At 37.6% G+C, this 144179-nt stretch overlaps 4 protein-coding genes and 2 pseudogenes across 9 annotated transcripts; 3 read left to right on the top strand and 3 right to left on the bottom strand.

Annotated features, from left to right (window-relative positions):
- Window positions 1–6178: 6178 nt before the first annotated feature.
- LOC308431651 (UDP-glucuronosyltransferase 2B1) lies at window positions 6179–19595 on the top strand (the record flags this gene model as incomplete). The annotated part of the gene is made up of 6 exons (XM_080931201.1): window positions 6179–6902; window positions 7978–8126; window positions 9956–10087; window positions 12378–12465; window positions 12594–12813; window positions 19319–19595. 6 exons carry the CDS (start codon window positions 6179–6181, stop codon window positions 19593–19595), a joined length of 1590 nt encoding a protein of 529 aa, XP_080787327.1.
- Window positions 19596–28431: 8836 nt separating this feature from the next.
- Window positions 28432–43275, top strand: LOC308431637 (UDP-glucuronosyltransferase 2B31-like; the record flags this gene model as incomplete). The annotated part of the gene is made up of 6 exons (XM_080931177.1): window positions 28432–29161; window positions 32962–33110; window positions 35588–35719; window positions 39996–40083; window positions 40856–41075; window positions 42996–43275. The coding sequence occupies 6 exons, from the start codon at window positions 28432–28434 to the stop codon at window positions 43273–43275; spliced, it is 1599 nt and encodes a 532-aa protein (XP_080787303.1).
- Window positions 43276–47990: 4715 nt separating this feature from the next.
- On the bottom strand, window positions 47991–48793 carry LOC308431660 (ribosome biogenesis protein NSA2 homolog; annotated as a pseudogene). The gene has a single exon. The product of its transcript is annotated as a ribosome biogenesis protein NSA2 homolog (transcript).
- A 7907-nt stretch (window positions 48794–56700) lies between these two features.
- LOC308415406 (UDP-glucuronosyltransferase 2B31-like) lies at window positions 56701–73792 on the top strand (the record flags this gene model as incomplete). The annotated part of the gene is made up of 7 exons (XM_080910427.1): window positions 56701–56811; window positions 58866–59634; window positions 65315–65463; window positions 67934–68065; window positions 70521–70608; window positions 71383–71602; window positions 73513–73792. The coding sequence occupies exons 2-7, from the start codon at window positions 58911–58913 to the stop codon at window positions 73790–73792; spliced, it is 1593 nt and encodes a 530-aa protein (XP_080766553.1). The 5' UTR covers window positions 56701–56811; window positions 58866–58910.
- A 4958-nt stretch (window positions 73793–78750) lies between these two features.
- LOC308415321 (proline-rich nuclear receptor coactivator 1-like) lies at window positions 78751–89604 on the bottom strand (annotated as a pseudogene). The gene is made up of 4 exons: window positions 89551–89604; window positions 86071–86162; window positions 79569–79712; window positions 78751–79528 (listed from the first exon to the last, which is right to left on the bottom strand). The product of its transcript is annotated as a proline-rich nuclear receptor coactivator 1-like (transcript).
- Window positions 89605–96676: 7072 nt separating this feature from the next.
- On the bottom strand, window positions 96677–127929 carry YTHDC1 (YTH N6-methyladenosine RNA binding protein C1). 4 transcript variants are annotated; one of them, XM_080914424.1, is made up of 17 exons: window positions 127588–127929; window positions 116578–116679; window positions 115701–116029; window positions 115160–115586; window positions 112462–112551; window positions 111923–111976; window positions 111276–111370; window positions 110103–110211; window positions 109901–110018; window positions 105922–106006; window positions 104803–104969; window positions 102271–102353; window positions 101214–101250; window positions 101078–101141; window positions 100920–100982; window positions 99447–99581; window positions 96677–97635 (listed from the first exon to the last, which is right to left on the bottom strand). In XM_080914424.1, the coding sequence occupies exons 1-17, from the start codon at window positions 127613–127615 to the stop codon at window positions 97411–97413; spliced, it is 2211 nt and encodes a 736-aa protein (XP_080770550.1). In that variant the 5' UTR covers window positions 127616–127929; the 3' UTR covers window positions 96677–97410. The 4 variants fall into 4 exon arrangements, with proteins under 4 accessions (XP_080770550.1, XP_080770551.1, XP_080770552.1 ...); XM_080914425.1 differs by having other exon boundaries at window positions 101078–101117; XM_080914426.1 differs by lacking the exon at window positions 111923–111976.
- Window positions 127930–144179: the final 16250 nt, after the last annotated feature.

Genomic DNA, 144179 nt, shown 5'->3' with positions numbered 1-144179 from the left:
AAAATATTCAGAAGCTTTTAAAGAAGAAACAAGAAAAACACTCAAAGAACTCAAAGAACGAGAGGAAAACAGAACCAAAGAAATAAAGTAATGGAAGAGAGAAATTAAAACAGAAATTGACACAATAAAGAAAACGCTAAAAGAGATAACCCTAGAGTCAGAACACCAAAAAAGAAATCAGGAGTCACAGAAGCAAGCATTTCCAACAGATTACAAGAGATCGAGAAGAGAATCTCGGAGGCAGAAGACAACATTGCAAACATAGACAAAACAGCCAGAGAAAATGCAAAAAAAAAAAAAAGCTCCTAACCCAAAATGTCCAGGAAATACAAGACACAATGAGAAGACCGAACCTAAGGATAATAGGAATAGAAGAGGGAGAAGAGTATCAATTAAGAGGCACAGTAAATATCTTCAACAAAATCATAAAAGAAAACTTCCCTACCCTCAAGAATGAGATGACCACGAGCAAAAAAGAAGCCTTCAGAACTCCAAATAGGTTGGACCAGAAAAGAAATACCACCCGACACATAATAGTAAAAACATCAAGTGCCCAAAGTAAAGAAAGAATACTAAAAGCAGTAAGGGAAAAAGGTCAGGTAACATATAAAAGCAGACCAATCAGACTCACACCCGATTTCTCAACAGAGACTATGAAAGCTAGAAGAGCCTGGACAGACATCATGCACTCCTTAAGAGAGCACAAGTGCCAGGCCAAGCTGCTATACCCAGCAAAACTATCAATCACCATCGATGGAGAGACAAAAATATTTCAAGACAAATCAAAATTCACACAATATCTGACCACAAACCCAGCACTACAACGAATTATAGGTGGAAAACCCAATACAAGGAGGGAAAATACAGCCTAGTAAAAACAAGAAAACTCCTAAACAAGAAAACTAAAAGAAGAAAAAGACACAGACACAACTCAACCCAAAGAAGCAAAAATGGCAGGAAACAGAAACAATTATTCTTGATATCTATTAACATAAATGATATCAACTCCCCAATAAAGAGACATAGACTATCTGACTGGATACATAAACAAAATCCAGCCTTTTGCTGCATACAGGAAACTCATCTCACAGACAGAGACAGACACTATCTCAGAGTAAAAGAGTGGGAAAAAAACTTCCAAGCAAACAGCTCCAAGAAGCAAGCTGGAGTGGCTATTCTAATATCGAATAAAGTAAATTTCCAACCAAAAGTTATCAAAAAAAAAATAAAGAAGGACACTTTTTACTCATTACCAGGGAAATCTGTTAGGAGGATCTCTCAATCCTTAACATATATGCTCCAAATAAAAAATCACCCACATTCATAAAAGAAACTCTACTAAAGCTCAGAAAATACATTTTACCCCACACAATAATAGTGGGAGACTTTAATACCCCACTCTCACCAATGGACAGATAAGGGAAACAGAAACTGAACAAGGACACTGCAAAACTAGCAGAGACTTTGAACCAACTAGAATTAATAAATATATACAGAACATACTATCCTAAAGTAAAAGAATACACCTTCTTCTCACCACCCCATGGCACCTTCTCGAAAATTGACCACATAATTGGACACAGAACAAGCCTTCATCGATATAAGAAGATTGAAATACTCCCATGCATCCTCTTAGATCACCATGGTCTACGGCTGGTCTTTAACAACAACAAAGACAACAAAAAGCCCACATACACATGGAAACTAAACAACGCTCTGTTAAAGGATAGCAGGGTCAAAGAAGAAATAAAGAAAAAAATTAAGGACTTTCTAGAATTCAACGAAAACAATAACACAACGTACCCAAACCTATGGGATGCAATGAAAGCAGTATTGAGAGGAAAACTCATAGCCCTAAGTGCTTCCAAAAAGAAACTTGAGAGAGCTCACATCAGCAACCTGACAGCACAGCTAAAAGCCCTAGAACAAAAGGAAGCAGATATACCCAAAAAGAGTAGACGGCAAGAAATAATCAAAATTAGGGCAGAAATAGACCAAATAGAAACAAAAAGAACCATTGAAAAAAATCAACAAAACAAAGAGTTGGTTCTTTGAGAAAATCAACAAGATTGATAAACCCCTATCCAGACTAACTAAAGGGCAAAGAGAGAGTATCCAAATTAACAAAATCAGAAAGGAAAGTGGGGACATAACAACTGAAACTAAGGAAATTCAAGAAATCATCAGATCCTACTACAAAAACTTATACTCCACAAAATTGGAAAATCTGGAGGAAATGGATGAATTCCTAGACAGATACAAGGTCCCAAAGTTTAACCAGGACCAAGTAAACCATCTAAATAACCCTATAATACCTAACTAAATAAAAGAAGTCATCAAAAGCTTCCCAAAAAAAAAAAAGCCCAGGTCCAGACAGGATCAGTGCAGAATTTTGTCAGACATTTATTGGGGATATAACACCAATATTCGCCAAACTATTCCAAAGATAGAATCAGATGGAATATTATCCAACTCATTTTTTGAGGCTACAATAACCCTCGTACCTAAGCCACACAAAGACCCTACAAGGAAAGAGAACTTCAGACCAATCTCACTTATGAACATTGATGCAAAAATACTCAACAAAATCCTTGCAAACCGAATCCAAGAACACATCAAAACCATCATTCATCATGACCAAGTAGGCTTCATCCATGGGATGCAGGGATGGTTTCATGTAAGGAAATCCATCAATGTAATCCACCATATACACAAACTTAAAGACCAAAATCACATGGTCATCTCACTAGACGCTGAGAAAGCATTCGACAAAATCCAACACCCCTTCATGTTAAAAGTCCTGGAAAGAACAGGAATCCAAGGCCCATATTTAAACATAATAAAAGCAATATACAGCAAACCAACAGCCAACATCAAACTTAATGGCGAGAAACTTGAAGCAATCCCACTAAAATCAGGGACTCGACAAGGCTGCCCACTCTCTCCCTACCTATTCAACATAGTACTGGAAGTCCTGGCTGGAGCAATTAGACAGCATAAGGAGATCAAGGGGATACAAATCGGAAAGGAAGAGATGAAAACATCACTCTTTGCCGATGACATGATAGTGTACTTGAGTTAACCCAAAAATTCCACCAGAGAACTCCTACAGCTGATAAACAAGTTCAGCAAAGTGGCCGGATACAAAATTAACTCAAACAAATCAGTAGCCTTCCTATACTCAAAGGACAAACATGTGAAGAAAGAAATTAGGAAAAAGGTACCCTTCACAATCGTGACAAAAACTATGAAATACCTTGGTGTGACTCTGACTAAGGAAGTGAAGGACCTGTATGACAAGAACTTCAAACCTCTAAAGAAAGAAATTGAGGAGGATCTCAGAAAATGGAAAGATCTCCCATGCTCATGGATTGGAAAGATCAACATCTTAAAAATGGCCATCCTACCAAAAGCAATCTACAGATTCAATGCAATCCCCATCAAAATTCCAACCCAGTTCTTCATGGAATTGGAAAGATCAATGTGCAATTTTATATGGAATAACAAAAGACCTAGAATAGCGAAATCCATCGTCAACAACAAAAAAAAACATCTGCGGGAATCACTATCCCTGACCTCAAGCTATATTACAAGGCAATTGTGCTGAAAACTGCATGGTACTGGTACAGAAATAGGCAAGTGGATCAATGGAATAGAATTGAAGATCCAGAAATGAGCCCTCATGTATATGGTCACTTGATTTTTGACAAAGGAGCAGTAAACATTCAATGGAAAAAGGACAGCCTATTCAACAAATGGTGCTGGTCCAACTGGCACTCAACATGCAAAAGAATGAAAATAGACCCGTTCTTATTTCCTTGTACAAAGCTCAAGTGTAAGTGGATTAAAGATCTCCACATTAAACCAGATACACTGAAACTATTAGATGAGAAAGTAGGGAAAACCTTAGAACACATAGGCACAGGAGAAAATTTCCTGAACAAAACACCACTGGCTCAAACTCTAAGGTCAAAGATTAACAAATGAGACTTAATGAGATTGCAAAGTTTCTGTAAGGCTAAGGACATCGTCAAGAAAATAAAACGGCAACCAACAGAATGGGAAAAGATCTTTACCAACACCACATCAGATAGAGGCCTAATATCCAAGGTGTACAAGGAACTCAAAAAGCTAGACACCAGAGAATCAAATAACCCTATTAAAAAATGGGGTACAGAGCTAAACAAATCATTTTCAGTTGAGGAACACCGAATGGCCGAGAAACATCTGAGGAAGTGCTCGACATCCTTAGCCATCAGGGAAATGCAAATCAAAACAACCCTAAGATTCCACCTCACACCAGTCAGATTGGCCAAGATCCAAAACTCAGATGACAGCAGATGCTGGCTAGGATGCAGAGAAAGAGGAACACTTCTACACTGTTGGTGGGGTTGCAAGCTAATACAACCACTCTGGAAATCAGTCTGGCGATACCTCAGAAAATTGGATATAGTATTACCTGAAGACCCAGCTATTCCACTTCTGGGCATATACCCCAGTGACACTTTAATACACAACAAAGATATATGCACCACAATGTTCATAGCGGCTCTATTTATAATCGCCAGAAGCTGGAAGGATTCCAGATGTCCTTCAGAAGACGAATGGATACAAAAATTGTGGTACATATACACAATGGCATACTACTCAGCCACCAGAAACAATGACTTAACCAAATTCTTAAGAAAATGGCTGCATCTAGAGAAGATCATCCTGAGTGAGATAACCCAGTCACAAAAGAACAGACATAATATGCAGTCACTGATAGTGGGATGCTAACCCCAGAGGCTTGCACTCCCCCAGAAACAACTCACAGACTGTATGAAGTCCAAGAAATAAAGAAAACAAAAAATATACATATATTCACAAAACAAGAAGACTTTGACTATTTCCATGTTGCGTTTTGTTTTACATGTACTTTACACTTATTGTAACTAGTAGGTTTTCAATGCATACTGTCAAGCCCTTGAAAAAAATCAAGTACTGACTAAAAATATATTCACATGGTTTTATGTAAAATTTATTTTAATGTCTGAAAAAACAGTACTGACAAAAATGTATAATTTTAAGCAAAAAATGTTTAAAATCTGTACATTTATCTTTGTTTTGCAAAATAAAGTCGTTAAAAAAAAAACCCAAACTAGTGAGTCCATTCAAGTGTGACATGGTAAGCCAAAATTTCACTGATTTGTTAATAAAAGCATAAGAGAGAAGTTAGTTACAAGAACGTTATTACAAGCAACTACATCTCCCATAGGTTTTCATCAGAGTGAAATCCTAGGAGAGGTACTTCAATGGAGTCCTTTGTGATTTTGCATTGGTGAATTTTTGGTTGACTCAACACAAGTTAATATCATCTGAGAGGAGGGAACCTTGATAGCTAAAATACTTAGAGCAGATTTTAGATCATTTTCTAGTTTGATGAATGATGTGAAAAAACTGTGACTGTTGGCATACTTAGGAAGAGATCCTTTATACAAGAGAGAGCTGAGGGAGCCATCAGGATAAGCCAGTTTCTCTACAACCTCTACTTCAGATCCTATCTTCAGGGTCCTCCCTTTAATTCCTGCCCTAACTTCCCTGCATCATGTACAACTCTGACCTGAAAGAACCCTCATTCTCTCCAAGTTCCTTATAATGACAATGTTTTACATAATAAAAGGAACCCAAAGAGGACATACCTGAAGATATGTGTACTAAAAAAACATGAAGAACAAAAGTAACTGTGTGTAATTTAATAGAAGTATTGTACGATTTCTTCATTTACTAAACATTATAAAATCACCTCTTCCTTCCAGTAGGAAATTTGGCAACTTGATGGAACATACTGAATTATACATTTCAAAATTTTTAAAAGATTACCTCTAACAAATACTAATGCACCCACTTCTGTGACTCTTTACATAATTCTAATATGTTGTATTCAAGATAAGACACTTGATCATAAAAAGCAAATCAATATTATCTCAATAATATCAGCGGAAAAAAGACAAATAAACTTGATCAACCTTGAGTTCACGTCCCCTGTGTGTATTTACACAGGATGTTACACCATAGCTCTCATCTATTTTGTGATGTTTTGAAGTTATAAGTTAACTTCTTGATTGATTGAACTTTGCATAAAAGCATGAACATCTGCTAAGAATGACAGATATCAAAAGCATTCAATTTCTGCAAGATGTCTATGAAACACATTTCAGTTTTGCTGTTGATACAGCTCATGTGCTACTTTAGACCTGCAGCATGTGGGAAAGTGCTGGTGTGGCCCACAGAATATAGCCATTGGATGAATATAAAGATAATTCTCGATGAACTAGTCCAAAGAGGTCATGAAGTCACCGTTCTTGTAGCTTCTGCTTCCATCCTCATCCAGTCTAGCAAGGAATCTGCTATTAATTTTGAGATTTACTCTGTACCTTTGAGTAAAGATGATCTTGAATATTTTTTTGAAAAATGGGTAGATGAGTGGACACACGATTTTCAAAAACTGTCGATTTGGACATACTATTCAAGAATGCAAAGCATCTTCACTGAATATTCTGACGTCATTGAAAGTTTCTGCAAAGCAGTAGTTTGGAACAAGAGTCTTATGAAAAAACTCCAAGGATCTAAATTTGATGTCATTCTCGCAGATGCCATAGGTCCTTGTGGTGAGCTGCTAGCAGAACTGCTTAAGACACCTTTAGTGTACAGTCTTCGGTTCTGTCCTGGATACAAATGTGAGAAGTACAGTGGGGGGCTCCCACTCCCTCCTTCCTACGTGCCTGTGGTTCTTTCAGAACTAAGTGACCAGATGACATTTGTGGAAAGGGTGAAGAATATGTTGCAGGTGCTGTATTTTGACTTTTGGTTTCAACCGTTTAGAGAGAAGACATGGAATCAGTTTTACAGTGATGCTCTAGGTAAACTGTGCCTTTCATTGTTACTGTGAAATTCTGACTTGATGTTTCTTTGAATGTGAATATGCATCAGTGAATATAAAGTCATTGAATGAGATTGTTAATTGTAAGCTGGTAAGGTAAAAAGTAGAAAACAATCAGTCTCAAAACAAGGCAAGATACTGTAGAGTAACTGTTCAGAATACTCCAGAAATTACTAAACATAAAGAGTGAGACATGGAAGGTTTCTCTTAGCAATCATTTGATCTACTCTTTTTATCTTAATAAAAGAAACTCCAGGTTTCTCTGAAAGCTGTAGTGTCTGCAGATGAGAATTCTATGGACTCATTATTTACCACCACAACTATCTGTGTAGCACTGAAGAAAATGTGTTCCCTTATAAGGGTTACTCACTTACAACTTAAAACATTCATCTAGAATATCATGGCAGGCTTCTCACAAATAAATAGTATTGCTATGAGCAAAACCAGTCAAGGAAATTTAGTTTTTTTTAGACACTGAGATGTCTCAGATCTATAAAACTTATGTCTTAAAGCTTTAAATCTTGCTGCAAAATGAACACATTTTTATTCATTTATTTCTAAAGTGCCTTTCCATTAAATAAAATATTGCTCAACTTAATACTAAAAAAGTTTAAATGTTAACTATTTTTGGAAATATCCAGCAGTAACTTTGACATATACAACTAAGTTATCAATACTAGTCCCGTGCAATAAGCATCATGCAGCAGTAATAAAAGAAACTTAGTCACACCTTACTGATTATCACATGCATTTCAAGAATCAGAAATCAAGAGAATAGCCACTAAAATGTATAAACTACAATATATATTCTACAAAATCTGGGTTTTTTAGCATTTACAAGGTTATTTGCAAGAGTCAATTATGGTTGTAACATTGGAAAACAAGGTAATTTAGACACAATTAACATTTATGTTAATACAGTTATATCAAAAATCATAATTGGAACATTTTAAATTGCTTTGACTACATGATCTCAACTCATTTAAAGAAATCACATATGTTCTACATAAACCCCTTTCACCATTGTGAATTTTAATGTGTTTTTTGGGGTGCAGGGAGACCCACAACATTAGCTGAGGTGATGGGAAAGGCAGACATGTGGCTCATTCGAACCTTCTGGGACTTAGAATTTCCACACCCAGTCTTACCTAATTTTGAATTTGTTGGAGGACTCCATTGCAAACCAGCTAAACCACTGCCTAAGGTAAGAGTATATTGTTTCCCTTAATAAACTCTTTTTCCTTTTTTTCTCATTTTTATTAGATATTCTTTGCATTTACATTTCAAATGTTAGCTCCTTTTCCTCCTACTCCCATCTCCCCTCCCCTTGCTTCCATGAAGATACTCCCACTCTCAACCACCTCAACCACCCACTCCCACCTCAGCACCTTGGCATTTCCCTACACTTGGAAAACAAGCCTACACTGGACCAAAGACCTCTCCTCCCATTGATGCCAGACAATGCTATTTCTGCTACATATTTAACTAGAGCCATTGGTCTCTCCATGTGTACTCACTAGTTGGTGTTTTAGTCCCTTGAAGTTCTTAAGGGTTTGGTTGGTTAATATTGCTGTTCTTCCCATGGGGTAGCAACCCCTTCAGCTCCTTCAGTCCTTTCTCTAGTTCCTCCATTGAGGTACATGGTTAGCTCCAACTGTCCTCATCTATATCAGTATGACTATCCCGGAGCCTCTGTAACTCTGAGGAGGCATCCATTGAAAGAACCCAGATGTCCTTCAACAGAAGAATGGATATAGAAAATGTGGTACATTTACAGAATGGAGTACTCCTCAGCTATTAGAAACAATGACTTCATGAAATTCTTAGGCAAATATACAGAACTAGAAACTATCATTCTGAGTGAGGTAACCCAGTCACCAAAGAACACACATAGTATGCACTCACTGATAAGTGGAAACTAGCCCAAAAAGCTTGGAATACCCAAGAAACAATTCTCAGACCTTATGAAACTCAAAAAGAAGGAAGGCCAGAATGTGGATGCCACAGTTCTCCTTAGAATGGGGAACAAAATATTTATGGGAAGAAATACAGGAACAAATAGAGGAGCAGGGACTTAAGAAAAGATCATCCAGAAACTGCCTCACCTGGGAATCCATCCCATATTCAGCCACCAAACCAAGTCACTATTGCTGATGCCAAAAAACATTACTGGCAGAAGCCTGTTTTTTCTTTTTCATGGAAACAATTCTTCACTACTATTTTCATATTTGGTTTCATGAAAGATATAAAAAGTAGATTATTAGAACTCCATGACAATTGACATATACATTATTTCCTTACATTTCTGTGTCTCATTACCATTAAACAAAATCTCATATCACATCAGAAGGTAGTCAATGATTTAAGGGTGTTTAGGTAAATCATAAAAAAGAATTTATATTCTCTTCAATAACATCGACTGAAAGTTAGAGACATGTTGAACAGCTAAAGAAGCAACAAATCAGTTTCTTCACTAATGAGAAATTATATTCTATTTTAAAATGTTATAGTAATGATGAAATCATACACAGTGTAATAAATATTATGTGTTGTGTTATAAAAGATAGATAGATAGATGATAGATAGATAGATAGGTAGATAGATAGATGATAGATAGATAGATAGATAGATAGATAGATAGATAGATAGATAGATAGATAGATAGATGATAGATTGTTTTTAAAAGTATACAGCAGAGATTACCAGTAATGTCCTAGAACCCTGGTGTAGTTAGAATGACCTGGCCAAAGTACAGGGTTAGATTAATGAGTGAAAAGAAAATAGAAAAAAGCAGACCATTTCAAGAACCATTGCCAAGAACAATTTTTCCCTCTAATTTTCTTAATATGGTCAACTGTACTATGGTACAAATGTATGTTCCATGGACACTGAATACTGACCCAATGGGTACACTGGTCTTCCTTAAATAATTCCAGTAATTACATAATTCCCTCTGGAAATGTTTGTCTAGGTTTGTGAGACAATGCATTCCTACATAGCCATTCATTTGTGATGTCACATCTGTCTTCACAGGAAATGGAAGAATTTGTTCAGAGCTCTGGAGAACATGGTGTAGTGGTGTTTTCTCTGGGATCAATGGTTAAAAACATGACAGAAGAAAAGGCCAATGTAGTTGCTTCTGCTCTTGCCCAGATTCCACAGAAGGTAAAATAACATGTCTACTAGGTGAACAAATACAAGTCTATTGAACTCTGAAAGGTTTAAAGTATAAAAACAAAACCTATGTAAAAAGTATGGGCTCTTTCCTATGCATTTCAAACACCATTTTTAAAAGAAAATTATGAATTGCAGATGATAAAATATTACTCTGTTTCTGATTCACATTAGGACCTGAAAGATCACACTTAGATCCAGCAGGGTTGTGCATGCCTGTCATGCTGCTGCTTAGAGATCTGAAGTAGGTCTTTTTCTTCATAGTTACAGTGACTTTACACTTCAAGTCAATTCCCAAGCTTTTATGGGCCATCCAGTGTGTCAATGTCTCAAAAGAAGTCAGAGGAAAAGAAAAGTAAAAGAAAGGATGTAAGGAAGGAAAACAGAAAGAGGAATACAGTAATGAGGGATATTATGCTGGGGCTGGAAAGATGACTCAGTGATGTATTAAGATCTCATGTTGCTCATGACTGTTGGGCTTAATTGCTAGGACTTACATAGGAGCTCACAAGTATCCCCAACTCAGGGGCCAGGGAATCTAATGTGCTCTTCAGGCCCACAGAAGTGCACACAGTGCATAGAATCACATGCAGGCAAAACACCCACATACAAGAAACATAGCATAAATATCTGTAAAGAAGGAGGAAAATATCTTCTTCCCAATGACTGGTGTGGGAAAATATAAAAGATGAAAATAGGCACTGACTCCAAAGTAAGACCAGGATTATAAAATTATGAACTCATAATCAGGAACTCTGCTTCTAGCACATCAGATGGACATATGTTTCTGGATGGTGAAAAGTACTGTAATTTAAGATGGATTCATGAGTAAGCAAGGATAACATAGGAATAATCTAGCAGTTCCCACCTCCATGAATTGTATTCTTGAATTACTCTCTAAAAGCAGCAATCTTCTGATGCTTGTAAACTACATTTTCTCTATTACTTAATATTAATTTCCCATATTGTAGAGATAATTTTTTATTTTACTAAACACAAAGCATATAGAGAGTAAAGCTTCACAGTTTGTATCCCATTTGTGAGAATTTCTTGTACTTTAGAACTCAGTTTGATTGTAACATGAATTAAATTTAGGACAATTATAAAAACATAGTTTAATTTCCATGTTAACATTTGTTTTACATGTACTTTATGCTTATTGTAACAAATTTTATCTAAGATGAAGTAAATATACTTCCTGGTAAGAAAAAAATGATTTTTAGAAATGTTAAATTATATCATATGATATATTATTAGTCAAAATAAACCTAGTTATAATGAGTAGCCTAAGTAACATAAAAATATAGGTAAAATTGTGTGCCTATGACTTGAAAAGATGCAAAGTAGTATTTAAATTATATATGATATGTACACATATCCAATATATATAGTATTATATATGAAATCAATATAATAATAAACTATTATTAATTGACTATAGTTTCTTTCCAGTTGAGACCATATTAACCATCTGAAATTTTGTGTATACTCAAATTTGACACTATTATCAAAATTTTCAGACATATAAAGTTAGTATAATAAAATGTCATGCTCAAGTCATTATAAAACCATGTACTAAAAATGTTTGACTTATTTCAGTCTTTTCATATCTCATACTAATTTTTTTAATGCTAAACAGCTCTTGGGTTTATTTTTGTTATACAATGAAAACAATATCAAACATTTTACAAATGTTGTGCTAATTTCTCTACTCATATGTCTCATAAATGGTTTAAATATTTTGAAACAAAAAATTTAAGACCATCATTAAAATTGTATATATGAGTTGGTGGATGGTGCAACCTATCCATCTTGCAGCACAGAGTTCCAGAAGGAGGATGGGATCAGAAGATGCACTGTTAAAATGGTGGGCTACTCTCCTGGTACCACCTTGAGCAACCAATCAGTCAGCAGTGTATGGCAAGCACAAATCATATTTTTTGTGCTGCAAAATGAAAGCTGATCTTAAGTAAGCTGCAATTGTCTTCGACAGTAGAGCTCTACCTACAGAGCAATAATAACTAGTGCTTCCTGCACATGGATGTATTGGATATAATTTTTTAAATGACTTTATTTTACAAAACAAAGATAAATGTACAGATTTTAAACATTTTTTGCTTAAAATTATACATTTTTGTCAGTACTGTTTTTTTCCCTCTCTTAAATTTTATTGTTCATCATCTGGGAAATATTCAACTGAGTAATCTCAATTCTCCAAAATCAAGATAGACCAAGGCCTTGGAGTTTCTGTAATTAAATAAGTATTGTCTTTGGGAAACAGGTTCTGTGGAGATTTGATGGTAAGAAACCAGACACCTTAGGATCCAATACTCGGCTGTACAAGTGGATCCCCCAGAGTGATCTTCTTGGTAAGGCAAAGTTTCACTACAAATTTGTGACTATTGTAATATACTGTCTTGAGGACATCCCCCTTATAAGCCTTTATATTTCTCCTTTAATACTATTATCAATAATTATGTCAAACTTCTTATTACAGGTCATCCAAAAACCAAAGTATTTACAGCTCATGGTGGAACTAACGGCGTCTATGAGGCAATCTACCATGGCATCCCTATCGTTGGTATTCCCTTGTTTGCGGATCAAGCGGATAATATTAATCACATGGTAGCCAAGGGAGCAGCTGTTAGAGTGAACTTCAACACACTGTCAACTACGGACCTTCTCACTGCCCTAAAGACCGTCATCAGTGACCCTTCGTGAGTCTGTTTGTTTGCTTGTTTGTTTGTTTGAAGTTGGGATTTTTTTTTAAAGTGAGCTTTTTCTTTTCTATTTCATGAAACATAGTCTCACTATATAGCAACAAGAGCAGGCTTAAACTGATAGAGATTTGCCTGTTTCAGCCTCCTGAGTGCTGGGATTGAAAATACGTACATTTATGCTTGGTTTAAATAACTATTTCTTTAAAAATATTAATAGATTTACACCTTCAGATTGATGATTATCCTATTTGAAGAAGAATAATTTTGAATAACTGATTTCTCGTGTCTGAAATATGTGCTTATTTGAAAATAAAGTTACTCCGAATTTATATTTCAATGAATTAGACATGATTAGTGTGAAACTATTCTATATACATAAATAATATTACAAATTATATATATATATATGTATATATATATATATACATATATATATATATGTATATATATATATATATATATATATATATATATATAGTAAGAAGACCACTTCTAAATATAACAGAGTGTCCATAGTAAAGTAATCATGACCCTTGGTGTTAATGAATCTTTAAGCATTTACCCATATTTTAGGAAGCTATAAAACTCTTGTAAAAGTTCATATTATTTCTAGGGTGACATGTGATTTTGCATAACTGGTAGTGAAGAAATGAGAGAATTAAATTCTTACCACACCCAGAGAACATTGTTGGTACTTTCAAGGTTTGCCAGGAAACAAATGTACCCAATCTTAATGTCAAGAGGAAAAAGTGCAGCTGATTCTTACCTACACAGTCTCCTAATTCAGGAACAGAATTTCATTGTTTCCAGTCTGGGGAGAATTCTGTGGAAGAAAGAATGATAAATTAAGAACTGTTTTTTTTTAACTTCTAATATGGAGATTTTTAATCTTATTTAACATTGTTTTTACCATAGGATGCTTCTGACATGCCAGTGTGTTTAGATCTATAGATGTTTAGACTTGGAAAAGAGTGTGAAGTCATCTAATGTAGTCCTGCATTAGAGTCCCTGAAATGCTAAAGAAGTTGACCAATGCCACATAGTCAGGTAGAAAGATGACCATGTTCACAACTTAGCTTGCTGTACTTCCTTTCATATTGAAAGGGAGGTTCTGAAGGCTGTTCACATGGGCACATGTGGGACATATGTTGGAGGGACAGAGCAGTCCTGGTCTCTAGCTTTGTCTTAGCTTTCCACTTTTTTCCCTGGCACCAATATTCCCTGGCAAAGCATTTCATGATTCTATCAAATATATGACTGTACTTTTTTGTTTAGCACAGGATGCCAGAAACTTGTGTTTATGTGTCCTTGTTAATTTCCACAATGCATTGTGCTGTTCATATCAAGGAATCGGCTTTGAGTTATACTCCCCATTTCCAATGGAAAATAGTAACCCAAAATAAAGCACATTACTATTCTTCCAAGTAAAGTATGAGTAACCATGGCTAAGACAATACTCCAAACAATTCTAAATGACATATCCCATAAATCAGGTTTTATGGACTCTCATTGGCACAGAGCAAAAGAAAGTTATAAATTAATGTATGTACAAATTCTACTGGTGGAAATATTAGTAAGATAATCAACATTAAAACATGGATATAGGGGTTTTTGGGGACTTTGATTTCTTGAACATCATATAGTCTGTAAGTTGTTTCTGAGGTGTTCAGAGCTATCTGGAGTTAGTATCTAATTATCAGTGACTGCATATTATATCCATTCTTTTATAACTAGGTTACCTAATGCAGGATGATATTCTCTAGATGCATCCATTTTCTTAAGAATTTCATAAAGTCATTGTTTCTGATAGCTGAGTAGTACACCATTGTGTAAATATACCACAATTTTTGTATCCAGTCATCTACTGACAGACATCTGGGTTCTGTCCAGCTTCTGGATATTATAAATAGGGCTGCTATGAACATTGTGGTGCATGTGTTCTTGTATGTTGGAGCATCTCTGGGGTATATGCAAAGAAGTGGAATGACTGGGTCTTCAGGTCGTACTATGTCCAATTTTCTGAGGAATTGCCAGACTGATTTCCAGAGTGGTTGTACCAGTTTACAACCCCACCAAAAGTGGAGAAGTATTCCTCTTTCTCCACATCTTCACCAGTATCTGATGTCATCTGAATTTTTTATCTTAGCCATTCTGACTGGTGTGATTCTCAGGGCTGTTTTGATTTGCATTTCCCTGATGGCTAATGATGTTGAGCACTTCCTTAGATGCTTCTCAGCCATTCGATATTCCTGAATTTAGAACTTTTTGTTTAGCTCTGTACCCCTTTTTTAATAGAGATGTTTGATTCTCTGGTGTCTAACTTCTTGAGTACTTTGTATACCTTGGATAATAGTCCTCTATCAGATATGGGATTGGTAAAGATCTTTTCCCAATCTGTTGCCTGCCGTTTTGTTTTATTGACAGGGTCCTTAGCCTTATAAAAACTTTCCAATCTCATTAAGTCACATTTGTCAATCTTTGAACTTAGAGCATGAGCCATTGGTGTTCTGTTCAGAAAATTCTCTCCTGTGCCTATGTGTTCTAAGGTATTCACTGCTTTCTCTTCTAATAATTCCAGTGTACCTGGTTTGATGTGGAGCTTTGTACAAGGAGATACGAAAGTGACTATTTTCATTCTTCTGCATGCTGAGTGCCAGTTGGAACAACACCATTTGTTGAAGAGGCTGTCCTTTTTTAATTAAATGTTTACAGCCCCTTTGTCAAAATCAAGAGACCATATTTGTGAGGGTTCATTTCTGGATCTTCTATTCTATTCCATTGATCCACATACCTATCTCTGTACCAGTATCATGAAGTTTTTAACACAATTGACTTGTAATATAGCTTGAGGTTAGGGATGGTGATTCCCACAGATGTTTTCTTGTTGTTGAGGATGTATTTCGCTATTCTAGGTCTTCTGTTATTCCAGATGAAAATGCATATAGCTGTTTCCAACTCAGTGAAGAACTGGGTTGGAATTTTGATGGGGATGGCATTGAGTCTGTAAATTGCTTGTGGTAAGATGGCCATTTTTACAAAGTTAATTCTTCCAATCCATGATCATGGAAGATCTTTCCATTTTCTGAGATATTCCTCAATTTCCTTCTTTAGAGATTTGAAGTTCTTGTCATACAGAACCTTTACTTGCTTAGTTAGAGTCAGACCAAGGTATTTCATATTTTTTGTGACTATTATGAAGGGTATCTTTTCCCTAATTTCTTTCTCCACATTTTGTCCTTTTAGTATGGGAAGGCTACTGATTTGTTTGAGTTAATTTTATATCCAGCCGCTCTGCAGAACTTGTTTATCAGCTGTAGAAGTTCTCTGGTGTAATTTTTGAGGTCACTTACGTACACTATCATGTCATCTGCAAATAGCAATATTTTTACTTCACCTTTCCAATTTGTATCTCTTTGATTTCCATTTTCTGTCTAATTATTCTGGCCAGGAATTACAGTACTATGTTGAATAGGTAGGAAAAGAGTAGGCAGCCTTGTCTAGTCCCTGATTTTAGTGAGATTGATTCAAGTTTCTCACTGTTAAGTTTGATGTTGATTATTGGTTTTCTGTAGATTGCTTTTATTATGTTTAAGTATGAACCTTGGATTCCTGTTATTTCCAAGACTTTTAATATGAAGGGGTGTTGAATTTTGTCAAATGCTTTCTCAGCATCTAGTGAGATGACCATGTGGATTTTTTCTTTGAGTTTGTTTATAGGTGGATTACATTGATGGATTTCCATATATTAAACCGTCCCTGCCTCCCAGGGATGAAACCTATTTGATCATGGTGAATGATCATTTTGATGTGTTCTTGGATTTGGTTTGCAAGGATTTTGTTGAGTATTTTTGCATCAATGTTCATAAGTGACATTGGTCTGTAATTCTCTTTCCTTATACGGTCTTTGTGTGGTTTAGGAACGAGGGTTATTCTGGCCTTGAAAAATGAGTTAGGTAGTGTTGCATCTGACTCTATTTTGTGAAATGGTTTGGAGAGTATTGGTATTAGGTCATCAATAAATGTCAAATAGAATTCTGCACTGAACCTGTCTGGACCTGGGCTTTTTTGGTTGGAAGGCTTTTGATGACTACTTCTATTTCTTTAGGTGTTATGAGATTATTTAGATGGTTTACCTGGTCCTTGTTTATTTTAAGTATCTGGTGTTTGTTTAGGAATTCATCCATTTCCTCCAGATTTTTCAGTTTTGTTAATTATAGGCTTTTGTAGTAGGATCTGATGATTTCTTGAATTTCCTCAGTTTCAGTTGTTATGTCTCCACTTTCCTTTCTGATTTTGTTAATTTGTATACTCTCTCTTTGCCCTCTAGTTAGTCTGGCTAAAAGTTTATCAGTTTTGTTAATTTTCTCAAAGAACCAGCTCTTCGTTTTGTTGATTCTTTGAATGGTTCTTTTTGTTTCTATTGGTCCATTTGTGCTCTGAGTTTGATTATTTCTTGCCGTCTACTCCTCTTGGGTTTATCTGATTCCTTTTATTCTAGAGCTTTCAACAGTGCTGTCAAGTTGCTAGTGTATGTGCTCTCCAGTTTCTTTTTGGAAGCACGCAGAGATATGAGTTTTTCTCTCAGTGCTGCTTTCATTGCATCCCATGGGTTTGGATATGTTGTGTTTTCATTTTCATTGAATTCTAGAAAATCCTTAATTTCTTTCTTATTTCTTCTTTGACCCTGCTATGGTTTAATAGAGCATTGTTTAGTTTCCATGTGTATATGGACTTTTGGTTGTCTTTGTTGTTATTAAAGACCAATCTTAGTCGATGGTGATCTGATAAGATGCATGGGTGTATTTCAATCTTCTTATATCTATTGAGGCTTGTTTTGTGACCAATTATATGGTCAGTTTTGGAGAAGGTGCCATGAGGTGCTGAGAAGAAGGTGTATTCTTTTGTTTCAGTATATGTTCTGTAGATGTCTATTAATTCTTATTGGTTCCTAACCTCTTCTAGTTTCACTGTGTTCAGTTTCTGTTTCCATGATCTGTCCATTGATGAGAGTTGGGTGTTGAGGTCTCCCACTATTATTGTGTGGGGTACAACATATTTTTTGAGCTTTAGAAGAGTTTCTTTTATGAATATGGGTGATCTTGTATTTGCAGCATATATGCTGAGGATTGAGAGTTCCTCCTGTCAAATTTTTCCTGTAATGAGTAAAAAAATGTCCTTCCTTATCTTTTTTGATAACTTTTGGTTGAAAATAAATAAAAAATATTTATTCGATATTAGAATGGCCAGTGTCTGTTTTTGTCTCTGAGATGAGTTTTCTGTATGCAGCAAAATGCTGGATTCTGTTTATGTATCCAGTCTGATAGCCTATGCTTTTTATTGGGGAATTGAGTCCATTTATGTTTACAGATATTGAGGAATAGTGGTTGCTGTTTCCTGCTATTTTTGCTTTTAGAGGTAGAATTGTGCCTGTGTGTCTTTCTTCTTTTGGTTTTCTTGCTTAGGTGTTTTCTTGTTTCTACTAGGATGTAGTTTCCCTCCTTGTATTGGGTTTTCCACTTATAGTTCGTTGTAGTGCTGTGTTTATGGTCAGATATTGTGTAAATTTAGTTTTGTCTTGGAATATCTTGGACCCTCCATCTATGGTGATTGAGAATTTTTCTGGTTATAGTAGCTTGGGCTGACACTTGTGTTTTCTTAGGGCCTGCATGATGTCTGTCCAGGATCTTCTAGCTTTCATAGTCTTTGTTGCGAAGTCAGGTGTGATTCTGATTGGTCTGCCTTTATATGTTACATGACCTTTTTCCCTTACTGCTTTTAGTATTCTTTTTTTGCTTTGGGCATTTGGCATTTTGACTATTATGTGTTGGGAGGAATTTCTTTTCTGGTCCACTCTATTTGGAGTCCTATGGGTTTCAAGAACTGTTTTTAAATCAGGAATCTAGTTATAAAAAGAAATTCAGAAACAGAGGTAGAAGAGAAGAGGAGAAACTGAAGGTATAGAGGAGATATCCAATATTAAATATTGCCCTATGAGAGTTAAAAAATTCTGTATCTACTTCTTGTTCTTAAATCATGTATTACATGTTACACACAAACACACTCATGTGATTTATCTCTCCTTACTGTCTCTTGTCAGTGTGTCAATTATTGCTCAACTGCAAAACTTAAAATTAAAAATAAATATTTTATGAAGAATAAAGCAAAAAACAGAGGTAGAATATGCAATTGATGTGCTGGTGGAAACTGATAAGCTCATTAGTTGGAGGTGGTTGCAGGAGCTCATTAAGTACTTCAAGGCTAGTACCTGCCACACTCCAAGTTCAGGAAAAAGCTGTGCTAAATAAGACTGTTTCATTGACTTCCTGTCACTCAACTGTCCTCCCTACAACCTCATAAAACACAGCACTTGTATAGCAAATCTATACAATTCATTTTGAGTCACTTGTGGGACTCAATCCCAATCCAATCCAATCCAATAAATGTTATATAAATCAGCGAATTATCTTTTCTTTAATTTTGTTTGTTTACATTGTCCCTTCAGCTATAAAAAGAATGCCATGAGATTATCCAGAATTCACCATGATCAGCCAATGAAGCCTCTGGACAGGGCTGTCTTCTGGATCGAGTATACCATGCGCAACAAAGGAGCCAAGCACCTTCGCCCAGCTCTGCATGATCTTAGCTGGTTCCAGTACCACTCTCTGGATGTCTTTGGGTTCCTATTGGTCTGTGTGGTAGCTGTGGTATTCATCATCACAAAATGTTGCCTCTTTTGTTGCCATAAGACTGCTAACATGGGAAAGAAGAAAAGAGAGTAGCTTCATGGAGGCAAAAGTAGAGCAACCTGAGAGATGAGCCTCTGAAGCCGCTTCCAGCAAGAACCTATTCTCACCAGGTGCCTTCCCACTGAAACAAGACAATGTCAGAACTTCATTGAACATGGCTCACATGGATTCACTCTATGTTGAAAGCACAAAAGATTTCGTGCCACATACATGCTTGAGGCTATAAAAACAGCATCCTGTGTTCAATTTATAATGTTTTAATGTAAATGAGGAGCTATGCCCAGCAACAATCACTGAGGTCACTGAAGTCCCCAAAGTTTGTATGTTTTCAAAACCTTTGAAAAACCTCTCTAAATACCAGTTATTTTACAAATTCTCAACATGCTTTGTCATCATTAATAGACTATTTTTTCCTTCTTTTATCTTTCCTTTTTTATTGCTCATAAATACTAGCATTCAGGTATCATGGTTTTTAAACAGACTCACTTTTTCCATCTGTATAAGGAAAGATATTGTTCCTGGTTATTTTGTGGTATACAAAACTTCCATAAAACATTCCCTAACAAACCTGGAGTGGAGGCTGCCCTCCGTTAATTACAAACATTTTTCAAACAATAATTATTCAAACAACTATTCTTACCTGCTTCTGCTTTAAATTCCAGTATTTGGGAATTCTATGTCTTGGCAAAATTATTTGTTTACTTTCCATCTTATGTCTAACTCACAACTACCTGAACACTGCCATTCTCATTCTGCCTTTTTGAGTAGACATAAATGTTCCATTCTCTTTTACTTTGAAAGTATGCATGCAAGAGAAAATCATATTTTTAAGTGACAACATAGCCTGGCTCAAGTTATATTTTAGGTCTGAAATAACCCCCACAGACACACAATCTGCTTTGCTGATTTTGTTTAATCATTCATATGAAATTTCTTACCTTGGTTCAATAAAATAATAAAACCTTTCCTTATGATCACTTTCCTCCTTTCCACTGGCCTCACCCAATATGTCCCAATTCCAACTTTCTTTCCTATTGTTTTATTATTAAATAAACCAGTAAGTTCAATTAGTGCTTATATATATACATGCACTTGATCATGAGTGGACATCACTGGAGCACAAACAATGTACCAGCGGCCACCTCTCTCCATAATAATGATTCCTCCTCTCAAAGAATCTACAAGTCTAATATGTCTTTACTTATGTGTGGAGTATAAAGAGCTCCTCCCCATTAATTCTAGAATTTTGACTGCTTTATCTTATACAAAACCTGTGCAGGACACAGAGGCTTTGAGTTTATGAAAGCAATGACCGTAGCATATGCAGAAGAAAGGGTTTCTTTGCACATCTTCTTCTCATCAGGTTCTTATATTCTTTCCCCATACTTTTGCAGTATTCCTTAAACCTTAGTCTGAGGCCTTATCATTCTCAGCCTTTTGGCCACTTGTCAGTCTCTCCATTGATTAGTGTTCACTACAATGAACTCCCTGATAAAGGCTGAGAACAATCTACATTTATGACTATTAACAAACATTCGAAGGTAATTTGCCGATGTGAACATATGACAAAATAGCAAGAGGAGGTACCAAGCTGGATTTTTTTTTCTTGACTTTTAACCAGGTTCACAATACTAGCTATTAATTCCTTTCAGCAGAGCATGTCCCAAGTCCAGTTGGAGAATATTTGTTATCCATCTGGATTAGCTTCAGTTAATAACTTGACAAAATTTAGGGTCATCTGAGAGGCAAGTCTAGCCTGTGGTCAAGTTTACTACAATAATTTAAATAATTAGAAGGGCGGTGGTTAGCCTGCTGTGGACAGGATCATCCCTAAAAAAGAAATCCTGTATTAAACAAGAAACCTAAATAAGAATTTAGCTCACAATCACCCCAAAAATAGGAGCTATCCCCAAAAACAATTATTGAGCTTAACTATGATTCACAAGATTTGCCTGTTCATAAACGCTTTGCAAAACTACTCTAAATATCAATTATCTTTACAAATGCCAGACCTGCTCTGTCTTCATTTGGGGAATTGTTGTTCATCCTTACTTGTCTTATTTTCTTCTTTTACTACTGAAGTAATAATGTTCATGTGCCACACTTTTAGAATATTCATTGTTTCAGGTTATTTTATAGAAAACAGGCCTCCACCAATCCCAAAATTTTATGCCAGTTATAACAATTAATACTCTTATATAGCCAACGTATTTCATTTCTATTTAGGTTGGTAAAAATTTTTTGTTTTAGAATGAAATATTCTATAGATGTCTGTTAAATCCATTTGGTTCATAACTTCTGTTAGTTTCACTGTGTCTTTGTTCAGTTTCTGTCTCCATGATCTGTCCATTGATAAGAGTGGGGTGTTGAAGTCTCTCATTATTTCTGTGTGTGGTGCAATATATGCTTTGAACTTTAGTAGAATTTCTTTTATGAATGTGGGTGCCCTTGTATTTGGAGCATAGATGTTCAAAATTGAGAATTCATCTTAATGGATTTTTCTTTTGATGAGTAAAAAGTGTCCTTCCTTATCTTTTTTGATGACTTTCGGTTGAAAATCTGTTTTATTCTATATGAGGATGACTATTCCAGCTTGTGTCTTGAGACCATTTGCTTTGAAATTGTTTTCCCAACCTTTTACTCTGAGATAGTGCCTGTTTTTGTTGCTGAGATGAGATTCCTGTATGCAGCAAAATTCTGAGTCTTGTTTCTATATTCAGTCTCATGTTCTATGTCTCTTTTTTGGGAAATTGATTTCATTGATTTTAAGAGATATTAAGGAATACTGATTGTTGTTTCCTGCTATTTTTGTTGTTGGAAGTAAAATTATGTTTGTGTGCTTTTCTTCTTTGGAGTTTGTTGCAAGAAAAGTAATTTCTTGCTTTTTCTGGGGTGAAGTTTTCCTGTTTGTGTTGAAGTTTTCCATCTATTATCCTTTGTAGAGATGGATTTGTGGACAGATATTGTTTAAATTTGCTTTTGTCATGGAATATCTTGGTTTCTCCATCCTTGGAAATTGAGAGTTTTGTTGAATATAGTAACCTGGACTGGCAGTTGTTTTTCCTTAGGGTCTGGATGACATCAGTTCAGGGTCTTCTAGCTTTCATAGTCTGTTAAGAAGTCTGGTGTAATTCTGATTGGTCTACCTTTATATGCTACCTGTCCATTTTCCCTTACTACTTTTCATATTCTTTCTTTGTTTTGATCGTTTGTTGTTTTGACCATTATATGTTAGGAAGAATTATTTTCTTCTTCAATCTATTTGGGGTTCTATGGGCTTCTTGTATGTTCATGGTCATCTCTTTAGGTTATGGAAGTTTTTTCTATAATTTTGTTGAATATATTTACTGGGGCATTTAGTTGGGAGTCTTCTCTCTCTTCTACACCTATTTTCCTTAGGTTTGTCCTCGATTTCCTTGATGTTTAGGCTTTTAATAACAAAACCGAAGTATTATATTTCATGACCCTAAGATCAAGATCAGAAGATGTAGATAATCTTTGTGACAGCAAAATAAAAAAGAGCTAAAGCTGGCCAAGAGTTCTGTGCATTTAGAAATAGATTATGCCAAAATACCTAGGTATGAAGCAACACCAGTAAGAAAAAAACTTTGTGAAGGAAGGTCAACGGAGTACTTTGTTTCAAAGGGACAAACTTACGTGACAACAGAGGGAGGTTCCGGCTTCTGCCAGTACTTGGATTCAAAACAATCCTGAGCCAAAACCAAAGTTCACCTTATCTAAGTTGAAATGGGTTCCTGCTGATGGGCCCATACCAAGGTTCACTTTCCACACCCCTTTTCTGCTTTAATTACCACTTTATTCCAGGCTCTGCTTATCTAGAACTTAAAGGCATATTACCACATTCATTTCCATACCATGGTTTTTATTCTAAAGAAATGTTTTTGTATGGAATCCTAGTCCCTCTCCAAACCTACTTGCTCAGAAGTACATTTTAGGTCCCTATTTTTAAATCTTATTTATATCCTTACAACAAGTATGTGTGTTTTTACTTGTACGTATGTATGTATGCTTGATACATAGATGGAATAAGGCACAGGAAACCCTGGAACTGGAGTTACTGATGTCTATGAATCCTGAAAATCTAACTAGGTTCACTGGACAGGCAGCCTATGCTCTTGACTGTTGAGTGTTGAGTCCACACTGCAGTCTCAGGGTTTGAAATGAATCTTGTCTATTTATTTATCTCATTCTTTTATTTAATTTCTACATCTCTGTGTTTGTTGACTTATATATACTTGAAACACAATCTTATGAGGGCACTGGCCATCTTCAAACTCTCATTGAAAGCCAGGCTGGCCTTGAATTCATAGAGATCTACTTGTATCTGCCTCCTGAGTGCTGGTTTCAAAGATGTGTGCCATTTTACCTGGTTAATTTAAACTTCTTTTTAAATTTGTATGTAAAAAATATAAATAAAATAAAACAGTATCCAGGCATAGTGACCCATTCCTTTAATCCCAGCATATCATAGGGATCTCTGAGTTCTAGGCCAGCCTGTCCTATAGCACAAGTTCTAGGATATCCGGAACTATACAAATATATCTCAAAAACAATAAGATAAATAATTTTGTGTTCACATGTACTCAAGGGAGGAAATACAAGAAAATATCAGAGGAGTAGGGACTGAAGAAAAGATCATCCAGACACTGCCTCACCTCATGATCCATCTCATATGCAGTCACCAAACCCAGTCACTATTTCTGATACCCAGAAGTCCTTAATGACAACAGCCTAATATGGATGCCTCCTCAGAGGCCCTGCCAGAGCCATACTGATATGGAGGAGGATGCTTGCAGCTAACCATCAGACTCAGCTCAGGGACCACAATGGAGGAACTAAAGAAAGAACTGAAGGAGCTGAAAGGGTTTGCAACCCCATAGGAAGAACAACAATATTAACCAACCAAATCCCCCAGAGCTCCCAGGGGCTAAAACACCAACCAATGAGTACCCATGGAGAGACCCATGGCTCCAGTTGCATTTGTAGCAGAGGATGGTATTGTCTGACATCAGTGGGAGGATAGGCCTTTGGTCCAGTGAAGAAGAATGCCAAGGCACTGAGGTGAGAGTGGGTGGTTGGGAGTGGGAATATCTTCACAGAAGCAAGGAGAGGAGGAGGAAGAAGAGGGGAAAGGGGATAGGGATTAATATATGAAATGTAAATACAGAAAATATCCAATAAAAATGATAAAAAATATTTAATCTCGATCAGGAATTTCTATCTTGCCTTTGATTATTCAGTTTCCAAATAAAAAACATGCAAAATTTATGTTTATAAATAAATCTTAATTAACACTAAAGATGGGCAGATATCTATGATCTAAGCTATTAGCATTGTACTGGCAAGTATTGTGTCAACTTGGCACAAGCTGGAGTTACCACAGAGAAAGGAGCCTCACTTGAGGAAATGCCTCCATGAGATGCAGCTGTAAGGCATTTTCTCAACTAGTGATCAAGGGTAGAGGGCCCAATCCATTGTGGGTGGTGCCATCTCTGGCCTGGTAGACCTGGGTTCTATAAGAAAGGAAGCTAAGCAAACCAGAGGAAGCAAGCCAGTAAGTGACATCAGCTCCTGCTTCCTAACCTGCTTGAGTTCCAGTCCTGACTTCCTCTGGTGGTGAACAGCAATATGAAAGTGTAAGCTGAATAAACCCTTTTCTCCCCAACTTGCTTCTTGATCAGGATGTTTTGTACAAGGATAGAAACCCTGAATAAGACAAGCATCTACTTCCCTATCTATAACCCTGAGTTATGTTTTACCATGTTCCATCTGGCATTTTTTTAACTCCAGTTAGCTAGCACTTTTCACCATGTTTTCATGACTCATTTTCCCCCATGGTGTCTGTAACTCTCTCCATCTTCTTCTTTTTTCCTTCAAGCCTGGGAACTAAAATTTTTGCCTATCTCTCTTCTGCCCAGCTATAGGCTAGAAGCATCTTTATTTACCAGCCAGTGATAACTTGAATAATAAGATTACATGAGTCTCTCATCCCTGTGAGTAACTTTGGGATGCCAGTATTTAGTATTGCAAACCGTAGCAAACAAAACAATCCTCAACAGATGACTGCTGGATAAAAAAGAATAGTATGTGATATACATGTCCCATTCATGGTTTAGTGTTTTCTTGGCTCTGCACCTTGGCAACTCTACTATCTACTTCCAAATATTCTCTGATACGAGTTCAGAGATGCTTTAATATTAGGGTATATGTAATTAGGAATCATTTTCATACCATGTTCATTTACGAGAAATATAGCAATAGGTTCTTACCTACATTGTATATCCTGTCAGGCACAGATTCATGACCCAACATTGGTGTCAGACATGGCCTTTTCTTCTGAATAAAAATAAGAGATAGTTCCAAGAGCTAAGTACCTCAGAATCTACCAAGTGACCATTTTGAACTATAAGAATCATACATTTATTTGGTGAGTGTTAGATTTTTTAAGAAAAATTATATTTCACAGGCCCAGTATTGAGAGATTGAAGGTAAAATATATAATGAAGCAGCTAAGATAATCTATGGTATTTGGTTATATACTATCCATTTAAGTACTGGGCCTTCTCTGTCAAAGAAAATGGTTTTTATATAGTTTGGTTGGGACTAAACTGTTTTTGACATTATACACCCATCAAGTTCAAAAGTTTGTAAAAAGAAAGTCTTGGTTTTTCTTAATTACAAAACAAACAAACAAAAAAAAAAAACAAAAAAAAATCCCACTGCCCTCAATATTTACAAATCACACTATGCCTTAAAGCAGTCTTCAGATTTCTAGAATAGAACTATTATGTTCTGTCTGAAATAACTATGATGATATCAGAGGAGGACAGTCCTGTTGATACATTTAGAACTATATTCTTAGGATTAGTAAGCATGGATTCACTCAAAAAACTGTTCATCACTTCTCTGTCCACATTTGGAATTTCCATTGGTTGAAGCTTTCTAGCTTTTCTCCTTAAGATGCTCATACTGAAACACCATGACAAGTGTTTGTGAATGGCCAACTGGAGACATGACCACTCAAACCCTATTGCTTAGAGAAACTCTGCTTAGTTTGATGTGTTTGCTAATTTTCTGTGTGATGTTGACCCTACCCCTGCCACATGTACCAGATCCAACATATAAATTTTTCATGTCCTCCCTTTCAGAGTGCTACAGCCGCATGAAGCATTTGTATGACTGCTTCCTAAACCCTTACATCACTTAAGAACTGAAGAGTCAGCTGAATAGTGACTTCTTGCCCTGGCACTGCTTCTGCATCCCCCATGGCAGTCAATTTCTAAATATTGAAGGTTTGTGCCTCCAGTACATAGTTAATTCATTTATCACCTTCCTTTAAGGGATAGTTGCAGGTGCATAAGTTTAGAAACATCACTATGCCTGTTGATATAATCCAGAGCCACCACAGCATTGCATCCCTGAGTATATGTTGAATTAACTACCACATGTTTCCAGAACCTCTCACCCTCCAGGTTTCCCTTCTGTTTGATATTTGTAATAACATAACAAAAATAGCCCTGTCTGGAATTGCCCCAGCAATCCCATGTCCTCTCAATCTCACAAACAAATGGAACACAGCTTTCAAATTTCCTCCTTCCTTCCTCCTTTCTCCCTTCATTCCTCCATCACTTCCTTCCTCCCTTCCAAATTTAAAAAAAAAAAAATGAAGAAAATTTTGTGCTTTGGGTAAAGGGAACATGGATATGATTCAGACTCCCTGATTTCCACTCTGGGTTGTAAGTGTTTTAAGATGATTTTCAGTAGGATCTGTTATGTTTGAATACAGAACACACTTGTAAGATTACCTTAAAAAAACTATTAAGTATTACTTTGTTCTATGCAAAGGCATGGTCTCTGTACATGATTTAAAAAAAACATAATATAGGGAAGTGTAAGCTGTCACTTACAAACAAAACTAATTCAATAAGTCAATAAAAAGCCAAATTAATAGTGAAATGCAGAAGGAAAACATATTCAGTGTGATCATTTTAGGAAGAAAGATGAAAGGAGCCATTCACCCTTTCTTCCTTCTTTAGGAATCTTACAAGACATATGCATAGCTTAGCATGCCTGGCATGTCAGGGGACTTTTATCTTAGCTCCTAGGCTCCAGAAATGTTAACCTCCTCTTGCTTGTAAATGATCCTCCCCAAAATAAATTTCTCCTCTGGGTGTCCCCAAAGACCAAACATTTGTTTTCTCAGCAGAAGATTACTGGGGAAATTCCTCCAATCGTTTGACAGCCAAGGAGGGAAACAGAAGTGTCTCCTTATTTTCTCACTCCTGCCAGGCTGGCTGGTTACAAGGAAGGAGATTCTCCATAAAGTAGAGCTGGGTCTGATGGAAAGGCTAACACAAACAGGTCCTATCTAGAAAACAGTATGCTCTAAAAATAACTGCAGTGGGTGTAATTCTGAGATTATGCTATGGACCTCTGAGACATATATTAAGATGATTAAATAGTATGATAAATGGTCAATGTTGCCAATATTCATATGACAAAACACTGAGATGCAGTTTTTATAGAAAACTGTGACTGAATAGCTATTCCTTTACTTCGAGTTCTTTATCAAAGAAGCTACATTGAAAGAAAGGGCATGGGAGGGAGGCAGAGATTTTACTTTCCACTCTTCTCCAAATACATTACACACTCAAGATCACTGAGAATCAGGAGTCATTTCCCACACCACATCTGGGTCCAGGTTTTGGCACTTGCCCTCCAGAGGCTGTGACTATCCCATGTCTATTTGCTTTGGTGGATACAAGTTACACTTTAACTGACTTACACTTTCTATATCTGGAAGAGCTGAGCAATCACTCTTTGGAAGTCAGGTCTGAAGTAAACCAAGATGTCTGTGAAAATGACAGCGGCCCTGCTCCTGCTTCTACTCCAGATGAGTGGCTTCTTTGGATCTGGGACTGGTGGGAAAGTGCTGGTGTGGCCAATGGAGTTTAGCCATTGGCTCAACTTAAAGACAATACTAGATGAGCTTCTGAAGAAGGGTCATGAAGTGACGGTTCTGAAACCTTCAGCCTCTTTTTCTTACAATGTTGACAACACATCTACTATTGAATTTGAGACTTATCCTACATCATACTCCTTATCTGAGTTAGAGGAATATTTCTGGGAATCACTCAGAAAATATATTTATGAGCTGCCAAAGCAGTCATTTTGGGGATACTTTTTAATGTTGCAAGAATTAGTTTGGGAAGATTCAGATTATTTTGAGAGCCTCTGCAAAGATGTAGTTTTTAACAAAGAACTCATGACAAAGCTACAAGCATCTAGCTTTGATGTCATCCTGGCAGATCCCTTCATACCCTGTGGTGACCTGCTGGCTGAGATTCTCAAGTTACCCTTTGTGTACAGTCTCCGCTTCTTTCCTGGCTCCACTTATGAAAAGCACAGTGGAGGACTCCCACTGCCTCCTTCCTATGTGCCCGTTGCTATGTCAGAATTGAGCGATAGAATGACATTCATGGAAAGGGTGAAAAACGTAATCTACGTGCTTTGTTTTGACTTTTGGTTCCAAACATTTAATGAGAAGAAGTGGGACCAGCTTTACAGTGAAGTATTAGGTAAGTGCCCTGTTCAGCTGGGGTGGCTGTGTTCTGAGTTTGCTGTCATTGGAGCTGGCTCTGAAAGAACAGGATTGACAGCAGAGGATTAATCTCTCATAAGCTAAATAGTGCAAAACCGTGAAATTATCTGCCAAACTCAAAGCATTACAGAGAAGATCTTGTGCCATTGTCAGTTGCAAAACCTTGTTTTGAATTGCACAGGACACTTCAGAAAGGCCCACAACCGCAAATCAAAGCTTTAAGAATTTCTCTAAGAAATTGCATGTACACAAGGCATTTCTCCTGGTGTTTGTTTTTTAAAGTAAATGCTCCTTTTTTTTCTAACAACTTTATTTTAAAAAACAGAGACACATGTAGAGATTTTTAAAAACATTTTGGCATAAAACCATATAATAAATTTTTGTCAGTACTTGATGTTTTTAAAGATTTAATATTATGCATTAAAATTTTACTAGTTACAATAAGTATAAAGTACATGTAAAACAAAACATAGCATGGTAATAGCCAAAGGTTTCATGGTGTGTATAGATTAAACGGAATGAATTTTAAATACCAAAAAGTGCTAACATGGCTATCTTCTTAGCTCTTGAGTTATTAATGGTTTGAGGTCTAGGTGTAACCCACGCTGAGAGGATGCTATACACTTATTGGGGTATTTTTTTCTAAAAAGAACTAAGGTTTCCACTTTTTGATCTTTTTTTTTTTTTTTTTTTTTTTTTTTTTTTTGAGCTTCATATGGTCTGTGAGTTGTTTCTCAGATATTCAGATATTTCTGGAGCTAGTATCCAATTATCAATGACTGCATATGATGTCTGTTGCTTTGTGACTGAGTTATCTCCCTTAGGATGATATTCCCTAGATACATCCATTTTCCTAGGAATTTCATAAAGCCATTGTTTCTAATACTGAGTAGTACTCCATTGCGAAAATATACCACAATTTTTGTATCCACTCATCTACTGAAGGACATCTGGGTCATGTCCAGCTTCTGACTCTTATACCTAAGGCTGCTAGGAAAATGGTTAAACACATGTTCTTATTGTATGTTGGAGCATCTTTAAGGTATATACCCAAAAGTGGAATTACTGGCTCTTCAGGTAGTACTATGTCTAATTTTCTGAGAAATTTCCAGAATGATTACCAGAGTGGTTGTACCAGCTTACAACACCACCAACAGTAGAGGAGTGTTCCTCTATCTCCACATTCTCTCCAGCATCTGCTTTCTTCTGTGTTTTTGATCTTAGCCATTCTGACTGGTATGAGTTAGAATCTTCAGGTTGTTTGATTTGCATTTCCCTAATGACTAGGAATGTCAATCATTTCCTTAGTTGCTTCTCAGCCATTAAATATTTCTCAATTTTACATAGAGATCTTTCCACTTGCACTTGAGCTTTGTAAAAGGAGATAAGAAAGGGTCTATTTGCATTCTTCTATATGCTTAGTGCCAGGTGGGCCAACATCATTTGTTGAAGAGGCTGTTCTTTTTCCATTGATTGTTTGCAGTTCCTTCGTCAAAATTCTAGTGACCATATTTGAAAGTTCATTTCTGGATCTTCTATTCTGTTCCATTGATCTACCTGCCTATCTCTGTACCAGTACCATGCAGTTTTTAACAAATTGCTTTGTAAAATAGCTTGAGACCAGGGACTGTGATTCCTGAAGCAGTTTTCTTTTTATTGAGAATAGGTTATTCTAGGTTTCTAGTTATTTCAGATGAATTTTCAAACTGCTCTTTCCACCTCTATTAAAAATTGTGTTGGAATTTTGATGGGTATTGCATTGATTCTATAGATTGCTTTTGGTAAGATGGCCATTTTTACAATGTTGATCCTTCCAATCCATGAGCATGGGAGATCTTTCCATTTTCTGAGATCTTCTTCAATTTCCTTCTTTAGAGATTAGAAGTTCTTGTCATACAGGTCCTTCACTTGCTTAGTTAGAGTCACACCAAGGTATTTTATATTGCTTGTGACTATTGTGAAGGGTATCTTTTCTCTAATTTCATTCTCAGCCTTTTTGTCCTGTGAGTAGAAGAAGGCTACTGATTTGTTTGAGTTAATTTTATATCCAGCCACTTTGCTGAAGTTTTTTATCAGCTTTAAAAGTTCTCTGCTGGAATTTTTGGGGTTACTTAAGTATACTATCATGTCACTGTGCATCCTCATGAAGCCTGTGACCCAGGTTCTCTGCTGATCCAGGTCAAAAAGAGCATAGGTGTCTAATCTGCAAGCACAGCCTTTCAGGGCATATCCAGATTCCCTTTTACAGAGGCCCAGCCCTTACTGTGGACCAGAGAATAATCTTTTTTACAAACACCACCAGGTACTCTCTGTGCTCTGAGTACCTGCTGGGCAACCTCACCATGCCTGTCTCCCCTGGTGCTTTCATCATCATTATTATCATTATTACTTTACTGCCTTCATTGATATTATTATGGGTACGCACATATGCACTTGTGCCATGGGACAGGGCTGGGGCTTGTGCTCTGTGTGGTTTATGTGGAGGTAAGATTAAAACTTGAAAACATTTTATTTCACCTCTGTGTGGATTCTTAGGATCAAATAAGATATTTATTCTTGTATAGGGATTGAACTCAGATCTTAGCTTGCATGGTAAACACTTTTACTTTCTAATGCATTACACCAGCCTCTAAAACTTTAACAAAGTCAAAGTCTTCATAACTTACAAAATACATTGATGATTAAATATACTTCTAGTGTAGGTATCCATCTATTTATTATCTATCTATGTACAAGCCAAGCAGGACTTTTTATATAAATTAATTTTTACATTTATGATGTTAAAGATCTTCCCTTTAACCTACTAAACTTCTGCACAGCTGTAAATATACTGTCTCTGCTTTATACTCAGAAAATATGTCAACACAAAATATGGGGTAATATGACTTTATTTATTGGAGTGGGTTGAAATTGTGTTACAAATACATAAACTTGAAATGTGGACATATTTGATATTACAGTGTTTTAATATATGCCTAATGACCACACATGTCTTTATCCATATTTAAGGTAAATATTCATATAATCAGTAAACACATCTATTCATACCAAATATTACACATTCAGTCATGAATCAAGAGAAATATTAAAGAAATCAGGCAAAAACAAAATTTCTCTTTTTGGTCAACCAGAGTTACATGGCAAAACCCAGGCTCAATGAAATCCTGAAACAAAAATTCCTTAAATATTTACAAGTGCTTGGGTGCACACACCTTCCTCCACTGCAGTTGAGATGAGAAGGAAGAGGATCTAGCACTCAGAGTCTACTGTGCCTACATTGGTGACTAAAGAAACACTGTAGGCTTCATCCAACTGTCTCAAAACAAGTCACCAAAATCTCATTCAGGAGAACACATCGAGGCTCCAGCCGCTACATAGTACAAACCACATCTAGAGTTAAAGGAAAGATCTTTCCCTGAGTTAGGATTCTTAGATAATGGAATTTGATTGAATTTCAATGGCATATCGATGTTTAGTGATCATAAATTAACACAGTTTCAGTGGTGGTATATTTTCACAGTGACACAAAATGACTTTATATATCTGAAAGCATACATATGAGTAACAAATATATTCCAATTTTTCACAAAATTACATACACATAAATACACACATAGACTACCATACATACATACATATTTTAGCATATTGATCCCTACGCTTGGAAATATCTCTGGTTTTATTATCCAAGGTGCTGCCAGAAGGTTGCCTGGCTTAGTCTCCTTTACCTGACATGTTGTCACATCTTATACCTTCACTGCTCTGATTCCTCTTCAGGAAGACCCACAACACTCACAGAGAGTATGGCAAAGGCAGACATATGGCTCATTAGGACCTACTGGGATTTGGAATTTCCTCATCCTGTCTTACCAAACTTTGCTTTTGTTGGTGGACTCCACTGCAGACCTGCCAAGCCCCTGCCTAAGGTAAACATATTCCCGTTTCCTTGTTTCTGTTTCTCGTGCATTTGCAACATCAGTGATTATATTTTAATTTTTAGCATCTTTGTGTCAAACTCAGAGAGTCACAGAGATTTAGCTAAAGAGACTGTCCAGTAGAAAGACCTGTATCTATTCCATCACAAAAATCTTCATTTCCTTTTGGATTCTATGGACATCAAAGGACAGGGACAGTTAGAGTCCTACTCAACACAGAGAAAAGTCTCACTGGTTCCAGGAGGAAATACAGATAACAGACAGGTCCACCCCACAGGTAAGCACACAGTGAGTACACAGGGAAACAGAGTGTGCACAGGCTCACCCAGAAGCAAAAACTATTTTACTTTAAAGTTTAACCATGAACAAGAAACAGAACTGTGTAAACCTTACAGTGAGGAACGGACAAGTTGCCTGGCAGTAAAAGAACAGTAAAGATGCAGGGCAAGATACAGCACATAGCTTTTCTTATTTAAGAAAGCACAGTATCTCGAGGGTCTCTAAAACCTGTTCTTAGGTAATGTCTATAAATGAGTTCTATGTGCACCCTGCAGGTACAGAGAAATGGGATGTGATTTTAACACTTCTTAACACTTTATGATGCAAAGTGAAAGATTTTTGTACTCTAGTAAGAGATGTCTCTGGGGAATACTACTTTAGCTCTGCAATGACAGCAACCTCAGATAATGTTACACACAATATGACAGGAATGTTTTAAAATATAATTGACATGAACACAGTTCCTGAGAACTCCAACAGGAAAGGAAAAAACCCTAAGTTCTGTACAGACCAGCAGTGTTGACAGGAGGCTCTGTCTTTATAGCAAGGGAATGACAGTGTCTACAAGAGTGGGAGGAGGAAGTTACTGAGTGAGGGCATGAAGGTATGCTGAGGCTGATGTCAGTAGGGCAGAGGGAAAGTCTACACATGGTAATTAGGAATAATGGAGAGTAGATCAAAGTTACAGAAACAAGTTTCCAGTCCTGGTCAATAAGGGTTGATTCTTTTTCTCCTTTGTGGTGAAATTGTTGTTCCTCTAAACCAGCTGTTTCATATTATTAGATATTTTCATGCCTCTGTGCAGTTCAAACAATGTATATTTGACAAAGAACATCAGGCATGAAAAAAAAATCTAAACTTCGAAATTCGTTGAGTATTAAGGAACAGCTATAAGGGAATAGTAATGCATTCCCAAGATGAAAAATTGATAATTTTTAACTGGGTGAATATACTTTTTTACCTTGATTTAGTCATACTCCAAGAAAAATGAAAACAATTTCATAAACTTATTAAGTGCATGAGAATAGACCCTTCCTAAGAAAATTAAGAGTAGATTTAAGGTCCATGAATTCCATTCCTAAGTTTGCATGTAAAGGAACTTAATAAAGGATCTCAATGACACAGTAACGCAAGGATGATCAGAACACCACTCTTACTCAAGGTGGCTAGCATGAGAAGGGTCCCATAGGCTCAAGTTGAATGCTTGGTTCCAGTTGTTGAACTACTTAAGAAGGAATAGGGGGTGTGGCTTTGTTGGAGAAAATGTGTCATTGGAGATGGACTTTAAGGTTTCAAAGCCTAAGACATGCCTGGTTCTTTCTCTCCATCTGCAGCAGATGGATAAGGTTGAGCTATGGGCTTTGATCCCAGGAACCTGCCTGCCCGCCATCATGCAAATTAATCATAAGTTAGTACATTAAGCCTCTAAAACTGTGAGCAAACATTTCTAGAAAAAATAATTTTAAAAAATAAACATAAATTTTTAAAAGTATACTTTATTTTACAGGTTGATTTAATTATGCTGTTTTCACCGAGTATTACAACAGTAAATAAGAAAGAAAAAGCAATCTAGTTATCAGTAGAAACGTTAATATATAAATATATGTAACTGTATGCATACTTATATATGTATATATTTACATGTTTACATATTTAGTTAAGTACATCTACATACATCTCTACACATTACATATTTGCAAATATGTAAATATATACATACATATATAGTGTATGTGTATGTACAAATACAAAGAAATATCCAAACCTTTAAAACCTAGGATACAGAGATGCATGGCATGACCTTAATCAGAGTGCACTAAATGAACTGACCTAGCAAACAAGAAACGAAATAAGAAAATATCATGTAAACTATGTACACTAGTTGAAATGATAGAAAGACAAAGCAGATGTTTGGTAGCCAAAGGAACAAGGAGGGAGAAGGAGTACTTTGGATTTAATTTTTAAAAAGCTTGTATTTCAAGATGAAAGTAACCCAGGGCTATTTGCATGACTAGGAGAACTGTAACCTGTGTGCAGCTGGTTACAAATATTCATCTTATATATGAATGTGACACTATTCAGATCATTTCTGAGATTTCTCAGTTTCTTCCCATGAATGTTGGTATCAGATTTTATGCAGGATGTTTGGTTCTGCTGGTCTCTGTAATAATCTGATATTTCATTAACAGGAAATAGAAGACTTTGTCCAGTCATCTGGAGAACATGGTGTGGTGGTGTTTTCCCTGGGGTCCATGGTGGGTAGCCTAACAGAAGAAAGGGCCAATGTGATTGCAGCTGGCCTTGCCCAGATTCCACAGAAGGTGAGTTACAAAAGTTCAGAGATACCTCTACTGTGGTCGTCATATGCTCATCAGATCTGCTTGCAGGTGCCTACCATGTGAACCGGAGTTTCCTGATAGGTCTAGCTCATCTCTGATGTCATTTAAGACACAGAAACATGAGGACAAATATCAAATAGTAGATGATGTGTTTTGATTAATAAATTTTTTTCTAACATTGGCTCAGTTAAAAAAGAACAAGTGTTTGTAATTCCTTTTTTCAAGTTTTATTTATTAATTTATTTATTTTATAAAATGTTATTATAGCTCACAAAACTTGTTATATAATAATGTATGATGAATATGCAATTTTTTCTCCTGTTTCTTTTTCTTTCTTTTCTTTTCTAAGTAGGTCTGAGGCTTCCACATTTGGCCTTCTTTCTTTTTGAGTTTCATTTTGTCTGAGAGTTGTTTCTTGGGTATTCAGAGCTTTTTAGGGCTAGTGTCCAATTATCGGTGACTGCATATCATGTGTGTTCTTTTGTGACTGCATTAGCTCACTCAGGGTTAAATCCTCTAGTTCCATCAGTTTGCCTAGGAATTTTGTAAAGTCATTGTTTTTAATAGCTGAGTAGTACTCCATTGTGTGAATATACCAAATTTTCTGTATCCATTCCTCTACTGAATGATCTAGGTTATTTTCTGCTTCTGGCTATTATAAATAATGCTGTTATGAACATGATGGAACGTGTATAGGATTGTTTGATTCTCTAGAGTCTAACTTCTTCAGTTCTTTGTATATATTGTATATTAGACTTCCATCTGATATGAGATTCATAAAGATCCTTTCTCAGTCTGTTGTGAATTTTTTATTAGGAAGGTATTATAGGCAGATAAAAAATATCTGCTTTGTCACTTTCTTTGGTTTTTCTTTTTTTCTCTCTTTTCTTTTCTTTCTTTTTTTTCGAAGATAACTGAGAAGTCTCTACACACTACAGTGTATTCAGACCACTGTTCAATTGTAACCAGTAAGTGCACTGCCACAGAAATAATAAACAAGCTCTCAAAATTGTTTGACCAAACAGGTAGCCACATCTTTTAGAGCATGTGTTCCTCACCTACAAGACCTGAACTTAGGACTGAGCTCCTGTGTCTAGCGTCTCAATCTTGCCTATAGGTTCAGGTCATTGACTCCAAGGACTCTACTGGCATCATAATCTGGTACCAATACACATTTCCCATGCATATGTACATACACATACACACACAAACACAAACACACACATTCCCTAACTTACATAGGAATAAAATTAATTCCTTATATTAAAATTAGAATCGTGCCATTCTAGCTTGTTGGTTATTCTTTCATCTTATAGCGGTTATCATTATTATTATTATTATTATTATTATTATTATTATTATAGATACCTGTTATTTCTAAGTAAATAGATAGAGAGAGAAAGGATGTAGATTTGAATGGAAAAAGAGGGAAGTAAAGCAGCATTTACAGAGGATCTGGAGGGAGGCATAATAAGAGCATAGTACATTAAAAATCTCTTTTAAAAGAAGCAAAAGAGAAAAAAAGAAAAACATGGAAATTTTTTAAATGAAGTTGTATCATGGGTTTATGTTCATTTGTAGATTGTTTTGTTTTACTAAATATTTGTTTACATCTCAAATACTATCCCCCTTCCTGGTCTCCCCTCCACAAACCTCCCTACCCTATTTCTTTCCCCTTAGTTTGAAGGAAGATGCTCCTCCTCCCACCTACCCACTCCTCCCTCAGCCCTCTAGTGTTTTCCTTCTCTGGAGCAACAAGCCTCCACAGGACCAAGCACCACCCTCACACTGATACCAGACGAGGCTGTCCTCTGCTACATATATATCTGGAGCCATGGAACAGCCCATCTTTGGTTGCTAGTTTAGTCCCTAAGAGCTCTGAGTAGCCAGTTAATTGATACTGTTGTTCTTCCTATGAGGTTACAGTCCCTTTCAGCTTTTTTTTTTTTTTTTCTGTTTTCAGTTTGCATTACAATTTTCTTTGTTTAATTTTTTATTAGATATTCTCTTTATTTATATTTCAGGTATTATCTTCTTTCTGCCAATCACATCTCCCCTCCCCCTCCCATTGCCTCCACAAAGGTACTCTCTCTCCCAACCTTCCTCTCCCACCTTAGCACTTTGGCATTCCCCTTCACTAGAAAAACAAGCCTTCACTGGATCAAAGTCCTCTCCCCTCATTGATACAAGAAAATGATATTATCTGCTGCATATGCACCTGGAGCCATGAGTCTCTCCGTGTGTGCTCTGGGTTGATGTTTTAGTCCCTGGGAGCTGTGGTGATTTTGGTTAGTTAATAGTTTTGTTTTTCCCATGGGGTTGCAGACCCTTTCAGCTTCTTCAGTCCTTTCTCTAGCTCCTTCACTGTAGTTCTCATGTTCAGTCTGATGGTTAGCTGCAAGCATCCTCCTCTGTATCAGTGTGGGTCTGGCAGAGCCTCTGAGGAGGCATCCATATCAGGTTCTTGCCAGTAAGCACTCACTACTTGGCATCAGCAATAGTACTTGGGTTTAGTGGTTGCATATGGGATGGATCCCCAGGTGAGGCAGTCTCTGGGCGATCTTTTCTCAAATCCCTACTTCTCTATTTGTCCCTTTATTTCCTCCCGTGAGTGTTTTGTTCTCTCATCTAAGAAGGACTTGGGCATCCACCTTTTAACCTTCCTTCTCTTTGAGCTTCTTAAGTTCTGTGAATTGTTTCTTGGGTATTCAGAGCTTTTTGGGATAGTATCCACTTATCAGTGAGTGCATACCTTGTGTGTCCTTTTTTGACTGGGTTACCTCACTCAAGATGAAAGTCTCTAGTTTTGCCAAGGAATTTCATGAAGTCTTGTTTTTAATATCAGAGTGGAACTACTTCATTGTGTAAATGTACCATAATTTCTATTTACATTACTCTGTTGAAGGACATCTGGGTTCTTTTCAGCTTCTGGTTATTATGAATAATGGTGCTATAAATATGGTGGAACATGTGTCCTTGTTAGCTGTTGTAGGTTCTTTTACATATATGCCCAGGAGTGGTATAACTGGGTTCTCAGGTAGTACTGTGTCCAATTTTCTGAGGAACTGCCAGACTGATTACCAGAGTGGTTGTACAAACTTACAAGCCCACTAACAGTGGAAGAGTGTATGTCTTTCTCCACATCCTCGCCAAAATCTGCTGTCACCTGATTTTTTTAATCTTAGCCATTCTAAATGGTGTGTGGTGGAATCTCAGGGTTGTTTTGATTTGCATTTCCCTGATGACTAGGAATGCCCAGCACTTCCTTAGATGCTTCTCGGCCATTCGTATTTCTCAATTGAGAATTCTTTGTTGAGCTCTGTACCCAATTTTATAATAGAATTGATTCTCTGGCATCTAACTTCTTGTGTTGTTTGTATACATTGGATATTAGACTTCTATCAGATGTGAGATTCGTAAAGATTCTTTCCCAATTTGTTGGCTGCTGTTTTGTTTTCTTGACAGTGTTCTTAACCTTAATGAAATTTTTCAATCTCATTAAGTTCCATTTCTAGATCCTTGGTCTTAGAGCACAAAGCCATTGGTGTTCTGTTCAGGAAAATTTCCCCATGCCTATGTGTTCTAAGGTTTTCCCTACTTTGCTTCTAATAGATTCAATGTACCTGGTTTGATATGGAGATCTTTGATCCACTTGCATTTGAACTTTGTACAAGGAGATAAGAAAAGGTCTATTTTCATTCTTCTGCATGCTGAGTGCCAGATGAGCCAACACCATTTCTTGAAGAGGCTGAACTTTTTCCAATAAATGTTTTCGGCTCATTTGTCATAATTCAAGGGACCATATGTGTGAGAGTTCATTTCTGGATCTTCTATTCTGTGGTCTACCTGTCTATCTCTGTACCAGTACCATGCAGGTTTTAAAACACTTTCTGTACCGGCAGACCTTGGATCCCACTGGCAAAGGCCTGTGCCTTACTGTGGGCATGTGGGTTTGATCTGCTCCCATGGGCTTTCTGGGCAAACACCGAGTCACTGGCAAGGGACTGGGCCCTACTCCGGGCCAGAGGGACACGTTTGTGACAAGCTTTGCCTAGCCCTCTCTGTGCTTTGGTTACTCACAGCTCAAACTCATCAGACATGTATCACTGGATCTCTGCTGTTCCAGGTGGCAAAGGGCCTGTGGGTTTGGTCCCCTTTCTGGGAAAATCATTTCCATTGTTTTTAATATCTTCTGAATTCTATCTTGAATAACTTGACATTTCTCCATGGGAATAAAAGGCTAGGTTTATCTTAACAGGTTCTTTGGAGATTTGAAGGCAAGAAGCCAGAAACCTTGGGCTCCAACACTCGTCTATACAAATGGATCCCCCAGAATGACCTTCTAGGTAAGTCTCAGGACAAAACAGTGACATGAGGAAGGACCAGTCAGAACGATAAATGTCAGCACTAATGCATTTATGACAAATGTGATATAGTCCTACCAAAATTGAGTAAAGTTCTGAATGATTATTTTGTTAACATTAAAGATGGAAAAAACATTTTGATTTCTGCTGTAATTATGTTTCAGATACATATACAAATCACTTTTTTATGTTCTTCTCTGCCTCATAATTCTATACCTTTACATCTACCTTTTCCCCTACTGTAGGGTAATATCAAATGCCAAGTAAAATGGCATTTTCAATAACTGACACTTGATTTACAAGGCTAACCTCAAACACCACATAGAGAAATGGTAACACATGTAATGAAGTATGTTCAGTCTGATTCCTGTACCATGAGTACACAAGCCCTAATGCTTCACAGAATCCATCAGGGGCAGGGAATTCACTGTTTCATCGGGAGAACATATTCTCCTGAACCACAGCCTGAGTTTGCACATGCTGTTTGCACCAAGTAGAAGGAGCTCTGACTTCCTTTATGTATTTTACAAAGTCATTCTACTCCTACACCCTACCTCCTCTATGTGGCCATCATGTAAAGCTACAAGGACTTGAAGGAATCCTTCCCCTAAAACTCCATAGGAATAGTGAAGTTATTTAGTTATGGAAATGTTTAATAAGAAACAATTTACCTAATCTTCTCTTTATCCTCTGCTCCTTCTTTTCTTTCTCAGACTTCCACTTAATGCATTCCCTTCATTTCCTCTCATGCTAGGTCATCCCAAAACCAGAGCTTTTATAACTCATGGTGGCACCAATGGCATCTATGAGGCAATCTACCATGGGATTCCTGTGGTTGGCATTCCTTTGTTTGGAGACCAATATGACAACATTGTTCACTTAAAGACCAAAGGAGCAGCTCTTAGACTGGATTTTCACACGATGTCTAGTACCGACTTACTCACTGCACTGAAGACAGTCACTGACAACCCTTCGTGAGTACTGTGCTTTTGGAAAATCACTACTAGTCAACGTAGTTTCTCTCAAAGGTGATACTAGCTTTCCTCTGATGTTTCATCCGATGGTAAAAACAACCACGGTAAATGCAAAACTTTTTAACCATTGTGGAAAGAGATTTAGGTGTCAATTGAGACTACTAACTGTCTCCATGACATAATGCATGAGAAGTTAGTTTAGTATAATTTGATGCTGGGAATTTCCTTCTCTTGCTAAATTATAGGCCACAATTTCCACAAATAGGATCAAATCAAGAAACAGGAGAATGAAGCTAAAATATATATAAAATATTTAAATTCAATGACTCAGAAGTTCTAAAACTCTTATTTTTTGTTTAAATAATCTTCACTTATTTCCTAAAGTAGAATAATTATGTGCATAAATGTATATATAGATATATTATATGTGATTGCAAATATGAGTTCTTACAATTTCCAGTTCCTTGAACATTTATAATGCCATTTTTAATCAATGCTAAGTCTCCCCCTTCCAATGCCCTCTAATTACAATAAGATATATAACTTGTAATTCATCACTTACTTTTTATGCTGAATGATCCTACTACCCAGTGGCAGTATGCATATATTAGCTGACCTCTCTATACACACTCACTCTTTTTCCTAGACACCAGTTATCAGTAGTCTGCCCTTTACTTCTATGCAAGTATCCCCATGATAGTGAGAAGGTGCAGTGTTTCCCTTCAAGGCATAGTTTATGTGGTTTAGTACAAGTCCTTGAGGTTGTAAAAAAAGGATTTCATTTTTTATAATGGTTGCACAAATATTCAACAATGTTTTCATGCATGCCACGTTGTCCTCATCTATCATCCAACAATGGGCATCTCATTCAGTTTTTCTACTTATCTGTCATGGCTAGAACTTTATCATCCTTGGACATTAAGGTTCGTTACTCACATATTTTTAAAATGATTCCTAAATGTTAAGAAGCTAAACACTGGAGTAATTCTGTTTTCAATATATTCGGCAAGTCTGTGCTTGTTTTTTACTGGCTGTATTAAATTGCACTACAGCATTTGCTTAGGTTAATACTAAACCCACTCCCTAATATCACTGATCAGCCTGATACCTTGTGGTCAATCTGGTTGTACATTCTAAAATCAGAGAATAGACAACTACAAACTTTCTTCTAACCTCCACACATGCTATGTGAGTCATGTAAATGTCTCAAAGGCACTCAAACACCCAATTTGAACTGATAAGCAAGAAAAAGGTATGGGTGGTGAAGGCCTTTTCCTCTGCTTCTTGGTCATTGAGCTCGTGTCTCTATGTGTTGAATTCAGACCCTTGAGAAATTTAGGCAAGTTATCAAATGGCTTCATTCCATCCATTTCTCTTCAGTTTCCTATTTTTAACCATCAGTACTAATTTTGATGGTAATTTAAATAAGGTTGACACAGATGCTTCTAAAGGTCATCAAGATGGCTAAGCTGTTAAGAGCACTGACTGCTCTTCTAGAGGTTCTGAGTTCAATTTCCAGCAACCACATGATGGCTGTCAACCATCTGTAGTGAGATCTGGAGCCCACTTCTAGTGTGTCTGAAGACAACAGCAGTGTACCTGCATATATAAAATAAAGTCTTTAAAAAAATAATAATCTTCCCATGACATTGAACCACTTCACTTGCAGAGCTTAGAATACCTCACAAACATATCATCTACTGAAAGATTTGATTACTCAAATTGTTTAGAATTTCTCATTTGGAAAGAATTTTTCAGAAAATGCCACCCTACATACAGACTTTCAACCATGTCTCTGTCAAATTCAACCAGCACTGAGTGTTCTACAACTGAAGTTACAGAGGCTCCCAATGCTTTCCCTGAAACAACCACTGGCTATTGCACTAAGGAATTAATTGTTTTTCATGTTGGTGTCTTTAGCTATAAGGAGAATGCCATGAGGTTATCAAGAATTCACCATGATCAGCCAGAGAAGCCCCTCGACAGAGCAGTCTTCTGGATCGAGTATGTCATGCGCCACAAAGGAGCCAAGCATCTGCGTGTGGCAGCACATGACCTCAGCTGGATCCAGTACCACTCTCTGGATGTGCTTGGGTTCCTGCTGGCCTGTGTGGTGACTGTGGTCTTCATCCTCACTAAGTGTTGCCTATTTTGTTGTCATAAGGTTACTAAATCTAGAAATAAGAAGAAGGGGGAGTAGCTGAAATGAAAAAGACAGACACATGGACTTCTCCCAGTGGAGCACAGTAATAGAAGGCAATGATGTTAGGGTGATTCTTCATCCTGCCACACGATATGTTTTCAATAATTGCTTATCAAGTCAAAAGGGTATGTTCCTCCCAGAAAATTCATAGTTCTTTTGGAATTAGTAGTATTTCAGCCAAAAATAAAATTGAAAGAGAAATAAACTAAAATTAACATAGTCAACATGAATACACGTAGAAATTTTACAAATCCATTCCTACGGCATGAAAGTTAAACCAAAGAATGTTATGGCTGAAGAGTTGGCTCTGTGGTCTAATCATTTCTCAGTCAAGTATTCCTCCTTGATTTTGGAGGAACTTATATGAAATTCATATATAGTAGCATCTATAACACTGTATAAGAAAATCAAGAGATAAAAGTCAGACCCTGGAGAATTCCCTGAAGTTCTCAGGCCAACTAGCCTGGTTTTCAGCAAGAAACAGTGTGCCTCATAGAATGTGGAATGAAAACATAACAGTAGAGGTTATGCTTTGATATCTGATATGTGTGCCATGGCATAGGTATGGCCTATTCACAAATTCATAAACACAAGCATGTAAATATACACAGGGTTTAAATACACGTACACAACCACCACCACCACCAATTATGATCCAAAGGTGACTCAAGTTGTCTGTAAATACACCATTAGTAAGAAGCCTACACTGATTTTTATATGGTTTTTCAAGTATTGAACAAGCTTGAACTTTATTTAGAGCACACCTTACAGGATGAATTGCTAGGTAAAGTGTTCAGGATTGGGGCTGTGTGAAACTTGTCACCCTACATTTGTCTTTAGGAGACCAATACTGTTGCAGAGTCTCATGTAGTGCAGTAAGCCTCTAAATGAGCTCTTTCTTAAAGGACCTACCATGATTCGACTTGGGGTATGGAGAGATGGCTCAGCAGTTACTAGTTAGTCCCTGCTCTAGAGATCACATAGTCCATTCCCACCACCCATATGGTGACGATTCAGGACCAGCAGGAACTCAAATCTCATAGGATCTTCCAACCTCGCCTGGCCTCTCATGGTACTGCAGAGACACACTCAAATGAAGCCCACAGACACATAAAGTAAAATTAATGATTAAAGACAAGGTTTGTTCTCATGAAAGGAATTTATTTCTATTTAATCCTTCACAGATTAATGGCATTCATTCATTTTTTCATAATTAGCCTTTGGCATCAAATTCAAGATTTCAATTCATGTTTTGATAACACAGAATAAAAACTCTAAATAAGTTGTTCCCCAACAATTGCAGGATGCATTTACATGTGTGGTGTGTCCCGTTTTTACAAAACAGAATATACTTTACCTATGGTCTTTATATTTGTGCTGTAACTTCAATATTTCTATGAGAAATGGATGTTTTGAAATTGTAATTATGGCTCCAAGATGGCCAAGTGGTTATGAGTACTTGCTCTTCCAGAATGAGAACTGGGATAAAATTGCATCATAAGTGTAAAAATGAATCATGATCAGAAATGACTACACCATAAGCTCCGGGGGACGGTGAAGACAGGTGAGCAATAACTTAGGCTTTAGGTAGCCTGGGAGGAGTGGCAATGTTCAGGTGCAGTGATGGGTCCTTTGTCAAGTGAACAAGATAGAGTATGAGAGGTCAGGTGAGACACTGAATGCCCCATGTCTTCTGCACTCAGATGCATTACTTCACACACCACCACAACTCTCTGCTAAAGTCACACTAACCTACACTGACATAACATATATGGAACCGCAAGCATAGAGAATGGGAGAGATAATGATCATTAATCCATAAAGTATAATTATCAAATAAAATGTTTGCAACTATATAACAATTATATCTATTATGTACTTACTAAATCAATAATTACTGTATTATATTATATCATATTATATAGTATATATTAATAAATAACTATGAAAATTATCTTTAAAAGCAGAATAGACAGGTGAAAAGGCATATTCCCAATCCCTAATCACATGAGATCAATCCCTGGAATGACATGCAGTAAGGAGATCATGGAATACCACAGAAAATCCAAACATACATTCACACAAATGCACACACACACACACACACACACACACACACACACACACACACACACACACATTATTTTAAAGATTTTAAAGAAGAACTGATTTCATACACATCATGGAGTTGGCCTGTTTTGGCTGCCTTGAGAGTCACGCTCCATAGGTTTACATGTCAGTCCAGGGCTCCTGGGTTTACGTACCAGTCCAGTTCCTGAGAAGCTGAGGTATTCATTCAGCCAGTGAAGAATTCAGGCCTCCTGTATTTCTCTGTATTTCTTAGAGGTCAATGAAACATACAAACATCACAGGACACACATGTGCTTGAACGTTAATCTCATGTATCCTGTATATCTTGCAAATGTCATTGTGTCCTAAAATTACTACTGTAATAAAACTAGCAATCAACTTCATATACTGTTTCTGATAAAGGTATAAAAGGTCTAATTGTTCAAATAAATTTATCTTAGCCAAAGTCTTCCTGAGACCCCTCTACTAGATCTGGTTAAGATTTATGTCTCATCAGCAATATCGGGTAACCATGCACTGGTAATTTCAGCAATTGCTTACAATGTATGCCACCTACTCCATCTTGGACTGCTTTGTCATAAAGCAAAGATTCAACTAGAATTTGAGTTTAGACTATGAACCCTAAAACACAAGTAACTCCAAGAGAAAAATCAAACATGCCTCATCTGACCTACAACTAGGCCTATTGGGATACCAGAAACTCAATACCTGAGATCCCACTCACCAAAAATAAGAACAGACCAGATATTTATAAAAAGAAACTACACAAACTTAATAATACCAGATGTTCAGAGTGCAGCAGAAAAAATTACAAACACTAAAACCAAGGGAACTTCTCTAAAGTCAGCAAACTCATCATAATATGCCATGAGGAAACAGTTAACTGAATTACAAGACTGGGATTTCCAAATGGCAGTCTTGAATCTGTCTAAGCATCTTAATAGAGACATGAATAAATGTATCAGTGAAAGCCTGAAAACACAAAGAGTTGAATGAAATTCAAAAAATTTCTGATGACCATTCTTAGCCATTTTGGGGATCTTAAGAATAGGAGTATTAGATTGGCCAGAAATCAGAGTCTCAGGCAATGTTGCAGGTGCAAGCCAAGTGACTTACTGCTGTTCTGAAGCTGCACGCTGAGATAAGTGGATCTCGATCTCTCTTCCTCTCAATCTCCCTCCCTCTTTCTCTCTCTCTCTCTCTCTCTCTCTCTCTCTCTCTCTCTCTCTCTCTCTCTCTCTCTCTCTCTCTCTGTCTCTCTGTCTCTCTGTCTCTCTCTCTCTCTCTCTCTCTCTCTCTCTCTCTCTCTCTGTCTCTCTGTCTCTCTGTCTCTCTTTCTCTCTCTCTCTGTGTCTCTCTCTGTGTCTCTCTGTGTCTCTCTCTGTCTCTGTCTGTCTGTCTGTCTGTCTCTCTCTCTCTCTCTCTCTCTCTCTCTCTCTCTCTCTCTCTCTCCCTCCCTCCCTCCCTCCCTCTCTCCCTCTCTCCCTCTCTGCCCTGCCCTCATGTTTTCGCTCTCACGTTTTTTCTCTTTGAATTCACTTCAGTCTTTTATTAATTTAATTGCTTCCGGTCTTCATCTGCTAAGGCTGTGCTTTTTACCCAGCACAGGAAAAAATCTATCGAGATGAAGTCTCAATCTTGAACATCTCTGCTCCAAATACAAGGGCACCCATATTCATAAAAGAAATCCTACTAAAGTTCAAAGCCTACATTATAGCACACACAATAATAGTGGGAGACTTCAACACTGCCTCTCTCATCAATGGACAGATTATAAGGCAGAAACTGAACAGAGACACAGCAAAACTAGCAGAGGTTATGAAACAACTGGAATTAACAGACATGTACAGGATATTCCATCCTAAAACAAAAGAATATACTTTCTTCTCTACACCTCACTGTACCTTCTCCAGAATTGAACACACAGTGGATGAGTTTAAAACAATCATCTTAGGGTTATCCAGAGGGTACAATGGGTTGAAGCACTGGCTAAACAATGGTGGCAAGCATAGTCCCATCCCTAGAATATGTGTAAAACCATGAAGAGAAAATAGACTCCATAGCATGTCTTCTGAATTCTGCATGTGTGCTGCCACACAGACTTACAAGCACTTCTTATTTTTTTTTCCTTCTAAGGACTCGGGCATCCCCATTATGGCTTTCTTTCTCTTTGAGCTTCATAATGTCTGTGAAATTGTTTCTTGGGTATTCAGAGCTTTCTGGGGCTAGTATCTGCTTATCAGTGAGTGCCTATCATGTGTGTTCTTTTGTGACTGGGTTACCTCACTCAGGATAAGAGTTTCTAGTTCCATCCATTTGCCTATAAATTTCATGAAGTCGTTGTTTTCAATGGGTGAGTAGCACTCCATTGTTTAAATGTCCCACACTTGCTTTATCCATTCCTCTGTTGTAGGACATCTGGGTTCTTTCCAGCTTCTGGCTATAAGTTATGAAGTTTTTTTTTAATTGGACAGTGTTTTATTTTCCTTTACAATTTAATAAATACTTGATAACTGCACATGGCGTAAGGCTGCTTGGTAGTTCAAAAAGGTCACAGCGGCAGTGTTTTCCTGACTTTGTAATCTTCGGTAGTGAGTGGAATGACTTGTATGACGTCACTGTCAAACCAGCAGGACTGCATATATGCACCCATCATTTTCAGGACTGTTGGTAACTTGGGCGTACTTTCCCCAAATCACCTTGCCCCCTTGTGTCACAAGGCCCAACTCGCTCACATTCACTTCAGTAACTGTGCCTTTGGTGGTCACACCCAGGGTTGTATACAGTGGGGATGATGGATTCTTTTTCACACCAAGAATAGGCAGACAAAAGGTAGCTTTCACCTCAGGGTGTGTAACATGGGCTTTTTTGAAACGCAGACCCATTGGCCTAACGAACCTCTCATATTTAGGTGGTTTTCTTGTAAAACCATCACCAACAAAGCAGACTTTAGTAACCATTCTCTTCTATGCCTTCTTTTTTGTTTTTCCTGTTCGAATAACTTTCAATACTTCTGTTTCTCCTTGGGCACGAACTTTGGGTAGAGGAACCTCCCATTTTCCCGCCTTTTCTTTTCGTTTCTGCTTAATCATGTTGGAAAGTACTTTTGCTCTTGACTGCCCCTCTCTGTCCAGCAGATAGGCAGGGACTGCTCCCTGTGGAGTCTTCTCATCATCCTGCTGCTTGGTGTTTCTCTTTTCATGCATCTTAATTGTCTTTTTCATTTGTATCTTCTCTGCATGGCGCTGTTTATGGTAGAGCTTAGCTTTCAGGCCAATCTTTTTTTTTTTTTTTTTTTTTTTTTTTTTGCTTTCTTTGAGCGTTCATGGGCCTCCCGACCTTCTTTCTTTCTCTTTTTCTCATGGTAGTCCAAACGATATCCATATCGTTTGCGGTGCAATTAAATATATTCATTCTGTGGCATGATGATGGCCGTGGAAGAGCAGTCCGCGACCTCCCGGGTTCCAAAAACTTTTAATATCTGGGTGTCAGTGGCCCACGAGCCTGCTCCTCTCGGGCCGGAACGGGAAAGGGTATTTCTTTAAGTAGAGTTCTGAAGTTTTAAATCATGTCTTTTTAAAAATCATATAGGGAATAGTCACATTTCCATATTTTATTTATTTTATTTTATTTCCATGTTTTATTTTGTTATCACCAATTGGCAAACATATTTATACATATCTGATTTATTACACATTCAGCCTGGAATCTAGAGCTATATGAGGAAAAATAATTCAGGCATACTTAAAAATCTTTTTAGGGTCATCTGGGGTACATAGTGAGAGTGTCTCAAAATGAAATGCTGACATGGAATCCCAAAAACGCTTGCCCTGTGATTGGCCACGTGTGCTTGCAATTCCTGCAGGTGAAAAATGAAGGAAGAAGAGCCAGAGTTCAAGGACAACTTTGGCTACATAGTGACTTCAGGACCAAACCCAAGTCCACCCAACTATCTCAAAACAAATCAAGACACCACAAAATTCTCGGAATATTTTTCAAGTCTTAAGGAGATAAAGGCTGTCGAAAAATTGTTTTTATACTTACTATTTAAAAACTACTTGTTGAAGAATACTATTTCTAAGGAGTTATCAGCAGTTGCTAAGGGAAATCTGACACTAGGAATCCTATCCATTTTCTGTGTTATAGTGTTGGGAAACAAGCACTTCAGATTTGTTTGCTGATCTGGGTTTGACTTTTATTCTTATTGAAACAAAAAGTGCCCAGTTACTATATTATGTTCTTTTTTGTATTAATAATTTTTACAACTTTATTTTACAAAACAAAGATAAATGTACAGATTTTAAGCATTTTTGCATAAAATTATACAATACATTTTTGTCAGTACTTTTTTTTAAGATTTTAAAATAATTTTTACATAAAACTGTATGAATATATTTGTTAGTCAGCACTTGATTTTTTTAAAGGTTTGATAGTATGCATTGAAAACTTAATAGTTACAATGACCATAAAGTACATGTAAAACAAAATGTAACATGGAAATAGTCAAAGTTTTCTTGTTGTATAAAGATTTTTTTTGTTTTGTTTTGTTTTGTTTTGTTTTCTTTATCTCTTGGACTTCATACAGTCTGTGAGTTGTTTTTGGGGCAGTGCGAGCCTCAGTGGTTAGCATCCCATTATCAGTGACTGCATATTATGTCTGTTCTTTTGTGACTGGGTTATCTCACTCAGAATGTTATTCTCTAGATGCAGCCATTTTCTTAAGAATTTGGTTAAGTCATTGTTTCTGGTGGCTGAGTAGTATTCCATTGTGTAAATGTACCACAATTTTTGTATCTATTCATCTTCTGAAGGACATCTGGGTTCTTTCCAGCTTCTGGCTGTTATAAATAGAGCTGCTATGAACATTGTGGTGCATATATCTTTGTTGTGTACTAAGGTATCTCTGAGGTATATGCCCAGAAGTGGAATAGCTGGGTCTTCAGGTACTATGATGTTCAATTTTCTAAGGTATCCCCAGATTGATTTCCAGAGTGGTAGTATTAGTTTGCAACCCCACCAACAGTGGAGAAGGGTTCCTCTTTCTCTGCAACCTTGCCAGGATCTGATGTCATCTGAGTTTTGGATCTGGGCAATTGACTGGTATGAGGTAGAATATCAGGGATGTTTTGATTTGCATTTCCCTGATGGCTAAGGATGTCTAGCACATCCTCAGATATTTCTCAGCCATTCAATAAACCTCAACTGAGAACATTTTGTTTAGCTCTGTACCCCATGTTTTTAAAGGGGTTATTTGATTCTCTGGTGTCTAGCTTTTTCAGTTCTTTGTATACCTTAGATATTAGGCCTCTATCTGATGTGGAGTTGGTAAAAATCTTTTCCCATTATGTTGGATGCCGTTTTGTTTTCTTGACAATGTCCTTAGCCTTACAGAAACTTTGCAATCTCATTGAGTCCCATTTGTTAATCTTTGACCTTAGAGCTTGAGCCATTGGTGTTTTGTTCAGAAAATTTTCTCCTGTGCCTATATGTTCTAAAGTTTTCCCTACTTTCTCATCTAATATTTTCAGTGTATCTGGTTTAATGTGGAGATCTTTGATCCACTTACACTTGAGCTTTGTACAAGGAGATAAGAAAGGGTCTATTTTCATTCTTTTGCATGTTGAGTGCCATTGGACCAGCACTATTTGTTGAATAGGCTGTCCTTTTTCCATTGAATATTTACGGCACCTTTGTCAAAAATCAGGTGACCATATACATGAGGGCTCATTTCTGGATCTTCTATTGTATTCCATTGATCCACATGCCTATTTCTGTACCAGTACCATGCAGTTTTCAGCACAATTGCCTTGTAATATAGCTTGAGGTCAGGGATAGTGATTCCCGAAAATGTTTTCTTGTTGTTGAGGATGGATTTCACTATTCTAGGTCTTTTGTAGTTCCATATGAAATTGCACATTGATCTTTCCAATTCCATAAAGAACTGTGTTGAATTTTGATGGGGATTGCATTGAATCTGTAGATTGCTTTTGGTAGGATGGCCAGTTTTAAAATGTTGATCTTTCCAATCCATGAGCATGGGAGATCTTTCCATTTTCTGAGATTCTCTTCAATTTCCTTCATTAGAGGTTTGAAGTTAATTGTCATACAGGTCCTTCACTTGCTTAATTAGAGTCACACCAAGGTATTTCATAGTTTTTGTGACAATTGTGAAGGGTACCTTTTACCTAATTTCTTTCTCCACATGTTTGTCCTTTGAGTATAGGAAGGCTACTGATTTCTTTGACTTTATTTTGTATCCAGCCACTTTGCTGAACTTGTTTATCAGAGTTCTCTGGTGGAATTTTTGGGGTCACTTAGGTACACTATCATGTCATCGGCAAAGAGTGATGTTTTTATCTCTTCCTTTCCAATTTGTATCCCCTTGATCTCCTTTTGCTGTTTAATTGCTCCAGCCAGGACTTCCAGTACTATGTTGAATAGGTAGGGGGAGAGTGGGCAACCTTGTCGAGTCCCTGATTTTAGTGGGATTTATTCAAGTTTCCCACCGTTAAGTTTGATGTTGGCTGTTGGTTTGCTGTATATTGCTTTTATTATGTTAAAGTATGCACCTTGGATTCCTGTTCTTTCCAGGACTTTTAACATGAAGGGGTGTTGAATTTTGTGAAATGCTTTCTCAGCATCTAGTGAGATGACCATGTGATTTTGTTCTTTGAATTTGTTTATATGATGGATTACGTTGATGGATTTCCTTACATGAAACCATCCCTGCATCCCAGGGGTGAAGCCTACTTGGTCATGATGAATGATCGTTTTGATGTGTTCTTGGATTCAGTTTGCATGGATTTTGTTTAGTGTTTTTGTGTCAATGTTCATAAGTGAGATTGGTCTAAAGTTCTCTTTCTTTGTAGGGTCTTTGTGTGGTTTAGGTACGAGGGTTATTGTAGCCTCAAAAAACGAGTTAGGTAGTATTCCATCTGATTCTACCTTTTGGAATTGTTTGGAGAGTATTGGTGTTATATCCCCAATAAATGTCTGATAAAATTCTGCACTGAACCCGTCTGGACCTGGGCTTTTTTTGGTTGGGAGTCTTTTGATGACTTCTTCTATTTCCTTAGGTGTTATAGGGTTATTTAGATGGTTTACTTGGTCCTGGTTTAACTTTAGGATCTTCTTTCTGTTTAGGAATTCGTCCATTTCCTCCAGATTTTCCAATTTTGTGGAGTATAAGTTTTTGTAGTAGGATCTGTGGATTTCTTGAATTTCCTCAGTTTCAGTTGTTATGTCTCCACTTTCCTTTCTTATTTTGTTAATTTGTATACTCTCTCTTTGCCCTCTACTTAGTCTGGCTAGGGGTTTATCAATCTTGTTCATTTTCTCAAAGAACAAACTCTTGGTTTTGTTGATTTTTTCAATGGTTCTTTTTGTTTCTATTTGGTCTATTTCTGCCCTAATTTTGATTATTTCTTGCCGTCTACTCTTCTTTGGTATATCTGCTTTCTTTTGTTCTAGGGCTTTTAGCTGTGCTGTCAAGTTGCTGATGTAAGCTCTCTCCAGTTTCTTTTTGGAAGCACTTAGTGCTATGAGTTTTCCTCTCAGTACTGCTTTCATTGCATCCCACAGGTTTGGGTGTGCTGTGTTTTCGATTTCGTTGAATTATAGAAAATCCTTAATTTCTTTATTTCTTCTTTGACCCTGCTATCGTTTAACAGAGCGTTGTTTAGTTTCCATATGTACGTAGGCTTTTTGTTGTCTTTGTTGTTGTTAAAGACCAGCCGTAGACTATGGTGATCTGAGTGGATGCATGGGAGTATTTCAATCTTCTTATATCGATTGAGGCTCGTTCTGTGTCCAATTATGTGGTCAATTTTCAAGAAGGTGCCATAGGGTGCTGAGAATAAGGTGTATTCTTTTACTTTAGGATGATATGTTCTGTATATATCTATTAATTCTACTTGGTTCAAAGACTCTGCTAGTTTTGCAGTGTCCTTGTTCAGTTTCTGTTTCATGATCTGTCCATTGGTGAGAGTGGGGTATTAAAGTCTCCCACTATTATTGTGTGGGGTGAAATGTATTTTTTGAGCTTTAGTAGGGTTTCTTTTATGAATGTGGGTGCTTTTTTATTTGGAGCATATATGTTAAGAATTGAGAGTTCCTCCTAACAGATTTCCCTGGTAATGAGTAAAAAGTGTCCTTCCTTATCTTTTTTGATAACTTTTAGTTGGAAATTTACTTTATTCGATATTAGAATAGCCACTCCAGCTTGCTTCTTGGAGCTGTTTGCTTGGAAGTTTTTTTCCCACCCTTTTACCCTGAGATAGTGTCTGTCTTTGTCTCTGAGATGAGTTTCCTGTATGCAGCAAAAGGCTGGATTTTGTTTATGTATCCAGTCTGATAGCCTATGTCTCTTTATTGGGGAGTTGAGTCAATTTATGTTAATAGATATCAAGGAATAGTTGTTTCTGTTTCCTGCCATTATTCCTTTTGTGGGTTGAGTTGTGTCTGTGTCTTTTTCTTCTTTTAGTTTTCTTGTTTAGGAGTTTTCTTGTTTTTACTAGGCTGTATTTTCCCTCATTTTATTGGGTTTTCCACCTATAATTCATTGTAGTGCTGGGTTTGTGGTCAGATATTGTGTAAATTTTGATTTGTCTTGAAATATCTTCATCTCTCCATCTATGGTGATTGATAGTTTTGCTTGGTATAGCAGCTTGGGATGGCACTTGTGCTCTCTTAGGTTGTGCATGATGTCTGTCCAGGCTCTTCTAGCTTTCATAGTCTCTGTTGAGAAATCGGGTGTGATTCTGATTGGCCTGCCTTTTTATGTTACCTGACCTTTTTCCCTTACTGCTTTTAGTATTCTTTCTTTGCTTTGGGCACTTGATGTTTTTACTATTATGTGTCGGGAGGTATTTCTTTTCTGGTCCAACCTATTTGGAGTTCTGAAGGCTTCTTTTATGCTTGTGGTCATCTCATTCTTGAGGGTAGGGAAGTTTTCTTCTATGATTTTGTTGAAGATATTTACTGTGCCTCTTAGTTGATACTCTTCTCCCTCTTCTATTCCTATTATCCTTAGGTTCGGTCTTCTCGTTGTGTCCTGGATTTCCTGGACATTTTGGGTTAGGAGCTTTTTGTGTTTTGCATCTTCTCCAGCTGTTTTGTCTATGTTTACAATGTTGTCTTCCGCCCCCGAGATTCTCTCTTCTATCTCTTGTAATCTATTGGAAATGCTTGCTTCTGTGACTCCTGATTTCTTTTTTAGGTGTTCTACCTCTAGGGTTATCTCTTTTAGTGTTTTCTTTATTGTGTCAATTTCCATTTTAAATTCCCTCTTCCATTCCTTCATCTCTTTGATTCTGTTTTCCTCTAGTTCTTTGAGTGTTTTTCTTGTTTCCTCTTTAAAAGCTTCTGAATCTTTTTGCTTTTCCTCCCGTTCTTGTTTAAGTATCTCTATCAGCATCTTGAGGTATGATTTCAGGTCTGCGTCTTCTTTTTCTGGAGTGTTTGGCATTCCGATGTTTTCTGTTATCGGAGAGCTGGGTTCTGGTGTTGCCAGGTTGTCTTGGTTTCCTTAGGATATACTCTTTCGCTTTCCTCTTGCCATTTTGTTGTCAGTGATATTTTCTCGCCTTTCCCTTGTATCTGGTCTGTGTCCCTGGATCTCCACTGGTCCAGGTGGCAGATGGGCCGAGCCCTGTTCTATGCCTCAGAGATGCTGGGTGGGAATAGATTTTCCAAAGTTCTGTTCCTGGTCCCTGGATCAGGCAGGTCAGAGGGTGCACTTTGCGTGCGCACTCCGCAGAGATCTCTCTGCTCCCTGGCTGCCTAGATCTCCTACTCACCAGTTTTTCAACCTTAGGAGCTGGCGGTCCGCGTGGCAGATGGTCCGGGCTCTGTTCTGCCCTCTCCTATATTATGTTTTTGGCACAGATGATATCTACAGTTTTTAAGATTACATTGTCATATTGAATCACATATAGGCATAAGGTCAATTCTTAAAGTGTGCAGACTATCTTCTGTCATTTTTTACTTTCCTATATTTTGTATGAGAGTGCTAAATTTATAAAGAATATGAAAAACTTATAAAATGTTTAATTGACAAGGTGCACAAAACTGTCTATGCAAAAGCTGCAAAGTTTCTTTTTAATCGAGTTTTTTTAAAAAAAATTGTTGGCATAAAAAATTTAAAATGGACCTCTACCTCCTACCATATACAAATGTTCATTCAAAATGCTTTATAAAGTAGAGGTAAGAATTATAAACAAAATGGTGATAAAGGTGTGCAAATACATGTGCTATTGACATTGAAAAATTATATTTGTTTGACCTCAGAAGCAAAAGAAATGTGGCAAAACTTCATACACTGAACTCATAGAAATTAAAACTTCTCTGTATCTAAATACATCTTTGAAAGCACTGAAAAGACAACCCATGAAACTAACAGGCATGTGTAAATCATATGCCTAAACAAGTACTCAAGTATTGTATAAATAAAGGCCATAGCTACATAATATGGAGGGGGAAGCATGAAACGTGACTCTATTAAAAATGTCAGCTCCCACCAAAATTTATTCAGCCAAATATGGATAGAGCATCTGAATAGACAACTTCCGTGAAGGAGCTACAGGTAGCCAATATATATTTATGAAAGTTTGTTCTACATCATTACCCTCAACAGCATTCAAACTGAGCTCAAAACAATTGTAAACTACAATGAGAAAAGGCTTCGGGGCTGGTGAGATGTCTCAGTGGTTAAGAGCAGTGACTGTTCTTCCAGAGGTCCTGAGTTCAATTCCCAGCAACCACATGGCGGCTCACAACATCTATAATGGGATCCGATGCCCTCTTCTGATGTCTCTGACAGCTACAGCGTACTCGTATATAAAATAAAAATAAAATCTTTAAAAGAGAGAGAGAGAGAGAGAGAGAGAGAGAGAGAGAGAGAGAGAGAGAGAGAGAGAGAGAGAGAGAGAGAGAGAGAAGGCTTCCTTCATCCCCTTACCAGACTATAATCAAGACAGAAGCAACAAAGACCAAGGGTGGGGCATCAGGATAGTGCTGCACTCTGTGCGTGACAATCCATGCATCTGCCAGAAAACAGTGAAAACAGTCGGCCAAGTCCTCAGATTTTAAGGATGCAGAGCACCGAGCTCACATAGTTAACCATCAAAAAACAGAGCCACATAAAACTATTACAGTAAAGGGAAAGGAGACAGACAAGCAGCAGGCAAGATAGATTTCTTTTCCCCCAGGTCCCCTCCTGGTGCCTGTGAGCTCATGCCAAGACAAGCAGACAAGAAATCTCCACCCACACTTCCTGCTGGCTCCACTCCAGGGTTCCAAGCTGAGCTCCCATTTCCTGGATCAAGCTGCCTGGAACTGGTCCGAGTAACACATGGTTTTTTGCTGCCCAGTCTGAAGGAATTCTGTCATCTTGCACCGTGAATTTCCCCCTCGGGGCTCCCGGAGAACACACTTCACTTCACGGTAAACTCGATTTATGAGCATAGTGGTGCCTGGACCCATTTTCTCCTTTTCCCCTCCCAGCTCTCTTAACTTTGCATTCTGATGCTGAGCCCTCTTAGGAGCTCCTGGTTTGCTTGGCCCCATGTGTAGGTCACCCGGGGGCATGAGAAAGGAGGTGCTTTGGTTTCTTCTGCTGATATAGGAGAATGATAAAAAGAAGACAATAAGTTCTTGTTGTAAGAGATAGGTGGATTCAGGGAAGGATTGAGCTCAAACCATAGAACATGACAAAGCAACATATATTAGCCAAATGTTGGGAGCAAGGCTAACACCAATAGAAAGAGTGTGGTCTTTCTATGTTATACAATAGGATTGAACAGCTACATAAAACAATTAAGTCTACCTATGATAATGTGACAGTACTTTAAAACCTTATAAACACCAAAGCCAGTCACAAACCAACACCCACTTTATACCAGTTACAGGAAAAGTTCAGAATAAGAAAACAAGGGTGTTACATGGCTTAGAGGTCACAGCCAGTGTGTAGCAACAAGCCAGATTAATTGTGAAATTCACAAAAAGAAAACTTATTCAATGTCATCATTTCAGGAAGAGAGACAAAAAGAGCCAGTCACCCCTTCCCTACTCCATTTATGGGATACTCACAAGAAACATTTATGCTAAGCATCCGGGCATAGTGTGGTCCCTTGCCCACCAATGTTTTAGCTCTTAGTCTCCAGAAATATTAGCCTCCCTAATTTGTAAATGACCTTTCTGAACACAAATTTCTCCTCTGTGAGCCGCTAGAGAACAAACATTTCTTCTCCCAGCAGATTACTGGGGAATTTCCTTCAATAGTCTGACAGCCAAAAAGGGCAACAGAAGTGTCTCCTTATCTCTTCACTCCTGGCAGGATGGCTGGTTACAAGGAAGCAGGTTGACTGTAGAGTAGAGCTGGGTTCAATGGAAAGGCTAAAAGAACAGGGGTTCTATCTAGGATAAAATCTGCTCTAAATATAATTGCAGTGTGTGGACTTCTGAGATTATACTATGGACCTCTGAATCATAAACTTTTTTATTGGAAATATTTTATTTACATTTCAACATTATCCGCTTTCCTGGTTTTTCCTTTAAAAACGCCTATCCCATCTTCCTCCTGCCGCTGCTATGAAGGTGCCACCTTATTCACCCCCTCACTCCCACCTCCCTGCTCTGACATTCCCCTACACTGGGGCAGCTTTGGCAGGACCAAGGGCTTTTCTTCTCACTGATAAATAACAAAGACATCCTCTACTACATATACAGATGGTGCCACGGGTCCATTCATTTATACTCTTTGGATAGTGATTTAGTTCCTGGGAGCTCTGGTTGGTTGGTATTGTTGTTCTTATGAGGTTGCAAACCCATTTAGATCCTTCAATCCTTTCTCTAACTCCTCAATGGGGACCCTGTTCTCAGTTCAATAGTTGGCTGTGAGCATCTGACTCTGTATTTGTCATGCTCTGGCAGAGCCTCTCAGGAGACAGTTATATCAGGCTCCTGTCAGCATGAATTTCTTGGCAACAGCAGTATTGTCTGGGTTTGATGACAGTATATGGGGAATCAAATACTTAAAAATCATTAAATGGTATGGTAAGTGATTGATGGTGCTAATATTCATATTATGAAACACTGGACTATGAGGTTTACAACAATGTGACTCTGCATTCGTGGCTTTACTTTCGGTTCTTTATCACAGAACCTACATGAGAAGGAGAAAAAACACTAGCGCTAGAGCAAGAGTCAGTCAGAGTCAGAGGGGAGGGGGAGGAGAGAGAGGGTAGGGGGAGAGAGAGAGAGAGAGAGAGAGAGAGAGAGAGAGAGAGAGAAAGAGAGAGAGGAAGAGATTTCTTTACTTTCCACATTTATTGAGTATATTAGACATCCAAAGTCAATGAGAATCAATAGCCATCTCCCGTATTCACATCAGCTTCTGATTTTGGTACTTGCAACACAGAGGCTGTGTCTATATTCCATGTCCATTATTTTGACTTAAACGTTAAGTGATTGAACATTATTCTTGCTATTTCTTCAAGAACTGAGAAATCACCCTTTGAGAGGAAGCTCTGAAGGTAACCAGAATGTCTGTGAAAATGACAGCAGCCCTGCTCCTGATGCAGCTGAGTATCTTCTTTGGATCTGGGGCTGGCGGAAAAGTGCTGGTGTGGCCAGTGGAATTCAGCCATTGGCTCAACTTAAGGATCATCCTAAATGAGCTTGTGAAGAAGGGTCATGAAGTGACTGTACTGAGACCTGCAGTTTTCTTTTCTTATGAGGTTGACAACACATCTGCTATTGAGTTTGAGACATACCCTGTGTCACGTTCCATGGATGATTTACAGGAATATTTTGTGGACTCCATCAGTAAGAGCATATACGAGCTGCCAAAGCAGTCATTTTGGGGATACTTTTTAATGTTGCAAGAATTAGTTTGGGAAGATTCAGATTATTTTGAGAGCCTCTGCAAAGATGTAGTTTTTAACAAAGAACTCATGACAAAGCTACAAGCATCTAGCTTTGATGTCATCCTGGCAGATCCCTTCATACCCTGTGGTGACCTGCTGGCTGAGATTCTCAAGTTACCCTTTGTGTACAGTCTCCGCTTCTTTCCTGGCTCCACTTATGAAAAGCACAGTGGAGGACTCCCACTGCCTCCTTCCTATGTGCCCGTTGCTATGTCAGAATTGAGCGATAGAATGACATTCATGGAAAGGGTGAAAAACGTAATCTACGTGCTTTGTTTTGACTTTTGGTTCCAAACATTTAATGAGAAGAAGTGGGACCAGCTTTACAGTGAAGTATTAGGTAAGTGCCCTGTTCAGCTGGGGTGGCTGTGTTCTGAGTTTGCTGTCATTGGAGCTGACTCTGGAAGAACAGGATTGACAGCAGAGGATTAATCTCTCATAAGCTAAATGGTGCAAAACCGTGAAATTATCTGCCAAACTCAAAGCATTACAGAGAAGCTCTTGTGCCATTGTCAGTTGCAAAATCTTGTTTTGAATTGCACAGGACACTTCAGAAAGGCCCACAACCGCAAAACAAAGCTTTAAGAATTTCTCTAAGAAATTGCATGTACACAAGGCATTTCTCCTGGTGTTTTTTTTTTTTTTTTTTAAGTAAATTTTCTTTTTTTTTTTCTTACAACTTTATTTTTAAAAACAGACACATGTACAGATTTTTAAAAACATTTTGGCATAAAACTATATATTTTTCTCAGTAATTGATTTTTTTTAACGTTTGATAGTATGCATTGAAATTTTACTAGTTACAATAAGCAAAAAGTACATGTAAAACAAGACATAACATGGAAATAGTCAAAGTTTTCATGGTGTTTATAGACTAAAAAGAATGATTTTTAAATACCAAAAAGTGCTATAAAGCTATCTTCTTAACTCTTGAATGATCAATGATTTGAGGTCTAGGTGTACTTCAATCTGAGAGAGTGCTATACACTTACTGAGTTTTTGTTTCTAAGAAGGGTGAAGGTTTCCACGTTTTGGCCTTTGAGTTTTTTTGTTTGTTTGTTTGTTTGTTTTGTTTTGTTTTGTTTTGTTTTGTTTTTTAGCTTCATATGGTCTGTGAGTTCTTTCTTAGGTGTTCAGATATTTCTGATATTGGGCTAGTATCCAATTATCAGTGACTGCATATTATGTCTGTCCTTTTGTGACTGAATTATCTCCCTTAGGATAATATTCTCTAGATACATCCATTTTCCAAAGCTATTCATAAAGTCATTGTTTCTAATAGCTGAGTAGTACTCCGTTGTGTAAATGTACCACAATTTCTGTATCCATTCATCTACTGAAGGACATCTTGGTCCTTTCCAGCTTCTGGCTATTCGAAATAAGGCTACTATAAACATTGTGGTGCATGTGTCTATGTTGTATGTTGGAGCATCTCTAAGGTATATGCCCTGAAGTGGAATAACTGGCTCTTCAGATAGTACTATGTCAAATTTTCTGAGAAATTGCCAGACTGATTACCAGAGTGGTTGTACCAGTTTACAACTCCACCAACAGTGGAGAAGTATTCCTCTTTCTCCACATCCTCTCCAGCATCTGCTGTTGTCTGAATTTTTGATCTTAGCCATTCTGACTGGTGTGAGTTGAAATCTTGAGGTTGTTTGATTTGCATTTCCCTGATGACTAGGGATGTCAATCATTTCCTTAGTTGCTTCTCGGCATTAAATATTTTTCAGTTTATGTGGAGAACTTTGATCCACTTGCACTTGAGCTCTGTAAAGCTCTATTCTCATTCTTCTGCATGCTGACTGCCAGTTGAGCCAACATTTGTTGAAGAGGCTGTCCTTATTCCATTGACTGTTTTCAGCTCCTTTGTCAAAAATCCAGTGACCATATTTGAGAGTTCATTTCTGGATCTTCTATTCTGTTCCATTAATCTATCTGCCTATCTCTGTACCAGTACCATGCAGTTTTTAACAAATTGCTTTGTAAAATAGCTTGAGACCAGGGACGGTGATTCCTGCAGCAGTTTTGTTTTTTTTGTTTTTTTGTTTTTTTTTTTTTTGTTTGTTTGTTTTTGCTTTTTTTTGAGAATAGATTATTCTAGGTTTCTAGTTATTTCAGATGAATTTGCAAATTGCTCTTTCTACTTCTATTAAGAATTGGGTTCGAATTTTAATGGGGATTGCATTGAATCTGTAGATTGCTTTTGGTAAGATGGCCATTTTTACAATGTTGATCCTTCCAAATCATGTGCATGGGAGATCTTTCCATTTCCTGAGATCTTCCTCGATTTCCTTCTTTAGAGATTTGAAGTTCTTGTCATACAGGTCCTTCACTTGCTTAGCTAGTGTCACACCAAGGTATTTCATTGTGATGGGTCTCTTTTCCCTAATTTCTTTCTCTGCATATTTGTCCTTTGAATAGAGAAAGGATTTGTTTGAGTTAATTTTATATCCAGCCACTTTGCTGAAGTTGTTTATCAGCTGTAGAAGTTCTCTGGTGGAATTTGTGGAGTCACTTACATACACTATCATGTCATCTGCAAACAGTGATGTTTTTACTTCTTTCTTTCTGATTTGTATCTCTTTGATTTCCTTGTTTTGTCTAATTTCTCTGGCGAGGATTTCAAGTACTATGTTGAATAGGTAGGGAAGGAGTGGGCAGCCTTGTCTAGTCCCTGATTTTAGTGAGATTGCTTCAAATTTCTCACCATTTAGTTCGAAGTTGGCCGTTGGTTTGCTGTATGTTGCTTTTATTATGTTTAGGTATGAGGCCTTGGGTTCCTGTTCTTTCCAAGACTTTTAACATGAAGGGGTATTGGATTTTGTCAAATGCTTTCTCAGCATCTAATGAAATGATCATGTGGTTTTCTCTTTAGTTTGTTTATATGGTGGATTATGTTGATTTTTTTTCCAGATTAAACCATTCCTGCATACCAGGGATGAAGCCTACTTAATCATGGTGAATGATTGTTTTGATGTGTTCTTGGATTCAGTTTGCAAGAATATTATTGAGTATTTTTGCATCAATGTTTATAAAGGAGATTGGTCTGAAGTTATCTTTCCTTGTAATGTTTTTGTGTGGTTTAAGAATGGGAGTTATTGTGGCTTTGAAGAATGAATTGGGTAGTGTTCCATCTGACTTTATTTTGTGGAATAGTTTGGAGAGTATTGGTATTAGGTCGTCAATAAATGTTTGATAGAATTCTGCACTGAAGCCATCTGGTCCTGCAGTTTTTTGGTTTTTTTTTTTTTTTTTTTTTTTTTTTGTTTGTTTGTTTGTTTGTTTGTTTGTTTTGGAGGATTTTGATGACTGCTTCTATTTCTTTAGGTGTTATGGGATTCTTTAGATGGTCCCTTTGTTGTAGGATCTGATGATTTCTTCAATTTCCTCGATTTCTGTTGCTATGTCTCCCCTTCCATTTCTGATTTTGTCAATTTGGATACTCTTTCTTTGCCTTCTAGTTAGTCTGGCTAAGGGTTAATAAACCTTTTTAATTTTCTCAAAGTACCAGCTCCATGTTTTGTTGACTGTTTGTATGGTTCTTTTTGTTTCTATTTGGTAGATTTCTTCTCTGAGTTTGATTATTTACTGCAGTCTACTGCTCTTGGGTGTATCTGCTTCTTTTGTTCTAAAGCTTTCAACTGTGCTGTCAAGTTGCAAGTGTATGTTCTCTCCAGTTTCTTTCTGGAGGCACTCAGAGCTATTTGTTTTCCTCTTAGTACTGCTTTCATTGCATCCCATAGGTTTGGGTATGTTGTGCTTTCATTTTCATCATATCCTAGAAAATCCTTAATTTCTTTCTTTATTTCTTCTTTGACTATGCTCTCATTCAGCTTCCATGTGTATGTGGGCTTTTTGTTGTCATTGTTATTATTAAAGACCAGCCTTAGACCATGGTGATCTGATAGGACACATGGGAGTTTTTCAATCTTCTTATATCTATTAAGGCTTGTTTTGTGACCGATTATATGGTCAGTTTTGGAGAAAGTGCCGTGAGGTGCTGAGACGAAGGGTATTCTTTTGTTTTAGGATGAAATGTTCTGTAGATGTCTGTTAATTCCAGTTGGTTCATAACCTCTGCTAGTTTCACTGCATCTCTGTTTAGTTTCTGCTTCCATGATCTGTCCATTGATGAGAGTGGGGTGTTGAGATCTCCCACTATTATTGTGTGTGGTGCAATATGTTTTGAGCTTTAGTAAAGTTTCTTTTATGAATATGGGTGCTCTTGTATTTGGAGCATATATGTTTAGGATTGAAAATTCATTGTGATACATTTTTCCTGTAATGAGTTAAAAGTGTCCTTTCTAGTCTTTTTTCATAAGTTTGGTTGAAAATCTACTTTATAAATATTAGAACGGCAAGTCCAGCTTGTTTTGTTGGGCCGTTTACTTGGAAAGTTTTTTTCCCAGCCTTTTACTCTGAGATAGTGTCTGTCTTTGTCTCTGAGATGAGTTTCCTGTATGCAGCAAAATACTGGCTTCTGTTTGTATATCCAGTCTGATAGTCTATATCTCTTTATTAGGGAATTGAGTCCATTTATGATAACAGATATTAAGAAATAGTGATTGAGGTTTCCTGTTATTTTTGCTGTTAGAACTAGAATTATGTCTGTGTGTCTTTCTTCTTTTGGTTTCCTCCCAAAGTTATTTATTGCTTTTTCTGGGGTGTAGTTTACTTGCTTTTGTAGTGTTTCCCATCTATTATTGATTGCAGGGCTGCATTTGTGTTCAGATACTGTGTAAATTTCATTTTGTCCTGGAATATCTTGGTCTCTCCATCTATGGTAATTGAGAGTTTTGCTGGACATAGTAACTTGAGCTGACATTTGTGTTCTCTTGGAGTCTGCATGATGTTTGTCCAGGATCTTCTAGCTTTCATAATCTCTGTTGAGAAGTCAGGTGTGATTCTGATTAGTCTGCATTTATATCTTACATGTCCTGTTTACCTTACTGCTTTTAGTATTATCTATCTATGTACAAACCAAAAAGGATGTTTTATATAAATTAATTTTTACATTTATGACTTTAAAGATTTTCTCCTTTAACCTACTAAAATTCTGCACAGCTGTAAATATACTGCCTCTGTTTTATACGCAGAAAATATGTGAACACAAAAAATGGGGGTATCTAACTTTATTTATTGAAGTGGGTGGAAATTGTGTTACAAATACATAATCATGAAATTTAGACAAATTTGATATTACAGTGTTTTAATATATGCCTAATGAGCACACATGTCTTTATCCATATTTTAAGGTAAATATCCATTTTATCAGTAAACACATCTATTTATACCTAATATTACACATTCAGTCATGAATCAAGAGCAATATTAAAGAACTCAGACATAACCAGTTTTACTTTTTTTGGTCAACCAGAGTTCAATGAAATCCTGAAACACAATCTCCATAAATATTTACACTGGACTTGTAAGCACACATATTCCCCCTTTGCAGTAGAGATGAGAAGGAAGAGGATCTAGCACTCAGAGTCAACTGTGCCTACATTGGTGACTGAAGAAACACTGTAGGCTTCATCCAACTGTCTCAAAACAAGTCACCAAAATCTCAGTTCAGGAGAACACATCGAGGCTCCAGCCGCTACATAGTACAAACCACATCTAGAGTTAAAGGAAAGATCTTTCCCTGAGTTAGGATTCTTAGATAATGGAATTTGATTGAATTTCAATGGCATATCGATGTTTAGTGATCATAAATTAACACAGTTTCAGTGGTGGTATATTTTCACAGTGACCTACAAAATGACTTCATATATCTGTAAGCATACATATGATTAAGATATATATTCCAATTTTTTCACAAAATTACATGCACACAAATATACACATAGACTTACATACATATATACATACATACATATTTTAGCATATTGATCCCCACACTAGTAAAAATCTCTGGCTGCGTTATCAAAAGTGCTTCCAGAAGGCTACCTGGCATAGTCTCCTTCACCTGACATTTTGTCAAGTCTTATACCTTCACTGCTCTGATTACTCTTCAGGAAGACCCACAACACTCACAGAGACTATGGCAAAGGCAGACATATGGCTCATTAGGACCTACTGGGATTTGGAATTTCCTCATCCTGTCTTACCAAACTTTGATTTTGTTGGTGGACTCCACTGCAGACCTGCCAAGCCCCTGCCTAAGGTAAACATATTCCCCTTTCCTTGTTTCTGTTTATCATGCATTTGTAACATGAGTGATTATATTTTATTCCTTTAGCATCTTTGTGTCAAACTCAGAGAGTCACAGAGATTTAGCTAAAGAGACTGTCCAGTAGAAATACCTGTATCTATTCCATCACAAAAATCTTCATTTCCTTTTGGACTCTGTGGACATCAAAGGACAGGGGCAATTAGAGTCCTACTCAAAACAGAGAAAAGTCTAACTAGTTCCAGGAGGAAATACAGATAACAGACAGGTCCACCCCACAGGTAAGCACACAGTGAGTACACAGGGAAACAGAGTGTGCACAGGCTCACCCAGAAGCACCAACTATTTTACTTTAAAGTTTAACCATGAACAAGAAACAGAACTGTGTAAAGGTTACAGTGAGGAAAGGCCAAGTTGTAAAAGAACAGTCAAGATACGGGGCAATATACAACACATAGATTTTCTTGTTTAAGAAAGCTCAGTATCTCCAGGGACTCTAGAGCCTGCTCTTAGGTAATGTCTATAAATGAGTTCTATGTGCACCCTGCAGGTACAGAGAAATGGGATGTGATTTTAACACTTCTTAACACTTTATGATGCAAAGTGAAAGATTGTTGTACTCTAGGAAGAGATGTCTCTGGGGAATACTACTTTAGCTCTGCAATGACAGCAACCTCAAATAATGTTACACACAATATGACAGGCGTGTTTTAAAATATAATTGACATGAACACAGTTCCTGAGAACTCCGACAGGAAAAGAAAATACCCTAAGTTCTATACAGACCAGCAGTGTTGACAGGAGGCTCTGTCTTTATAGCAAGGGAATACAGTGTCTACAAGAGTGGGAGGAGGAAGTTACTGAGTGAGGGCATGAAGGTATGCTGAGGCTGATGTCAGTAGGGCAGAGGGAAAGTCTACACATGGTAATTAGGAATAATGGAGAGTAGATCAAAGTTACAGAAACAAGTTTCCAGTCCTGGTCAATAAGGGTTGATTCTTTTTCTCCTTTGTGGTGAAATTGTTGTTCCTCTAAACCAGCTGTTTCATATTATTAGATATTTTCATGCCTCTGTGCAGTTCAAACAATGTATATTTGACAAAGAACATCAGGCATGAAAAAAAAATCTAAACTTCGAAATTCGTTGAGTATTAAGGAACAGCTATAAGGGAATAGTAATGCATTCCCAAGATGAAAAATTGATAATTTTTAACTGGGTGAATATACTTTTTTACCTTGATTTAGTCATACTCCAAGAAAAATGAAAACAATTTCATAAACTTATTAAGTGCATGAGAATAGACCCTTCCTAAGAAAATTAAGAGTAGATTTAAGGTCCATGAATTCCATTCCTAAGTTTGCATGTAAAGGAACTTAATGAAGGATCTCAATGACACAGTAACGCAAGGATGATCAGAACACCACTCTTACTCAAGGTGGCTAGCATGAGAAGGGTCCCATAGGCTCAAGTTGAATGCTTGGTTCCAGTTGTTGAACTACTTAAGAAGGAATAGGGGGTGTGGCTTTGTTGGAGAAAATGTGTCATTGGAGATGGACTTTAAGGTTTCAAAGCCTAAGACATGCCTGGTTCTTTCTCTCCATCTGCAGCAGATGGATAAGGTTGAGCTATGGGCTTTGATCCCAGGAACCTGCCTGCCCGCCATCATGCAAACTAATCATAAGTTAGTACATTAAGCCTCTAAAACTGTGAGCAAACATTTCTAGAAAAAATAATTTTAAAAAATAAACATAAATTTTTAAAAGTATACTTTATTTTACAGGTTGATTTAATTATGCTGTTTTCACCGAGTATTACAACAGTAAATAAGAAAGAAAAAAGCAATCTAGTTATCAGTAGAAACGTTAATATATAAATATATGTAACTGTATGCATACTTATATATGTATATATTTACATGTTTACATATTTAGTTAAGTACATCTATATACATCTCTACACATTACATATTTGCAAATATGTAAATATATACATACATATATAGTGTATGTGTATGTACAAATACAAAGAAATATCCAAACCTTTAAAACCTAGGATACAGAGATGCATGGCATGACCTTAATCAGAGTGCACTAAATGAACTGACCTAGCAAACAAGAAAGAAAATAAGAAAATATCATGTAAACTATGTACACTAGTTGAAATGATAGAAAGACAAAGCAGATGTTTGGTAGCCAAAGGAACAAGGAGGGAGAAGGAGTACTTTGGATTTAATTTTTAAAAAGCTTGTATTTCAAGATGAAAGTAACCCAGGGCTATTTGCATGACTAGGAGAATTGTAACCTGTGTGCAGCTGGTTACAAATATTCATCTTATATATGAATGTGACACTATTCAGATCATTTCTGAGATTCCTCAGTTTCTTCCCATGAATGTTGGTATCAGATTTTATGCAGGATGTTTGGTTCTGCTGGTCTCTGTAATAATCTGATATTTCATTAACAGGAAATAGAAGACTTTGTCCAGTCATCTGGAGAACATGGTGTGGTGGTGTTTTCCCTGGGGTCCATGGTGGGTAGCCTAACAGAAGAAAGGGCCAATGTGATTGCAGCTGGCCTTGCCCAGATTCCACAGAAGGTGAGTTACAAAAGTTCAGAGATACCTCTACTGTGGTAGTCATATGCTCTTCAGATCTGCTTGCAGGTGCCTACCATTTGAACCGGAGTTTCCTGATAGGTCTAGCTCATCTCTGATGTCATTTAAGACACAGAAACATGAGGACAAATATCAAATAGTAGATGATGTGTTTTGATTAATAAATTTTTTTCTAACATTGGCTCAGTTAAAAAAGAACAAGTGTTTGTAATTCCTTTTTTTAAGTTTTATTTATTAATTTATTTATTTTATAAAATGTTATTATAGCTCACAAAACTTGTTATATAATAATGTATGATGAATATGCAATTTTTTTTTCTTTTTCTTTTTCTTTCTTTTCTTTTCTAAGGAGGACTGAGGTTTCCACATTTGGCATTTTTTTTTTTTTAAGCTTCATATGGTCTGAGAGTCCTTATTTTTTATAGCTGAGTAGTACTCCATTTTGTAAATATACCACAATTTTTGTATCCATTCATCTGCTGAAGGACATCTGGATTCTTTCCAACTTCTGGCTATTATAAAAAAGGCTGCTATGAACATGGTGGAGCATGTGTCCTTATTGTATGTTGGAGCATCTCTGGGATAACTGGGTCTTCAAGTAGTACTATGCCCAATTTTCTGAGGAACCACCAGACTGATTTCCAGAGTTGTTGTACCAGCTTACATCCCTACCAACAGTTGAGGAGTGTTCCTCTTTTGCTGAATCCTGGCCAGCATCTGCTGTCATCTGAGTTTATGATCTTAGCTATTGTGACTGGTGTGAGGTAGAATCTCAGGGTTGTTTTGATTTGCATTTCCTTGATACCTAGAAATATTGATCACTTCTTTAGATGATTTCAGCAATTCAATATTCTTCAACTGAGAATTCTTTGTTTAACTCTGTACCCAATTTTTTAGTAGGATTGTTTGATTCTCAGGAGTCTAACTTCTTTAGTTCTTTTTATACATTAGATATTAGACTTCTATTAGATGTGGGATTGGTAATGATTTTTTTCTCAATCTCTTGGCTGCTGTTTTTGTCTTTTTGACAGTGTCCTTAGCCTTACAGAAACTTTGCAATCTTATTAAGTCCCATTTCTCAATCCTAGGTCATAGAGCACAAGCAATTGGTGTTCTGTTCAGGAAATTTTCTCCTGTGCCCCTGTATTCTAAGGTTTTCCATATTTTCTCTTCTAATAGTTTCAGTGTACCTGGTTTAATGTGAAGACCTTTGATCCACTTGCACTTGACCTTTCTACAAGGAGATAACAAAGGGTCTATTTTCATTCTACCGCATAATGATATTTGTTGAAGAGGCTGTCCTTTTTTCAATGAATATTTTCAGCTCCTTTGTCAAAGATCAAGTGACCATATGTGTGAGAGTTCATTTCTGAATCTTCTATTCTATCTCATTGATATACCTGCCTATCTCTGTACCAGTACCATGTGGTTTTTAACACAATTTCTGTATAATATAAATTGAGGTCAGGGATGGTGACTCGTGCAGATGTTTTCTTGTTGTTGAGAATAGATTTTGATATTTTAGGTTTTTTGTTATTCCAGATAAATTTGCAAATTGCTCTTTCCAACTTTATGAAGAATTGAGTTAGAATTTTGATGGGGATTACATTGAATCTGTAGGTTGCTTTTGGTAAGACAGCCATTTTTGCAATGTTGATACTCTCAAATTATGAGCATGGGAAATCTTTCCACCTTCTGAGATCTTCTTCAATTTCCTTCTTCAGAGATTTGAAGTTCTTATCATACAGATCTTTCACTTGCTTAGTAGAGTCACACCAAGATATTTCATATTGTTTGTAACTACTGTAAAAGGTATCTTTTTCCTGATAATTTTTTTCAGCATGTTTGTCCTTTGAGTAGAGAAAGGTTACTGATTTGTTTGAGTTAATATTATATCCAGCCATTTTGCTGAAGTTATCAGCTGTAAAAGTTCTCTGGTGAAATTTTTGGGGTCACTTAAGCATACTATCCTTCAGTAAATGAATGGATAAAAAATTGTGGTATATTTACACAATGGAGTACTACTCAGCTATCAGAAACAATGACTTAACGAAATTCTTAAGAAAATGAATGCATCTAGAGAATATCATCCTGAGTGAGATAACCCAGTCACTAAAGAACAGACATAACATGCAGTCACTGATAGTGGGATGTTAACCCCAGAAAGTTCTGAACACCCCAGAAACAACTCACAGACTGTGTGAAGTTCAACAAAAAAAGAATACATTTTAATTAAAATAGAACTGTATCACCTCCCCCTTTCCTCCCTACAGCCCCTCCTAGTTTCTCTCCTATCCCCTCAAAATAATAGCCTCTTTTCCTATAGTATTGTTACATAGATACATATGTATGTATATGTACCCACAAATACTCAATTACAACCTTAAAAAGTGTATTCATATACTTTTATGCAAAAATGCTAGCTTTATCTTAACAGGTTCTTTGGAGATTTGAAGGCAAGAAGCCAGAAACCTTGGGCTCCAACACTCGTCTATACAAATGGATCCCCCAGAATGACCTTCTAGGTAAGTCTCAGGTCAAAACAGTGACATGAGGAAGGACCAGTCAGAACAATAAATATCAGCACTAATGCATTTATGACAAATGTGATATAGTCCTACCAAAATTGAGTAAAGTTCTGAATGATTATTTTGTTAACATTAAAGATGGAAAAAAAACATTTTGATTTCTGTTGTAATTATGTTTCAGATACATAAACAAATCACTTTTACATGTTCTTCTCTGCCTCATAATTCTATACCTTTACATCTACCTTTTCCCCTACTGTAGGGTAATCTCAAATGCCAAGTAAAATGGCATTTTCAATAACTGACACTTGATTTACAAGGCTAACCTCAAACACCACATAGAGAAATGGTACCACATGTAATGAAGTATGTTCAGTCTGATTCCTGTACCATGAGCACACAAGCCCTAATGCTTCACAGAATCCATCAGGGGAAGGGAATTCACTGTTTCATCGGGAGAGCATATTCTCCTGAACCACAGCCTGAGTTTGCACATGCTGTTTGCACCAAGTGGAAGGAGCTCTGACTTCCTTTATGTATTTTACAAAGTCATTCTACTCCTACGCCCTACCTCCTCTATGTGGCCGTCATGTAAAGCTACAAGGACTTGAAGGAATCCTTCCCCTAAAACTTCATAGGAATAGTGAAGTTATTTAGTTATGGAAATGTTTAATAAGAAACAATTTACCTAATCTTCTCTTTATCCTCTACTCCTTCTTTTCTTTCTCAGACTTCCACTTAATGCATTCCCTTCATTTCCTCTCATGCTAGGTCATCCTAAAACCAGAGCTTTTATAACTCATGGTGGCACCAATGGCATCTATGAGGCAATCTACCATGGGATTCCTGTGGTTGGCATTCCTTTGTTTGGAGACCAATATGACAACATTGTTCACTTGAAGACCAAAGGAGCAGCTCTTAGACTGGATTTTCACACGATGTCTAGTACCGACTTACTCACTGCACTGAAGACAGTCACTGACAACCCTTCGTGAGTACTGTGCTTTTGGGAAATCACTACTAGTCAACGTAGTTTCTCTCAAAGGTGATACTAGCTTTCCTCTGATGTTTCATCCGATGGTAAAAACAACCACGGTAAATGCAAAACTTTTTAACCATTGTGGAAAGAGATTTAGGTGTCAATTGAGACTACTAACTGTCTCCATGACATAATGCATGAGAAGTTAGTTTAGTATAATTTGATGCTGGGAATTTCCCTCTCTTGCTAAATTATAGGCCACAATTTCCACAAATAGGATCAAATCAAGAAACAGTAGAACGAAGCTAAAATATATATAAAATGTTTAAATTCAATGACTCAGAACTTCTAAAACTCTTATTTTTTGTTTAAATAATCTTCACTTATTTCCTAAAGTAGAATAATTATGTGCATAAATGTATATATATATATTATATGTGATTGCAAATATGAGTACTTACAATTTCCAGTTCCTTGAACGTTTATAATGCCATTTTTAATCAATGCTAAGTCTCCCCCTTCCAATGCCCTCTAATTACAATAAGATATATAACTTGTAATTCATCACTTACTTTTTATGCTGAATGATCCTACTACCCAGTGGCAGTATGCATATATTAGCTGACCTCTCTTTACACACTCACTCTTTTTCCTAGACACCAGTTATCAGTAGTCTGCCCTTTACTTCTCTGCAAGTATCCCCATGATAGTGAGAAGGTGCAGTGTTTCCCTTCAAGGCATAGTTTATGTGGTTTAGTACAAGTCCTTGAGGTTGTAAAGAAAGGATTTCATTTTTTATAATGGTTGCACAAATATTCAACAATGTTTTCATGCATGCCACGTTGTCCTCATCTATCATCCAACAATGGGCATCTCATTCAGTTTTTCTACTTATCTGTCATGGCTAAAACTTTATCATCCTTGGACATTAAGGTTCGTTACTCACATATCTTTAAAACGATTCCTAAAAGTTAAGAAGCTAAACACTGCAGTAATTCTGTTTTCAATATATTCGGCAAGTCTGTGCTTGTTTTTACTGGCTGTATTAAATTGCACTTCAGCATTTGCTTAGGTTAATACTAAACCTACTTCCTAATATCACTGATCAGCCTGATACCTTGTGGTCAATCTGGTTGTACATTCTAAAATCAGAGAACAGACACGAACAAATTTTCCTCTGACCTCCACATGTGCTACATGGGTCATGTGCTCAGAGGCACTCAGACACCCCATTTGAACTGATAAGCAAGAAAAAGGTATGGGTGGTGAAGGCCTTTTCTTCTGCTTCTTGGTCATTGAGCTCGTGTCTCTATGTGTTGAATTCAGACCATTGAGAAATCTAGGCAAGTTATCAAATGGCTTCATTCCATCCATTTCTCTTCAGTTTCCTATTTTTAACCATCAGTACTGATTTTGATGGTAATTTAAACAAGGTTGACACAGATGCTTCTAAAGGTCATCAAGATGGCTAAGCTGTTAAGAGCACTGACTGCTCTTCCAGAGGTTCTGAGTTCAATTTCCAGCAACCACATGATGGCTGTCAACCATCTGTAGTGAGATCTGGAGCCCACTTCTAGTGTGTCTGAAGACAACAGCAGTGTACCTGCATATATAAAATAAAATCTTAAAAAAATAATAACCTTCCAATGACATTGAACCACTTCACTTGCAGGGCTTAGAACACCTCACAAACATATCACTTCCTGAAGGATTTGATTACTCAAATTGTATTGCATTTCTCATTCGGAAAGAGTATTTCAGAAAATGGCACCCTACATGCAAACTTTCAACATGTCTCTGTCAAATTCAACCAGCACCAAGTGCTGGATGACTAAAGTTATAGAGGCTCACAATGATTTCCCTGAAACAACCATTGACTACAGGTACTATGGAATTAATTGTTTTCATGTTGGTGTCTTTAGCTATAAGGAGAATGCCATGAGGTTATCAAGAATTCACCATGATCAGCCAGTGAAGCCCCTCGACAGAGCTGTCTTCTGGATCGAGTATGTCATGCGCCACAAAGGAGCCAAGCATCTGCGTGTGGCAGCACATGACCTCAGCTGGATCCAGTACCACTCTCTGGATGTGCTTGGGTTCCTGCTGGCCTGTGTGGTGACTGTGGTCTTCATCCTCACTAAGTGTTGCCTATTTTGTTGTCATAAGGTTACTAAATCTAGAAATAAGAAGAAGGGGGAGTAGCTGAAATGAAAAAGACAGACACATGGACTTCTCCCAGTGGAGCACAGTGAGGGAGGCAATGATGGCGGCGTCTTTCATACTGTCACAAGATCAGCTTTCAGTAACTACTTATCAAGGGTTTGTTCCTCCCAGAGAATTCACAGTTCTTTCAGAATTAGTAGCGTTTCAGCCAAAAGTAAAATTGAATGGGAAACACAGTAAAATTAACAGAGACAACATGAATACACAGAAATTTTTACAAATTTATTTCTGCGACTTAAATGTTAAAACAAAGAATGTTATGGCTGAAGAGTTGGCTCTATAGTGTAATAATTTGTCAGGCCATACTTCTTCTTGGATTTTGGATGCCAGGAACTCATATAAAAGCCATATCCCAGGGCTGGAGAGATGGCTCAACAGTTAGTAGCACTGACTACTCTTCCATAGGTCCTGAGTTCAAATTCTAAACACCACATGGTGGCTCACAACTTTCTGTCATGGGGATCTAATGCCCTCTCATTGTGTGTCTGAAGACAGTAACAGCGCTTACTCACATACATGAAATAAATACATAAATCTTTTTTAAAAAGCCATATCTCGTAGCATCTGGTACTTCTGTTATAAGGAAATCAGGAGATGTGAGACAGATTCAGGACAAGTGCCTGAAGTTCTCAGGCCAAGTAGCCTGGTTTTCTGGTTTTCAGCAAAAAAAATAGCATGTGTCATAGAATATGGAAGAGAAGCATAACACTGGGGAGAGTGGTCCGACATCCCATATGTGTACTATGGCATAAATGTGCTCCACTCACAAATTAATAAGCACAAGCTTATAAATATACACATATGCATAGGCTCTACATACACACACACACACACACACACACACACACACACTAAATATTTCTAGTGAATAATAGATTGTTGATACACAGTTACTAACGTGCACACTCATGTCTATATGGTTTTGCAAGTGTTGAACCAGCTTTAACTTTACTGCAAACTTTAAAGGATGAATATCTAGGTTAAAGTGTTCAGGATTGAAGCTGTGTGAATCCCCTAACCTACATTTAGTTGTCTTTTGTAGATTCTGTTACAGAATCTCATGTTGCACACTGAGCCTCTGAATGGCCTCTTCCCGAAAGGACCTACCCAGATTGTACTTGAGACTGGAGAGATGGCTCAGTAGTTACTAATTAGCTCCTGTTCCCCTTATTCCATTCTCACCACCCATATGGTGATGATTTAGGACCAGCAGGAACTCAAATCTCTTAGGCTCTTCCACCCTCTGCTGGCCTCTCTTGGTACTGCAGAGACACATGCAAATGAAATCCACATATACATAAAATAAAATTAAGGATTAAAGATGTTTTAGTTTCATAAAATGAATCTATTCCCATTCAATCCTTTACAAAAAATAATGAGATTCCCTTATTTTCATAATTAGAGTTTGGAAAGACATGAAAGATTTCAATGTGTGTATTAATAACACAGAATAAAGACTCTAAATGAGTTGTTCCCCCACCATTGCAGGTTGCATGTATGTGTGTGGTGCGTTCCGTTTTTACAAAACAGAATATACTTTACCTATGCTCTTTATATTTGTGCTGTGACTTCAATATTTCTTTGAGAAATGGATGTTTTGAAATTGTAATTATGGCTCCAAGATGGCCAAGTGGTTATGAGTACTTGCTCTTCCAGAATGAGAACTGGGATAAAATTGCATCATAAGTGTAAAAATGAATCATGATCAGAAATGACTACACCATAAGCTCCGGGGGACGGTGAAGACAGGTGAGCAATAACTTAGGCTTTAGGTAGCCTGGGAGGAGTGGCAATGTTCAGGTGCAGTGATGGGTCCTTTGTCAAGTGAACAAGATAGAGTATGAGAGGTCAGGTGAGACACTGAATGCCCCATGTCTTCTGCACTCAGATGCATTACTTCACACACCACCACAACTCTCTGCTAAAGTCACACAAATAACTCACACAGATATAAAACTACATGGAAAAAAATAAATAAAATAAAACTACATGGACCCACAATCTCAGAAAGAATAGGAGAGATTATGAGCATTAATCCACAATTTATAACTATCAAATAAAATGTTTGTAATTATATAGTTATCTATATATAATGCACATAGAGAATCAATAATCACCATCTAGTATATCTAATATATAATTAGAAAAACTATTGTATAAACTACAATAGACAAGCTGATAAAAGCACATTCAACCAGCCCTAATCACATGAGATCAATTCCTGGAATGACAAGCAGTAGCGAGATCTTGGAATGCCATATGGTTCCCTACTCTCTGGAAGAATGCTGTAGTAAGTCTAAACACACACACACACACACACACACACACACACACACAGAAACACACACACACATCATGTTGATCCAGTTTCCTCTAGTTACCTTTATGGCTTCTTTCAGTGATTTTTTTTTCCTAGCCCATATTATTTTTTTTTTTGTTTGTGAATTCCCATATACCTGCAGAAATACTCTTTTACCAGGGAATCCACACACATTTGCAATGTGACACATTTGGCGTTATCCAGGTAGACTACCTAGCCCAGCCCTGATCCATTAAGAACTTTTCAATCTTCTCAGCCTGATTTGCCTACTTCCTAGTAACTCTTCCTATACCACTTCTACCCTGTACAAACTCACTGCCATTCTTAGCCAAAACCAAAATAACCACTATGTTCTTCCTTTGCTGCCCTCTATGGAACGAGATTCCCAGTCATTCAGAGGAATTGATCATTAGCTCCATTCCCTTTCTGAAAGTCTATCACACACATCACGGCCTTGTCTAGTTGCCTTGAAAAAGTCTAAGACTTCTGGGTCACTGTACCCTCCAGTTTCTGAGAAGTTGATTCACTGGCTCAGGCAGTGAAGAATTCAGGCCTCCTTGTATTATTTTTCTTAGCAATCAATGAAACATATAAACTGTACAAGACACATTTGTCCTTGGACATTAAGCTTATGTATCTTGTACAGCTTACAAATGTTAAAGTATCCTGAAAACCACTATTGTAATGAAACTAGCAATCAACATTATATACTTTTTCTGATAAAGCTATAAAAACTCTGATTGTTCAAATAAATTTGTCTCAGCAAAAGTCTTCTGGAGACCCCTCCACTCAGATCTGATTAAGATTTATGTCTCATCAACCATATCAAGTAACCATGGTCTGGTAAGTAAGCATGGGTATTTATAATGTAAACCACCTACTGCATCAGAGACTTGTTGGTCTTGAAACAGAGATTCCAATGGAACTTGAGATTAAGGTCAGAGTTCAGAATATGAACCGTACAACACAGAGTAACTCCAAGATGGAAATCAAGCACGATTCTTCTGGTCCACAACTAGTCATATTGGAACATCAGAAAATCAGCACCTGAGTTTCCACTCACCAAAAGCATGAACAGACCAGATATCTATAACAAGAGACTACACAAACATCATAACACTAGATGTCTAGAGCACAGCACAAAAATTATAAACACTAACAACCAAGGCACCATCTCCAAAAGGCAGCAAACCTATCATAATATGCCGTGAGGAAACAGTTAACTGAATCACAAGACGAGGTTTCCAAGTAGCAATTATGAATATGTCTAAGGATCTTAATAGTGATGTGAATAAATGCCTCAATGAAAGATTAAAAACACAATTGAATGAAATAAAAATATTTCAAGATACTAAAGTAGAATTTCACAAAGCAATAGAGTCACTAAAGAGAAGTCAGACTATTATAAAACTGTAAATGACAAAACCTCAGGAATTTAAGCAGAAATCTCAGCAAGAAGCATAAGTAACAGTTAATGTAAGGTAGAAGAAATGGATTTGTCAATCAAGAAAAGTATGAAATAAAAAAAGATGCCAAATTTTCAGGAAATCTAGAATACTGTGCAAAGACCAAACCTATGAATAAATATAATAGAGGAAACTCAAGTCAAAAGGCACAAAAATTTTAACAAAATTGCAGGAGAAAATTTCCCTAATACAAAGAAAGAAGTATGTACCATGATACAAGACACATACAAAACACCCAATAGACTGAAGAAGAAAATAAACTTCATATGACAAATAATACATAAAATAATAAAAAAGAGAGAAGTCAAAGGAAAGGGTATGAAAAGTTGCAATGGGAAAGGACAAAGTAATACATGAAAGCAGGTCCATTGGAGTAACATCTATATTTGTTTTAAAGATTTATTTTATACATATTTCCAGAACAGGGCATCAGATCTCATTACAGACGGTTGTGAGCCACCACGTGGTTGCTGGGAATTGAACTCAGGACCTCTAGAAGAGCAGCCAGTGCTCTTAACCTTTGAGCCATCTCTCCAGCCCAACACCTAGTATTTTTTTTAAGGGGGGGAGGCCGAATTATTATTATTTTTAAAATTTGATTACAACCAATTTTGTTGGTATTTAGAATTAGAGGTATTTTCAATTTCAATAATAGCAATATTTTGGTAAAAATAGGAAGCTTTCTAGTAATTACAGATTAAAAGTAAAGTCAACTGAGAGAAACACAAACTCCATGTTTACAGTGAGTGTGCCAGATTTAACCTTCAGTAGTACATAAGTAAATTGTTCACATTTAGATTTTCACTTTTGAGATTTGACAGCTGTTCTTTAAAAAATTTCAGTACCTGTGCAAATAAAGTCTTCCATGTGCCTTACCACCCACTTAAAATATCTCCACTGTATATATACAAAACACCCAACCACATCTGCAGGGCAAAATACATACTTTCATAGCAAAACTATAATGTACCTCTCAAATATGAACAATATACACATAATACATGGTATACAGTATTTACAAAATAGAAAATATAATACAAGCTGCTTGTGTGACTTAAGCTCATTGTGTCGGATGCTGCAACACGGAAAGTTTCCACCGCTGTATCCACGTCCTTTAGAGTCCGAAGATGTGGGGGCAATCTGTTTGCAACCTAGGTCTGCACTTTGAGGAGCGTTTTTCAAGTGCACTGCCATCAGCTCGCGGCTCTGGCTGGGATTCTCGGCAGTACCTCCCATTCCAGAGGCTTTGTGAGGACACTAGAGGAAGGTGGGTCGCTAAACTTCGCTCCAGCGTAATTTTCCTTTTGGCTCACTTCTGTTTGAAATGCTGATTTCTTCAAGTGGTGACTTTTAATGTTCTCGGTATTTTTAAAAGGCTTTTTTTTCCTGCTTCTGCATTCTATCAGAGGAAGCAGAATCTTGCCAAAAGTCATTTTTATTCCTTTTTGTAGAGGTGATCTTGGTTAGTGGCAAGTTATATTTGCTTTTCTGTCTGTTTATCTTTGGTTGTTCACACAAGTGTATACCATGCACAAGCTGGCCATGGGGAAGGGCAATTTTCTCAGATTTTCCCATCTTTGATTTTAAAACCTCCTTCGCGAGTGGGCTGTCTGTATAGCAGGGCACTGGCCGCTGGACCTCGCTCCTCCTGCACGGCGACCGGCCCCGCCGCCGGGCTGTGGCCACCCTCCAGGCTCGGCCGGTGCTGCTGAAACCGGTGGAAGCGGCTTGGGAGCTGCCCGGCCGCGCTGGTCCGCACCTTCTTCCTCCGCCGCTTCTTGAGGCCGGGACCAAGCTGCAGCCGGACGGCGCAGCGGGGCGAGGCGCGGGCGCCAGGCACGGCCCGTCCCCCTGAGGAAGCGCGGCAGGAAGAGGGTGGGTGGCAGCGCCCGCGGGTCCGAAAGGCGCGGCAAAGGCGGCGGGGCCGAGCTCACCAACCGGGGGGGGGGGGGGGGGGGGGGGGAGGAACCCGAGAGGCGCTAGGCGGCCGCCCAGAGAGCTATCTCGCGGTGGAACGGAGACGATGGTCAAGGCGCGGGGCTCGGCAGAGGACGGGAAGCAGGCGTCACGGCGGAGGCTGCTGCTGGAAGGTTCGGGGCAAGGACCATGACTCCTGTATTTTTAATACAGACTCCGACATTCAGAAAGGCCTAAAAGAATGTTCTATAAACTCTGAGAAAAAAAAAACAGCACTTCTGCCAGTCTAAACTAACAAAACTGTCAACCACAATCAATGAGAGAAAAAACATTTAATTTTTTTTTTAATTAAACAATTTCTGTCCACAAATCCAGCTGTACAGAAAACACTAGGAAACAACTTTAGCAAGAATAAACATTTAACTACTCCCAAGCAGACATAAGACACAAATAAACCCAAAACAGGTCATGGAAAAGGGAAGGAAAAAAAAAAGCAACACCCAACAAAATAATACCAATTTGTAAAAGTAACTTTTAATTGTCTAATGTAATTGTCACCTCAGAGTCTTACTGCTGTATATAGCTCACCCTTTCTAGCTCTTTTTGAACTTTGGTTGGCTGGTTCAACTCAGCTATTCTGGTCCAAACGCCTCTCCAACTTACTAATTCAATCTGGCTTCTCTCAGCTTCTCAGTGAATTTGTCTGCTTAGCATCAAACAAACTGACAATTTTTTTCAAATCTTCTGACTCTTTCTTGTTCTCCGGCTTCCCCTGCCTCTGCTGACTATCACTCAGTTCCAGTGCTCGATACTCACTGCACTAACTTTCCACTCAACCAAACTCACTCATCTCCACTCCACTCCACTCCACTCAACTAACTGCATTCAAGTCAACTCAAGTCTACTCCACTCCACTCAACTGAATGGCACTGCCTCCCAATTGACTGAACTACACCAAACTGACTGACCTCAACTGACTGACTCTCCATGTGCTGCTGCCCTAAATAGCTTCTCCTTCTTTTGCTGTTTTTGTGAGAGTTGGACATAGTCTATCTCTCACTCATTCTGTCAAATCTCTCTGATACATCAAGTTTTTCTTCCCTCAAACAAACACTTTGCCATATTAATCAAAAGAAAAAGAATCCAGATTTATAAATTTTAGCTCTAGAACTGGATATATTACAACAGTCACCAAAGAAATTCTAAAAATTTGAAGAACATACGTTAAAAAATGTATTGCAACCAACTGAAAGTCCAAAAATAAATAAATAAATGTCATAATTTATATGACCTATGAAAGTTCAATCAAGAGAAAATAATTTAAACACTCCTAGGACAGGTACTGAGGTAAGAGCAGTAACAGAACATCTTCCAAACAGAGAAATCCAAAGTCAGATAGATTAAGAGCTGAATTCTACCTGGCCTTCAATGGAAAATTAATACTATTATGTTCCAAACTATTGCACAAAAATAAAAGCTGAAGAAATAATATCTATCACAGAGGTTTCATCTTTCAGAAGATGACAATTAACATAAAGCCCATCGGCTGGGCAAAGTGCAGACAGTGAGACATCAGAGCACTCAGCCCTAAAAAGAATGTCTGTCTCAAGTTCCTCCTCGATGTTCATGGATCTGAGTGGAAGGAGAAGCAGAAAACTGTAAAAACAAGAGGTGAATGACTGTCAACCAAAAATGTGTGTGAATGGGACAGATGCCTATATCTACTTGGACTGATATGAAAACTGTGCTGCTCAAGAATCGCCTAGGAGTGTGAGGGTAATGCAGTTCAATTAGGATGTTGGTGCTCACTTCCCAGGCTAGAAGACACAAAGATTGTGTGATTGAGCCTAGCTCTGAGGCTTGAAGATGATTTGGGCAAGGGAGATTCCAGTGGCTTACAAACTGACCTGGAATACAAATGTTTATTCCAGGCTCAGCCTAGAGGCTGAATTTGATTCAAACTAACTAGAAACCAGGAAAGTAATAAAGCTGGACAAGCAGACAAGATTGGAACTCAAGGATAGGCCTAGAATTCAGGAACAGCAAAAGGAGGGCTCACAAGCCTGAGCCAGTATAGACTGGTTTCAACAACAAGAGATCTGCAGATTGAGGAGTCAGGTGCACTTGCCAGGCTGAAACAGACCACAGGACTTGTGAGGCAAGCTCTAAATGTTGGCTACAGCACACACAGGAAAACATGGGGAAGACTCAGCAGCCGAGTCTGGCACACAGGATATGCATGACAAGCCTAAGCCTGCAGCTGAATGCAGTGCTCCCAGAGTAAGGTCAGATGGACAAAGCAGGTTGATTTTGACGAGCATCACAAAGCAACCAAAGGAAAAGTATCCATACTTTTACCAAATGAGAAACACCTGACATAAAAAAAAAATCAAGAAAGAATTTCTACCTCCTACCACATACATTCAAAATGTGGTAAAGAGGCAGAGGTAATATAAAATGGTATGAAGAAATAAAGATGATATAAAATGCTGCTCAAAGAATAAAAATATATTTAGTCACTGCGTTTTAAAATATGTTTTTCTGTATGACAACAAACAAGTAGCAACACAGAACTTTGTAAATCAAACTTCATAAAAATTAAAACGTATCTGCACCAAATAACAGCGTTAAAATAACAAAAAGAGTGACAAACCACAAAACTGGAGGATTTATTTGCAAGTCCTGTGCACAATAAAAAATTTAAGTTTTGTAAAATCAAGGTTCAAGGCTCAACAATATGGAGAAAAATAGCACAACCCTAAGGAGATAAGTTTCTTTTTTTTAATTAAAAAATTTATTAGATATTCTCTGTATTTACATTTCAAATCCCCCCGACTCCCATCTACCCTCTGCCTCAACTTGCTTCCATGAAGGTGCTCCTTTTCCCAACCACCCTCTCCAATCTCAGCACCTTGGCATCCCCTACACTGGGAAAATGAGCCTTTGCTGGACCAAAGGCCTCTTCTCCCATTGATGCCAGAGAATTCGATCCTCGGCTACATATGCACCTGGAACCTTGTGTGCTTATTGGTTGGTGTTTTAGTCCCTGGGAGCTCTGGGGGGGGGGGGGTTGGTTGGTTGATAATGTTGTTCTTTCCATGGTGTTGAAAACCTTTTCAGCTTCTTCAGTCCTATCTCTAGCTTTTTCATTGGGGTCCCCATGTTCAGTCTGATGGTTAGCTGCAAGCATACTCAACTGTATCAGTATGGCTCTGGCAGAGCCTCTGAGGAGACATCCATATCAGGTTACAGGCAGTAAGCACTACTTGGCATCAGCAATAGTGCTTGGGTTTAGTGCTGCATATGGGGTGGATCCCCAGATGAGACAGTCTCTGGATGATCTTTTCTTCAATCCCTCCCATGAGTGTTTTGTTCTCCCTTCTAAGAAGAACCGAGGCATCCACCTTCTGGCCTTCCTTCTCTTTGAGCTTCATAAGGTCTGTACATTGTTTCTTGGGTATTCCAACTAGCTTTGGGGGGCTAATATCTGTTTCTCAGTGAGTGAATACCTTGTGTGTTCTTTGGTGACTGGATTACCTCACTCTGGATGATAGCTTCTAGTTGTATCCATTTGCCTGAATTTCATGAAGTCATTGTTTCTAATAGCTGAGTAGTACTCCATTGTGTAAATGTACCACACTTTCTGTATCCATTCCTCTGTTGTAGGACATCTGGGTTCTTCCCAGCTTCTGGCTATTATAAACAATGCTGCTATGAACATAGTGGAGCATGTGTCCTTGTTAGATGTTGGGATGTCTTTTAGGTATATGTCCAGGAGTGGAATAGCTGGGACTTCAAGTAGTACTATATCCAATTTTTTGAGGAACCACTTCAGGGGTAAAAGGCAATTCAGTTTCCTTGTTCATGTATGTTCTAACCTATGAATATGTTGGGGTCATGACACTTGGGCTCAGTATTCTCAGTATGTTCTTCTTCCTAATTGCTTTCCTGTTCAGAAATCTTTTCTTTTGGTACCATCATTCCTAACTGGGACTATACAGCTGTAGGGTATAGACACGATGCATCAAGTTCTTACATATTGACTTTTTAAGCAATGTGAGGCCAGATAGTGAATGAAACTTTGTTTTTAAGAAAAAGAAATTTAAATCAGTTTCTAGGGATGGAAAGAAGCTGAGAGGGTACAGAGACATTGATTACTTATCAAACTTTAGTCACAAATCATAAATAACTGTGGACATCTAAAATATAGCATTGAATAAAGCTTAAAATGCTGTAGAACATTTGGAAAATAATAAACTCTGAGGAGTTTCCTAGAATGATCTTGAACTCACAGGGATCCAGTTGCATTTTTCTCTAGAGTGCTGGGATTCAAAGTAAAAAGGCTTCTAAGCCTTCTACTCCTTTCAAATAGCACCACTCCCTGGTGACTAAGCATTCAAATATATGAACATACAGGTGTCATTATTATTCAAACCACCAGAGACCAATCTTTTTTTATTGGTTATTTATTTACATTTCAAGTATCATCCCGTCCCCCCTCCCCCAAACACCCACTCCTCCTCACCACTCTGGCATTCCCCTGCACTGAGGCATCGAACCTTCACAGGGCCAAGGGCCTCCCCTTCCACTGATACCAGATAAGGCCATCATCTACTACATAGGCAGCTGGAGCCATGGATCCTTCCATGTGTGCTCTTTGATTGATGGTTTGGTCTCTGGAAGCTCTGGAGAGTCTGGTTGGTTGATATTGTTGTTCTTCCTATAGGGTTGCAAACCCTTTTAGTTCCTTCAACCCTGACTCCTCTATTGGGATCTCCATGCTAAGAGTGATGGCTGGTGGCAAGCATTCACATCTGTATTGGTCAGGCTCTGGCAGAGCCTAAGAGACCAGTCTTGATGTTATTTTCTTCAAGGTTAAGACATGGAAGATGGTGGATTAAACACACACACATACACACACACACACACACACACACACACACACACACACACCACATTCTTGCATCTTTGCAAAACAAGTAACTAAGCTAAAAATAAATACCTGTTTTAGAAGAACTCAGAAGGTACCACCAGGGTAGCAATTCATTTGGCCTAACCTTCATCAGTATACCTAATGATTCTAGACCAAATGCAAGATATATTCATTTTGCTAATGTTACTTTAAAGAAATATGTGATGGTTTGTATATGCTCGGCTCAGGGAGTGGCATTATTAGAAGGAATGTCCTTGTTGGAGTAGGTGTGTCACTGTGGGTATGGACTTAAAACCTTCACCCTAGCTACTTGGAAGTCAGTCTTCTACTAGCAGCCTTCAGATGAAGATGTAAAACTCTCATCTCCACCTGCACCATGCCTGCCTGGATGCTGCCATGTTCCCACCTCGATGATAATGGACTGAACCTCTGAACCTGTAAGCCAGCCCCAATTAAATGTCCTTATAAGAGTTGTCTTGGCCATGGTAGACACAGCAGTAAAACCCTAATGTGATTAAACCAGCAGTCAATGCTTCCCAACCTTCCCATCCATAGCCCAGAGTAGAAGCAAGTTGGATAAGTGACAGGAGCCATCTAGGAAAGGTTATGGCAAGTGAGTTTCCTGGAGTTAGCAAAGTGTTTTGGATAACTGTGATGGGTGAACTCTGAGAGGCATAGCCCCATTGCTTCTCGCTGATAATATGCTTTTCCTGCCACTATTCCATATCCCGATTCCTGGCATCAGCCCACCCTATTGGGCAGATGTCCTACAGATCAACATGAAGATGAACTGTCATGAATTAATGCTGTTCAGATGAATTATTTACTTAATAGCATTCCTGAGGTGATTCAAATAGTTTTAAAAAGAAAGTTTAGGGGGTGGGGTTTTTGTTGTTGTTGTTGTTTTGTGGAAAGATGCAGTAATTAGAATCAAGAACTGAATGTGCACCCTCCTCATAGAATAGTAAGTAAAGACTGCAGTGACCTTTCATAAATTACACTAAGGAGAATAATGGGCTTGAAACAAACTTGTGATGAAGCAAAAATATTAATTTTAGGTTAGGTCCAAGGATAAAGCTATGGGTGTGCACTATAATAAAGCAAGGCCATGTGAAACTGTTGTTCTGAACTTATGAGCTTATGAAATAAAGCGCTGCTTTGAACTTACTATCAACATCCTTCTTGAACTCTTTTGTGTAATATTTTATCCATTTGTCTAAGAAGGTATAAGAAAGACAAAGAGAAGAAACAAAGTGTGGCAATTGGGGCCCATCCTTCAAATGTATATGTGTCTATATTTATGTACACACATACATGTTTAGATATGTGTAGGTATGTGTATGTGAACACTTGTGGAATTAATGAGTCAGGTTGTTGGGTCTGGCCAAAGTGTATCTGTGTGTGTGTATGTGTGTGGCTTCACTTCTCCCCTCCTTTCTTCTCCTTTCTCTCTGACTCACAAAGAGGTAACAAACTCTAAACCAATGGCCTGGCCAGCAAGAGCTCTTCAAGCCAGACAGACTTTTTTCTTACTTCTCTGCTGCTATCAGTGGGAGTCAAATTGCCAAAATAAGCAGCTTTGGGCCACAGACTAGCAAAAAGTTAAAGACAGAAGAGTTACCAAAACTCAAGCGGCTCTGGCCCTGATCGCTCGCTGCCACCTCCATACCCCACCGATGCCTTTCTCAGTGAACTGGATGATGGGATAAGCCCCTAGAAGATAAGATTCAACATTGGAGTATCTCATATGAAGAAATTATCTGAAATCCATTTCAGTTCTTGTATATACTGTAATATGTTGTATGTTTGTGTTTGTATTTTTCAGAAAAAAATTTGGAGACTGGATAATTTTTTTTTTGTTTGTTTGTTTTGGAGTCAATTTTTTTTTTATTTTTTTTAACGACTTTATTTTCAAAACAAAGATAAATGTACAGATTTTAAACATTTTTTGCTTAAAATTATACTTTTTTGTCAGTACTGTTTTTTCAGACATTAAAATAATTTTTACATAAAACCATGTAAATATATTTTTTTTAGTCAGTACTTGATTTTTTTCAAGGGCTTGACAGTATGCATTGAAAACCTAATAGTTACAATAAGCGTAAAGTACATGCAAAACAAAACGCAACATGGAAATAGTCAAAGTCTTCTTGTTTTGTGAATATATGTATATTTTTTGATTTCTTTATTTCTTGGACTTCATACAGTCTGTGAGTCTGGGGGAGTGCAAGCCTCTGGGGTTAGCATCCCACTATCAGTGACTGCATATTATGTCTGTTCTTTTGTGACTGGGTTATCTCACTCAGGATGATATTCTCTAGATGCAGCCATTTTCTTAAGAATTTGGTTAAGTCATTGTTTCTGGTGGCTGAGTAGTATTCCATTGTGTATATGTACCACAATTTTTGTATCCATTCGTCTTCTGAAGGACATCTGGGTTCCTTCCAGCTTCTGGCTATTATAAATAGAGCCGCTATGAACATTGTGGTGCATATATCTTTGTTGTGTATTAAAGTGTCTCTGGGGTATATGCCCAGAAGTGGAATAGCTGGGTCTTCAGGTAGTACTATATCCAATTTTCTCAGGTATCGCCAGACTGATTTCCAGAGTGGTTGTATTAGCTTGCAACCCCACCAACAGTGGAGAAGTGTTCCTCTTTCTCCACAGCCTCGCCAGCATCTGCTGTCATCTGAGTTTTGGATCTTGGCCAATCTGACTGGTGTGAGGTGAAATTTCAGGGTTGTTTTGATTTGCATTTCCCTGATGGCTAAGGATGTCGAGCACTTCCTCAGATGTTTCTCAGCCATTCAGTGTTCCTCAATTGAAAACATTCTGTTTAGCTCTGTACCCCATTTTTTAATAGGGTTATTTGATTCTCTGGTGTCTAGTTTTTTGAGTTCCTTATACACGTTGGATAGTAGGCCTCTATCTGATGTGGTATTGGTAAAGATCTTTTCCCATTCTGTTGGTTGCCGTTTTGTTTTCTTGACGATGTCTTTAGCCTTACAGAAACTTTGCAATCTCATTAAGTCCCATTTGTTAATCTTTGACCTTAGAGCTTGAGCCATTGGTGTTTTGTTCAGGAAATTTTCTCCTGTACCTATGTGTTCTAAGGTTTTCCCTAATTTCTCATCTAATAGTTTCAGTGTATCTGGTTTAATGTGGAGATCTTTGATCCACTTACACTTGAGCTTTGTACAAGGAGATAAGAACGGGTCTATTTTCATTCTTTTGCATGCTGAGTGCCAGTTGGACCAGCACCATTTGTTGAATAGGCTGTCATTTTTCCATTGAATGTTTACTGCTCCTTTGTCAAAAATCAGGTGACATGAGGGCTCATTTCTGGATCTTCTATTCTATTCCATTGATCCACATGCCTATTTCTGTACCAGTACCATGCAGTTTTCAGCACAATTGCCTTGTAATATAGCTTGAGATCAGGGATAGTGATTCCCACAGATGTTTTTTTGTTGTTGAGGATGGATTTCGCTATTCTAGGTCTTTTGTTATTTCATATGAAATTGCACATTGATCTTTCCAATTCCATGAAGAGCTGGGTTGGAATTTTGATGGGGATTGCATTGAATCTGTAGATTGCTTTTGGTAGGATGGCCATTTTTAAGATGTTGATTTTTCCAATCCATGAGCATGGGAGATCTTTCCATTTTCTGAGATCCTCCTCAATTTCTTTCTTTAGAGGTTTGAAGTTCTTGTCATAGACGTCCTTCACTTGCTTAGTTAGAGTCACACCAAGGTATTTCATAGTTTTTGTAACGATTGTGAAGGGTACGTTTTCCCTAATTTCTTTCTCCACATGTTTGTCCTTTGAGTACAGGAAGGCTACTGATTTGTTTGAGTTAATTTTGTATCCAGCCACTTTGCTGAACTTGTTTATCAGCTGTAGGAGTTCTCTGGTGGAATTTTTGGGGTCACTCAAGTACACTATCATGTCATCGGCAAAGAGTGATGTTTTTATCTCTTCCTTTCCAATTTGTATCCCCTTGATCTCCTTTTGCTGTCTAATTGCTCCAGCCAGGACTTCCAGTACTATGTTGAATAGGTAGGGGGAGAGTGGGCAGCCTTGTCGAGTCTCAGATTTTAGTGGGATTGCTTCAAGTTTCTCGCCATTAAGTTTGATGTTGGCTGTTGGTTTGCTGTATATTGCTTTTATTATGTTTAAGTATGGGCCTTGGATTCCTGTTCTTTCCAGGACTTTTAACATGAAGGGCTGTTTGATTTTGTCGAATGCTTTCTCAGCATCTAGTGAGATGACCATGTGATTTTGGTCTTTGAGTTTGTTTATATGGTGGATTATGTTGATGGATTTCCTTATGTTAAACCATCCCTGCATCTGGATAATTTTTTAATTGAAATCTGACATCATCTGCCCCCCTTCCAATTTCTTCCTCCAACCCTCCTCATTTATCCCTACCATACCCCCACTACCTCTCAAAAGCATGACTTCTTTTATCTTTTGTTATGGTTACTCACACATACTTAGATGTATGTAAGTAGAATCTGCTCAGTCTGTTTAGTGCTGCTTGTATGTTTATAATTTCAGGCCACTGGATAATCAATTGAGGCACAGAGGGGATCACTAGAACTATTTTTTCCTCTCTCACCATTTCTTACTTGCAATTCTTTGGCTATCAGCAGACCCCTGTGAAGTTTCTCCCTTCCATTATGTTAGCATGCCTTCTGATGTTGTACTTGGTTAGGTCTGGTTTCGACAGCAACATTGTTGAAGTAACATGGTCAAAATGCACCTGCATTTTCTTAGAAAACAATCTCATAGCAGCTTTCCTGATCTTTCTGGCTCTTGAGTGATATTTATCCTATTTTTTAGGATATGTGGGAAGATATTGATTTAATTCTCAAAGAAAAAGACTACCATTGATGAACGGGATATTGCATTTGTCACATATATATTCTCTCAAACCAAGATCATGTCAGGCACATAACCATCTGTAGCTTCAGTTCCTAGAGATTTGGCACCCTCTTCTGGTCTCTGAGAATACTACATGCACATGGTATACATACTTGCATACATATGTATATTCATACATAAAATAAGAATAAATCTCAAAAAAAAAACACTCACATATTCAATTACAAATGATTCTGGGATGATTAACTTATTCAGTGGGACCACCATGCTATATTGTCACAAGAGCAAACACTAGAGGGAGCTATACCTTTACATGTTAAAAATAAAGCTTTAAAAAATATATACTGAACAATTTTTGGAATCTTGAGAAGAAAATATCACAAAACCAAAATTACAAATACTTTATATTTCAGCTTCACTAAAAATGTAAACATTTACATTGATATAAGAAAAAAAAGATGAGGTAAACTGGGTATGGTATGTCTTTAACCCCAGCACTGGAGAGGCAGAGGCAGATGGATCTCTGTGAGGTCAGGGCTACACAGAAAGTTTCAGTCCAGCCAAGGCCATATAGTGAGGCTTTACCTCACAAACAAAAAGATAACCTACAGAGTACAAAACACTGTCAATATATATCACAATCCAATAGTTGATCTTTATGTGTAATTTACATTAGGTGAAATGATCAAATAGAGAATTATCAGAAAAATAAATATGGTTTATAATTTTGAGGAGAGGGGACTAGAGAGATGAGTCATCAGTGCAGAGCACTTGGACTCTGGGTTTATTTCTCACCAGTCCCCAGATCGTGATTCGTGACCATCCATAACTCCAGACACAGAGCACTTCATGGCCTTTTCTGGTCTCCACCATCACCAAAATATTCATATACATAAAATGTAAAAGTTCTTGAGAATTAAAACAAATTTATGGAAATCTACTCAAATTTGTAAGTTAAAAGAAACAAATGATAATTTTAAAAATTAAATAGCATTATTCTCCTTTCAGACAGCTAAGAACTGTAAGGACATAGACTACACAGCAAATGAGCAAGCCTCATGAACTTCTGCAACTGAAAATAAATAACTATTTAGTATACAATCCTATCAAAGTGTAAAATGGCCATATCATATCATTTCCAGACCTTTCTCTCTCTTTCAAAGCCTAACTTTGGTTAAAATATATTAACACACACACACATACACACACATGCAAGAATATTCACATTAGCATTCAACATTCTAAGCAAAATCCCAGTTGCTCAAGAATCAGTCATTTTAGTTTTAAAAAGATGAATCCATTACAATGGCAGTCAAGATGCAAGAATCTCCAAAGTATGTTTAATATATTAGCCAGTGGAAGCAGGGAGAAGTATTTTGCATTAAGTCATGTGTCACCTAACAAGGTAAAGGGTAGGCCATTTCTTCATTGTGTGACCATAATTCATACACATTAAGATAATTCCAACCTCCTTAGCTGACAGGGCAACTGCTGCACACATAGTCTATTGCTAACTAAAGCACTATTACTAAGTACATGAAACAGTAGCCTTAGTTATAATGGCCAGATGCTGGAAATAAAACCCAGATGTCTGTCAACAGAGAAATAGATACAGAAATTGTGCTACATTTACACAATGGAATACTACTTATCTATTAAAAACAATGATTTCATGAAATTCCTAGGTAAATGGATGGAAGTAGAAGTTGCTGGGTGAGGAAACCCAGGGTATGTACCCACTGATAAGCAGATACTAGCTCCAAAAACTCCGAACACCCAAGATACATTACACAGAACTTATGAAGCTCAAAGAGAAGGAAGGCCAGAAGGTGGATGCCTCGGTTCTTCTTAGAAGGAAGAACAAAACACTCATGGGAGGAAATACGGGGGCAGGGGTTGAAGAAAAGATCATCCAGAGACTGTCTCATCTGGGGATCCATCCCATATGCAGCCACTAAACCCAAGCACTATTGCTGATGCCAAGTAGTGCTTACTGCCTGTAACCTGATATGGATGCCTCCTCAGAGGCTCTGCCAGAGACATACTGATACACAGGAGGATGCTTGCAGCTAACCATCAGACTGAACAAGGGGACCCCAATGAAAAAGCTAGAGAAAGGAGCTGAAAGGGGTTTCAACCCCATGGGAAGAACAACAATATCAACCAACTGAACATCCAGAGCTCCCAGGCACTAAAACACCAACCAATGAGCACACATGGAGAGACTTATGGCTCCAGGTGCATATATAGCAGAGGATGGCATTTTCTGGCATCAATGAAAGGAGATACCTTTAGTCCAGTGAAGGCTTGTTTTCCCAGTGTATGGAAATGCCAAGGCGCTAAGGTTTGAGAGGGTGGTTGGGAGGAGTACCTTCATGAAAGCAAGGGGAGGGCGAGGGTGGGTAGGAGTGGGAGGATAAGGGATAACATTTGAAATATAAATACAGAGTATCCAAGGGGAGATCATGAAAATGATCTCCTCACTTTTAATACCTTAAAAAGAGTGAACAATATCACATACATCCAGACAGATGCCTGGAAGAAATCACTGAATTGGAGCCAATGAGAGAGTTCATTAAGTAATGGCACTTGCTGCCAAGCCTGAATTTGATTCCTCAGAAGTTATGTTGTGGTCAAACAGATATGCATGAGGGCTGAGGCTCACAGACTGACTCATGTCACACATCTGACACAAACACATGACTCATTAACACAAAACCACTGAATTAGCCCCTATAGACATCAGATTGGAAAGTAAGACATTTTATGCACTTTGCTTTTGCAGTTGCTGGAAGAATTTTTCCCAAGATTACATGTTTTGCAGAAAAGGAAAAAATATTCAAGTAAATATTCAGACAAACTTGGGCTAGTATGGCTTTTCAAAAATCTGACGAAGATGCATGTAGTTGAAAGTGCCATGGCAGCTGCTGTGTTGCCAAGACTGGTCTTCAACTCCCAACCGTGCCTCTGCCTGGTAAGCTTCAGGAACTCACCGCCTCCCTTGGCTTGGACAGAACAAAATCACTTTTAACAATATTTTGCAAGTCATCCATCACCAACTTTTAAGCTCTAGCATCTTTAAGTCTTGCCCATTCCCCACCAATCCTTTCTTCAGCACCTGGCCACGCTTTGATTTTCCCAAAACGCACTCCACGTAAAAGTCACTCTTTGAAGGCAAATTCTTTTATATCTCCCTATGATGGTTTAAAATTTCCCTCATAGGCTCAAGTATTTGATACTTCAGCCCCACTTGGTGATGGTGCTTTGGAAGACGGTGTAATCTTCTTGGACAATGTCGTTTGGGTAAGGCTCTGAGTTTATAGCCTCCCCCTACTGCAGGTTCGCTCCACTACCAGCTTCTCAGCTTCCGGCCACTGCTGCCATACCTGCAGCTCACCACCATGCCTACTTGTCAAGGTGGACTCATGCCTCTGTTAACTCTTTTAAACTCTTTTATCACATCAACAGAAAACTGATAGTTTGTGGAAACTCACTGGTATGTTGTATTTTACCTTTTTCCACTGTAGCTCCAAGGTAAAACTAGCAAGTTACTGATGTTTCTATCCTTCCTGATTAGCATCCCATCTGTATTTCTATGCCCACCTTGCACCAGAAATGTCCTAGAGTTAAGTCCTTCCTCCCTCTTTAGAAGATGGAAGGGCATCTCAGACTTCCAGTGTATGTATACACCCAACAAAAACAAGCTTATAGTGGGAATGCTTACATCTGTAAATAGTAGCTAATTCGGTAATTTTTTCCCCTATTGTGTTTGCATAAGATGTGTGATGTGTGTCAGTTTGAATGTGTGCTTCAGTCCTCATACAGATAACAGAAGACAAATCGCAGGACTCTGTTCTCTCCTACAACTGTGGGTTCTAGGAAGCTAACTCAGGTCATCAGGCTTGGGAGCACTCCCTGAACCTTCTCACCAGCCCTAATTCAGTGATTTCTTCCAGGGATTTGTCTTGTGAGATCATGAAAGACACCCTAGTTCCCAGTTGAGCTAAGGCTTAAAGCCCAGGTGACCCTGAAGGGATAGTAGGCATTTCACCTGACTCTGGGGCACCAAGCCTGTCACTTGCCCCACCCCTCCATAGATTTGTGGCCATCAGTCATGTAAGGGGAATGCCCCACAAGCTCCTCCACAGGTAGAGGACATGACCACAGGTCAGGTAGGCTCAAGACAGATCTCCATTTTAATGAGGTACCTAAAGGCCTGAAGGCATAGCCAATAGACTTTCCTTCTCAGACACTCCTCCCTGCAAAAGGTATTTAATCTCAGGCCCACCCCGAGAAGTGAGGTATGGTTTTACTCATCCACTTTTCTGCTATGACGGTTTCTTAAAACCATGGACTAGTTCTTTTCATCAAGATCCACCATGAGGAGCCATGGAGAAGGCCTTTGCCTACAGAGCCACTGCCTAATCTCCTCTGCCAAACCAAGCATGCCACCATCAAGCTGTCCCACTTCTGATGGCTGTCAAACTTCCTGCATCATGTATCCTGTCTCCCCAAGCAGCTGAGCCCTGTGGTGGAGCAGACATCGGACCCATGACCCTACATTTGCTCACTTTTAAGATACTAAAAACGTGAATTTGAGAGATGGTTCAGTGGTTAAGAACACTGACTGACCTTCCAGAGGTCCCGAGTTCAATTCCCAGCAACCACATGGTGGCTCACAACCATCTATAATGGAATCTGATGCCCTCTTCTGGTCTGAAAACTGTGTACTCACATTAAATAAACCTTTAAAAAGAAAAGTTGCCTTTTAAAAAAAGATATTAAAAATGGAGAGATTTTTGTGTACTTTGTAATGGTGCTTAAGGCAAAGACTCTATGCACAGCTGTTGCACTGTAATGCTAAACATGTAACCTTTTAATCACACACACACACACACACACACACACACACACACACACACACACGTTGATTAGTAAAGGCATCTATCAATAAAGTTGGCAGATCTTGAGTTCAAAGCCTGCTTGGGCTCCAGAGCTAGTTTCAAGACAGCCAGGCCCACATAGCAAAACCCTGTCTTGAAAAACAAAAACCATGGTAGGAACATTTAAGTGTGACACTTCTGTTCCTTCTTCCTCTGCTAGATTTTCCCTTTGTAACCCTAATGGTACTTAGGACTATTGCCCAAGTTAACAATTGTGGGCCAGATGAGCTAACAAAGCTAACTCACTGCACGATCCAGATGCCTGCAAAGACTGCTCCATATTTAATCTATACGACCTCTTCCCAAATTTTACCTGCTTCTGCATACAAAAAGCCGACTCAGCGATTTAGAAAAGTGCTTTAATGTTTAAAAAAGTTCCACTGTGTTCCATTTTGCAGTGAATTACTAGCCTTTTCTTTTTTGAAATTATCTTTAAACCAATTCCTTAGCTTTACATTCATGTACTATATTGCCAAGGACAAAGTGTATCTTCTACTATGTCCTCAGAGTAAGTAGAGTATTCCCAACAATTGTGATTCCCTCAGCATCTCATCTGCCTAATACCATACACTGTCTAGTCCTCAACCAGGCTCTGGCAAAGAAAACCCTGACAAGAGTCCCTAAGAGAACAGGATCCCTGTACTGGTCAGTTCAGAGCCAGGGCAAATACCCCTGAATGACTGATTCAGAAGACTGGGATGACATAATTCAAAGGGAACAAGTTGGAAAAAAGAGGCTATATTTACAAGGAGTAAATTTCCTGTTACTAATAACTGTTAGTAAGTTGGTGAAAGCTCTTCTAAAACTACTACCCTATACAAAAAAAAAAAAAAAAAAAAAAGCACCCTATGTAGTTAGTTTGCATCCATTCACTGTAAAAAAAATATTGCCCACTGAAAAAGCTTTTAAAGCAATCAGACATTCATCTTTAATCCCAAAACTTTTTAGAAGGTGGATATCAGATTTTATAGCCAGCCTGGTCTAGAGTTGAGTTCCAAGGCACCAGGACCACTGGTTAGAAAATGTCTCAAAAATAAAACAAACTCAAGAATATGCAACACTTTTCTGCCCTGGCTACCTTTGAACTGCTGCAATCCTTTGCCTCAGGACTACTTTGTGTTGGGATTAAAAATGTTAGCCACCCAAAGCTAACACACAAAATACAAAGCATATTAATAGATGAACTTTTAAGTTCTGACTAATGAAACCTGAGGGAAACAGCTAATGCATAAAACAATCAGTATAAATATCTGCTTATCATTTTAAATATTTTAGAGATTTTTTTAACTTCTTAAAAGACTCTACTTTTTCACTAGCAATGAAATAACTTCTATGGAAACAAACTGAAGAAATGTACCCTCTGACCCTGTTCTCCAAATCTAACCAAAGATATGTAGTCAGGTGGTATACAGCAGCTCAGATGTGCACAATGCAGTGTTCAATGTGACTTACAACCCTTTTTACAATCAGGAAATAACTTTAATGCTGCCTGTTTTGTACAACTATTGGTTGTTTAAAAAAAAAAAACAAAAATTCCTGGTGATTGCTTCTAATAAAAAGTGTTTGTTGGTTAAGGACTTGGAAGAGTAGACATTACTACAATGTGCAATTGCTTGACTGAATAAAATACTTGAGTAGGGTCACCAAACAAAAACAGAAAGACATAAAAGTCAGGGGGAGACTTGTAAGGAAGATGGGCAGGTGGACGGGGGGGGGGGGGGGGGGGACGGGGACAGAATATATCTCATAAATGTGTTAAATCAATAATGAATGAATGATATAACATCATCAACTAGTTACATTCTTAAGTTAATCTCAGGTTCATTCTTAAGTTAATCACTCCTCTATTTAATGAATGCACAGGCATCATTAAATAAATGCTGGTATTAGTAAATAAAATTTACCTATGTAAGATGATATGCTAGTGGTGATAAAGTTACAGTTTTCAGTATTCCTTTGTTCTCTGCAGCCATCATTAAAACACAAACCCATGTAACTGACTTTGTAACTCTAGATTCAATATTGATCAAAAAAAGAAAACCACCAAAATTCAGTCCCCAAATTTAGACAGTCAAATTCATTCAGGCTGAACTTCAGGTTCCAATCAAAAAAATTAAAATGCAAAGGGGGGGGGGGGCTTTTATCAACTTTTTCTTGTGTGGTTAGAGAATTGTTACAAAGAATTGACAGAAATGTGAAAAAAACTAAAGACTAAGAAAAGAAAAAAACTGTATGAAAACAAACAAAAAATACCCCTATGGATCCAAAATATCAGATGTATAAATACAAACTAAATTATCAACATAATGCTACTCCATGGAATTTTATATACGAGAATGTGTTGTCATGCTTATGTAATCGGACAGACAAGGAAATACAGCAAGTTAGTGCCAATCTTTATCAATTTATTTCATAGAAAACAGTAGCAATGTAGAATGTGGCTTATCTTCTGCTGCCACACACGCAGACTCAACATTCCAAGCCAATGTACAGTGTGGAAGGAAGGCTAAACAATAGCATCAACCATGCTACTGAACATAGGAACTTCTTATTTTAAAAAGATTAAAAATTAGATAGCAATGTCTTCTTAATATTGCTCTCATCATTGAAGACTTAAAAAAAAGTGACTTTATAGGTTTAAAAAAAGGAGGGAGGAGGAGAAACCGAGAGGCTGCTACGACACTGCCATACAGTCAGACCATCATACTTCAATATTTGCATACTTGATAGCAGCATTATTTTTACTGAACCGTGTGCAGCTACCTATAGAAACACAAAGCAAAATACTATGGCAGTTATTGACCAAGATCTAAAAGAAGAAAAACAAATAAACAAATAACTCTAGGATGAATACACTGTAAAAAGAACATTTATGGAGAATGAATCATTATCTACATTCTTGGACTGTTCCATTCTGCCCCAATGAAAGTGTCAACTCAACTGTCAACTGTGCATTTTTTGGCGGATCTGAGTTTTCCAGTTCTTATTCTACTGCATGCTTGGAAAAACGGTGATAATAAATCCTTCTACACAATGAGCTTTAAGTAGACAGCTGAAAATAAATTTACTACTTGTAAACACACAAAAAAAATACAATATTTTTTATCTTCAGTCAGCTTCCAAAAGCACATTATCTTCGATAACGACCTCTCTCCCCTCGGTCTCTGTCCCGATCACAAATTCTTTCTCTCTCTCTTTCTCGATCACGGCCTCTGTCTCGTTCTCTATCTCTTCTGTTATCTCTAGGGCGGTCTCGCTCTCGCTCCCGATCTCTTTCTCGGGGTCTACTTCTCCGACCACTGACAACAGCTTGTGTGCGGCGAAGGAAATCATCAACCCTCATATCATAGTCATGCTAGGAAAAAGGATAAAACAGATCAGCAAAACGCAGCTTTACATGAAAGTTACAAGCCCTTACAGCTGTCTGGTAAAGAAGAAATCAGAAAATGCAACCATGAAATGGAGATTAATGGTGATACTATCAGCACTAACCTAAATGCATATAATCCTGTAATTTCCTATTCAACTTGAAGACTTTTCCATCTGATTCTATAGTAAGATATAATAATAAACAGCTCAGTCATAAACATCAACTTTCACTCACTCCATTTCTAGAACCTACATACTAGCAATTACATTAAACTTCATCCTTTGTGCAGCACACCCTTTCATGTCCTTCAATTCTACAAAATAAACAGCAAACTGTGAAACTAAGAAATTTTAGCTCAAAAATTTCTTAAAATTAATATTGTTAATAGTAATTTAAGAAATTCACTTAAAAAAACTTCAGGAATCTGATGATGAACTACAAGAAAATTTTATTTCAGAAAGACTAGAAAACTATCCCACATAAACTAACAATGCATTTTGAAGGATGAATAGGATAAAGCAGGGTAAGGCCCAGCATAAAGGAGATAAAAGACAATCTAGAGGCCATGTGTAAGGTTGATGTCTGCTCTACCTTTCAGATCATCTTTTCTGAGTATGGTACGTTTTCAAAAGTCAGCTTAAATGTATAAAAAGCAAGGCTCAGAACACAATTCCCCACTATTGTTCATTTTTAGTAAAATGTGAATGTATTATAATGTAGATTACATGTTTTAATTAATCCAATGAAAGTCCATGAAATAGAACTTATTTGCCAGAGCAAGTTAATAATATTCTTAGATTAACTTTCTATTTCAAATATTGTTACCTGTTCTGTTTTCTCTTATAAATGTATCGACAACATTTATAAACAAACTTATATAAGACTTTTCGATATACTTAAGATTTTACCTTATGTAAGCCGTCAATTTTGAGAGAAATTCTATCACTTTACTCTAGCAATATTATCCAGAATCATTAAATTGATTTACAGTGTTAAAGAGATTTTAATGAATTTTTAATTAAAAAAATAGGCCATAAAAATTTTCAAAGATAATATATAAAATTACTGTTCTAACCAACTCTCTGTAATATGTATATTCTTCACCTTAGAATTAAAACTACCAAAGTTACCTAACTTAAATGTGTATGGACACAACATCCAATCAAGTATATGAAAAAATATTTTAGCAGAAGATTGGTCTTCATAACCAAATAGCCCTACCTTTTTGAAAGCCCAGAAATTACAAAACAAGCATTCATTCTACTGAAGTGGTCATAAAGGGCTGTCATTATACACAATCAGAACCAGTTACTAAAAGGAAATTATTATTCTGTAATTCCTAATATCTTGGTGTTGATTCCGTGTTACTAGAGCCTTTTCAAGGACAGATGAAGCTAGCTAGTCACGTGGCTACTAGTTTTATATAATTTAAACTTGGTAAAAAATACATAATGCAGAAATTACCTTAAAATTCATCATCTTAATTGGAAAATTAAAAGATCTGGAAAAATTATGATAGCAATTTTGAATTACATAGCTAACAATTGAGATCTGAGCATAAGAATATCCTCTATATTTCTACAATGCCTATACATTATATGTATATATACATATATGTGCATATATGCATACATATACAACTTAGGCTATTTTTAACAAAAACAAGGAGAATTAATATCCAGTCTGCAGTAAGAATGCAAATGGCTCATCACCAAAATCTAGTATGTGCCCATATGTAAATTACCTACAAAAATTCTAAGCAGTTCCCTCACACCTCTGCCTTCTTGTGCACTTACTACTCGTTTATCTCTGTATCTTGCTTCGTGTGGTACCGGATGATGTCCTGAGTAAGGGGGGTGGGCTTGAGGAGGTGGGGCATGGTGCTGGTAGTAAGGATGGTGTGGAGGCTGTTCTATTCCAGGATAAGGAGGCTAAAAAAGAAAGATCATCTACATAAAAATCTACCAAATATCCTTGTTAACAAATCCATTCTGAGAACTTCTATTCCGAAATCACACCAATCCCAAACAGTTTCGCCACTACTATTCGTAACTTGAAATCATTAAGGCTTTCCAAAACCGTTTTATTTGTTAAAAACAAAATATGAATAAAGACATACTCTTATTTCTACCTTGTTACTTGTATTATTTAAATTCTATCAGAAATAAAAAGCACATGGTACTTATTAAAACCAAAGCACATTTTTAAACTTTATACTTATAGCATAATATAGCAAATTTATAATGATCTTAAATTATAGAAAAGAAAGCCAAGAGAGTAAGCAACTAGCCTACAATCACACCATAGAAAGAATCCTAATATAAATGTGCACACAGCTGGGATACAACTGCAGTGCCCTGGGATCTGGAATCAGTTTACATAAATCTTTTTCCAAAATGAAGTCTTAAGAGCTAATATGTCACTTTTAAGGTGCCATTATAAAACTGATAAAGGGCACATAATAGACTATTTTAGTGTCTAGCTCATCTTCCTATTTCAGATTCAGAGATTTTCAAAATTAATTTATATGTATTACATATTGGAAAACTACACCTGATATGAACCTAACAGCATTTAAAAATAAAATGAGGAAACAACACATCAGAAGTACTTCAGTTAAGAAGTTTTACCTCTTAGAAACTATGTTTCCAGGTATTCTTATTTCAAAATATATTCTCAAAATCAACTATATCAAATGTCCGAGAAAACAAGATTAAAAATCTCGAGATTTGTCCTATTTTAAATGAACTACATTTTCTAATTATCACATCAAATACAATTAGAAACTTCACATTAATGTAGTGAATTATTTTATGTACAATCCTAAGTTGACATCATCTGACTAAAAGCTAAACTCTAGGGTATGAACATAATTGTTCATTATCAACATATATGCAAAGCAAGCATCTTTTCTTGCACAAACTACTCAGTAACTGTCAGATAAGCCAAAGAATAAATAAATGGTTGGTAAATTTTATGAACAAAATAAATGGGTGTTGTCATAGAACTTGATCAACATGTTAGAGAAAGATGGGAGGTTAAGTCTAAACACCCAGGGAAGAGCTTATACTGTTACCATGTCATGCTTTACACTTATCCATATAAACTGTTGTTTTGTTTTATCTGATTATTTTAAGTCCCTTAGTAGTCCTTATCACATTTATATATACATATGTATGTATCACATTCTGAGTTTATAGTAATATTCACTGCAAAATGAAGTTAGAGTGATAGAAAGCAGAGATGTAAAAAAATAGAGCAATACAAACCATTCCTTGCCAAGGAGGCGGTGGTCCCATGTTATGAAATTCCCTCACATAATCATTGTAGGACTAAAATAAAAGATGACATTGTCAACAATATTAACATCGAAGGAATAAAAAAGCAATCAGATCCTATCTTTAAATATGTAAAATTTAATGCTTACCCCATTTAAAAACACATCTCGGCGAACTCCTGAAAATCGTCTGTTGGGAATAAGATTTGTGAAACTAAATTCAGGTAATTCATAAACTAGTTCCAAGAATGTAATTCAAAGCTAATCAAGAGTGAACCCAACTTACCTGTCAACTTCCTGGTATCGGGGATCCTTTAAATACCCTGTTCAAACATCAAGCATTTTAGTAAATCAAACTTTATGTTTTTACTGGGGCATTATAATTAAGCCTTCCTTACCCTTGTTTCAACTCTTCCTATGAAATATACTGTAAAAGATGCTATCACTTAAGTACTACAGAGATTTCCACACGTATCCTGTGTTAAGGGCAGAACTAACTTGAGTGGATCTGAACTTGCTGGAGGACACTGCAGCAGAATGGCCTTTAAAGAATGTTCAACTTGAGCGCTTACAGCTAAGTTTTAAACCATGAAAACTCAAAAGAACAGAAATTTGCAAAAGCTACAAATATGAGTATAAGTGTATTCCAAGAATCAAGTAACAAACAAGTATCTACCCCACCCCCAACTTCCTTTAGAAAGGATCCAGCAAACTAATATATAAAAATGTCTGACTGGCTCTGCTATTTATCTAAATGGAATGCAATTGCCTGCCTCCTTAGCAGGAAAAAAAGTGCTTCTATACACTTTTACAAAACACTTGAATTATACTGCTAACCAGAACCAAATTCTAGAATTTTACAGGTGTGTCAGTGACTGTAATTTAAATGTACCTCTTCTTTAATCCCAATAAACAACACGAACTGAAAACTTTACACTTGAATAACAAGCCAAGTGTTTACCAGCACTCCACAAAATGATAAAGTATTTTTTTCTAAAAGGCCTAATTTCTATTTTGATTTTTAATTAATGCTGCACACGACAGGAAACGCCATGTATCATAGGGAACAGAAAGCACAACAAAATTGTTTTCCTACATCTTACATATGTACAGATCAATTTCCATTATTTGCAAGGCAGCAATTTCAGGTAATTAGGACTCAGTGAAATGGACTGAACAATCTAAACGTGATAGGGAAGAACTACTAATTACAACTAGTAATGATTTCCTAAGGTAAAGTAGTCAGTCTCAAGCCTTAAATGTTCTTTACTTTTAAACCTACTGAAAGTGTTTGTTGTTTTAAAAATTAAGTCAAATAATCTTCAGGATTATAAAATATTAACCTGGTCTCTGGTGAAACTCAGGGGGATAGTCAATCCTTGGTTTCTTTCTGCTGTTATGAATATCATAATCTTCTGGTCGACGCCTACACAAATTAGACACATTAGAAATTAAACCAAAAACAGCTGGTAAAACAAGCAGCAAAGCAAGAATTTGACAAAGATGAATACAAAGAATAGCTCATGGCCTCCTAAAAATAATTGCCATTAATTTTTGATGAACATCTTTTAAAAGTTCTTAAATTTTAATTCCTCAAAGGCAAACCTTACACATACTGCTGGAGTAGCTCTCTGTAGTCTCACACTGGAAGACAACCTCAAGAATTAACTAATTCAAACCTGTGAAACACATTTTAGTAATCTGAACATATACGAGCAATTCTTTAACAAGTCAAAATCTACAAAATGTCACCATTCAGGTAACAACAAAAGGAAAACCACACCAGCAATTATGCCAATAGTAAGGTCTGAAATTTATATATGTGTATATATATAGGTTATTTAGATTCAGTCTAAACAAAGTTAAGTTTTAAATGATGCCTCTGCTTTATACAAGACTATAGTTTTCGTATTATACAGAAAATTTTAAATTCAATAAAGCTACGTTTAACAGGAAGGTTTTGAAAATGTTAGTTATTTGAAAAACTAGCATCTTAGTAACATTACTTTCTTTTAATAACAGTAATTAAGGTATAAGTTTTCCAGAGACAATGCCTTTTAAAATGGCTCTCATAAGTTGTTATGTAATAAGTTTTAACAGAGTTCATAAGACTAGCTCAAAGTTTAACTTTAGAAGGTGCTGTTACTTTGCTGAGGGCTGATTTTTCATTGTCTTTCATAAACCTTGATAACTAGTATAACAATACAGCACACACACATTACTTAGCATTTAATAAGAGCTAAACAAAATAAAAACAAGTTCCAAAACATTTAGAAATTAAACATATCCTTTTACTATTAGTTTCAAATATATAGTATATAATAACCCAGCATCAATAATTTCTCAGCTATCTCTCTAAATATTAGATGCTCTCATTAACTTTTGCACCAAACCACTCAAACTGCAGTTAAATCCAACAAACCAAAGTACCACCCACCCCACAGAATAAAAACAGTTGTATCTACAATAAATAATACTAAGAAAATTAAAAGCTGGTTTATAAAATAAACATACCGCTTTCTTGTAGTTTGGGGAGTGCATTTACGACCGGTATAAAACATGATAGTAACAGTTCATATAGTAGTCCAACTACTGACTGTAAGCCACATACACAAATGGAGGCCCTGGCAGGCTTGAGAAGGTGTAGTGGTGTTTTAAGTATAGTTTGCAGTCCATTGCAAAACTGAGGAAAAACTTCACTTGTATTTACTGTATTGCACTGGAAACCTCTTAGCTTAAACTTGAAAAGACATCTTGGTGATCAGTCCTTTTAGGCCAAAAGTAAGGGGCTCTGCCAGGTTTCCTCCTACCTACTCGACAAAGTCCTTTTTAAGCTCAAAGAAATGGGGATCCTGTTGGATTGATTATCTGTACCTACCACCGGTTGTTTCCAGCAAAAGGAAACTTAACCAAAGGTTTCATCCCATCAACCACACATCCAAAAGTCTTTAGCAGAATATTTTAGATTTAGCTGTATGCAAATCTATACAGGGGAAGGTGTTGGGTAGAAGGGCTTAAATCAGTTCTTTTCAAAGACTTCTCTCCAATTCTGTAACAAGTTAAACCCCCTTTTTCTGGAAAATGCTGTTTAGTTCATAAGGTAGTGATCAATAACCATGGCGATCCTCTAAAAACACTTTAAGTCCACAGGTACTGCCAGCATCTGGAAAAGTTGGAAACAGACACAGCAACAGCCCTTCGTTTTGGTTTGTTGCCGGGTCTCCCAGGGCCACTTGATCCCCTTTGGAAAGAACCTATTGTTTTCAGAAGCTCAGCAGGATGTGTGAATTCACTGGGCACATGTTACAGAATATGTGGCAATGGGGTTAACACATCACGGTGACAAAATTGAAAAACAGTCCCAATAATGCTCCTCTTGAATATGAAATAACTTAAAACATTTTATCCTCTAAGTGAGGCGTCATCTTCTCAAAAAATATTAGTGATCCTTTATAAAAGTCCCATATGTGATAAGGCTTATCCAGAGACACACCTGAAAGAAAAGGCTTTATAAAATATTAACAATTCTTGCAAATAAAGACTTCCTCCTTTCTAGCCTGTTCTTAGCAACAAAATGCCTACCTCATTTCACTTGCTGTATTATCAGAGTACTATCTAGTCTAAACTGGTCATCACTTGTTAGTAAAATTTTTTTTTCTGCATTAGGAAAGATCCCCATTTTCCTCTTGAAAAAAATGACTGAGACCAAGGTGACCATGTGAAATCCTCAATGAAGCCACAAACTAGTCCATGCAGCTTGATTTGAGGATTTTCTCTTTCTTCTTTACCGCAGGACAAACTTTTGACGAATCACATTCCTCCATCATGTTATCCCGATACATGTGCCTATTATCAGTCCAAAGAACGTTTCTAACCTTCCCACATCCCGGACTGGTTCTCGACGGGATGGACGTCCTCTTGATCGAGGCTGAGAATGCATTCTTCTCTTGTGACGCATTTTATGAATGAGCTGATACAAGTCAATACTTTCATCAGGAGGAAACAGAAGACAAAGCTGGGTTCCACATTCAAGTTCAATTTCCTGGAATATTAAAATTGCAATTAATAGACAAAATAAGACTCTCAAAAAACTTACAGTTCTCTCATGTACAAAACAAAACACTGACTTCAAAGACTTTTTCCAACGGGGTTAAAATAAACAAGATTCCACAAAACTTACAGGTTTACAAAAAACTGCATGTATCTGAAGAGGGTTTCCCTTTACACTTTCTACAAGTGCAGAATCTCATCCAAAGTGCAGCTACTTAAAGCTCATATTCTATTCCATTCTATCCAAAGATATTTGCAAAAACTATAAATCATTCATCTTAAAAGGAAAGATTATGTGTGAGAATCAGAACTGAATACCTATAGAGATAGACTAATCTACAAGCTTAGACGAAGTTGTTACTTTTAAATATCAACACCTTTAACTTATAAGCAATAGAAATAAGATGAATAACTGTTGGTGCCAAACCACATTAAGAAACTATAATCATAAAAAGTTTAAGTCACTACACATGCTCATTTAATCTGCAGACTTTAAAACGTATGTATACATGTATACATCTGTGTTTTCAGAGGGCAATTTTCTATTTAGGAAAAAAACAGACATATTAATGACAATTCTAATACTATTACTATAAATTACTATGAAACTCTTATGAATTTGAGTCCTTGCTTCATCAGCACATATACTAAAAACAGAATGGTACAATAGTATGCCCCCTGTAAAAGGAAAATGCAGATTCATGAAGTGTTCTACATTTAAAATTTCTGTAATTAAAAACTACAAACACTTCCATCACTTTCAGTTTATTAGTGAAAATACCATTTACCTGAGTATCAATATTAATAAAAATCTTCCTAGTCAGTCACAATCACAGGGATCTCCCAAACTATTCTGGCTTTCAAAATTCATCTTTCATACAAGGTTTTCAAGTATCTTTTAATAAGTCTATAAAGCAGCTGACTAATATAAAGATTAAACAAACCTGTCCATCACGTCCAATCTTTACTGGCTTATGTTCATTCCAGGGATTGGTGAGATGAGCTGACTTGGTAAAGGGTAATTCACGCCTAAATATGAAACAGCATAAAGAACATTACTTTGCAAAATCTTTTAAGGAGGAGTACTACACTTATCAATATATCAACAGTGAACGTGACAAAAATGTAAAGAATCACTTACAGCGGTAGGGTATATAATCCTCTATAGAGAGCCTTTTCCAAGCCTAGCTCTTAAGAAAAAACTAATACCCATATTCCTTAACTTAAAAAGAAATTATACTTTTTGTGAACCAGAGTTGAAAATACTTAAGTTATACATTTACTACTGTGTTCCTACCAAACATTGCTTATCAGTAGCCCAATGTGGAACACTGGTTATTTATAAAAGTAACAAGCATATGTCAGCTAAAAGGAAAAAAATAAAAATAAAAAGCAGCACCAATAAAACTTCAATTATCTATCTACAATGAATACTAAATTAATGAACCCACATTACAAAGTATCCAAATGATAGTCAAGGTTGATGAAATAGCACACTACATTCTGATCTTTCACAAGGAGACAGCTTCATTAATATCTAACTTTGCTCAATACATTTTTTCCTTACAAGTTTTCTTACAGTTACAGATTATTTTTATCACTAGACGTATAAGAGCAGAAGAATACCCAATATCCAAAATAAAGGTCTCTGTCAAACCAAACACATCACACTTAGGGCTATGACTTTTTAGTACGATGGGCCATAATTAGACGGGAAGAGACTGCACACTGCTGGGTGATGTTTGATAACCTCAGCTAAGATATAACAGACAACTGTGGTGCCATGCAAAAACAAAATTTAGCCTATGTTAGAAATATCACTATGGATCCATGAAGCACACCACGCTACCTGCTCATATCAGTTACAGAATAGGATATAGTTATCTTTAGAACAGATTTGCTAAGAAAGAGTGATATGACATTGTTATTATTAATTGTACCAAAAAATATGGAAAAGATCAATTTTAAGTCACTCTATAGGGACAAATCGAACAAAAAAATAGACAAGCCTTTCATGGTTAGGCTATTAACACAAGAAGTAATAGGAAACATGAATAGGGTAATTGGAGCAGCCAACAAAGAACTCAAAGTAAAATTACTTAGTAAGTTTAATTCTGGGCATTCCATAGATTACAGTGCTATTCTGAGCTCACTCCAAGTGGCAACATGGGCACTGAAAATATTCCTCCTGTCTTACTTGCAAAAAGTATTTATTCTGTTTCAATTTTCAACACAGTTGCCTGAATTACTAGGGATTCAACAATTTTTAGTTCTGACAACCTAAATCTCATTTGTAGAGAAAAACAAAACTTAGCCTTCAAATGACTTACACACACACACACACACACACACACACACACACAAAAAATCAATGTAGTAAGTATCCGTCATCCACAACTTTTAACTTGAGTGTTAATATATTAACCTGAAAACATTTTATCTTGGTACACCTAATAATTTTAAAACATAAAACCCTTTTTGCCTTAAACTTTGTATCTAGGTAGGCTGGATTTGGGATGTAGCTTGGTGAACACAGTTCAAGCCAGTTACTATAAGACAGCCAATTAATGAGTCAATGTAAAAAAAAATTATTAAAAAAAAAAAAAGAAATTAACCAGGGCTGGAAAGATGGTTATTAAGAGCACTGACTGCTCTTTAGAGAACATGAGTTCAAATCCCAGCAATTACATGGTGGCTCACAACCATGTGTAATGAGATCTGATGCCCTCTTCTGATGTATTTGAAGACAGCTACAGTATACTTATAGATAGTAAATAAATCTTTTTTAAAAAATTAACCAATAAAACTCATCTTGTAAAATTAAGAAATGTATCAATCTGAGAATATAAAGATCAATACAAGTAACATTCTAATATTTAATCTGCTGTAAAATATAATTTTGTCTGTTTCCCAAAAGGCACCATCTCCAAACAGTTCAATGATAAACCATATTTTCTTTGGCCTTTAAAATTATACACCAGGAAATAAAAACCTTTTATACCCCTATCAACTAAAACCTGTCCATCTATCACCTCACTTTCACAGTCCCCTGTGCATGTTTGTGTGTGTATGATGTCAGTTCTCTCTTCATCGTTAAGACACTAGGGTTCAGACTAGGTCTTCGGGTTTCATAACCTGTACTTTACCTGTTAAGCCATGTCACAGATTTTTTTTTAAGTTTGTATTATTACTTAAAAGTTCTGCAAATAACTACACATATGTAAACCAGGGAGGGAGGGAAAAAAAGTTACCAATATCAGTCTCATTTCAATGCACTATAATTATAATTTTTAATTTATTCTGCTTCTACATGCTATAGCATGAACATTTACTTTTGCACAATACTGTAAGAAACAAAATAAACGCTATTTAGCCAATTTTTTATTTATCTATCAAAACTTAGATGCCTTTCAATTTTTACTATAGAAAATAATTGTAAAATTATAGGCTGGAGAGATGACCCAGTGTTGAAGAGTAACCAGCTCACAGCTGGCTTAACTCCAGCTCCAGGGATACAAATGTTCTACACAGTGAGCACCTGCTCTCTCTCTCTCTCTCTCTCTCTCTCTCTCTCTCTCTCTCTCTCTCTCTCTCTCTCTCTCTCTCTCTCTCTCTCACACACACACACAAAACCATCTGTAATAAGATTGGATGCCCTCTTCTGATATGTCTGAAGACAACTACAGTGTACTCAGACCTTAAATAAATCTAAAAAAAAAAAAAAAAAAAAAAAAAAGAAAGAAAGATAAAAAGAAGTGAAGAATCAGATGTGATAATGCATGCCTTTAATCCTACAACTTAGACACAGGCAGAAGAATATTTTTCAAGCCCAGCATGATCTACAGGCTGAGTCCCAGGGTCAGCAAAAGCTACACAGAGACCCTATCTTAAAAATAACAATATAAAATCAAGCAAACAATAAAAAAATTAAAAATCCTTGAAACAAAAAATAAAATCTTAAAAGATCTGCATAGTTTTGGGCTTCTCTATTCAAATTCAAATACAGTGCTTCACGAAACTTTGTGAAGTCTGGATGGGCCACATCACCATTCTTCTCTTCCTTCTCTTCCCTTCTTCCCTTCCCATCACTATTCACTCATACAACAACCTCATGGAGCATTTCAATGCTCTTCCATTTGCATGAACAGAAACAGCATTTACGCTTCTCATTTGGTCTCCTTAGTCTTGACTTAATATAAGTTTAGCCTGACTTGTAATTCAGTGATATTTGTGCCTTGGCCTATTGTGCTGGTGTTACAGACTTGTGGTGTTACCACACTTGATTTTATTTGTAACAAACACTTCTAATTCCTTTGAATTCCAACAAAGTCAGCTCATCAATAATATTCATATAGCCCATTTCATAATATTTAATGTCATATGTAATAGATGTGAATGAGCCATGAAATTATCACTTGCTTAATTAGCCTTTTCTGTACAATGATTTGGTATGATCATAAAGTTTTTATGTAACTCATGTTACATATTAACTCATGTTATAAAATTAATCAATTTTTCTGATAAACATAGTTGTCTTAATCCTTTTTAAGATACCCAAAAGCAGATTAAACATGTACTTACTGCTTATGTTCCTAAAAACACAAACTATTTGGCATTAAATAGCCCCAAAACTGTTAGACAACTAAAAGAGTAACTAACTGTTTTGCAATGAAATAAACACACCAGATCTTAACAACTGCTAGGAAAACCATATCTTTCAATAGTCAGTATTAATTTATTAAGGCAACAAGTAAAATATACTTTTTTATTTTTGACACACCAATGTCATGAATACAAAGTCTGAGACTACAGAACCCCATCATCCCCAAAAGGTAACAGAAACTAAATAAATTAATCAAATTACTACATAATTTTAACATTATTCCCATCCAGTTGCCCTTTCTCTGTATTGATTTAATTTACCTGCAAATCCAGTCAATTTTAAAAACACCTCCAAGCATTTTAGCACTCATTCCTGCTGGAAGCACCCAATGTATAGGAGATCCACCATGGTGTGATTCTGAAGACAATCTGGCAAAACCTAAGGAACCACAATATCACATTTGTCAAGTATCACTACAATTATTATCATACACCCAAAGTAACAAATCACTTTTATTCTTACCTTGAAATTTTCCACTTTCTCTGACAGAAAATATTAATATAACACTCCTTGCAGATCTAAATGCAAGATTTAACTTCTTCTCATTTACAGGCAATGTGGACCATACACCCTACAGAAATAATGCAAATTAAAATCAAATACTATAGTGATAAAACTCTAACAGAAAAATCTCATTTGTTAACTGGGAATCATCTGGTAAAACAACTTTACAACATCTAAACAAAGGGGATTGTCAGGCAAATCTTATGAATTCGAATTCTGTATCAACCGCTACAGCTGTTATTAAATCAAGATCATTTTTTTCTGGTATATGTTATTGAAAGGTGAGTAACCACATCTGTTTTCCTAAATAAGTGTGCTTAATCACAATTTAAAATGGGCCAGTAGCATTAAAGCCTTAAGTGAAAATGACAAAATTCTAGTTTTTTCTAAGTTCAAATTTTTTATTTAATTTGAAAAGATCTGTTTTTAACTAGAGATGGCACATATTTAGACTCCTAATGTAATTCTTACCAATTCTTATTAAAAGAAAAAAGAGAGAGAAAAGCCAGAGGCACACACAGGAGGGGGGATGAAGGGGAATGGGGGAGATCTTTTCATTCACATTTCAGCACTCTATCACTGTGGCTTAAACCACTTGAGGTAAAGAAGAGTGTAAATGGCTCAGCTACCTGCTCCTTACTTTCTCTTGGAAAGTTTAACAAGTAATCACTAACCCAAGTCAGAAATACTACCAACTGAAACATAGTTAGAAATGTGAACAATTGAAAATGCTGCTCAATTTAAGCTAAGAATTTTAAAGTATTTTAATAACTGGTGTAAAACACAAATGTACTTATTTCTCAGTGTTCTGTAGCAACTGCAGACCTGCCTTTACAGCTATAGCTCTCCCTTCTTCCTAAACCCAAGAGACTGTACATAAACATTTGGATGCAAAGGAAATATTAACAGAAAACACATCTATTACGGTATATATGATATCCTCTTCAACACTCCTGTAACCTGTAGTAAGACAAAAATGCAAATTCATACCACTACCAGGTTCCTAACAAGCCACAGACCAGATCTGGAAATGGCAACTAAGTCAAAGCATCTTAGGCTGCTGGAGGTAAATTTCATTGATCGTTGCACCTCATATAACTTTCAGGATCAGGACTGTTTCAATGGTAATACCTTTGCTTTGGCAAGAGACACATTCTCATGGTTGTTACTCTTTATGAGAAAAAATCTTGCATCCTGAAGGACATATTTGAGTTTACTGGTTTGATCTGGAAGAAAAAAAAAAAAAAGAAATCCATTTCCATTAACCATGGACAACACTACACACAGGTGTGCTAACTATACTAACTTAGCCGTCCAAACCCAGCTAAACTGTAAAAATCTCAAGTCACCCAATCAGTCTACAAAGCTCAGGCACAACAGAATAAAGCAAAGCTAAGGAAAAGCAGCACTGTGCAAGGGCAGCCTCGCCCAGTGATGTTCCGATATATCAGATCCATGCTTAAGTATGACAATTTAAGTTTTATAAACTTCTGAAAGGCTCATTGAAAGACTGATCATAGACTATTAATGCTGTTAAACATGTCCAAATGTGAATATACCAATCAATACATCTAGAAATGAAAATATCCCAAATTTTCCATAGTTATTATAAAAGACAAGCAGCAGAAAGCAGACAGAGAAAGGTTTTAATGCTTTCCCCCTTAACACGATACATCGGAACATGGCCACACTAAAACCTACGACTAATGAAGAACCAGTAAGGTAAGATAATGATTATGGAGCATGCAATGAAAACAGTTTCAAAGTTTAAATGATACCTTTTCGGACAGCACGAACGGAAGATGATAATTTCTCATGCTTCTTTTCTGAACCTGTATTTAGCCAAAGTACATTTGTTCAGATTGAGCTTTAATAGATGAAGACAAAATTTTTACAGTCTTGTCACATAAAATTCTCATTCAAGACAAATTCTTCCTACGCACCCACACACACAAAAATACTTCTCCATGTGTACGAGTGTTTTGCTTTTTGGGTTGTTCGAATTTTTTTTTTTTTTTTTTTTTTTTTTTTTTTTTTTTTTTTTTTTTTGATATTTATTTGATCCCACTCAGAAAACTAGTCACTGAATCATCATCTTCCAAGAGAAAAAAAAATGTGAAAATTGAAAATTCCACTGAAGCAGTAACAGAACAGGATTAAAATAAGAAAAAGCTTAGTCTCCTCTAGAATTATTACACTGAACATGCCAAAATTCAGTACTAATGAACATCAACAATTCACACTAAACTACAACCTCTACACTTTCTACAGCAAGTTACAGTCAGTCATCTATAATCCTAAAATTAAACGGGATTACCTGCATATGACTCTGATGCAGAACTGCCACTTCTATCAAAGACAATGGGTGATATGCCCCGAGCTCTCTTCCTTTCCTTTTTTTTCTCATCTAAAACAAAAACCAAAACAAAAAAAAATATTCAAGGCAAATTTTAAAATGTCACAATAGGAAAGAAGCTAGTACAGGTACTCAAAGGCTAGCTTGTCCTAACCTAATCTTGTTATCCAGCTCTTAAACAGTAATCATGTTTCTTCCTCTTCCCATTGCTCAACTTTCTGAGTCTCATTTAAAAATTCATGTCTGACACTGTCACATATTTCAAGCAGTAAAAACACACGCATAAGAGAAATCAGGTACTTAACTGCTTTATGAAGTTTTCCACAAGGGAGGGAAATTTGTAAAGCAAATATAACTTTCTTTGGTAAAACTCAGTATGTATTTTGTATGTGCTATGGAGTAACATACTAAGTCCGTTGCTTGTGTAAACTAGTGAAGTCTTACTGTGATGTATGCAAATATCAACACAAAGCATTCACACCAGAAGACACACACATATGAACATCACCAAAAGCTGGCTCCCCGCTTGTGTCTTCAATTCTACTTTTTACTACTTTGTTTTATTTTAAAATTGACCACTGAGGTTGTAATGGCAGCCCATTATACTTAAGAGAATGGGAATCTTTGGTACACAGTGTGTGTGTGCTTGGGGGGGGGGGTGTGTCAAGCTTAATGCAGAACTTTATAAATATATATATGAGAACTGAAACTGAATTCGGCCCCTTGCCATTTGTAGTCATATAATAAACCCCTTAACGTCTTTAGCTGGGAGATAAGAATATAAAAAGGAGAAAATATGTATTTTATAAAAGCAATGGAAATCTAAAAAAGAATTACCAATGATCACACATACAGTACCCTTCTTTATATAAATTCAGTTAACTACTTAAACTAAATTATCTCTTAATTCTTAAAGCACTCAATAAAATTTACAAATAAAAAACCTTAACAAAAAACAAAACAAACAAAAAGGAACAGTTATGCTAAAGTCACGCATTGCCTCAGTTACAAGACACAAATTGAAAGGCAGGCCTTCAAGTTAGAGTACAAGACTTGTGCTCTATGCTTTCTAAGTAAATGAAAACGATACTTTACAGCTTTGCTTTGTTGCTTTTTGAAAACACTAATACTTCCTAGGATGTATCCTCAAACAAATGCTGCAGATTGCCCATGTTACTTTTAAAGTATGAATCAAGGGCATTCTGACAATTCTTTGGTAATGATACAAAAACATGAAAAGTCAGATGGGCACACTAAGACTAGCTAATCTTTTGGTACTTTTTAAAAAATTATTGTTATACTGTTTTCAAAGCTGTGATCTTTTTAAAACTTTCTTCTTTGACCATTTCAAGAATAAAAGCTTTAAAAATTATATTTACAAAATATACCTGAGAGCATAATACATTTCTTGTTGTAAATCCCTGAGGTAACATGGGGGAAGGGACCAATGCAGATTTTGCCCAACTTAATTTATAACACAGTACCTGGCATTAATTCATAAATGAAATGGCAAAAGAATGTTTAGCATATTATATGAATAAATTCTACTATTTTTAAGTACAGAGAGGTTATGACTCAGATCAAAAGCATAATGAAATTCTCCTAGCAAACTAAAGTTTTTTTTTTTTTAATCAACCAGAGAATTAGGTTATAAATTACAAAAAATTCTGAGAAAAGGTAAACTGGAGAAAGTGGAATCTAGAAAATGAGTGATGCTGAAGTTAAATGTGGTCCCTAATATTTAAAAACTAGGATATCCAAATCAAAAACTTCCACACTAACCCCATTTTTCAAGCAATGTATATTCACACACACACACACACACACACACACTCCTAAAAGCTAAGCAAAATTATCTACATATAAATAGTGTCTTAAATAGATTCCACATAAGGCATTTTCAGAATTCCGGGTATCTCTTTTAGAACTATTGATAAAAAGTATTGATTTATTGTAAAATGATAGGCTATCCTTTCAATTTGAAATGTATTTGCTACAAAAGCAATATAGTATGAAGTAACCTAACTACAGTTAACTAACTAATCTAACAGATTCATGTAAGAACTTACTAAATATAAATTATTTCAGGGTCTAATCATCTCAATAAAACCCATTACTTGGCTCCATACCCAAAACATTCCTGTAAGAAAATTCCTTCTAGTCCTATGAGGGCTTTCACACATCTCCAGAATAACTGAAGAGTCTTCACAGAATCTTCACGTTAGCAATATTTTTTGGTTTTGCTTTTCAGACAGTCTTACACATAGACCAGACTGGTCTTCAATTCATAACCTTTCTACCTTACCTTCTCAAGTACTTAAGATTTCAAGCTATCTCAGTCAACTCATATGCACAAGATATCTTGTGTTTCAAGAAAAAGAATGTATTGTTTTGGCACTACTGCTACATGATAGAAAATTAGGAGGCATTCTACCTTGGAAATGTCCTAGTAACTAGTGGGAAAGATACATGTGAATATATAGCAAATGCATATGTACCTGAATAAGTTGTTGTAAATGATGAAAATGTTAAAAAGGTATAAAATTAAAACCTGAAATATACTTACACTTGGATTTGAACAAATTTATACTAAACCATGACAGCAAGGAAATATACAAATTCAAAAAAACTAAACAAAACAACAACAAAAAAACAGTACCTGATCCATCTGTTCCTGAACCAGATCTAACAGATCCATCTGTGAAGGAAACAGACTCAGAACCAGAATCACTGGCCTCACTTCGGGTGTCATAATCATTCCCTTCTTCCTTCTGATCTCTCTCATCCTGTTCATATTCTTCTTCCTCTTCTTCCTCCTCCTCCTCTTCTTCCTCCTCATCCTCTTCTTCCTCCTCCTCCTCTGCATCTTCATCCACTTCCTCATCATCTTCTGCATCTTCATCTACCTCTTCATCTTCCTCTACATCTTCTTCCCCTCCTTCCTCCTCATTCTCAGTGTTGTTGCCCTGTTCAGAAGAACCACTACTTCCTGTCTCATGGTCAGAGCCATATTCTTCAGAGTTCACTTCTTCCTTTGAAGACTGGCTGGATCTGCTTGCACGTCTATCAACTTCAAGCCCAATTCTCTGATGTTTAAAGAAAAAGGGAATCAGCAGTCATTAACAGACAAGGTCAAGATGAATAAAGAGTTCTAAAGCCTCAAAAAGAATTGCTTTATTATCTGCAATAACATGTACTACCTCAGAACCATCTGGTGTAGGAGACTTGGCCCTTCTTTCAGAATCCCTTTTCCGTAGACAAGTTTTTTCTGGTTGACTCTTATAAGGTTCTCTAGAGGAACTGCTTGACAGACGAATTTTTCGATCAGCATCTAGACGCTTGTTCCTTTCAGATCTTTGATATTCCTCATTTTTATATTCTGGAACCGACTTTCCTTTTGTACTAACTATTCTTTTATTATTGCTAACAGATGAACTTAGTGGCTTAGAAATCAATTGTCTTGAATGGATGGAAGGCTTCTGTCGCTTGGTTTCAGTAGATTCCATTCTTTCACTTTTTCTTTTTGATCCTTTAAAAAACAATTTACAGACATACAAAAGTATTTGCATTACTCCATTAATTTTATCAAGATTTATAAATGTGCATGATATAGGAAAAAATGCATTTCTTTAAAGTATCTAAAATATTTTTACTCCAGAACAAATTTAAACAAAACAGCTTCCCAACTGTTGAACTAAATGCCCATATTTGAAAGTTTTAAGTATTATTTTTATTATTTTGTGTGTTTGAGGTTTTTTGCCTGCATGTATCGGTGTACCCCATATCGTGTCTGGTACCAGCAGAGATCAGAAGCAGGTGCTAGATCGCCATGAAATACTAAGACTAAACCTTGGTTCTCTGCAAAAACAAGTATGCAAAAACACACACTAAACCATCTTCCAAATCTTTTCTTAAACAGTACTTTTATTCATTCTGATTTGGAGGTCTGTTATGCAAAATGATATTGTGGGCTTTGGCACTAACTGCCAAGGTACAAGTGCAAGAACAGATTTTTCATAAATCCAATCTCCTTTATTTAAACTGTATTTTTAGCAAAAAAACAAACAGAATGCTTACCTTTCTTCTCATTTTTATCTTGTTCACTCTCTGGATTGTACAGTTCATCATCCTGTTCTGGTACTTCAGTCAAAATATCATCTAAAACATTAAGTTCCCCATCTGCAAAATTAGAAATAAAATCAATATTAATCATTATTTAGCACTTACTTATAGGCATTCATTTTGAGTAATTGATTAAGTACCTGTAACCCTCAAAGCAGTTTGATCAACCCAACTAAATAAGAGTAAAGGACTCAAGTAATAGAAGTTATTATCACCAGAACATAAATCACCATCACAAAATTCCAAATATGGCCCACAGTATTTTTGTGATAGTCATACATAAAAATGCAAAATCTAAATATCTATCATGAAACACAAAAACTAGTTCATACTACAGGAAATGAAACATGAATATAGCTTTTTCTGTGGCTTAACTGGGAAAAATCAGTGAAATCCATGTAAGACTATTAATTTCATGACTTTGCAAGTATACTTAAGAAAATTAAGTCATTAGAGACAAGAACATATCATACAACTAAATAGTTGAAAAATACAGGTCTATAAGCATAGACCTCCCTCCATATTAAGTGAATTCAGATCAACTTGAAAGGAGAGTAAATTCCAGAGACAATGAAAATGACACAAACACAAATGTAACAGATGGTAACATTTATAGACTGTACTGGAAAATATAAACTCTAATACTTTTATAACTACTTTATCTAAAACTGTCATCAAAAATAGCTTAAAAATAAAAACTACTGAAACTAAGCAGGAGGTTCTTAGACCAGCCAGAACTACACAGCGAGTGAGCAAGAGAGCGCACGCACATGCATGAGGGGTGGCGGGAGAACGCCGAGAGAGAACACTGAGATTGTATGCTGTAGTCTAAACATTTCCAGCCTGCTAATGAAGATATTTACTTGTTCGGGAAGGCAACTCTCAATTGGTACAGCCTACAATTTTCAAAACTCAATACTGTCTCTTTATCCTCAACCCAATAGAAAAATAATTCTAAAAAATATATAAAAATACCAACTTAAACCAAGTATGCACTATATACATACTAGAGTTGACAGGAAATTTACACTGGTATGGAATTATACAGTCATAAAACCTGCTGAAACAATTACAGTAAACACCAAAGCCCACTAGAAGTATGGTGAGGTTAATAATTGAGTTCATACATAGGTTTAGTATGACTTTTCTCACTAGAGGGAAAAAAAAAAATCAAGACTCAAGATACCAGCAACCATTAATACAAACAAGAAAAAGGGAAGCAAAGTTAAACAAAAAAAAAAAAAAAAAAAAAAAAAAAAAAATCAAAAATGGTCTTTCTATTTATTAAGTATCCAAAAACTAAACTTGTTACTGGCATAACATTTGACTTCTCTGGGTGCTATGAATATTTATCTATATTTCACTTTTCTAAAATAAAAAAATATTTTTACTTACTGTTAACGAAAATCAAAATACGTTGAAAAGGATCATGTCATCTAATGTGTTTTTGCATCAAGATCTCTCAAAATCTGAATAATGCCAAGTACCATTTTAGACTATAATATTTTTAAAATGGGTTAGGGACTAGAAAGGTGATTCAGTGGTTAAGAGCATGGGTTTTCTTGAAGAGGACCTAGGTTCAGTTCCCAGAACCCATGTTGTGAATCACAATCATTCTTAACTTCAACTCCAGAAATCCAACACCACCTTCTGACCTTTGTGAGCACCAGGAACACATGAGGTGTGCAGACATACAAAACACTCATACATATAAAATTTAACAATCTAAAACAAAAATAGTTTGCTATAAACAATCCAAAGTTGGCAATGTTTAATTATTACTGTTAAAGCCCTTTATTCTTGAAAGAATGAACTATAGTCATAAAAAAGTTATAACTATCACAAAATAGGCAGTTCAGTGAAAATAGGCAAATCTTTTCAAGAAATAACTAATTTCAATGAGAAATAATTCAAAATCCAGCATTGCACCTCATGTGCTAATATTTAATATAAAACAAAACACACACACACACACACACACACACACAAATTGATATAAATTTCAAAAGCACACCTACATCATACTACCTTATTTTTAAAAAGCACTTTTATGATATAAAGTTCTTAAGGAATTCAAATTTAGGTACTGACTGCTCTTTTACAAAACGTCTACAAACTTTTTCAAGATAAATACTAACCAATCCCTACTTAACAAAACATCTTATAGCTAACACATTGCCACTTTCACTTACACAAGCTCACAAAATAAAGAGGGAATGTTTTCTCTCATCAACACTTTGCAGATAAAGAATTATAAGTTCAGGGGTGGAGAGATGGCTCTGTAGCTAAAAGGACTTGTTCTTGCAAGAGGAGCCCAGGGCTCGGTTCCCAGAACCCACATGAGACTCCAGTCCCAGGGTATTTGATACCCTCTTCAGACCTCCACAGGGATCAATCAGGCAGGCATATAGTACACAGATTTCCACATAGGCAAAACACTGCTACACATAAAATAAGTATTTTAAAAAGAAAACGGAGATGGATGTGAGTCAAGAGTTCAAGCTTTCTAAGCCTACAATTAGATGGGAGAACAGAACACAAGTACATAAAATTAAACAGTACGAATTTCAAATTAATGTTACCTTCCCCCCTTGCTTTGTACTCACCAACATTTAAATTTCACAGAAAACTATTCTTTTATTCTTCTAGATGAGTATTTTTATTTGTTCTATAGTAATAAGCTTAATATACAGCTGTATCAAGAAGTTGGCAGATATGTAACCAATGATTGTTATGGCTCACCAAGCCTATCTAATGGGTAACAAAATGTTGTACTATTCCTTGGTGTAAATGGTCACATTTTATTTTCTCTATCACTGAAGTTACTAACACATTTACTGAAATAAGATGCATAGGAAAGAAATGAGGAGATGAAGAAACTCGAGTTAGCTGTCCTATTTTATCCAGGAATAGAAAACCCTGTTTCAAGTTTTAATTTTTTCACCTCTAATCAGACATTAATAACAAACACAATAATTTAAATAAAATTTTAAAATACACATGTGACATGACAGCAGAAGAAATGGGAGGGAGGGCTATGAGGACAGTGAGGTAAGGAAGATAAAGGGGCGATGAATCTCTGAAAACACTCCTTGTTTGAAACTAGTTCCCATGCCAATCAAAAAAAAAAAAAAAAAAAAAAAAAAAAAAAAAAAAAAAAAAAGCCACAAATCATGACTGGGGAAAGAAAAGGAAATGAGTGTTGCAACCTATTAAGCCTTTCCTTACCAGTGAGACTGCCTACATCAACTCTTTTACATTAGCACCTCAGGCTTTATATGCACAATCTGGTTCAGTGCATAGAATCTATTTAGTAAGTACATACATTCCCTAATTATCTGAAGATACTACCCTGAATCATGATGCTGTAAGACAGTAACAATCATTTTCATTACTGCTCATTTCTGGGGAATCACCTAGGTTCTCTCCAAGTTTGGAATCTAATGATAGCTAGTAGTGTTTTAAGAATGCTTCAAGGGCTAGAGAGAGAGCTCAGCCATTAAAGGCTAGGCTCACAACCAAAAATCTAAGAACTTTTCTAAAGAACAGGCTGAAAAACAAAAAAAAAAAAAAACAAAAAAAAAAAAAAATAACTGCAGTTTCTTGGGTCCTCTTCCAGTCACTCTCCTTTATGACAGCTCCAATGTGACTGAGAGCTCTCAGTATGTATGTCGCAAAACTAGGCAAAGCCCAGCAACATCATCTGACATTTTATTTAGAGACAACCAATAAAAGCTACCCAGATTCATAGAAAAGGAATATAAAACTTCTTTACTGCTGGTAGAAATATACTAGTGGAAGATGTTTCAAAGAAGGTTAAAATACCTTTAATTTTATTTCTAGAAATTTTAATTGTAAGTTATAGCTTAACAATAACAGCAAAAATCTTGGCTTAAAAGACCAAATGAGCTTATAATAGTAGGTATCATATAATAAGTCAAGCTGATTCCTCTGGTAACTTCTTTCACTTGGTACACAAATTTTTTTTCAACTTAAAATGAATTATTTATGCTACTACTCTTAAAGACAATAATCATCTCTAGCATTTGATGGTTAAAAAAAAGTTATCCCCTTATATAAATAAAAAATAAAGTTACTAATTTTAAGACCGCTTTTTTAAAGTTAATACACTTCCTATCACTTTGTCCTAACTAATGCTTAACATTATTAATATTCTACACCACAAGCACATTAAACTGTGGGTGTCAAACATTGTGGGGTGGAGAGATTTGACACCAGTAAAAAGGAATGCAAAATAACCAAAACCTAACTCTAAAATCAAAATGAATCTGAAATGTTTCTGACAGCACTTACTATGTTCTAACCCTGTGAGTCCTTGGTTCTAAACATACAACATACATATTCTACACTGAGCATGTCATTCTGCAACACAAATAAACTGAGGTTTCTTAGTGTACACTCAAAAGTTTTACATTCTTATAGAAAGATACTTATTTTCTTGTGGAAAATTAAGATTATATTTCCATGCATTATATTTCCACAAGTAAATAACAAATATATCTTTAGATTGTATTAAAATATTTTATTTTTAAAAGTTGCTGTTTGGGACTGAAGAGATAGCTCAGCAGTTAAGAACACTGACTGCTTTCCCAGAGGTCCTGAGTTCAATTTCCAGCAACCACAGGGTGGCTCACAACCATATGACATGGGATCTGATGCCTTTTTCTGGTGTCTGAAGACAGGAACAGTGTCTTCATATACATTAAATAAATAAGTTTTTTTTAAGTTGTTTGAATTGATTTGAGTTTTACACCAACAAATGTTAAGTGAAGCTTGACCTGGGATTAGGAATCATCCTACAATGTCCAAAATGACCCTAAATATACTTGTACAATACAGATTTTTGGGAAATAACATAGATGGTCAACCTCCTCTAATATCAAATACCAAGGTTTTATTTTTTATGTAAAACAAAAAAGAACATAGCTTTTCTCAACAGTATGCAAATTTGTGTTTGTCTTTAACAGTAAAATTACTTATTATCCATAAATGTTAGGCATATTTTATTTTCATGTTTGTATTGTCTACCGCCACATAAGAACTTTTTAATCAAGAAAGGGCTCACAAGCAGTAAACGTTTATGAAGCCCTTTCTTACGTACATATATGCATCTATGATATGTACAGATTCACAGTAAGTGGACAGTAACACCTTCACCTAAGATTAAAAGTAAAAAAAAAAAACAGGTTGGTAGAATACCAAGTTAAAAGATTTATGGAACTCTTCAGGTCCCAGGCACTGCAGTAGCTGAGGGTTATTACCCTGCAGGAATGGCCAAGTCCAAGAACCACACTAGGACACAACCAGTCCCACAAATGGTACAGGAATGGCATCAAGAAACCCCGGTCACAAAGATACTAATCTCTTAAGAGGGTTTGATGCCAAGTTCCTGAGGAACATTCGTTTTGCCAAGAAGCACATGAAAGGCCTGAAGAAGATGCAGGCCAACAATGCAAAGGCAGTAGTAAGTGATGCACAGAGGCTATTAAGGACCTTGTGAAGCCTGAGGCCATCAGGCCCAAGACACCAAAAGGCCCCAAACTCAAACTCAGTTTCATCCTCAAACTCAGTTTCATCGCTCACCCCAAGCTTGGAAAGAGGATTCAAAGCTACATAGGGAAGAGTCGTAGGCTCTGCCAACCAAAGCCTAAGGTTTAAACCAAGACAGAGGCCAAAGCTCCAGTGAGGGCCCAGGCTTCAGCTCCAGCTTAGGCTCCCAAAGGTGCCCAGGCCCCTGTGAAGGCTCCATAGAGAAGGCTCCTGACAAAGTGCAGACAGACAGACTGCTGCGACACACCTGCCTACACACTATCTGCAGATGACCAGTGTCCTATGCTGTTTTTACAAATAAACTTGAGACAAGAAAAAAAAGATTTATGTACATATAATTAATGTACTGTAGGATAACACAAATTTCTGTGGGAATAAAAAAAAACTTCACTGTGAAGAGGTGTTTATACACCTTTAATCTCAGCACTCAGGAGGTAGACCTGAGTTTGAAGCCAGACTGGTCTACAGAGTAAGCTACAGGACAGACAGGGCCACAAAGAGAAACCCTATCTAGAAAAAACAAAAATAAATAAACTTATTTCAGTTTTTCCTTGTTGTATACACAGAAAACTTAGACCTAAAAATTATCTATTTCAAAAACGGGCAGTGCAATAAAATCAGCTCAACAAAACAGTGATTTCATTCAATATTTAGAACTAAGGTTCAAGTCCACTCAAAGGTGAATAGTCATCAATATCATGAAGTGAGTTACTGGATGCTTTGTTTTTTAAAAGGGCCAGTTATTTAACATAAAAAGCCCATATTTTGTTGTTTTCTTTCTTTTTTCTTTTCAGGACTATTGATCATTTATGGGCCCAGATTCTCACCTGAAAACAACCAGCTGCTGGAGCAGTCTTGGCAATCTTCTGTTAAAACAGAGAAGGTAACATGTCAAGACTGTGCATGAGGTGCTCTAGGTTTATGGTAATGAAACTATTAACTAATACTGTCTGAACACAAGCCATGCTGGTATCTCTAAAGACAATATTGCTGACTCTTGTTTAGCAGTATTTTATCTGCCTTATCCTAGGTAGGAAATATGCTGGGAACTTATAATACTCATGCAATGTAAGAGAAATTCAACTCAAGTTTCAGTTCAACTGGCATTGAGGCACAGAAAATTCAAAGTTCTGTTTGGGTTAATACAGTCATAAATCAATGAGGCTACATCCCGAGAAATATGCAGCAATCTCTATATAGTTTTGGCATCTCACAAACATCTTGCCCTCACATACTAAGGTAAGAATACTACAAGGTAAATCTTATAGAATCACATCATGCAAGTATTCACTTATGACTCAAAAACGGATGGAGGGTGTATAAATATATTGTAAAAGTACAGGGAAAAGACAATTCTAAGCATCCCAGTAGATTGACTTAACAAAATCCAAGTACTTTTACTATCATATCTTGCAAATATTCAGTATTTGCAAACCCAAATTTTACTTAGGATAGTGTTACTTTTTAAAAGGCTGCTTCAATTTTCTTAAATACATCTTTGGAAAAAACAAGTTAATAACTCCTCTACAGAAAAAAATTATCTGCAAATGCTTTGTATTTATATTATCTTTCATATATGGAAATCACTGTTAACTAAACAACTAACAGTTTGAGGTACAGGTACAAATTTCTAGGTAGAAAAGGTAAAACAAAGTAATACAAACAAAAATCACGGTTCTTAGAGCCTTGTTTTGACTTCAAGGGGATATTAAAAGCAACAAGACTAGTAATTGTGCTTGTGGTGTTTTAGACAAAAATAGAAGCAGGATTTTCAAAGTAGCTTAGCCTTAGATGGTTCTATCTTGCAAGAGTAATTCTAAAATGAAATTCCAAGAATTTAAATGACTTAACCAAAATCTCACAACTCTGCATAAGGTCATAAACCTTAACTCCAGAAAGACTGTTCAACAGAGTAACCTCTATGTGGGACACACCAAGATTGAAGGTAAATCTATACAAAATACTATTTATTTCAGCGATCGAGAGTACTTATAGGAAACTGAGATGTTAAGTACATTTCCAAACCCAGACAAGGAATCACTCTTTTTTTCTTCAATTCACTTAACTTTGAGTGAGGTAAAACAAGGCTACAGGATGTCTGGCAATCTCTCCTTTTGTTTGTAAGCAAAGTACATTTACATCAGGATAATCCCTCAAATATATTTCAGTCATTAAAGACACCATTCTCCTAAATGAGTCAGTGTGTTTTGCCAACATGTTATGTGTGTGTACCATGAGCAAGTCTGGTGGAGGTCAGACTATCAGACCTTAAAATTGGAGTTAAGGACAGTGGTAGTTGCCATGTATGGAGGTTCTGGGAACCAAACTAAAGTCTTCACAAAAGCAACCAAGTATACTCTGCTGCTGAGCTATCCTTCCAGCCTGAAAGGATCATTCTTCTTAATGATGTCCAGAGATTTGAAGAGAAACCTTCCTATCAATATTTTCCACCCTCCATGCCACCAATTGGCACCCAAAAATAGTATCCCTTTATTTTCCACTTCTACTACAGGTAAACCAAGACCCAAAATGGGGGAAGGGGATGTATACTAAACCATACTGTTTTATAGAGCCCTTTCTCAAGCAACTAGCTCACAAAAGTGCTAGCCACAACATGTATATAGGTGTATACATAGCAGCTTGTGTATGTATGCGTGTAAGTGAAACTCAGCTCTGCACTTTACACTGCTTCTGCTCAGTTATTTATTCAAGTTGAAGTACACAAATATTTAAGGCACAGAAGACAATTACTTTAAAACACCTATAAACAAGACAATCACACACCCCTTGCCCTCCTGAAGCTTGGAACCTGGAAATGTAGAAAGTTACTTACAAAAGTAAAAAATTCATACACATTTTGGGTTAACTACTCTTTGTAGACTATCCTGTAGGGGTTCAAATAAAATTCATGCAAAATGTTTAACAGAAAAGATGTGCATTTTTTCATTATACAGAAAAATGCATGAAATAAACAAGGTGCTGTGGTTTCCCAGTATTATTTTAAAAACTCACATTAACAGTCAACTTTTTGGACAAATCATCAACACAAAAATAGCAGGGAGCTGGTAATTTATCCAGGTATAGAGGATTAACTGAAGCATTACAAGAATTGATGTGTTTTATTACAAAGCCCAATAAATTCATTCTGGGATTAACATACAATAGTTGTAATGTTCTTGTTTTCTAAGACTTGTTTCTTAATCAAGAGTGTCCAAAAGTTATGAATTAAAAGCTTAAGTTTTAGCATGATTAAGAGTCCTTTTTATGGAAGATTTCTCTTGTGTAGGCCTAACTGTCCTGGAACTCATTCTGTAGACCAGGCTGGCTTCAAACTCACAGAGATCCACTTGCTCTGCCTCCTGAGTGCTGGGATTAAAGGCCTGCATCGCCAGCCACCATTATGTCTAAGATTCTCATAGGGTATAACTTTATAATTTCCTGTTAAACACATAACAAATGATACTAAATCCCTTAACATTCTCACTTTTACTTATTATTTATTTTATTATTGCCTTTCATGGGTCAGTGACAATGATCAAGTGACACTACACACTTACAGTACGTTTATTACTATTTGCATGTATAAAGAAATGATGTTAACTTAAAAAATTCACTTGTACCAGAAAATTTAAATAAAGCATAATTAGAAAGTTATAAAAAACTATTTCCAAATATTCTAAGCATGGGTATCAATTGACATCACTACTCAATAATCAAGTTTTGTGTTTAAACGCATTTTCACTAAGTCCATGTCTAAAAGCAAATGATTTTTACTTTTCTTCACTATGAATTGTTGTATAATACTCATTTCTAAGTTATCTTCGATTTAACAGACACTATTGACAACTTAATTTATTCACTTTTATATGTGGTTCACCTACGAGGCAGCCACTGAAACTCCTAAGTTGTAAATCTTATCCTGACAATCAAAGGTTGAATGGATCTTTATTGATAAAAGGATCTTCAGGACTGGAGAGATGGCTTAGAAGTTAAGAGCACTGGCTGATTTTCCAGAGGTCCTGAGTTCAATTCCCAGAAACTACATGGATGGTGGATCACAACCATCTATAATGAGGTCTGGTGCCCGCTTCTGGTGTGCAGGCATGCATGCAGGTAGAGCATTGTATACATAATCTTTTTTTTTTAATAAACAGGATCTTCAAATTTTTTACAACTGTCTTCCTTTATTCACTATCATAATTTTTTGTTCACAGTCCTTCAGGATGTCTCTGGGGGCAGCTCTTGACGGTTTAGTTTCAGGATAAAATGTAAAACTGCTGTTTGTGCATTGAGAATTGTTTCAAATGGACAGTGGTGGCACATACCTTTAACACCAGCACTGATGAGGCAGAAGTAGACATATCTCTGAGTTTGAGGCCAGTCTATCTACAAATGAAGTTCCAGGACAGCCAGGGCTACACAGAAACCACATCTCTTAAGAAAAAAAATTGCTTATAGCAAAGGCATCCATAATCTTAAACATATTCTCACTCGAGGTAGAGATTAGAAAAATGGAAAAAATGACTGCTCAGCCCACTTAACAAATCTTCCACCTCAAATTTAATGAGCCACAGGCAGAGATGTGAGAAATACGGGACAGCAATTGTGCTCTATTTTCATCTAATACTATTTTAACACTGTCACGGTAGTCCTAGGGCTGAGAAATCTCTCAAGACAGCATCCCATCTAGACTACTCTTCTGTGGTCTGGACCTATCCTAGCATCTGTGGCCTCTACTATAAAGTTGGTAATTCAGAAGAAATGACATTTTACCAACTGAAATTCTATTTTATCTCTCCAAGTCTCTATAACCTCCACTTATGTATTCCTGGCTGAAGCTTTTGAGAACTCTGCACTATTAGTTGCTAGGACTTTTGGGGGGAGGGGCACATTTTTTTTCTAGTATCTTTCCGAAGTACTCGAGGAATAACAGAGACGATTTTTTGCTTATCCAAAATAACAGTTAGAGGCTACTTACAGGTATTTCTCGAGAATCATCATCCACCTGAATGAATTAAAGTAGACTACTCACTAGTTTACCAATAGTCTAACTTACCTTATTTTCGAAAAGACCAACCAAAAGGATAGTTCAGAAAATACGCATTACATCCGCATTATCCTGCCAGAAAACATGCCCGGGGGCAGGCAACTCAAAGCAAGCCCTCTCCCGACCGCTCCCAGGAGTGAAGAGAAAGTCTGGGCCGAAGCAAAGCCCCGGCTGAGGTGTTAGGCGCGGCGGAGAGGACGCCAGGCCCAGCAGGCCAGGCCTCTCAGGGAGCGGGTCACGACGCGGCCGCCCGCTCGGCGCGTGGCCCTAACCTCCGGCCTCGCCCGCAAGGCCGCGGCCACTAGGTCCCCTCGCCTGGCAGCCCCGAGGACCCGTCCTCCACTCACCTTTCTCCTCCCGGCTGTCCGCCGCCATGGCTGCCCTCCGGCTTCCGCCGCCGCCACCGCCGCCGGGACGCGAGTCGCGCGGGCGCCGCAGCCGCGGCCGCAGGCGCACGAGTCCGTCCGTCAGTCCGTCCGTCAGGCCGTGCGCTTCGACCTGACCTGCTCCACTCAGCTCCGACGCGCACCCTTCCTCCCGTCCGCCGCTTCTCTTCCCGCCTGGCTCTCTGGCCCCGGACCGTGCGGGTTTCAACCTTTCTGTTGGGGTTCGGCCACCACAGAGACAAGGGGGAGGAGAAACAGATGGCGACAGCGGGCGGCGCTAAAATGGAGCTGCTTCCTGCGCGAAACAATCCCGCTCCCGAAATGCCTTGCGCTGTTTACGCTCCGTGCCTCTCGCGGAACGTCACAGTGCGGAGGGCGGGCGCGAGAAGCGGGACGTGAGGGGCGTGGTCTCAGCACGTCGTCCCGCCCCGCGCAATCTTGACACCCAGAGAACCTCCCTCCCTCCAGAGGGCAGAGGTTGTTTAGGTTGCTTTGCTGTGTTTCCTACTTTTCTGGGATGCGGATATCTCACCTGAAACGTTTGGTAGGCCTTGAATGGTCAATGTGAGACACCGTCAAAACGGGTGTTATGTCATTTTCATTTATTTATTTAATTTTCGTTTATTTGATTAGTAGTGTCTACTGCTTTTCTTTAAATTCTGTTCTAGGAGTACCATGGGTTAAAAATATCTTTATAGTCGGGTGGTAGTGGCATTTGTCTTTAATCCCAGCACTGGAGAGGCAGAGGCAGGAGGATCTTTGTAACTTTGAGGCCAGCCTGGTCTACAGAGCGAGTTCCAAGACAGCCAAGGCTTTAAAAAAAAAAAAAAAAAAAAAAAAAAAAAAAAAAAAAAAAAAGCTCTGCTTCCAGTAACAAATTGAAAAGTTGTGCTGATGCCAGGAGTGGTGGTGCACGATTTGAATCCCAGCACTCTGATGGCAGAGGCAGGGAGATCCCTGAGTTCTAGGCCAGCCTGGTCTATAGGGTGAACAATACCAGGATAGCCAGGGCTACAGAAAAACCTTAGCTCAAAAGAACAAAATGGAACGAAAGAAAAGAGGGAAGAAGACAAGAACAAAAAGAAAATTGTGGTAAACTTTGTTAAAAAAAAAAAAAAGTTATCCAGAAAGTGTGATGCATACCTTTAATCCTCCCAGTGGGGAGGCAAAGGCAAGCAGATATCTATGAGTTCTAGGACAGCCTGGTCTAGAAAGCAAGTTTCAGGACAGCCAGGGATGGAGATATATATATCCTTTCTCCCTCTGTTTCATCCCTTCAAATCTTTCAGATCCAAGTCCTCTTTTTTCATAAATAGTTGTAACATGCATATTTCAAAATATAATTCCTCTATCTTCATAATATTACTCATATCCCTATTTTCAGGGCTTACTGGACAATAATTGGTGCACTCTTCCTTAGAGAAGACTATTTCTCCCGCCCTCAGCATTCCTCAGTTGCCTATAGTTCTCCATGTAGAGTTAAGGTCTCATGGACTTTCCCTATCCATTTTGGCATGCCCTTTTTCTCCTCATGTTTAGGCAATAATGTTGACTAGAGTTTCTGAGTGTAGCTCCTGACATTACTAGGAAATACAATGTCACAGCAAACAGTTCCTCTGGATGGTACAATCTCTCCACCCACCCCCTCTTCCACCATGTTCCCTGAGTGGCAAAGTGAGGGAGTGTTCTGAAGATGTACCCACTTGGACTGATAGCCATTGATCACAAGTTGAGAAAATGTCTTACAGCTGGATCTCATAGAGGTATTTTCTCAACTTAGACTCCTTCCTCCCTGGCATTGTAGTTTACGTCGACACAAAATCAGCCATTAGTACTGAACTTGACATACAAATACATCACATCAATATTAAGCCACAACCCTTCCTTCCTTATTCATCCCCAAGATTTTACATTAAAAAGTCTATACAAATTCAAACACATTAAAATGTCAGTCCTTTTAAAACAGCCTACCTTGGGATTCTGTAAACCCCACCCCTCAGTTACCTGGCAACAGCCAGGTATACCCCACCCCTCAGTTACCTGACAATAGCCAGGTATGCTCCGCCCCAGTTACCTGACACTATAAAAGAGGCTGCTTGCCCCCTCTCTCTTGCTCTCCTGCCCTTCCCCTCCCCTCCCCCATGGCCTCTACTCCCCCCTCTCTCCCTCTACTACCCTCTTAACTCCCCCATGTCCTGAATAAACTCTACTCCATACTATATCATCATGTGGCTGGTCCCTCAGGGGGAAGGGATTCCCAACATGGATCCCCCAGAGGCATCCCCCTCTCCTTCAGGCCTCCCTGCACTTCCATTGGCCATATCTCCCCCACTTTCTTCATCCTTATCCTAACATTGGTGCTGAAACCCAGGACATCATCTTGTAACAACAAACAATCTCTTAAAATCCAAAGCTTTTTAAATGCAAAGACTCTTAACTGTAGACTCCAGTAAAATACCTTCTTTTTTCAGGAGGGGAAATCAGGGCATGCTCACCGTACTCTAGCTGCCCAGTGTCTGGGATCCACTTAGGATCTCTGGACTCCGCCAAAAGGTTTAATCAACTCTCCAGATTGCACTTCGTAGCACACACAGCTTGTCTTCTAGGCTCCAGCTCACTCCACTGCCGCTGCTATTCTTAGTGGTCATCTTATGGTACAGCATCTCCAAAACTGCTGGAATCTTTTGCTGAACTTTTACCAATAGGTCCTTGTAGGTCTTCTTCATGTTACCAAACCACAACTTCTCAGCATGACCTTCAATCCTGTGCCTTCAACTGCCCCTGAAACTGCGCCTTCATCAATGGCCTCTCCTGGCTCCTCACAGTGCCGAACCTCAACTGCTCTCCATGACCCCTTCAGGCCTTCAAAACCAATACCACCTGAGTGACTCTTACACATCACCAACTCTGGCTGCATATGGAACACAGCTTCTTTGTGCTCTCAGGAAACATTTCCCAGAAGATTTTACCTCAGTAGGGCTGGTCTCTTATTCAATATCACAAATTTGTAGTGGCAGCTAACCAGCATCAATTGTCCCACTAACCCAAACAGTTTCACTTTATTAGTGCTGGTCTCTTGTTAATTCTGGCCCTTCAGCTCCAGCTGACCAGAATAACAGAATCTTAATTCGAAATAGCAAATGGCCCTGATAGTCTTTAATTTTCCCTTTGAAACTTTCCAAGCCAGGCCTCCATCTTCTCCACTGCTCTCAACATTCGTTTCCTTTTCTAATTTAATTTTTTACTTTATGTGTATGAGTGTACTGTAGCTGTCTTCAGACACACCAGAAGAGGGCACTAGATCCCATTAGAGATGGTTGTGAGCCACCATGTGGTTGCTGGGAATGAACTCAGGACCTCTGGAAGAGGAGTCAGTGCTCTTAACTGCTGAGCCATCGCTCCAGTTCCTTGCTCTCAAAATTTTTATTTTCCGAGGTCCTACAGAGTATCTCACTAAGGTATTAGCATTCAATGGCTTTTCTAACCCAAAGTTCCAAAGGCCTTCCACAATCCTCCCCAAAGCAAGTCCGGTTTGTCACAGCAACACCACATTACCCTAGTACCATTCTGTCTCAGGGGTTCTTTTGCTGTGAAGAGTCACTGTGACCATGTAACTCTTACATAGGAAAACATTTAACTGGGGTTGAAACTGTAGGAGAAGGGTGGAAAGTGGGTAGAGAAGAGTGGAAGAAAATAGAACCCACAAAAGGGTGGGAAAAGAAAGAAACCAGAGCAAAACAAAACTAGAGATTCTACCTACAGAGCCATGCAAGACTGTTGCCTATTTCTTTTGTAGTCAATTGTGAGTACTAGGAGGTCACTCAATTAATTGTTCCAAGAGGTTTAGAAAAAAGAAAAAGGCTAACCTACTTTCTCATTTCCCTTCCCCAAATTGGTGGAACAACTGAAACCATGAAAAATGTAAAAGACTTGAGCCATTCTTGGTTGACTTTGAAGGTGAATGAAAAAAAAATTAAAGGCAAAAGGACATAACTGCTCTTAGGTAAGGAGAAGAAGGTTGGCTCTTAGATAAACATTTCTAAATAAAAGGAAAGCATAGTCCGAGGCAGGAACACCAGGGAGAGTCCATAGTGGACGTGACCTTGAGCCAGGTGAGGGGAAGGGACAGCCAGACCAAGAAACTAAAGAAAAGGACAGGTAACCAAATGTCTAGATTACAGCATAAATAGCACTTGATAAGTTATAAATCAGCAAATTAATAAATGAGTCTGTTAAAACTTGAAGTGTTAGCCTGTTGGTAGTGGTGGTGCATACCTTTAATCGCAGCACTCAGGAGGCAAAGGCAGCTGGATCTCTGAGTTCAAGGCCAGCCAGTTCTATGCAGAGTTCCAAGACAGCCAAGGCTATGCAGGGAAACCCTATTTCAAAACAAACAAATTTGGGAATGTACTCTTTTGAACGTATGCCATAGTGTATAATACACATAGTCAGTCTATCCACTGTATGGTACAGTGGCAGACTGTTCCTTGAACAGAAATAAACAAATACATCAGTAGGTTACTGGCTGCTGGACAAACTCTTTGGAATTGTTAGAGCAGCAGCTGTGTAACCTTCTAGAAAGAACCTCAGCATCCCAGAATCACAGTGGGCAGTCCAAGAAGCAGAGCACAACCAGCAGTGGTTAAGATTGCAAACTAGAGGCTAAAGTAGATTGATCTACATAACAAAGCAACCGGAACTCAGTTTCTAGTGACCTGGGACAGGAGTAGTTTTTGACTTTCCTCGACTCTCAGACAGCAAAACCAGCAAAACAAAAATGGGTGGTAAACCTGACACTGCGGCTCCTTCCTGTTATGCCAGCTCTGAGGAGACCCAGCTTGAAGGATTAATGGAAATTCAGGGCCGGCTTGGGTTACAAAATTAGATTCGGTCTCAAATCAATCGATCACTTAAAACTTGATAAATTATGGATTATATTGAAAAGCAAAGCAACATATTGTGTCATTATTTCAATTTAAGAGTTTCAGTATTTTACACATTTTTCTGTTGTAATACAATTGATTCTGCATAGATTCTCCAGTGAAACCTTTCAGTTATTATAGGAAAAGAGCAAGATTTTCCTCTCGAAATTACCTCCAAGTTTAACCTCTACCCAGTTTTCTGTGTTCCATTACTGTTGGTCATGGTTGATACCATTGTTAGAATTCTCAAAAGGGAGAAGGCATCTTTAAGAACTTGGAGAGGGGCTGGAGAGATGGCTCTGCGGTTGAGAGCATTGATTGCTCTTCCAGAGGTCCTGAGTTCAATTCCCAGCAACCACATGGTGGCTCAGAACCAAAGAACCTTGAGAGGCCTCCAAGATGGCTCAGCTGTGAGAACACTTGCCACCAAGCCTGACCCTGAGATGGATCCCTGATCCATGAGATGGACCCCAGAACTCATGTAGTGAAGGAGAAGTTTCTTTCTGACCTTCACATGAGTGGAGTACACAGCCACCCCTTCCCTCCCTACTAATAAATATATACATACATATGCACACCATATACATACCATGCATGCACATATATCATACACACGCACATTATATACATCATATACATGTACCTATACGTAGGACCCCCTTCTGGGGACCCCCACTCAAGTCTCAGGACACGGGGTTACCCAATGAAACACGAGAGACCTTCTTGTTACAAAAGCATAAGGTAGTTTAATGACGGAGCTCTGGGCCAATACGTATCTCACGCAGGAGATAGAGGTATCAGCCAGGAGGCTGGAAAGCTGGGGGGTTTTATATGGAGGGGGTTGGGAGAGAGGTTTGAGGGCTAGGAAAAAGTACAAACTTTACAAAGTTTACCCAACACCCATAGCCTACTTGCAGTTAGGAAGTCAGGAAACTGGTGGGACAGATGCTTATCTAAGTCCAGAGATGTGGTTAACATCTAATTTACATTTGACTAAGTTGCAAAAGACAGACTGGGCCACCTTCTGCCTTCTTATCTTTAAGGTAACAATGGGCTTAGCTGGGCATGCCTGGACTTGTTTTACAATGTTCTCAGTCCTAGAATTTAATTTCCTTTCATTACAAAATTAAATTCTGAGTTTCTTCAGCTAATGAGTTGAACATTTTAATTTTCACCACAACAATCTATGATTAAATCTTAAACATGCCTATTTCTCTCTCTCTCTCCTCCCTTTTTCCTTCCCTCCTCTTCCCTCTCTCCCTCCTTCCTCCCCGGCCTCTGTTGTTGGTTGATCACTTCCTCTTTCTGCCCCTCTCCTCATGGTCTCTCTAGCACTGGCTGTCCTGGAACTTACTTTATAGGCCAGGCTGGTCTTGAACTCACAGAGATCCACCTGTTTCTACCTCCAGCTTGTTTTGGAATTTAAAGCATGCTACAAAGCCCAGCTCATTATTTACTAAAGCCAAGCATTTTGTTTGTTTCTGTTTTTGAGACAAATGTAGCTCTGGCTACCTTCTAGTTCATTATGCAGCCAAGGAGTCATCCCATGGGAAGGAACCTGGGGCTTCCCGTGCACTGGAAAACTCTCTACCAGCTGAGACACATCTACAGCCTCTGACTATTTCTCTAGTATTCCTTAGCAATTTGTTATAGATTTTCTCATATGGTAGAAAGCATCATCTATGTTTCATTCATGTGAATCATCAGTCAAGAATCAGGACAGCTCTAAGATCTAAAGACCCCTTAGTGTAACCCTTAGTTCATAGTTAGTGTTTTCTTTCAGGTTTTTCAAGCAAGTACAAAGGAAACTTTCCTGAAACGTTCCTCAAATTTAACTTAAATATGGGAGGCTTTAACCTAAAAGCAAGGTTATGTGCTTTTATTATAGAACAGATCATGATACAGCAGTTAAACGAAGGTACATATGCTATGTAGCAGTATTATTTATGACACTGGGGGATTTTCTAAGCATAGGCCCACATTGTGTCTAGATCACAGCAAGACCAACAGAAGAGGGGGTGGGAATGGTTCCTGGTCAGCTCCCTCACTCTGGAAGTACAACACACCTAAATATCTTGATATTTAGATATATCTGGCCTGTGATGTTGGCCAGCAGAGTAGCTGCCCTTCCCTGATGAAGTGAGGCCAGTCTTGGCTCCATGGAAACCTCAGGCCATCCTGGATCCATTTCTCCCAGCTGGAAGATGGGAGCTTCATTATTAACTATTAGTTTCTGGTGCTAAAAACCTCCCCTTGCTTCTCACGGTAGCCTAAGGAGATATGGAAGGTGCATGGGCAGATTTCTTTTATTCATCATTTATACTTAGTAACTCACAGGGAAATAAACTTGTTCGGCAAAACCTTGATCATGAATATGACCCTTGAACACCTACACTTAAAGGCTAGATTCACCAAATGGCAACTTGTCAACACTTGTCAACAACTGTCCATCTATTGGCAAGAAAGGCTAATCAAAAGCAAGCCCTTAAAACATAGCCTCAGATTTGGGGGCCCCCATATAGAAAAGAAAATCAGCAAATATTATCCGACCAGATAAATCTCACCTTCGTTTTGTTAAACAATAATAAAATAAACTGAACATGTGAAATAAGGTGTAGGTGTAAATTGCTACGGTGTTAATGAGAGGGAAAGAATTCTTTGCTGGCCAGTGAACAAACTATTTTAGGAACTTTATAAATCATTGTCCTAACTGTCCGTCAGTTCATGTATTTAGAGGGTGGTGCAAACATCAATCATCATAAAACCTTTTGTGATATCAAAAATGTATCTTTAAGCCAGGCATGGTGGTGTACACCAGTATTCCCAGAAGCAGAAGCAATCAGATATCCGTGAGTTCAAAACTGCTGAAACTGGCTCCTGAATGTTGTGCCCTTTGTATAGGGGTCAAGGTAGCTTCCATTTATCATGGGTATAATATGGTGTCTGTACTTTACTAATGGATAAAATCATGTATAATGGCTGAATATTAACTCAGATGTAAGACAGTTTAGATACAGAAAGACAAATACTCAGTGGTCTCAGGCACATGGATCCTAACAATGTTGTCCTCATACTAATCAAGAAAATAGTATCCGGGGCTGGAGAGATGGCTCAGCAGTTAAGAACACTGACTGCTCTTTCAGAGGTCCTGAGTTCAGTTCCCAGCAACCTCATGGTGGCTCACAACCATCTCTACTGGAATCTGATGTCCTCTCTTTTCTAGTGTGTCTGAGAGCTACAGTGTACTCAAATACATAAATAAATCTTAAAAAAAAAAAAGAAAATAGTATTAGTTACTAAAAGATGTGCAGTATAGAATGAAGGTAGATACAGTCAATAATTAGTTGGGGGAGAAAAGTTCTGAAGCTTTATGCCACAGTACAGTGTGAGATTAATTGTACTATATACCACAAAATAGCTTTAAATGACTTTGAAAGAAATCCTTCATAAATAAAAGATAAAGATTTAAGATGATGAGTATCCCTTGAGTTAGCCTTCATTCAATAAAAACCAAAACCAAAATACAAACGTTAAGTTGTACCTTAAAAATATCTGTACAGCATGATGATTGCAGCAAAATATAGTAAAAGAATATTCTCAAATGAAGGTTTCGTAGTGCTTGTTTATAAATGGGCTAATGGCACTCTCCAATAGAGGAGACAAATGGTTGAATTCACACATCACACTAGCAATTGGACCAAAAGAAAAGATCAAGCAACTTCTAAATTGTCCACCTCAGGGGAAGAGGGAGGCTTAACCACCTATCCAAAGAGTGGTAGCCTCTCAAAATGCTATTTTCTCATTTTGAATGTCAAAGACCTGCTTTCAGAATTCAATATGTGTTTACTAACATTAAGAAGCACAACCCTAGGCTGGAGAGATGGCTCAGCAGTTAAGGACTACTCTTCCAGAGTTCAATTCCCAGCAACCACATGGTGGCTCACAACCATCTGTAATGGGATCTGATGCCCTCTTCTGGTGTGTCTGAGACAGCAACAGTGTGTTCAATTAAATAAATAAATGGAAAAAAAAAGATTTAAAACCTAAGGGGCTAGGATGATGGTTTAGTTACTAAACAGTTTATGCAAATTTCAGAGCCTGATTCTTGTTCAATGCCTGTGAGGTGTGGTTTATATCCATAACCCCATGATGGAAGAGAGGGCAAAAGAAAGGCAGGACCCGGGTTCCATGCCTGGACAGTCTAGCTCAGTCAGGGAGCTCCTGGTTCAGTTAGATGAACCAGTCTCAGAATAAGGTTGAGAAGCTATTGAGGAATACATCTAATGTCAACTTCCAGACTCCACACACACACAGCACACCCATGTGTGCACACACATACGTATACACACACACACACACACACACAGAGAGAGAGAGAGAGAGAGAGAGAGAGAGAGAGAGAGAGAGAATACAAATGAAAGGAAGCTAAAGAGAAATTTGATATTTTTTCCCAGCATTGACCCTAAGGCTTTTCGAAAGACCACTGATGTGTTTATAAAAAGATGAAGAAACAGTATATCCTGTTATAAAAAAAAGATAAAGAGAGTGGAGGGGTATGTTCTGTGGAAGCGTGGAAAGGTGTGGGGGAAAAGGGATGCTTCTGGCTGGCCCATGGTGGGGCGTCTTTTCCCCCTGAGGGACCAGCCATATATTGGTATAGGATAGAATAATTTATATTGGGAATGGGGAGGGGAACTAAGAGGGTAGGAGGGGCAGAGAGAGAGAAGAGAAGTAGGAGGAGAGGCTGGCAATGCACATGGAAAGAGAGTGGGGAAGGAAAGGGACAAAGGGGTAAGAGCAAGAGGAGCAAGAGTAAGAGAGAGAGGCGGGAGCAAGCAGCCCCTTTTATAGTGCCAAGTAACTGTGGGGCGGAGCATACCTGGCTGCTGCCAGGTAACTGTAAGGCAGAGCATACCTGCCTGTTGCCAGGTAACTGTGGGGTGGAGTTTAGACTCCTAACAACCACTACCCATTTGCCCCCTTTGGTTTTAATTAATACGTGTGCATATTTTCAGGGTGCAACAGAGTATTATAACATATATGCACTGTGCGATGTTAGCAGGAGGTTTTAGTGAGTTATTACAACGTAGGATGACTGTAACTAATAAAACTCACCTGCTATCTTCACTTGGTTAGTACAGATGATTCAGAATGTCCTCAGCACACAGAAATAATAAATGGTATGTAAGATGATGGATATGCTAGTTATTGGCTTTGTTTTTGGTTTGGTTTTGTTTGAGGTGACTACACCATATGTTTCTCTGCTCTGAAGGTGAAAATCTGGCTCCGCTAGTTTGGTGGCCAGGACTTTTGTTTGTTTTTGTTTTTGTTTTTTGTTTTTTAATATAGGAAAGTTTTGAGTTAAAATTCCCAATTATACACATCTGCTCATGTGTATGCTGTGATTGCTTCCTATCTTGAGACTTAAAAAATAACCACTGCCTCCCTCACACACACAATGATTTTTCAACTGCTTCTGTGAGATTAGTTCAACCAAATTCCTTGAAAATTCATGTGGGTGGCTAGTTACTAATTTGTACATTGCCTGTTTGTTTTGACTTTGAGACAGTTCGAAAACGTGGCTGGGAAGTTCGGCAATTAGACTTGGCCACATGCATTGTTCTGTTCCAAGTTACAACGTAGTGCATGGAGCAGTGGCTTTTCCGACGTGGCTTTCCCTAAGTTACTCCTTTCTGAGTGCAAATACTGAGGTAGAAAGAGCCTTAACTTTATTTATTTAGTTAGTGTTTGGTTTAGGACCCGGGACAAGGGACTGAGGTGTGTATTTTACATACCAAAGCAGACCTGGCTTCTAGGTTCCCCCAGGATCCCTCCCTCCCACTTCTCCTCCCCTCCCCTCTCCTCTTCTAATGGCGGTTTCCCTGGCCTTGGCCCTTTGGGCCTGGCCAGCGAACAATTCCGAGTGCAGCTTCCCAATAAACCTGCCTTTAATCTAAACTAATCTGGTTTAAATTGGCTCATTTTATCGACATCTGAGAAATAACCTATCAGGTAGGAACTGCCACTTGCCTGTCACAGACATTGTCCCGGAGGGTAAATAACTCGCTCCTGCCTGATGAATTGCCACCTATGAACTGATTGGCGTGAACTGGAAGCAAGGACCTATCTAAAACATCAGAAAACAAAAACAAAAACGTACTTATCTTTTGACCTTATCAAAAGCACCGACTTAACAAAGGATGTAACACCCTAGGTCACATAAAAGGAGTCATATTAACACGGGGTATGGTAGCCCCCACAGACACATGAGTCTTAGGACCCCATGACTTGAGACAGAACCTCCAACTGCCTTCATGTAGATCCAAGCTTAAACCTAAGCACAGCCCTGTCGACCCAGCTCTGCACTGAAAACTGCCATGGGGTACCTCGAGCAGGCTTGTCATTTGCTTTGGAGTTCTTCATAAAGAACATAACTGTAAGGAAAAGATGACGGGGCACCAATGAAAGGAAAAGTTACTGAAAGGAAGAGTCACGGCACCAATGTTAGGGCAAGGATGAAGAGAGAGGGAGGCATATGGCCCATGAAGGTGCAGAGAGGCCTGAGGGCAAGGGAGATGCCTCTGGGGGGTCCATGTTGGGAATCCCTTCCCTGAGGGACCAGCCACACAACGGTATAGTACAGAATAGCGTTTATTCAGGTCATGGGAGAGTTAAGAGGGTGGTAGAGGCAGAGAGAGAGAAGTAGAGGAGTAGAGGCCGGCCATGAGCACGTGGGGAGAGAGGGGGAAGGAAAAGGGAAGTGGAGGGGTAGGAGTGGGAGAGCAAGGCAGCAAGAGAGGCCAAGAGAGAGAGGAGGGGGCAAGCAGCCCCTTTTATAGTCTCAGGTCACTGGGGCGGAGCATACCTGGCTACTGCAGGTAATTGAGGGATGGGATATACCTGGCTGTTGCTAGGTAACTGAGGGGTGGGGCTTACAGAATCCCAACAATAACTACAGTAAATTAAGGGTAAAGTTAGGCACTTTTGTTTCAAAATTTGAAAGTAAAACTTGTTAGGAAAAAGATGAAAAGAGCGGGGGCGGGGTATGTTTAATGGAGGTGTGGCAAGGCATGGGGGCAAGGAGGATGCCTCTGGGGGACCCATGTTGGAAATCCCTTCCCCTGAGTAACCAGCCACACAATGGTATAGTAGAGAATAGTTTATTCAGGGCATGGGGAGGGGAGTTAAGAGGGTAGTAGGGGCAGGGAGAGAGAAGAAGAGAGGAGTAGAGGCCGGCCATGGGCACGGGGAGAAGAGAAGGGGGAAGGAAATGGAGAGAGGAGGGGCAAAGGTGGGGGGGGGGTAGAGCAAGAGAGAACCAGAGGCCAAGAGTTAGAGTAAGAAAGAGAAGAGGGGGCAAGCAGCCCCCTTTTATAGTGTCAGGTAACTGGCACGGGGCATACCTGGCTGTTGCCAGGTAACTGTGGGGTGGGGCTTACAGAATCCCAACAAAACTAATGTCTGTTAGGTGCCATCTTAGTCTTTTTTTGATTATTAGCCATTGCTAGGTTTCAAAGAGGGACCAATTGGCTGAGGTGACTACTTAACATATTAGAGTAAACCTGGCCACCAGGTTTTCCCAGAATGCCTCAGTCCCTACCTGGAAATTCCTGCCTCCTACTCTAAACCTCTGTAGCCCTCCCGTCCCTCAGATGCCCTTTCCTGTATAATTCAGACATTTTAGTTACCCCTTCCTCTTTTGGGCCTCCTGGCTTCATGTCCACTCTCAATTCTCCCAGATGTCCCTGGGCCTCTTTGACTGTGCTCTCCTTTTTGTCTACAATAATTTTCTCCTCCACCATACCTAGGAGCAGTCTCTATTTCCCTCCCTCCCTCCCTCCCTTCCTTTCTTCCTTCCTTTCTCTCTTAATTCATCTGGTACCAAAAACCCAGACCTGTCAGGGCCTTTTTCTTTCTATTTCTTTTTTTCATCCATTCATCAGAAAAAAAAAATTTTTTTTTCCTCTGTTGATTTTTTTTCTAAATTTTGGCAAAGTGTTTCCCAAAACAAGGTTTGAAGATGTGTTTTTCCTGCATGTATATAAACTGACTTTTAAGTGTTGGGATGAAACTTCTGTCACTGTGCCTAGCTTAATAATATCTAGCTCAAATTAATTTTCTGACATCTCATTTAATAGCATTGCTACCATCATAAAACTGTACTTTCTTCCTCTAGCCCAAACCTTTTTAGCCCTCTGTCTGTCTTACCACACAGAGATGGAATACTATAGGGCATAAAATTATTTGATGATGGTGGATTTGTAAGTAGCTTGACCAGAACATTCTTCCACACCATTGAAAGGCCAATTTTGAATCTGTCAATTCATTGTCATGGTGTATTTAGACTTTAGTATGTTAGCATCCTAAATTCCACACTCATGTGCTTCTTAGTACTACACTATAAAAATAAAATTTCATTACAAAAATTATGGTTTTTATCATATTTCATGTTTATTATATAAATTTGAAATATTGAAGTTGAAGATTAAAGATCTGTATATAATACGATCATGTTTTGTTTGGAAGAAACCTAAAAACAGGAAATATTTATTGCAGAAATTTTAAATAATCAGGAAAAATTAGACAAAGATGGATTAGACATAGGAACTGACTGGTCGGAGGCACAAACAGTGGTATCTGGATTAGAAGTAAGGACAATTAATCTTCTTAACTATCATTTTGATATTATATCTTCTGCTATTTTTAGTTCTCAAAAGAGCCTTCTCCCTTTTGGGGCAGAGCCTTACTATGACAGTCTTGGGTGGCCAGGAAATAGACCAACCATCGACAAGTGAAAATTCATGCAAAAGAAGGAAATTTTAACCAATTGAAGAAACAGCCTACAGAGTGCGAAAATTCTTTGCCAGCTGTACACCTGACAGAACATTGGCGTCTTGGATACACATGGATCTAAAAAACACTAAACTCAAAGTAAACAAACAACTCAGTTACAGAGTAAGCTCTGTGACTGAGCGGGAGTTCTCATATGAAGAAATCCAATCTATAAGAATGCTCAGCATCCTTAGCCATCTGGAAAATGGAAACTCAAACCACGTTGAGATTTCCTCTTATCTCAGTCAAAGTGGCTGAAGACAGCAACAGCTGGTAGGGATGTGGGGAGCGTAGGACCTTCACGAGCTGTTGGTGGAAGTGCAAATTGAGGTAGCTATAGTTACAGTAGAAATCAGTGTGGAGATTTGTTTACAAAAGGCTAAAAGTAGGGCCTGGTGTGATGGCTTAGTCACTTAAAGCACTTGCTGCCAACTAAATGCCAGAATGCCACATTATAGGGTAGAATCTACTACTGCAAGTTGACATCTGGATGTGTGGCACATGTGCCCATGCACATGTACACACACTCACACATAAATAAATGAAATATTTAGAATTAAAAAAAAAAACTAGAACTAGATCTACCATATGACTCTGTTGTACCATTTCTGGGTATATACCAAAAGAGGAGTTTGCTGCTACAGAGACACATGCCCACCCATGTTCATAGCTGCTCTAGTCATAATAGCTATATTTGGAAACAGCCTAGATACCCATCAGCTGGTGAATAGATAAAGGAAATATGGGAAATATATACAGTGGAATTTCATTCAGCTATAAAGAAAAATAAAATTATGAAATTTGTAGGTACGTGGCATGGGAAACGTTTTACTGACTGAGATAATCAAGAACCAGAAAGACAAATGTGACATGATCTTATTCCTAGCTGTAAGATCTTAGCATGATGTCTTTCTATTTATGTTTTTATCTGAGAGTTATCTATAGAATATATGGAGCTAGGAAGGGACCACTGGTGGGGGATTGAGAAGGTCTTCTTATTTTTTTTCTTAATTTATTTATTTATTATATATAAGTACACTGTAGTTGTCTTTAGACACACCAGAAGAAAGCATCAGATCTCATTACAGTTGGTTGTGAGCCACCATGTGGTTTCTGGGATTTGAACTCAGGACCATCTGGAAGAGCAGTCAGTGCTCTAACCACTGAGCAATCTCTCCAGCCTGAGACAAAAGGTCTTGAGGAGGATGAAGTAGAACTCAGAACACAGGTAACAGGAAGAAGAAAATAGAATGATAGGGAAGGAGGTTTAAGTCAGGAGAGAGAAGGGAGGGCAGGGCAGAGAAAGGGGTGAGGAGAAAGATAAACAGTTTTACCCGGCTGTAAACTCTATGATCTACAGCAATGAGGGGCATGGCCAAGAATGCCCAGAATTCCAAAAGCATCATAGTCAAGCACTTCTGATTGGATTTAAAGCCCACCTCACAGCTGGAGATACATGCCTAGTACTGCAACTCTGGCCATGAACCCATGGTAGGAGAGCTGTCCTGCCTCAAGTGGGAACCTCACACTACTGGTTTACTTACTGGGCATAGAATCAAGTCCTTCCCTAGATTTGTGGAAGTGTAAGCATAGGTTGATGCCATTTTCAGATCTCATCAAGGAAAAAAAAGAGTTTGTGCTCTGGGTGGCACTTAAGGTAGATACTCAAACTAATCAAAGTACAGGGAATAAATATCAGTAGAGTGCTTAGTCATAAGTTGAACATATTATCCCCTGCTCCAAGGCTCTGGAATCACCATGGGAAAGGGATAGAAAAACCATAAGAGCCAGAGGTTGGAGATGTTCAGCGTGCAACAATGTCTTCTGGACATGATAGAACTGTGTTCCTCATAAACTCACAGCAGGTCTGGTGTATAAGACCTGAACAAAAGCAATCCAGTCAACATTTTAGCATGATGGGGCTTCGGAATCACTTCTCTGAGCTAAGGGGGTATGGACAGATGATGGTTTTTAAAGGAGAAAGAGTCAATTTTCTTTAAGGGTGTGGCCTTTGGTAGGTTGACCAATCAACACTGGATGATCCCGCACCCATGACTATATGGGCAATTCACATATTGGACTTGGTAATTTATCAAAAGGGTAGATAGACAGTAACACAAAGACTCACAACTGGAATATGTGCAGGGGGTAAGAGACTTTGGAACACTGACTCCTAAATGGGATGTCTTCATGAAACCCTACCCCACAGGGCTCAGAGCTATGCAGAAGAGGACATAGAGAGATCATAAGAGACAGAGGGGACAGAAGACATCAAAGAAACTGCCTTCCAGACTTGTCAAAACATAATGCAGTGTCTTAGTCAGGGTTTCTATTCCTGCACAAAACATCATGACCAAGAAGCAAGTTGGGGAGGAAAGGGTTTATTCAGCTTACACTTCCATATCACTGTTCATCACCAAAGGAAGTCAGGACTCGAACTCAAGCAGGTCAGGAAGTAGGAGCTGATGCAGAGACCATGGAGGGATGGTATTTACTGGCTAGCTTCCCCTGGCTTGCTCAGCTTGCTTTTTTTTTTTAATATTTATTTTATTTATATGAGTACACTGTAGCTACCAGGCACACCAGAAAAGGGAATTGGATTTCATTACAGATAGTTGTAAGTCACCATATGGTTGCTGGGATTTGAACTCAGGACCTCTGGAAGAGCAGTCAGTGGTCTTAACTGCTGAACCATCTCTCCAGCTCCTTGCTTTCTTATAGAACCCAGCTCTACCAGCCCAGAGATGGCACCACCCACAATGGGCTGGGCCCTTCCCCCTTGATCACTAGTTGAGAAAA

Source organism: Micromys minutus (assembly GCF_963924665.1).
Source record: "Micromys minutus genome assembly, chromosome: 1".
In the NCBI taxonomy this organism is placed as follows: domain Eukaryota; kingdom Metazoa; phylum Chordata; class Mammalia; order Rodentia; family Muridae; genus Micromys; species Micromys minutus.
This window is presented reverse-complemented; position numbering and strand designations above follow the sequence as displayed.

Bases quoted from the DNA above. Each gene is read 5' to 3' on its own strand.
- YTHDC1 (XM_080914424.1), bottom strand. From the start codon at position 127,615: ATGGCGGCGGACAGCCGGGAGGAGAAAG. The intron at 110,019-110,102 runs GTAAGAATAAAA...GTGGTTCCTTAG, and splicing joins AGAAAGTGGAAAATTTCAAG to GTTTTGCCAGATTGTCTTCA. The intron at 104,970-105,921 runs GTTTGTTTAATC...TTAATATTCCAG, and splicing joins AGATTGGACGTGATGGACAG to GAAATTGAACTTGAATGTGG.